Raw genomic sequence first — 144,179 nt, forward strand, 5'->3', positions numbered from 1 at the left:
TGGGTAAATTTTTTAAACATGAACCCTAGCTCAAATTAATGGTAGAAATAGATAGATCTTGTTACGGGAATTGCAAAAACGAAAAAATCATTAAAAACGAGGCTAGAACAAACTTACAATCAAGCTTGAAAGCTTGAAAACCCTATCCATGGTTTATCCATGCAAGTTTCATCCAATAGGTTGAATATGGACAAAAATTGGCTTTTAATTTTGTTTTTAATTCATTTTAATAACTAAATGACCAAAATGCCCTTAATGAAAAACTTTGGAAACATGTCTAACCATGTCCATTTTTGTCAACCAACTTAACCAATGGTCTAATTACTATATAAGGACCTCCAATTTAAAATTTCATAACAATTGGACGCCTCTAGCATGTAGAACTCAACTTTTGCACTTTTACAATTTAGTCCTTTTGACTAAATTGAGTGCCCAAACGTTAAAATTTTGAATGAAATTTTCACAAAATCATTCCATGAAATTTTATACCATAAAAATATAATTAATATAAAATTTTACTCATCGAATTTGTGGTTCCGAAACCACTATTCCGACTAGGCCCAAAATCGGGATGTTACAAAATGCATTGACCTATATTGAGTTATTTGTATATGGCCAAAAGGTGTGTCTTATTTTTATTATGGTTATCCATCTATGCTATGTTCTAATGCTTGTGATGAGGTGGTGTGATTATGCTTGTTGGCCATATGTGGTTGGCATATGAGATGCTAAATCATTAAAATGATGTCATGATATGTGTCCTTAGTGTGTATAAAGATGTAAAGGATTAAGGGTAACGTAAAGGCTTGGAAAATAGCCTAAGTGTTAGCCACACGGACAGAGACACGACCGTCAGCCTTAGCACACGGGTGTGTGACTTGGCCTTGTGACTCTAAATATTTTCTGACGTCATAAATAGAGAGTTACACAGGCTGAAGACACGGGCATGTCCAAGCTACACGGGCATCTGCAACCCACACGGGTGTGTGACTCTCCAAAGTGTGAAAATTTTTTAAGTGTTGCAAAAGTTTCATATGTTTACGGTTTGGTACCGAACCACCCCGATTGTATGTTTTAGGCCTTGTAGGCCCATATAAGGGACGATAAGCACATGTATGAAAGTTTTTAAATAGAACAAAATTTTATGGTCAGTTTTTACATGATCAATTGTATTTAAGTTCGGTAATACCTCGTACCCTGTGTCAGCATAGGACACGGGTAAGGGGTGTTACAGAAAATGCCAAAATATTTGTTTGTGGATTAAATTGAATGAATTGGTGATTAAATGGGTTAATTTTGAATACATATAGATCAAGAATGAAAGAATTCAGATTTAGATCGAGGAAAATCGAAGGTTATCGAGTCATCGATCCGATTCGTCCATTCTGAGTACGAGGTAAGTTCGTACGTTATAAATGAAGTTATACTTATGTTTTTAATGCTTTAATAATGCATAAATTGTATATATGTGACTACGATTAGGTACGACGATAAATCGACTATGTTTGGCACTCAGTGTACGTTTCAAAATAACTTCGGATATAAATAGCACTTAGTGTGTAAATTGTAATAACTTTGGCTATATGAGGCACTAAGTGTGAGATACCGAGATAGCTTCGGTTTAAAGTGATGGCACTAAGTGTGCAAGATCGTTATAACTTCAGCTAATCACTAATGCACCAAGTGTGTTAATTCTTAGAGCATTGAAAGACTTCTGAACGAATTAATGTATTGAATAAAGAGGTGAGAATGAAACAAATAAATACAAGAAAGTTCAGGTATGTACAATACCTATGTGGTAGTTGATACTATGTGTATGAAGCTTTATGAATGTAACACCCCTATCCCGTAACCGTCGTCGGAATAGGATGAGGCGTTACCAGAGATTAGGAATCAGATCAGAAGAATAAAATTCTATAAGTAAACATTCAAAAGATGCCATTTTCATATGGCTTATATACAATAGTCAAAATATCATTCTACTATATTGTCTATCCTATACATGCCATAAGCTAAGTCTAATTACATAGTTGCCGTAATGGTAGATAGTGTGACGAAGCGCTGATGATCCCTGAACTGTAGTCAGAATCCACAACCTATAAACCAAAACATGATCGAACAGAGTAAGCTTTTGTAAGCTTAGTAAGTTTTAAGCAAAACAAAGTGTTCTCATTCACTATCATTGGTCATTCATTTCAACTGTTCGATGAAGTTAATCTAGAGTTCTCGAACTATAATATCAATAAACGCATCACTTGGCTGTCACATATATACTTTCGAATAATAATGACCTAGATGGTCAAATATTTCCAAAGAACATTCTTCATCAATTTTCAAATTTCAATAATCCTTTCCACTTGTTCATAATCACATCCATATTATTAAGTATTTCAACATGACAAGTACTAAATTACCGTAGGCACATAAAGAACCAAACATATTCCGTATCACATATACGTAAGCTTACAAAACATAATCCTTACCTTGTACTGGCACATCTAGCTGAACCCAACCCATACTCAAATCATAAGGCTTTTGGGCTGAATATGCACTAATACATAAGAATATTTCATCACATACTTCATTATACAAGCATACCATTACCAATTAGATCATTCTCATATTTGGAGTGATAATATTAATCACATTTACCTACCTCTTTGATACTGATAATTCACCTCGAAATCACTCCACTGATGAGTAAGTAATACGTACCTCAACATCTTAAATACATAATACTTATTTGATGGTAACTTATTGCAGATACTCAATATCAAAGTCTTACTTGAATCCTAGCATTTAGCCGCCGGGTCTTTAAAGCTCGGATATAGTACGAGCACGAAGCCTACAGACATTAATCAGGATAATATTCTCGCATAAAGCCTGCGGGGTTTTAACCCGGATACTGTACTAACACAAATGTTCTTCGGGACTTATCACAGTTATCCACTTTCACTTCGCCATTCGGCCTTGTCATATATATATACTTTCACATTCATCACATTGGCCATTCGGCCTTATCACATTTACATACACTTTCACATTCATCACATTGGCCATTCGGCCTTATCACCTATACATACACTTTCACATTCATCACATAAAATCCTAAATCAAAAAATAAATTTTCATGTATTCACATCACAATTATCCAAATATACTTCACATACCACATATACTTTCATGTATACACTTTGTCTTGGCTGAATCTACATCTATCATTTTCCGATGAATAATTCAATTTCAAGCCATACTATCATTTCATATTCGAATACTTATAAACTTACAATTTCACAAATTTGAATATCAAAGATCCATCTAACACTCATATATCATTTTATAACATCACAATTTAGAATTCACGTATGGGTTTAATCAATAGCTTATGAGCAACTAAAACAAGTTTTATCCATGTTTACAACATGACCACAATTTCTCTACAAGCTGTTTTCCTGAGCAATAGTCGTTAAATTATTTGTAACTAGGGCTACAAAATTCCAAATTATGTGTCGTTAATTTTCCCTGAAAATAGACTCGTATATCCTCTATCCAAAAAATGTTCAGAATTTTTGGTTTGGCCAATCAATACTAGATTTTTCTTAAAGTTTCCCCTATTTTACTGCTTGACTACTCTGACTACTCTTCACTAAGAATTTAATTTCTCATTGTACAGAATTCAAAATATGTTTTTGTTTATTTTGTTTGAAACTAGACTCATTAAGGAGTCTAAGCATAAAATTTTATCTTATAATAATTTTTGTACGATTTATAATGATTTTCCAAATACTGAACAGAGGATTTCGGAGCCATTCTGACTCTGTCTCACACAACTTTGAAAATCTCATTATTGGCAACCCCTTTACTTACACGATTTCTTTTATATGAAACTAGACACGTCAAGCTTTAATTACATAATTTATCCAGCTTTTAACTCAACTCCCACAATTTATGGTAATTTTTCCAAAACACGCTACTGCTACTGTCCCTAGTAGATTTATACAATTTACTCTGTAAAGTTCTCATTCACATATTTAAAACATAATATCATATATGCCGTCATTTAGAAATGTCATTGACCTTACCATATATACATAATTCATATTCATCCCGTTTTAAAACTTAAGACTTACAAAGGAATCAAACTCAAATACTTAGGAACTTACCTTAAATGTCGTCGGACAACTACGAATCGACTATTCCATTTGTTTCGCTTTTCCCTTTACTAAATTATTTCTTGGCACCTTTATCACATTTTCACAATCGGCAAAACCATGTTACCAATCTAATACATCAAAATTTACTTATCCAAGACTACATTCAGCATATATATATTCACATAAACACAATAGCTGATCGTTATTTATCATCTAATTCGACTTTCAATAACCTCAAATTATAAACAATATTCAATTCCCTAATTAAGATATCAATTGACAACTTCACAAACAAAGATTAACAAGCTTAGTGCTCATCTAATAACCATTTATAATTTAAAACTTCAAAAGTTCAAAATCTAACATTTTACTCACACGGCCGAATACATGCTTTGCCTCAACTAAGGAAATTTATACACTCACAACTCCATCAATTCATTAACATTACACTCATTCGGCCATTATACAAGCAAATTTAACATCTAAACAACACCTTCCAAAAGCTATCAAATTATCACAATTTAAGAAATTGCCGAATGCACATATGTTCAATAATTCATGAATTTAAACCATGGGTTAACTATACAATACACTTATCAATTTAATTTCATAAACAATTACATAAAAATCACATTAACATACCTTTGATTTATGAAATAACCATGGCCGAATGCCTTGGCTTCTTCTTCTCTTTTTTTCTTTCACTAGTTACGGCAATAGGGAAAAGAAAGATGAACATACCTTGTTTCTATCACTCTTTCCTTCTTTTAATTATTCTTTCTTTCATAATATAAAGCCATTAACTATTATCATGCTAAAATAAAATGCATATAATATCTATCAACTATCATTATGGCCGGCCACTAATTAAAAGTGGTCCATTTGACATGCAAGTCCCTCATGTCAATAACTCATGCATTATGTGGCCACTTTAAATTTCACCTATCACATTTTCAAGTCTTATCACATGGGTCCTTTCTTATAAATTAACACCGCCTTGATGAAATCAAGGCACGAAATATTCACACATACAAATTCCACATACAATAAGCACAGAATATAACATCTAATTATTTTTGTGACTCGGTTTTGGGGTTCCAAAACCACTTTCGACTAGGGTCAAAATAGGGGTGTCACAACTCTCCCCCCCTTTAGGGATTTTTATCCTCGAAAATTTCTACTGATGCATAGTTTAGGATAACGTCCTCTTATTGAATTATATCCATATAAACATTAGCTCATCGATAGCAATTGTAATTCATTACAGATTTCGCATCGATCTATAAAATCATTTTCTTATCTTAAAACAAATACATAAACATTTCTACAAGTATGCACATATATCTCATTTTCTTGATTTCATAAGCAATAATCACTTAATTTAATTCACAAATGCATTTCAAACACATATTAAGCACATATTAACATGTATAATTCACATCATCAACCCACATATTTGTAACCCACATTTTCATTCATGTATAAGCTGTAACCTGACCGAAAGTACACATATACTCAAACATCCCAATAAATATCCTTTATAACTCCATCATATCTCACTATTCAACTTAACCTATTTCCAACCGAAAATCAACTTCCACATACCTGAACATTGAATTCATTTAGCACATTCAATCACCGTTAACGATACCCGTATACAATCGATTTGGCGTAAAGCCTCATATAGTATACCGGCATGGGATTTATTTTAGCACATAACCCATATATCCAAAATTATCAGCATTCATCAAAAATTCTTACAGACTTTCAAATGTCGAACTTAATCGAAATAATTTCTTGAACATGATTAACAAAAATAGGGGTCATTTAGCAATAGCACATATGACTTCAAATACCAAGCATCCTATAAACTAAATCTGTAACACATTTATAACATGAATTCATTTCTTAACACATATCCACCATCTTAAATCAACGCCTTCGTTCCATACGAGGTCTTACATGAATCTTGTTTTACTCACTTAATGTCTACTGACTGATCTCGCACACATAGTGCTCGGTTGAAGAACTCACACACATAGTGCCTCAACTACTGATCTGGCACACATAGTGCTCGATTGAAGAGCTTGCACACACAGTGCCTTATAATTCCAGCACGAATGCCTTCGAGGTTTAGCCCGAGTATATTACCAGCACGAATGCTCTTCGGGACTTAGCCCGGACATAACACCAGCACGAATGCTCTTCGGGACTTAGCCCGGACATAACACCAGCACGAATGCTCTTCAGGACTTAGCCCAGACATAACACCAGCACGAATGCTCTTCGGGACTTAGCCCGGATATATAACTCTCAATTCTCATGTACATATACATATATAACAATACACATTAGTATATCGTTTATATTACTTGAATACAAACACAGCATGCTTATCGACCATTCAACTTTCAGTTCCATAGCCACATACAAAGATCACATTTATAGTCGTAACACTCTTTCAAAATTGCATCACTTATACCCTTATAATTCAATCCAAATCAAAATTCAAATACGAGTACATGATACGTACCTGATCAACTGAATAACTTAAGCATATCCAAGTGAAGTTATATCGCAAATTCTCATAGTCAGAAGCTTGCTACAGCTCGATCGGGATCAAAATTCATTACAATATAAAAAACACATTTTAATAGTCAAAAATCATCACACTATCATTTTATCACTTTATGGCATGTATAAATAGACTCACGCGTACCACATTAGTCCTAGAATCGACTAAACCGTAGCTCTGATACCAATAAAATGTAACACCCCTATCCCGTAACCGTCGCCGGAATAGGATGAGGCATTACCAGAGATTAGGAATCAGATCAGAAGAATAAAATTCTATAAGTAAACATTCAAAAGATGTCATTTTCATATGGCTTATATACAATAGTCAAAATATCATTCTACTATATTGTCTATCCTATACATGCCATAAGCTAAGTCTAATTACATAGTTGCCGTAATAGTCGATAGTGTGACGAAGCGCTGATGATCCCCGAACTGGTAGTCAGAATCCACAACCTATAAACCAAAACATGATCGAACAGAGTAAGCTTTTGTAAGCTTAGTAAGTTTTAAGCAAAACAAAGTGTTCTCATTCACTATCATTGGTCATTCATTTCAACTGTTCGATGAAGTTAATCTAGAGCTTCATCTCGAACTATAATATCAATAAACGCATCACTTGGCTGTCACATATATACTTTCGAATAATAATGACCTAGATGGTCAAATATTTTCAAAGCACATTCTTCATCAATTTTCAAATTTCAATAATCCTTTCCACTTGTTCATAATCACATCCATATTATTAAGTATTTCAACATGACAAGTACTAAATTACCGTAGGCACATAAAGAACCAAACATATTCCTTATCACATATACGTAAGCTTACAAAACATAATCCTTACCTTGTACTGGCACATCTAGCTGAACCCAACCCATACTCAAATCATAAGGCTTTTGGGCCGAATATGCACTAATACATAAGAATATTTCATCACATACTTCATTATACAAGCATACCATTACCAATTACATCATTCTCATATTTGAAGTTATAATATTAATCACATTTACCTACCTCTTTGATACTGATAATTCACCTCGAAATCACTCCACCGATGAGTAAGTCATACGTACCTCAACATCTTAAATACATAATACTTATTTGATGGTAACTTATTGCAGATACTCAATATCAAAGTCTTACTTGAATCCTAGCATTTAGCCGTCGGGTCTTTAAAGCTCGGATATAGTATGAGCACGAAGCCTACGGACATTAATCAGGATAATATTCTCGCATAAAGCCTGCGGGGTTTTAACCCGGATACAGTACTGACACAAATGTTCTTCGGGACTTATCACAGTTATCCACTTCCACTTCGCCATTCGGCCTTGTCATATATATATACTTTCACATTCATCACATTGGCCATTCGGCCTTATCACATTTACATACACTTTCACATTCATCACATTGGTCATTCGGCCTTATCACGTATACATACACTTTCACATTCATCACATAAAATCCTAAATCAAAATATAAATTTTCATGTATTCACATCACAATTATCCAAATATACTTCACATACCACATATACTTTCATGTATACACTTTGTCTTGGCTGAATCTACATCTATCATTTTCCGATGAATAATTCAATTTCAAGCCATACTATCATTTCATATTCGAATACTTATAAACTTACAATTTCACAAATTTGAATATCAAAGATCCATCTAACACTCATATATCATTTTATAACATCACAATTTAGAATTCACGTATGGGTTTAATCAATAGCTTATGAGCAACTAAAACAAGTTTTATCCATGTTTACAACATGACCACAATTTCTCTACAAGCTGTTTTCCTGAGCAATAGTCGTTAAATTATTTGTAACTAGGGCTACGAAATTCCAAATTATGTGCCGTTAATTTTCCCTGAAAATAGACTTGTATATCCTCTATCCAAAAAATTTTCAGAATTTTTGGTTTGGCCAATCAATACCAGATTTTTCTTAAAGTTTCCCCTATTTTACTGCTTGACTACTCTGACTACTCTTCACTAAGAATTTAATTTCTCATTGTACAGAATTCAAAATATGTTTGCGTTTATTTTGTTTGAAACTAGACTCATTAAGGAGTCTAAGCATAAAATTTTATCTTATAATAATTTTTGTACGATTTATAATGATTTTCCAAATACTGAACAGAGGATTTCGGAGCCATTCTGACTCTGTCTCACACAACTTTGAAAATCTCATTATCGGCAACCCCTTTACTTACACGATTTCTTTTATACGAAACTAGACGCGTCAAGCTTTAATTACATAATTTATCCAGCTTTTAACTCAACTCCCACAATTTATGGTAATTTTTCCAAAACACGCTACTGCTGCTGTCCCTAGCAGATTTATACAATTTACTCTGTAAAGTTCTCATTCACATATTTAAAACATAATATCATATATGCCGTCATTTAGAAAAGTCATTGACCTTAACGTATATACATAATTCATATTCATCCCGTTTTAAAACTTAAGACTTACAAAGGAATCAAACTCAAATACTTAAGAACTTACCTTAAATGTCGTCGGACAACTACGAATCGACTATTCCATTTGTTTCGCTTTTCCCTTTTTCTGAGTTAAGTTCCTTTCGCTCTTGAGCTAGGTAAAATAAATTGGTTTGTTTAATTACTTAACTAATTTATTTAGATTCAAACATTAATAATTTTTCTTAATAAGAAACGTACGACAACTCATTAACAACCATTCATTCACATCTTTATTCTTGATTACAATCGGCCATTATAACATATACAAATGCATATTAACCGCTTTGACCGATTGTCCATTAACCACTAATTCATATACATAAATTTTACAACTCAACTCATCATTATCCACATTATTTACCTTAATTCACATTCGGAAGTCATAGAACACATACTAACGATTTAACGTTACAATTCAAATTTTTCACACACCAATAAACACATTCAGCAAAACTTCATTTCAATTTACTTTACTAAATTATTTCTTGGCACCTTTATCACATTTTCACAATTGGCAAAACCATGTTACCAATCTAATACATCAAAATTTACTTATCCAAGACTACATTCAGCATATATATATATTCACATAAACACAATAGCCGGTCGTTATTTATCATCTAATTCGACTTTCAATAACCTCAAATTATAAACAATATTCAATTCCCTAATTAAGATATCAATTGACAACTTCACAAACAAAGATTAACAAGCTTAGTGCTCATCTAATAACCATTTGTAATTTAAAACTTCAAAAGTTCAAAATCTAACATTTTACTCACACGGCCGAATACATGCTTTGCCTCAACTAAGGAAATTTATACACTCACAACTCCATCAATTCATTAACATTACACTCATTCGGCCATTATACAAGCAAATTTAACATCTAAACAACACCTTCCAAAAGCTATCAAATTATCACAATTTAAGAAATTGCCGAATGCACATATGTTCAATAATTCATGAATTTAAACCATGGGTTAACTATACAATACACTTATCAATTTAATTTCATAAACAATTACATAAAATCACATTAACATACCTTTGATTTATGAAATAACCATGGCCGAATGCCTTGGCTTCTTCTTCTCTTTTTTTCTTTCACTAGTTACGGCAATGGGGAAAAGAAAGATGAAAATACCTTGTTTCTATCACTCTTCCTTCTTTTAATTATTCTTTCTTTCATAATATAAAGCCATTAACTATTATCATGCTAAAATAAAATGCATATAATATCTATCAACTATCATTATGGCCGGCCACTAATTAAAATTGGTCCATTTGACATGCAAGTCCCTCATGTCAATAACTCATGCATTATGTGGCCACTTTAAATTTCACCTATCACATTTTCAAGTCTTATCACATGGGTCCATTCTTATAAATTAACACCGCCTTGATGAAATCAAGGCACGAAATATTCATACATACAAATTCCACATACAATAAGCACAGAATATAACATCTAATTATTTTTGTGACTCGGTTTTGGGGTTCCAAAACCACTTTCGACTAGGGTCAAATTAGGGGTGTCACAATGAATTTGTATATACATGTTAAATTTTGGTGGATTAGAATTGAATGATGATATAAGAACTAAAAAGTGTTTATTAATTGATGTTTTGTATTATATGAACTGTTGTGTATATTTGGTATGAACTTACTAATCTATAAAGCTTATTGTGTATTATTTATCTATGTTTTATAGATTATCGAAGCTAACTTGGATTCGAGGATTGTCAGGAAATGTCATCACACTATCGATCATCTTGTTGGCACTTTTGAAACTTGTATATATGGTATATGGCATGTATAGGCTACTGTCATTTTGAGTATGTTTTGAGTTATGAATTTAGTCATGAGATGTGGCTTGTAAATGATGTTGTTTATGAAGTTGAATTTGGCTTGATTTATATGTTGTCAAGTGATAAGTATGTGATGTATATAATGCCTTCTATGTTGGCTTATTTTGGTATGTTGGCATTAGTTGTTGATATAGTTTAATGATGTGTTTTGTGATATGGAATAGATGTTAATGTGATGAATTTCAATATAATAATTTGATAGGTTTTGAATGTGGAAATGAGTAGTTGAATTGGTTGATGATAGATGGCATGACATGAGTATGAATTAACAAGTTTTTGATTTCTTAAAGATGTATTGAAATGGTGCTATTTTGGTTGCTTTGTGTACTTGAGAATAGGGTGTTACAGTGTGTGACCACACAGCCAGCCTACACGGGCATGTCCCAAGCCATACGGGTGTGTAACCCTATTTTGATGAAAAAATTTCTAAGTGTTATAGGATTTTCTAAAGTTTTCAGTTTAGTCTCGAACCGCTTCCTAAGCATGTTTTGGGCCTCGTAAGCTCCTGTTAGGGACTTTATGCTTGATTTCAAAAAGCTTTAATTTGGACACAAATTTATGTCTCGGTCTTGTATGTTAGTTTGTTTTGAGGTCTGATGATGCCTCGAACCCTATTCCGGTATCGGATATGGGTAAGGGGTGTTACAGATTCTCAATGGTTGCTACACCGATGACTAGATTGCTACAGAAAGATGTGAAATTAGAATGGTCTGAGAAATGTCAATAGAGTTTTGAACAGTTGAAAACATTGTTAACTAAGGCACCAGTGTTGGTTCAACTTGAGTTGGACAAAGAGTTTGTGATTTTCAGCGCACGTCATTGAACGGTTTGGGCTGTGTTTTGATGCAAGAAGGTAAAGTGATAGCTTATGCTTCCAAACAGTTGAAACTGAATGAAAAGAATTATCCGACGCACGATTTAGAGTTGGCTGCTATTGTATTTGCATTGAAAATTTGACGACATCATTTATACGGTGAAAAGTGTCATATTTTTACCAATCACAAGAGCTTGAAGTATATAATGACTCAGAAAGATTTGAATTTACGTCAACTAAGATGGCTCGAGCTGTTGAAAGACTATGAGTTAGTGATAGATTATCATCTAGGGAAAGCGAACGTAGTCGCGGATGCTCTGAGTAGAAAATCTTTATTTGTTTTGCAAGCGATGAATACGCAGTTAAATTTTTCTGATGATGGTTCGATTTTGGCTGAGTTAAAAGCTAAACCATTATTTCTTCAGCAAATTTGTGAAGCTCAGAAGTGTGATGATGAATTGCAAGCTAAAAGAGTGCAATGCGAGTCAACTACTGATTCAGACTATCAGATCAGATTTGATGATTGTTTAATGTTCCGAGGTAGAATTTGTGTACCAAAGAAGTTTGAGCTTATTCAGAAAATTCTACATGAAACACACAGTGGTTGTTTATCTATTCATCCAGGAAGTACTAAAATGTATAATGATTTGAAACAATTGTATTGGTGGTCAAGCATGAAACGAGACATTTCAGAGTTTGTGTCGAGATGCTTGGTTTGTCAACAAGTTAAAGCCGAACATCAAGTGCCCTCGGGATTATTACAGTACCAGAATGGAAATGGGATAAAGTTATAATGGATTTCGTATCGGGATTACCCCTTTCTCTGAAAAAGAAAGATGTTGTTTGGGTTGTCCTTGATCAACTGATGAAGTCTGCACATTTCATTCCGGTATATACAGATTATTCGCTTGATAGATTAGCTGAGTTGTATATCTCTGAGATCGTTAGATTGCTCGGGGTGTTAGTTTCTATTATTTCAGATAGAGATCCGAGGTTTACGCCGCGATTTTAGAAGAAATTGCAAAAAGCTTTGGGTACATGATTGCACTTGAGTACTGCATTTTATCCACAAACTGACAGTTAGTCTGATAGAGTAATTCAAATTATCGAAGATATGCTTCATTGTTGTGTTTTAGAGTTTGAAGGCAATTGGAGAACTATTTACTATTGGTTGAATTCGTGTATAACAATAGTTTTCAATCGACTATAAAAATGGCACCGTATGAAGCATTGTATGGTCACAAATGCCGAACTCCATTGTACTAGACTAAACTTAGTGAGAAAAATATTTACGGGATTGATTTCATCAGAAAGACCAAAGAGAAAGTAAAAGTAATTCGTGACAATTTGAAAGCAGCTTTAGATTGACAAAGATCATACGTGGATTTGAAACGTAAAGACATTGAATTTCAAATCGGCGACAAAGTATTTTTAAAAGTATCTCCGTGGAATAAGATTCTTCGATTTGGTTACAAAGGAAAATTGAGTCCATGATTTATCGGGTCGTACGAGATTATTGAAAGAATAGGGTCAGTGGCATATCGACTAGCATTACCATCAGAGTTACAAAAGATTCACAATGTATTTCATGTGTCGATGTTATGACAATATTGATCAAATCCATCGCATATTATTTCACCGACAGAGATTGAAATTCAACCTGATATGTCGTATAACAAAGAACCGATCAGAATTTTAACTCAAGAGGTTAAAGAATTGAGAAATAAGAGCATAGCTTTGGTGAAAGTTTTGTGGCAACGACACGGGGTTGAAGAAGCTACGTGGAAACCCGAGGAAGCTATGAGAAAACAGCACCCTAATGTGACAGCCCTAATTTGACCCTAGTCGGAAAGTGGTTTCAGGACCACCAAACCGAGTCACAACAAAAAAATAATTAAATTTTATATTCTATGCTTATTATATGTGAAAGTGCATGTGTGAAAATTTCATGCTTTGATTTAGTCATTTGTATGTGAAATTATTAAATAGGACTTATGTGAGAAATTTTGAAAATGTGATAGGTTAATTTGTAGTGGCCAAATATTTTATGGTTTAAAATAGGTGGATTTGCATGTCAAATTTCCCACTTTAATTTGTAGTGGTCGGTCATAATGATGATGATAAACAATATATGCATTTTAAATTAGCATTAAAATATTTAATGGCTTTATATTATAAAATAAAGATAAATAAAATAACAAAATGAGGAAAAGGACAAAACTAGTTCATCTTTGTTCTTTATAGCCGAAATTAAGAGAAAAAGAGAGGAAAAAGCTCAAGCACATTCGGTCATTTACTTAGCATGATTCAAAGGTACGTTCCATGTATTTTCTTGACATTCTTGCGAAATTAGCATGGTCAAAGTATTGCTTAGTTAACCCATGTTTAAATTTTGAAAATTGTTGTGTTGTGAGCATTCGGTCATGAATTGAATTGAAGAAAATGGTTGTTGTTTCATGTTCTTTTTATGAGTAATAGTAGATAGGTGAAGTTGAGCTAGACAAATGAGCATATATGTGCATTATGTGCTTATATGTGTATTCGGCCAAGGAAGTTTGATATGAAGCTTTGATAGGTTTGAGTGATGAATGGCTGAATGAGCTATAGGTTATGTATGGATGAATTTTATGCATATGTGTGTGTGGCATTAGTAGGTAATGGCATTCGGCATTGTTTAACTAAAAATTAGAAATGAATGCTTGAAAGTTAAATAGGTCGCTCTAATGACCAAATATGCTAAAAGCTAATATATGGACTAGTTGATAAATATGTTTTATGGAAATGTGAAATATCTATTTGATTTAGTATTCAGCTATGGTTAATTGTATAATAAATTGGTGTGGATGTTTTGAATGAGATATGCACAATTATAAGTTGAGTTGAGAAATGATTTCTCAAATGTCTAAAATGATATTCGACTATGGCATGTAAGCATGACTAGTTGGTGTTTAATGTTTTTAATTAGAAGAAGGTTATAAGTTGAGTTTAATGTTAAAATAAGTATTTGAAAAGATGCATAGTACCGAATGTGTTTGAATGTGACTTACAAAGTACATAAATTTCAAAATGAAATGGTGATAGACTTAAGTGGACAAATGATACGAATGAATTGTTTTTTTTAAATGTATATGGTTGTCGTATGTATGTGTTTGATTGAGAAGTAAATTTGTTTGATTTAGCTCAAGAGCTTAGAGGACCAAAGTTGGATAGGGGAAAGGAGAAAGTAATCGAATGGCCGTTGTAATCGTTTGACAACATCCGAGGTAAGTTTTAAGTAATCAAACGTAAATAACAATTGATTATAATCTGATATATTATGTGAATTAGGTATTCTTTGTAAGGTATGGATTTAGCCGAATGTTAAAGATGAAATGATGGTGTATTGTATCATGCTTATATGGCCAAATGGAAAGTATAACATGTTGATAAATATGCAATGTGCTTTTATAATCGAATGATAATTTTGAAATGAATGTGAGCGAAATGTTATGCATAAGCTATCGAATGCTAAGTGTGAAAATAAGATGAAAGAAAAGTGTTTCAGATGTATAATTATATATGTTCAAATGATGCTAGTACCTAATTGATATGATTATGCTATATAGAACTTGTTGATTTGATTATCGTACAGTACTATTCGGGCCTTCGAGCCTAGCAGGCTATAATGCCAGTGAGTTAATATCAGGCTTCGAGCCTAGCAGGCTATAATGCCGGTGAGTTAATATCGGGCTTCGAGCCTAGCAGCCGTAATGCCTGTGAATGAGTTTAGACTTAAAGTCTAGCAGGTTTCGTGCCGGTGATGAATTTGGGTTTTAAACCTAGCAGGCTAATTGCCGGTGATTTGATATAAATCTAAAATTTTGAGACTTCGTGATAAAACGACAATTGAAATCGTATAATACCTTAAGTTGGCCAGGTATGTATCTTGTACTTATATGAGCTTGATTGGGATTGAATCCCAAGTACGTAATATGATGTATATGTGAATAAATATTAAGACTATATGTATATGATCCTGATATATTCGGCCAAAATGTGAAGTTATGTGAAAATATTTGATTTACTTATGTATATGAATTCAGATTCAAGTGATGTTAATATGCTAAATATATATTAAATGTTTGTATGTATATTCGGCCAAATGGCAATATACCTAAGAAATGTCACTTGAGAATTTGATTGATCGATTTATAATTGAATTTAATTGTTTGCATTGCTTAAAACTTACTAAGCTTATGGAAGCTTACTCTGTTTGTTATGTTTCTCTATTTTTAGATCGTTGACTCCAGCCACTTACTCAGGGATCGTCAGCAACTCGTCACACTATCTATCGTTTTGGTACTATTATGTTTTGGAATTTGTATGGCATGTATAGACTAGATTTATGTGGATGATATTTTGATGTTGTTGTATATAAGCCATGTGAATATGGTAACTTTTGAATGTCGGTATAAGTCTAAATTTCAATCTTTGATTTTGTTTGGCTATGCATATAATTGCTAATGAACTTATGTAAATGTGAATGTACAAATGTAGTGTTTTAGTTTGGTAACTCTTCATAACCCACTCCAGCGACGAATACGGGTTATAGAGGTGTTACATTTTTATTGGTATCAGAGCTACGGTTTAGTCAATTCTAGGACTAACGTAGCGAGTGTGAGTCTAGCTATACATGCCATGAAGTGTTAATACGATAGTGTGATGATATCTTACAGTTGAAATGTGTTTTTCGTATAGTAATGAATTCCGATCCTGATCGAGCAGTAGCTGATGATGTAAAGAGCGTAGCGCCTGCTCCCGCGCATGGGACAGCACCGTTGGACTCTCAACCAAATGCTAGTAATCAGAACGATGAAGCTAAGCAAGCCTTTTATGCTATGATGAACGATTGGTTTACCCAATATGTTCGAACTAATCCGGCTATTTCACATCCCCCTCCTCTGACTAATACAACCCCTGCACCTGTGGTACCTCCTGTAGTTGACCGGTTGAGGTTCAGCAAGCCCCCGGTTGTAGGATTCGAAAGCACGGGGCTACTAAGTTCAAGGCTACTGACAGTGATGATGCCGAGCAGGCTGAGTTTTGGCTCGATAATACCATTCGTGTGTTTGATGAATTATCGTGCACACTCGATGAGTGCTTAAAATGTGCTATATCTCTGTTACGTGATTCTGCCTACTATTGGTGGAATACCTTGATTTCAGTTGTGCCGAGAGAACGGGTTACTTAGGAATTCTTTCAAACCAAGTTCCGCAAGAAATATATCAGTCAAAGATTCATCGATCAGAAACAGAAGGAATTTCTTCAGCTCAAACAGGGCTCTATGACAGTTACTGATTACAAGCGAAAGTTTGTCAGACTTAGTAGATATGCTCGAGAATGTGTTTCGTCTAAGGCTATCATGTGTAAATGCTTCAAGGACGGGTTGAATGAAGACATCAAACTGTTGGTGGGTATTTTGGAAATCAAAGAGTTTGTAGTGCTTGTCGAGCGAGCTTGTAAAGCCGAAGAGCTCAGTAAAGAGAAAAGAAAAGCTGATGATGGAGCTAAAGAGTTTTGTAAAAGATCTTCGGGAAAATCCTTTCATTAGTCATCGAAGAAATTTAGAGATGACTCAGGCCGATCTAAGAATACTTCGGGTTTTTCCAGACGGGACCGTGATCGACCCCCTGTGAGTATCCGAGCCACTTCTGTTGCCAGTGTCGGCAATGATCGTAAAGACAGATCTGAGTGCAAGCAGTGTGGTAAATGGCATTCAAGAAGCTATAGATTTCATGACCGCTCTTGTTTCAAGTGTGGATCAGCTGATCACTTTATTAGAGACTGTCCGAAATTAGCTGAAAAGAATACTGATCCTAGTGGGGGACCTAGTAACACTGCAATACGAGGTAGACCACCTAGACATGTGGGTAATGCTAGTGGAAATCAAAGAGGGACCAAAGATACTGCTGTACATTTTGATGCTCGTGCTCCTGCCAGAGCTTATGCTATACGAGCGCACGAGGATGCTTCTTCGCCAGATGTTATTACCGGTAAATTTACTCTTTTTGATACTGATGTTATTGCTTTGATTGATCCCGGTTCTACTCATTCGTATGTGTGTGAAACTTTGGCATCCAGTAAGACTCTACTTGTTGAGTCTACTGAGTTTGTGATTCGAGTGTCAAATCCTTTGGGCCGTTATGTGCTAGTTGATAAAGTGTGTAAGAAATGTCCCCTGATGATCCGAGATTCTTGCTTTCCGGCTGATCTAATGCTATTACCGTTTGACGAGTTTGATATCATTCTCAGTATGGATTGGTTAACTATGCATGATGCAGTAGTGAATTGCAAGCGAAAGACAATTGATTTGAGATGTTCAAATAATGAGATAATTATAGTTGAGTCTACAGATTTGAATGGATTACCGGCAGTGATATCTTCGATGTTGGCTCAGAAATATGTGAAAAGGGGTGTGAAGCATATCTTGCATATGTAATGGATAGTAAAGAATCAGAAAAGAAACTTGAGACTGTGCCCGTGGTTTGTGAATATCCAGATGCGTTCCCCGAGGAATTACCTGGATTACCACCTGTTCGGGAGGTAGAGTTTGGTATTGAACTAATACCAGGGACTACACCTATTTCGATAGCTCCGTATCATATGGCACCAACTGAACTAAAAGAATTGAAATCTCAGTTGCAAGAGTTGACAGATAAAGGTTTTACTCGATCGAGTTTTTCTCCTTAGGGTGCACCAGTGCTATTTGTGAAAAAGAAAGACGGAACCATGAGAATGTGCATTGATTATCATCAGCTTAATAAGGTAACAATAAAGAATAAATATCTGTTGCCGCGAATCGATGATTTGTTTGATCAACTAAAAGGAGCCTCAGTATTTTCGAAGATAGACTTGAGATCGGGTTATTATTAGTTGCGAGTTAGAGACTCTGACATGCCTAAAACTACTTTCAGAACGAGGTACGGACATTATGAGTTCCTAGTGATGTCGTTTGGGCTCACTAACGCCCCTGCTATTTTTATGGATCTAATGAATCAAATTTTCAAACAGTATTTAGATCAGTTTGTAGTCGTGTTTATAGATGACATTTTGATCTATTCACGCGATGAAACCGAGCATGCCAAACACTTGAAGTTAGTATTGCAGATTTTGCGAGACAAGCAGTTATATGCGAAGTTCAGTAAATGTGAGTTCTGGTTGAGGGAAGTCAGCTTTTTGGGGCATGTTGTATCCGCATCGGGTATCCGAGTTGATCCAAGTAAAATTTCAGCTATAATAGAAAAATGTTAAATTTGAATGGTCAGAAAAGTGCCAGAAATGTTTTGATCATTTGAAAACCTTTTTGATTGAAGCTCCAGTGTTAGTTCAGCCAGAATCCGGTAAAGAATTTGTGATCCATAGTGATGCATCTCTGAATGGTTCGGGTTGCGTGTTGATGCAAGAGGATAGAGTTGTAGCATATGCTTCGAGACAGCTGAAGCCACACGAGAAAAACTATCCGACTCATGATCTCAAGTTAGCTGCTATAGTTTTCGCTTTGAAAATTTGGCGCCACTACTTGTTCGGAGAAAAATACCATGTGTCCGATCACAAAAGTCTCAAGTATTTAATGACTTAGAGAGATTTGGATTTGAGACAAAGATTTTGGCTAGAATTATTGAAAGATTATGAGCTTGTCATTGATTACCATCCGGGAAATGCTAACGTGGTTATTGATGCTTTAAGTCATAAATCACTGTTTATTTTGCGAGCAATGAATGTGCACCTGCCTGTGTCCGCTGATGATGTGTTAGTGGTGGAGTTAAAAGCAAAACCGTTATTGATGCAACAAATCCGTGAAGCTAAAAAAGTTGGTGATGAATTAGTTGCAAAACGAGCACTATGTGTTTCGAAAGAGAATTCAGAGTTTTTGATTGATAGCAATGATTGTTTGAGATTCAGAAATCGATTATTTGTTTTGAGAAATTCAGAGCTTATTTCGATGATTTTGAACGAGGATCATAGCAGTCGAATTTCAGTTCACCCGGGTAGTACGAAAATGTATAATGATCTGAAACATCAGTATTGGTGGCATCGTATGAAACGAGACATTTCTGACTTTGTTTCGAAGTGTTTGATATGTCAACAAGTGAAAGCGAAACATCAAGTACCTTTGGGATTACTTCAGCCGATCATGATACCCGAGTGGAAGTGGGATCGAGTCACGATGGATTTTGTATCTGGGTTGCCATTGTCTCCGAGCAAGAAAGATGCGATCTGGGTTGTTGTTGATAGATTGACAAAGTCGGCTCATTTTATTCCCGTACGTATGGATTATTCACTTGATAAGTTAGCCGAACTATATGTTTCTCAAATTGTAAGGTTACACGGGGTACCTACTTCTATTGTGTCGGATAGAGATCCGAGATTCACATCACGGTTTTGGAAGAAATTGCAAGAAGCATTGGATACTAAGTTGCATTTTAGCACCGCTTTTCATCCCCAAACTGATGGTCAATCCGAGCTAATTATTTAGATACTCGAGGATATGTTGAGATGTTGCATCCTTGAGTTTAGTGCCTCGTGGGAACGATACTTGCCTTTGGTTGAATTTACATATAACAATAGTTTTCAATCGAGCATCAAGATGGCACCTTACGAGGCTTTGTACGGTCGTAAATGTCATACACCTTTGTTTTGGACCGAACTTAGTGAGAATAAGATTACGGAGTTGATTTGATTAAAGAGGCCGAATAGAAAATAAAAGTGATCCGTGAAAGTATGAAAGCAGCATCAGATCGTCAGAAATCGTAGGCGGACTTGAAACGGAAAAATATAGAGTATCAAGTCAGAGACAAAGTGTTTCTTAAAGTTTCACCGTGGAAAAAGGTACTCAGATTTGGTCGTAAAGGCAAATTGAGCCCGAGATTTATCGGACCATACGAAATTACAGAACGGATTGGGCCGGTTGCTTATAGACTACTTTTTCCACCTGAACTTGACAAGATTCACGACGTTTTTCATGTTTTGATGCTCCGTCGGTACAGATCCGATCCTTCTCATGTGATTAGTCCATCAGAGATAGTAATTGGTCTGATTTGAGTTATGAAGAGGAACCGGTTTGTATTTTGGCTCAAAGGTGAAAGAATTGCAGAATAAGACAATTTCGTTAGTGAAAGTGTTGTGGGTCAAACACGGGGTTAAAGAAGCTACTTGGGAGCTTGAAGACTCCATGAAAGAACGATACCCTAATTTATTTGCTGGTAAGATTTTCAGGGACGAAAATTCCTAAGGGAATAGAGTTGTGACAGCCCTAATTTGACCCTAGTCGGAAAGTGGTTTCGGGACCACAAAACCGAGTCACAACAAAAAAACAATTAAATGTTATATTCTATGCTTATTATATGTGAAAGTGCATGTGTGAAAATTTCATGCTTTGATTTTGTCATTTGTATGTGAAATTATTAAAAAGGACTTACATGAGGAATTTTGAAAATGTGATAGGTTAATTTGTAGTGGCCAATTATTTTATGGTTTAAAATAGGTGGATTTGCATGTCAAATTTCCCACTTTAATTTGTAGTGGCCAGCCATAATGATGATGATACACAATATATGCATTTTAAATTAGCATTAAACTATTTAATGGCTTTATATTATAAAATAAAGATAAATAAAATAACAAAATGAGGAAAATGACAAAACTTGTTCATCTTTGCTCTTCATAGCCGAAATTAAGAGAAAAAAGAGAGGAAAAAGCTCAAGCACATTCGGTCATTTACTTAGCATGATTCAAAGGTATGTTCCATGTATTTTCTTGACATTCTTGCAAAATTAGCATGGTCAAAGTATTGCTTACCTAACCCATGTTTAAATTTTGAAAATTATTGTAATGCCCCCACGCTCGAGACCGTCACCGGAGTCGAGCTTGAGGTGTTACCGAACATAATTTATCAAATTAAGAACTTCGAATCATTTGTTTCTACATTCACAGCTTCCTAATTACCTGCATCATAGTTACAAGAAAAATCATATCTCAAGTTACAAAACTCTAAATCAAGATCCGTAAATTTTCCATAAATCTATACTCATATATCTATTTACTAATTTTTTTCTAGAATTTTTGGTTGGGCCAATTAGTACAATTTATTAGTTAAAGTTACCCCTGTTTCATGACTTGGCTGGACTGCCCTCTATTTACTTCAAACCATATATCTCTCTGTGAAAAATTTATATGACTGTGCCGTTGGTTTATCCTGAAACTAGACTCAATAAGGATTCCAATAATATAAAATACAACACCTAATTATTTTTTTACAATTTATGGTGAATTCCTAAATTTGGATCAGGGGATCCAGAAATCACTCTGGCCCTGTTTCACAAAAATTCAAATATCTTCTAACAAAATAATTCCTTTACCTGTTTAGTTTGTTTTATGTGAAAATAGACATATTGGGATTCAATTTCATATTTAATCCATCACCAAATTCGATTTCTATGATTTTTAGTAAATTTTCAAACTCACGTCAGTGTTGCTGCAATGTTCTGTTTATGGAAAATTTCATCTTTTCATGAGTTTTTATGGACTAGATAACCTATTAACTTTCCATGACATCAAACATGGTCTAAATTAGTCATTTCCATGACCTATCATTATTAAGCATTTTCTCAATCAAATCACCGCCATATCACAAAATTATTTACACGAAATAGGTATATTGCTATACATGCCATACTTAAGTTTTACAAGCCATTTTCCAAAAAAAATGTCCTTCGGATAGTGTGATCGAACCTTCGACCTGTCCCGATTCCCAAGTCGGCTTGTTCAAAACTACAGTGAATAAAAAGGAGAGAGTAAGCATAAATGCTTAGTAAGTTCATATGCAAATAACAAGTAACATAACAATACAATTATACCAAACAACCTTAGCATAGTATCACCAAAACATATATCACATTTCTAAACATCATTCATCATCTTACCACCTTATCGTTGTTGTATCTATTTTCAACCCGAGGGTTAAGTACATACCTGTCCAAAGTGTCCATTTCACAACACTTACCAAAATGTCACTTGCATCTTAAGTGTTCTTCCATTTCACTAGAAATTTGACCCGTTGAACACATCGGAATATAACTCGGATACATTGATAATTTGCACATAAGTGCCACATATGTAATCAAGAAATCATGTAACCCGCCCCTAAGTGAACTCGGACTCAACTCAATGAGCTTGGACGTTCGCATCCATAAGTGAACTCGGACTTAACTCAATGAGTTCGGATGCCTAGTTACATCTCACGAACTCGGACTCAACTCAACGAGTTCGAACATTCGCATCCGTAAGTGAACTCGGACTCAACTCAACGAGTTCGGATGCTCAACCATCCTAGTGACATGTCACTTGTATCCTAATCTATTCCTAAGGTTCAAACGGGATTTTCATCGAACACACATCCTTTTCGTCTACCGTAAAATACCGAAACCAATACTCAGTAGCACTTTATATTTAACAAATAATACACATAATTTGCATTTTATTCGAAAATAACCACAAAGCATATATTTCATGATAAAAAACAGCATATCATATAATTAACATCAATAACTTATAAATAACAATTATGCTACATTATTCACACATAAACTTATCTTGGTACCAAAATATAATGATTTTGCAATTTAGTCCACAATCTTTTCTTTTCCTCGATTGGGGTCGATTCCACGTCTTTCTTGATTATGAAGCTTGAAAGTTGAAGAAACCTTAGCTATGGAGAGAGAGAGCATTCGGCAGCAACTAAGGAAGATGATAACCAATTTTGTGTTATTTTTCCCTTTTTATTTCATTTAATATCCAAATGACCAAAATGCCCCTCCTTACTAAACTTTCAAAAAAATTCCTTCCATGTCCTAATTTTGTCCATGAACTTAAAATTGGTCAAAGTACCATTTAAGACCTCCTAATTAATATTTCAAAGCAATTTCATACTAAAAACTTTTAGAATGTAAGTTTTGCAACTTATTCGATTTAGTCCCTAACTTTAAATTAAACTCGTTATGCCAAAAATTTCTTCACGAAATTTTCACACAATTATGCAATCATATCATAAACCTCGAAATAATTATAAAATAATTATTTCTATCTCGGATTTGTGGTCACGAAACTACTATTGTAACACCCCATACCCGAGACCGTTGCCGGAGTTGGACACGAGGGGTTCACAGACTAAATTCGCTTACTATCGCAGTCCATTTTAAAAATTTCCAGACAGCTGGCTAACTGTGTCGCTGTCACCTTAAAAATCATATCTTGAGTTTCACAACTCGAAAATTAGTTTCGTGATTTTTCCCTGAAACTAGACTCATATGTCCATCTACATATTTTTTTCTAGAATTTTTGGTTGGGCCAATTAGTACAGTTATTAGTTAAAGTCTCCCCTGTTACAGGGATCGACTACACTGACCTTTGCGCATTACGACTTGGATATCTCCCTATACAGGGCTTCAATACTGATGTCGTTTGTTTCCATAGAAACTAGACTCAAAAAGGAATATATGCATATATGGCATGACTTCTAATTATCTCTGTTTATAATGAATTTTCAAAGTCGGAACAGGGAATCCAGAAACTGTTCTGGCTCTGTCTCACGAGAACCTGAATATCTCTTAACATACTGTCCATATGATCGTTTCGTTACTTTCCTATGAAAATAGATTCATCAAGGTTCGCTTACATAATTTATTCACTATTTAATTCCATTCTTACTATTTTTAGTGATTTTTCACATCCACATCACTGCTGCTGTCAGCATCTGTTTTTTTTAAGGTAAACTTTACCTTTTTCATGATCCTCCATGGATCAACTAGAGTTTGTCATACATATTCCAAAAGTGATCAAGAATAACCCTTCCCATGGCTAACCGTTACCAACATTTCCATACCTCTCGACGGACAACATACAAAACGATTATAATGCTATGATCAAAGTATATTTAAGCCATTTTCGCATGGCTATCCAAATTTACACAAAACCGAAGGGTACATGACCAACAACAAAAGGGTAGTCCTATACATGCCATTTTCAGAGTTCAACCAAAAGTGTACCAAAAGGGCTTTGATAGTGTGGGCGACTTCGACTTCAATAATCCCGAGTCCGATAGCTGACGAACCAAAATCTATAAAACAGAGATTCAAAGAACGGAGTAAGCATTTAATGCTTAGTAAGTTTTAAGCAAGACAAAGTGTTCTCAATCACTATTATTGGTCATTCATTTCAACTGTTCGATGAAGTTAATCTAGAGCTTCAGCTCGATCTATAATATCATTAAACGCAACACTTGGCTGCCACATATATACTTTCGAATAATAATGACCTAGATGGTCAAATATTTCCAAAGCACATTCTTCATCGATTTTCAACTTTCAATAATCCTTTCCACTTGTTCATAATCACATCCATACTTTTAAGTATTTCAACATGACAAGTACTAAATTACCATAGGCACATAAAGAACCAACATATTCCTTATCACATATATGTAAGCTTACAAATCATAATCCTTACCTTGTACTGGCACATCTAGCTCAACCCAACCCATACTCAGATCATAAGGCTTTTGGGCAGAATATGCACTAATACATAAGAATATTTCATCGCATACTTTATTATACAAACATACCATTACCAATTAGATCATTCTCACATTTGGAGTTATAATATTAATCACATTTACCTACCTCTTTGATACTGATAATTCACCTCGAAATCACTCCACCGATGAGTAAGTAATACGTACCTAAACATCTTGAATACATAATACTTATTTGATGGTAACTTAATGCATATACTCAATATCAAAGTCTTACTTGAATCCTAGCATTTAGCCGTCGGGTCTTTAAAGCTCAGATATAGTACGAGCACGAAGCCTACGGACATTAATCAGGATAATATTCTCGCATAAAGCCTGCGGGGTTTTAACCCGGATATAGTACTGACACAATTGCCCTTCGGGACTTATCACATTTATACACTTTCACATCCATCACGTTGGCCACTCGGCCCTGTCACATATATACACTTTCACATTCATCACATCGGCCATTAGGCCTTATCACATATATACACTTTCACATTCATCACATCGGCTATTAGGCCTTATCACATATATAAACTTTCACATTCATCACATCGGCCATTAGGCCTTATCACATATATATACACTTTCACATTCATCACATTGGCCATTCGGCCTTATCACATATATACACTTTCACATTCATCACATCGGCCATTAGGCCTTATCACATATATATACACTTTCACATTCATCACATCGGCCATTCGGCCTTATCACATATATACACTTTCACATTCATCACATCGGCCATTAGGCCTTATCACATATATATACACTTTCACATTCATCACATTGGCCATTCGGCCTTATCACATATATACACTTTCACATTTATTCAAATATACTTCACATACCACATATACTATCATGTACAGACTTGGTCTTGGCCGAATCTACATCCATCACTTTCCAATGAATAATTCAATTTTACGCCATACTATCATTTCATGTTCGAATACTCATAAGCTTACAATATCACGATTTAGAATTCAAGTATGGGTTTAATCAATAGCTTATGAGCAACTAAAACAAGTTTTATCCATGTTTACAACAAAATCACATATTCACTACGAGCTGTTTTCCTGAGCAATGGTCACTATATTATTTATAACCGGAGCTACAAAACTTCAAATCACTTGCCGTTAATTTTTCCTGAATATAGACTCGTATATCTTCCATCCATAAAATTTCCAGAATTTTAGGTTTGGCCAATCAATACCAGATTTTTCTTAAAGTTTCCCCTGTTTCACTGTTTGACTAATCTGACCACTCCTCACTACGAATCAAATTTCTCATTTTACAGAATTCAAAATGTGTTGTATTTGATTTCATTTGAAACTAGACTCATTAAGGAGTCTAAGAATATAAATTTTATCTTATAACCATTTTTGTACAATTTATAATGATTTTCTAAAAACAGAGCAGGGGATTTCGGAGTCATTCTGACACTGTCCCACACAACTTTAAATATCTCTTTATAGGAAATTTCTTTGCTTCCACGGTCTCTTTTATAAGAAACTAGACTAAATAAGCTTTGATTACATATTTTAGTCAGCCTATAATTCCACACCAACAATTTATAGTGATTTTCTAAAATCACGTTACTGCTGCTGTCCAAAGCAAATTATTACAATTTGCTCTTAAATTTCCAAGTCCAAACACATATGAACTTACCATTTGAGTTTAAGACATATCATGGCCACATCATATCTTATTAAATCAACTCATTATGTCCTATTATGATTGAATTTACTCAACGTTTAATCACTTAAAACTTACCTCGGAAGTGGTCGACGACTAGATATCCACGGCTATTCGTTTACTTTCTCTTTATCCAAAATTGCCCCTCTATGCTCTTGAGCTTAATTAACAAAATTTAAACTATTTTAATCACCTTGTTATATCATTAAAAACAACAAGGTAAATCTTCTCAATGAAACTCATACATAAGGCAACACCTCGATACATCTGCACACATTCGGTATTTCATAAAAAACCATCCCAAATACATTTACCTAGGTATCACCATGTCGCCTTATATACATATACTAGTTATGTGGTCAATTTTTCCGATGACCTATGCATATAACTAATTACACCTTTAATAATATTCACAAAGCCGATTATCCACATGACTACCTTAGCATATTATTAGTTAGCTTCTTATCCAAATTTGCCATAAAGAAAATTAACTCATATCCCCTCAAGTGCATAAGCAATTGCATCCAAAGGACACTTTAAATGCATGTTATGAAGGTAACCGAATGCACATATATTTATACCAAGGTATCATATACTTCAAACCAACTATCAAGGCATAAAGCCGAACCTTCAAAATCAATTATCAATACACGTTCAAACATGCCCTCCTACAAATATACAAGTTCTCCCTTGGTTAAACTAAATCATGCTTTAAGGTTTAATGTTCATCTTTAACACAATTACCACACTTCAAACTAAATTTTCAGCTTCATATATCCCACACCAGATTTTTTTTTCCATGCTCAATTTCCATGGCCGAATGAAATTATGCCCTAATTCATGAACTTAAACAACATTGGCCAACTTTCCAAGCTCATTTGAGCCATCAAGCACATTTAGTTTGTTCATACTCAACTAGAATCAATTATCCTCCCAAAATCATCAAACATACAAAATATACCCCATTAAGCTCATGACCGATTGCTACATGCTTCATGAACACAAAAATTTTCACATGGGTCTTGTTGCAAGCTTCAAAACCAACCAAAATTCACAACTTTTCAAAGAAAATAACATGAACCTTACCTTATTTGAAGCCTTCTTTTGCCGAATGCCCTAAGCTCAAAGGTTTCTATTTTCTTTCTCAACTCACGGCAAGAAGAAGAAGAAAATGGCCTTGTTATTTTCACCTCAAACATGTTTTTTCATTTATTTCATTAACTTTTATTATATTCTTTCTCCCATAACACACTAACACAACATGTTTCCAACATGTTTCACCCCATAACATTTTGTCCACTCTCATGCTCATGGCCGGCCACTACTAATTAGGGGGGAAATTGACATGCAAGTCCACCCTTTTTATTTCATGCACTAATAGATCCTTATGTTTTGACCTATCACATTTCAAAAGTGTCACACATAAGTCCTATTGACTAAATTCACATGCAATTTACTAAATCAAAGCTTAAAACTTTCACACATTCGTATTCACATATAATAGTCATAAAATATGACGGCTAATTATTTTTATGACTCGATTTTGTGGTCCCGAAACCACTTTTCGACTAAGGTCAAATTAGGGGTGTCACAACTATTCTGATTAGGCCTTAATTTGGGATATTACAACTCTCCCCCTTTAAAGATTTTCGTCCTCGAAAATCTTACCGGTAAACAAATGTGGGTATTGATTCTTCATAGTTTCTTCGGGTTCCCATGTAGCTTCTTCTATTCCATGCTTTTGCCACAACACTTTCACAAGTGCAATACTTTTGTTCCTTAGCTGTTTGACCTCTTGAGCTAAAATCTTAATCGGTTCTTCTTCATAGGTCATGTCTGGTTGTAGTTCAATTTCTGTCGGTGAAACCACATGTGAAGGATCCGAACGATACCAACGTAACATAGACACATGGAATACATTATGAATCTTCTTCAATTGAGATGGCAATGCTAACCGATAGGCTACCGGTCCAACTCTTTCAATTATTTCATACAGCCCGATAAAATGCGGATTTAATTTGCCCTTCCGTCCAAATCTGAGAACTTTCTTCCACGGAGACACTTTTAAAAATACTTTATCACCAACTTGAAATTCAATGTCTTTTCGTTTTAAATCTGCATAAGATTTCTATCTATCTGAAGTAGCTTTCAAACAATCTCAAATTATCTTCACTTTTTCTTCGGTTTCTTTTATTAGATCAACTCCATAGATCAAATTTTCCTTGAGTTCAGTCCAATACAAAGGCGTTCGACATTTAAAACCATACAATGCTTCATAAGGTGCCATCTCCAAACTCGTCTGATAACTATTATTGTAAGCAAATTCTACCAACGGTAAATATCTTTCCCAACTTCCTTGAAATTCCAATACACAACATCTAAGCATATCTTCAAGAATCTGAATTACTCTCTCTGATTGCCCATCAGTTTGTGGATGGAAAGCAGTACTGAAATTTAACTTCGTACCTAACGCGTCTTACAACTTTTGCCAAAACCGCGAGGTAAACCTCGGATCTCTATCCGAAATGATCGACAATGGTATTCCGTGTAGTCTAACAATTTCTCTAACATACAGTTCAGCCAACTTGTTAAGAGAATAATCCATACGTACCGGGATAAAATGAGCCGACTTAGTTAATCTGTCAACTATTACCCAGATTGCTTCTTTCTTTCCTGGAGTTAATGGCAACCCTGAAACAAAATCCATAGTAATCCGATCCCATTTCCATTCAGGAACCATAATAGACTGAAGTAATCCCGAAGGCACTTGGTGTTCAGCTTTCACCTATTGACAAATTAAGCATTTTGATACAAACTCAGAAATATCTCTTTTCATTCCACTCCACCAGTTCATTTTCTTCAAGTCATTATACATTTTCGTACTGCCCAGATGAACCGCCAAACAGCCATTATGTGCTTCATGAAAAATCTTTTGAATCAATTCATCATTTTTCGGTACACAAATCTGATTTTTAAACATCAAGCAACCATCAGAACCGATTCTAAAATCTGATCCCGTATCAGCTTCACACTGCTTTCTCTTGGCTTGCAAATCTTGATCATTTTTCTGAGCTTCAGAAATCTCTTGTAAAAACATCGGTCATGCTCTTAACTCTGCTAGAATCGAACCATCATCTGACATTTTCAACTGAGTGTTCATAGCTTTCAAAGCAAACAACAACTTTCTGCTTAAAGCATCGGCAACCACATTCGCTTTTCCCGGATGATAATCAATAACAAGCTCATAATCTTTCAATAACTCCAACCATCTTCGCTGTCTCAAATTCAAGTCTTTTGTGACATCAAGTACTTAAGACTTTTGTGGTCGGTATATACCCGGCATTTTTCACCATACAAATAATGTCGCCAAATCTTCAAAGCAAACACCACCGCAGCCAATTCCAAATCGTGAGTAGGATAATTCCTCTCATGAGGTTTTAACTGCCTCGAAGCATAAGCCACCACTTTTCCTTCTTGTATAAGTACACACCCCAAACCATTTAGAGAAGCATCACTATACACCATAAATTCTTTACCTGATTCGGGCTGTACTAACACTGGTGCCTCTGTTAATAATTTTTTCAATTCTTTAAAACTCTGTTGACATTCTTCCGTCCATTCAAATTTAACATTCTTTCGGAGTAGTCTAGTCATAGGAGCAGCAATTATAGAAAATCCATTTACAAACCATCGATAATACCCAGCTAGCCCCAAGAAACCTCTAACTTCGGTTACATTTTTCAGTGGTTTCCAATCAATAATGGCTGAAATTTTACTAAGATCAACCCGTATACCATCACCTGAAACAATATGACCCAAAAATCCAACTTCCCGGAGCCAAAATTCACTTTTACTAAATTTAGCATACAGCTACTTATTTCTCAAAGTTTGCAAAACTATCCTCAAATGCTCAGCATGCTCTATCTCATCTTTTGAATAAATTAAAATATCATCTATAAACACCACAACAAATTTGTCCAAGTATGGCCGAAATATGCGATTCATTAAATCCATAAACACAGTAGGAGCATTTGTCAACCCGAATGGCATAACTAAAAATTCATAATGATCGTACCTTGTTCTAAAAGCAGTTGTAGGCACATCCGACTATTTTACTCGCAGCTGATAATACCCAGATCTCAAGTCAATCTTTGAAAACCATGTCGCTCCTTTTAGCTGATCAAAAAAATCATCAATTCTTGGCAATGGATACTTGTTTTTGATTGTCACCTTGTTTAACTACCGATAATCAACACACAATCTCATAGAACCATCCTTCTTTTTCACAAATAACACGGGAGCACCCCAAGGTGAAAAACGCGGTCTCACAAAGCCTTTATCAGTCAACTCTTGCAACTGTGACTTTAACTCTTTTAACTCTGTTGGTGCCATTTTATATGGAGCAATCGAGATCGGAGTTGTTCCCGGTATCAAATCAATACCAAATTCTACTTCCCTGATTGGAGGCAAACCCAGCAATTCTTCTGGAAATACAACCGCAAATTCACACACAACCGGCACTAATTCAACTTTCTTTTCAACTTCTTTTGTATTAATTACATACGCCAAATAAGCTTCATAAACCTTTCTCAAATATCTTTGAGCCGACATTGAAGAAATCACACTAGACAATGCCTCTGATTTATCTGATTCAACTCGCAGAGTTTCACCATTTTCACACTTTAATTCTATAACCTTTTCTTTGAAATTTATTATAGCATCATGCAACGTCAACCAATCCATACCAAAAATAACATCAAACTCATCAAACGGCAACAACATCAAGTCGGCCGAAAAGTAATGACCCCGAATCATTAAAGGACATTTCTTGCATACTTTATCAACTATCACACATTTGCCTAACGGATTCGACACTCTAATCATAAATTCTGTGTTCTCAACAGGTATATTCATGCTAGACACCAGTTTCATGCATACATATGAATGAGTAGAACCGGGATCAATCAAAGTAATAACATTAACATCATAAAGAGAAAATATACCGGTAATCACATCGAGTGAGGAAGCATCTTCACGCGCTTTAATAGCATAGGTTCTAACCGGAGCCCTTCCTTCAAGTCTAACTGCTGCATCTCTGGCTACATCCTTACTGCTTGCTTCACTCCCAGCTTTTCTTGGATACCTTCCCCTCGAATCCGCACCACCTGCTTTTGTATACTGAAATTTTTCTTTCTCAGCTCTCTCTGGGCAGTCTCTAACAAATCTCGAGTTCCCTACACTGGCTGCCGAAGTAGTCTCGGACTTAGGACCCACATTTTGCTTCTTAAAATTCCCATATGATTGCCCAGCTGAAACTTGGGGATGAGGATTCATATTTCTTGACTTTCTGGGTCGCTGTGAGGGTGCATTACTCATTGGTCTTTTCTTCCAATTTCGTGTCTCAGATTCTACCTTTTTCTTTTCCTTAAGTAGTTCTTCAGCCTTGCAAGCTCGATTGACAAGTACCACCATTTCTTTTAGTTCAAGGATCCCAACAAATACCTTGATGTCTTCGTTGAGCCCGTCTTCAAATCGTCGGCACATCTTGGCCTCTGTAGGAACATATTCTCTGGCATACTTACTCAATCGAACAAACTCTCTTTCATATTCTATGACTATCATATTACCTTGCTTCAGCTCAAGAAACTCTTTACGTTTCTGATCAATAAATCTTTCACTAATATATTTCTTCCGAAACTCTTCTTGAAAGAATTCCCAAGTTACCCTCTCTTTCGGTACCACCAAAATCAAAGTCTTTCACCAATTATAGGCTGAATCCCTCAACAAAGATACAGCACATTTCAAACATTCTTCAGGTGTACAATATAATTCATCAAATACCCGGATAGAATTTTCAAGCCAGAACTCTGCTTTCTCGGCATCATCATCAATATTTGCCCTAAATTCTTCGGCCCCTTGTTTACGAATTCTGTCAACTGGAGTTCTGTGAAATTTTACCATATCCACACCCTGAGGCATTGGGGGTATAGGTTGAGGAATTGGGGGAGGTGGGGGAAGTCGGACATTTGGGTTCGTACAAACGAACTTAGTACACCATGCACTCATCATTTGGAGAAAGGCTTCCCGATCCCTTTCTCCTCCTCCCTAGCCAACAGTAGGGGGTGGATTTTCAGTCGGCGCTGCCCCTTCAGCTGGAGCTGGCGCATTACTCTCTACTTCATCTGCCACAACTGGATCGGGATCCATTTACTATATAAAAAAATCATTTAAAAAGGTCAGAATTCGTCACACTATCACAATTTATACATATGGCATGTATAGCAAAATTCGTACATACAACACGTAGTCCGAGAACCGAATAAACCTACTCTGATACCACTAAATATAACGCCCCCACGCCCGAGACCATCACCGGAGTCGAGCTTGAGGTGTTACCGAACATAATTTATCAAATTAAGAACTTCGAATCATTTGTTTCTACATTCACAGCTTCCTAGTTACCTGCGTCACAGTTACCAGAAAAATCATATCTCGAGTTACGAAACTCGAAATCAAGATCCGTAAATTTTCATAAATCTACACTCATATATCTATTTATTAAATTGTTTCTAGAATTTTTGATTGGGCCAATTAGTACAGTTTATTAGTTAAAGCTACCCCTATTTCAGGACTTGGCTGGACTGACCTCTGTTTACTACGAACCATATATCTCTCTGTGAAAAATTTATATGACTGTGTCGTTGGTTTATCCTGAAACTAGACTCAATAAGGATTCCAAGAATATAAAATAAAACACTAATTATTTTTTTACAATTTATGGTGAATTCATAAAGTTGGAACAGGGGATCCAGAAATCACTTTGGCCCTGTTTCACAAAAATTCAAATATCTTCTAACATATAATTCCTTTACCTGTTCGTTTGTTTTATGTGAAAATAGACATATTGAGATTCAATTTCATATTTAAGCCATCACCAAATTCGATTTCTATGATTTTTAGTAAATTTTCAAACTCACGTCAGTGTTGCTGCAATGTTTTGTTTATGGCAAATTTCATCTTTTCATGAGTTTTTATGGACTAGATAACCTATTAACTTTCCATGACATCAAACATGGTCTAAATTAGTCATTTCCATGACCTATCATTATTAAGCATTTTCTCAATCAAATCACCGCCATATCACAAAATTATTTACACGAAATAGGTATATTGTTATACATGCCATACTTAAGTTTTACAAGCCATTTACCAAAAAAAATGTCCTTCGGATAGTGTGATCGAACCTTCGACCTGTCTCGATTCCCTAGCCGGCTTGTTCAAAACTACAGTGAATAAAAAGGAGGGAGTAAGCATAAATGCTTAGAAAGTTCATATGCAAATAAAAAGTAACATAACAATACAATTATACCAAACAACCTTAGCATAGTATCACCAAAACATATATCACATTTCTAAACATCATTCATCATCTTACCACCTTATCGTTGTTGTATCTATTTTCAACCCGAGGGTTAAGTACATACCTGTCCAAAGTGTCCATTTCACAACACTTACCAAAACGTCACTTGCATCTTAAGTGTTCTTCCATTTCACTAGAAATTTTACCCGTTGAACACATCGGAATATAACTCGGATACATGGATAATTTGCACATAAGTGCCACATATGTAATCAAGAAATCATGTAACCCGCCCCTAAGTGAACTCAGACACAACTCAACGAGCTCGGGTGTTCACATCCATAAGTGAACTCGGACTCAACTCAAAGAGTTCGGATGCCTAGTTACATCTCACGAACTCGGACTCAACTCAACGAGTTCGAACATTCGCATCCGTAAGTGAATTCAGACTCAACTCAACGAGTTCGGATGCTCAACCATCCTAGTGACATGTCACTTGTATCCTAATCTATTCCTAAGGTTCAAACGGGATTTTCATCGAACACACATCGTTTCCATCTTTTGTAAAATACCGAAACCAATACTCGGTAGCACTTTATATTTAACAAATAATATACATAATTTGCATTTTATTCGAAAATAACCACAAAGCATATATTTCATGATAAAAATCAGCATATCATATAATTAACATCAATAACTTATAAATAACAATTATGCTACATTATTCACACATGAACTTACCTTGGTACCAAAATATAATGATTTTGCAATTTAGTCCACAATTTTTTCTTTTCCTCGATTGGGGTCGATTCCACGTCTTTCTTGATTATGAAGCTTGAAAGTTGAAGAAACCCTAGCTATGGAGAGAGGGAACATTTGGCAGCAACTAAGGAATATGATAACCAATTTTGTGTTATTTTTCCCTTTTTATTTCATTTAATATCCAAATGACCAAAATGCCCCTCCTTACTAAACTTTCAAAAAAATTCCTTCCATGTCCTAATTTTGTCCATGAACTTAAAATTGGTCAAAGTACCATTTCAGACGTCCTAATTAATATTTCAAAGCAATTTCAAACTAAAAACTTCTAGAATGTAAGTTTTGCAACTTATTCGATTTAGTCCCTAACTTTAAATTAAACTAGTTATGCCAAAAATTTCTTCACGAAATTTTCACACAATTATGCAATCATATCATAAACCTAAAAATAATTATAAAATAATTATTTTTATCTCAGATTTGTGGTCACGAAACAACTATTCTGATTAGGCCTTAATTCGGGATATTATAATTATTGTGCTGTGAGCATTCGGTCATGAATTAAATTGAAGGAAATTGTTGTTGTTTCATGTTCTTTTTATGAGTAATGGTAGATAGGTGAAGTTGAGCTAGACAAATGAGCATATATGTGCATTATGTGCTTATATGTGTATTCGGCCAAGGAAGTTTGATATGAAGCTTTGATAGGTTTGAGTGATGAATGACCGAATGAGCTATAGGTTAAGTATGGATGAATTTTATGCATATGTGTGTGTGGCATTAGTAGTTAATGGCATTCGACATTGTTTAATTAAAAATTAGAAATGAATGCTTGAAAGTTAAATAGGTCGCTCTAATGACCAAATATTCTAAAAGCTAATATATGGACTAGTTGATAAATATGTGTTATGGAAATGTGAACAAATATCTATTTGATTTAGTATTCGCTATGGTTAATTGTATAATAAATTGTTGTGGATGTTTTGAATGAGATATGAACAATTAAAAGTTAAGTTGAGAAATGATTTCTCAAATGTCTAAAATGATATTCGGCTATGGCATGTAAGCATGACTAGTTGGTGTTTAATGTTTTTAATTAGTTATAAGTTGAGTTTAATGTTAAAAGAAATATTTGAAAAGATGCATAGTACCGAATGTGTTCGATTGTGACTTACAAAGTACATAAATTTGAAAATGAAATGGTGATAGACTTAAATGGACAAATGATACGAATGAATTATTTTATTTTGAAATGTATATGGTTGCCGTATGTATGTGTTTGATTGAGAAGTAAATTTGTTTGATTTAGCTCAAGAACTTAGAGGACCAAAGTTGGATAGGGGAGAGGAGAAAGTAATCGAACAGCCGTTGTAATCGTTCGACAACATCCCAGGTAAATTTTAAGTAATCAAACGTAAATAACAATTGATTATAATCTGATATATTATGTGAATTAGGTATTCTTTGTAAGGTATGGATTTAGCCGAATGTTAAAGATGAAATAATGGTGTATTGTATCATGCTTATCTGGCCAAATGGCAAGTATAACATGTTGATAAATATGCAATGTGCTTTTATAATCGAATGATAAGTTTGAAATGAGTGTGAGCGAAATATTATGCATAAGCTATCAAATGCTAAGTGTGAAAATGAGATGAAAGAAAAGTGTTTGAGATGTATAATTATATATGTTCAAATGATGCTAGTACCTAATTGATATGATTATGTTATATGGAACTTGTTAATTTGATTATCGTACGGTACTATTCGAGCCTTCGAGCCTAGCAGGCTATAATGCCAGTGAGTTAATATCAGGCTTCGAGCCTAGCAGGCTATAATGCCGGTGAGTTAATATCAGGCTTCAAGCCTAACAGGCGTAATACCAGTGAATGAGTTCAGACTTAAAGTCTAGCAGGCTTCGTGCCAGTGATGAATTCGGGTTTTAAACCTAGCAGGCTAATTGTCGGTGATTTGATATAAATCTAAAATTTTGAGACTTCGTGATAAAACGACAATTGAAATCGTATAATACCTTAAGTTGGCCACGTATGTATCTTGTACTTATATGAGCTTGGTTGGGATTGAATCCCAAGTATGTAATATGATGTATATGTGAATAAGTATTAAGACTATATGTATATGATCCTGATACATTCGGCCAAAAGGTGAAGTTATGTGAAAATATTTGATTTACTTATGTATATGAATTCAGATTCAAGTGAAGTTAATATGCTAAATATATATTAAATGTTTGTATGTATATTCGGCCAAATGGCAATATACCTAAGAAATGTCACTTAAGAATTTGATTGATCGATTTATAATTGAATTTAATTGTTTGCATTGCTTAAAACTTACTAAGCTTATGGAAGCTTACTCCGTTTGTTATGTTTCTCTGTTTTTAGATCGTTGACTCCAGCCACTTGCTCGGGGTTCGTCAGCAACTCGTCACACTATCTATCTTTTTGGTACTATTATGTTTTGGAATTTGTATGGCATGTATAGACTAGATTTATGTGGATGATATTTTGATGTTGTTGTATATAAGCCATGTGAATATGGTAACTTTTGAATGTCGGTATAAGTCTGAATTTCGATCTTTGATTTTGTTTGGCTATGTATATAATTGCTAATGAACTTATGTAAATGTGAATGTACAAATGTAGTGTTTTGGTTTGGTAACTTTTCATAACCCACTCCGGCGACGGATACGAGTTATAGGGGTGTTACACGTAACCTCTTTCTGGTAAGATTTTCGAGGACGAAAATTCCTAAGGGGAGAGTTGTAACAGCCCATTTTTAGTCAAATCAAAACAGTGATTTAAGGACCAGAAATCCGAAGTTAAAATATTCATTTTATTATTATTTTAATTTCTATAGCATGATATTATGATTGTGTGTAAATTTCATTAAGAAATTTTATTGTTTGAGTGTTCAATTTGATAAAAATGACTAAATCGCGTAAAGTATAAAACTTGAGTTCTAATAGCTAAAGGTGTCTGATGGCTATCAAATTAAATACTGGAGGCCCTAATTTAGTAATTAGCCTATTGTTAATATGAGTGGACATTCTTGGACATCATTTAAGTGATTTTAATGTTTTATAATAAAGGTTATATATGTAATTCAATAAATAAAAACAAATTAAGTAAAACCAGCCAAATTTTCTTCTTCATTTCATCTTATTCCATGGAAAATAAGAAATAAAAAACCTCCATGGAAGCTCTCTAGGGTTCAGCTACTTCATGGTTAAATTGTTGAGTGATTTTTGTCCCGTTTTTTATGATTTCTATATTTTTGAGATCGTTGCAGCTTAATCTAGCTAGCCCAGGGACTATTTTGTAAAATTGTTAAAGGTTTAGAGTTTTTCCATTGATGAATATAGGTGTAATTGGATGTTTGATGATAGAAAATGTATGCTTGTTTTTAGATAAACAACATTTGTAAAGTGATTTTTGACAAAATTATCATTTAGGAATTTAATTAAGAAATGTGGAAATTTTGTGGTAAAATTGTGAAATAAATGAAAAATATGGGCTGCTATGGTAATAATAGAAATTTGGCTAGCATGGGTAAGGACCAAATTGCATAAATTTGTATTTTTATGAGATAAGGACTAAATTGTAAAAGAAATTGAAATATTAAGGGCAAAAGTGTAAAATTTCCTCAAGATGCATTTTGGGCTAAATTGAATAGAATGATAATTAAAGAAGTTAATTTTGATTACATATAGATCAAGAAAAGCAAAATTAAAATTTAGATCAGGGGAAAAATAAGGTTTTGGACTAATTGACTCATTTCGTCGTTTTTGCATTCGAGGTAAATTCATATGTAATAAGATTTATTATAATTTTGTTTTTAAATGTTTTAATATTAAATAAATTATGAATACGATCTTGCGGACATATTTGATGACGATTCAACAAAAGTGAAATCCCGATTGAACATTAGGAATAAATTAGGATACGAATGACATATCATTACGGGTTATGTGATTTGGGTGCTGGTCCGTACGTCCCACCGGCGGCTGAGTTATCTGGCATGTGTTGCAAAATCTCATCAGCTTGTGTGAGCAGCATCTTGTAGCTTCGTCATGACCATCAGCTTGTGTGAGCAGACCCGTTGATAGCTTGAGAATGAGCATTATATGTGATATGAGATTGAAATAGCTTCGGCTATGTACTTGGAACTTAAGGTGAGAGATTCCCGAGTATCTGATCATATTCCAAATGGTTCAACGGGCATATCAAATATATGGATGAATATAAGATCGATACGAGCTTGTATAGGTATGTACGTGAACTATACAATCATCGAATTGAAGAAATTAAAGGAAATTGTGTTTAATCCTTGGATTGAATTCATATGCTAAGTTATGCTTCTAATTTGAAGTGCATTATATATGATGTTTATGTTATTGAATTGTTGGTTGGTAAGTTTACTTATTTAGCATACGAGCTTACTAAGGTTTATAGTTTATTCTGTTTATTTTCGGTGTTTTATAGTGAATTTCGAAGCTAGCTCAGATTGGAAGTCGATAGAGATTGCATCACACTATCGAGCTTCTACTTTGGTACTTTTGAGCTTATGTTTTGGTTATATGGCATGTATAGGAATTTGGTCGTTTTGGTATATAGTTTGGTAATGAATTTAGCCATTTGAGTTGGCTTGTAAATGTTAAGTACTTGTTTTTGTGTATAGCCATGAGAGTTGGCTTATCTTGGTATATTTAGTAATGTATATACTTGTGTAAATGGCTTTTTTTGTGTGGTTGATGATTGCTATTTTATATGCTTGTTGTGAATTGGCATTATGGATGTCAAATGGTTGAAATTAGAAGTTGATATGCTTATGATTTTAAGGCAAGATAATGTATATATGTGTAACATCCCAAAATAAGGCTTAGTCAGACTAGTGGTTTCGGGACCACAAATCCAACGTCAAAATATTTGTTTTATGATTATTATGAGGTCTAGAATATAGAAATATGCATGTGTTAAAGTTTCATGAACAAATTCTATGAGTAAGGTGTCCAACTGGAAAATAAAGACTAAATTGAATAAATTGCAAAACTTGGATTCTAGAAGCAATTTGTATGAAATTGCTTTAGATTAATAATTAGAAGGTCTTAAAGAGCAATTTGCCCAATTTCTAAGTTTTTAGACAAAAATGGGCATGTATGGATGAAATTAGAAAGAAAGGGCTTAAGGGCATTTTGGTCATTTGGAAAATTAATGAAATAAAATGGGAAAATGAAGGCAAAAATCAGCCAATCTTCTCCTTCATCCAGCTGAAATTCTCAAGCCCTCCATAGCTAGGGTTTTCAACATTTTCAAGCTCAATAGTAAGTGCTCCCAAGCCCCGTTTTTAATCTTCTTTGTATTTTTGAAATCTCGATAACTTACTCTCTCTATTTCTACCCATATTTCATAATAGGGTTCATGTTTAGAAATTTACTCATACATGAGTCACTTGTATTTTAATGGTTTATGGAGGAATATGAAAGTTGGATGTGTGTTAAACATCTTTTTCTAGGTGATTTTCATGAAAAACCCTTAAAAGGACCTTTGTGCAAAAGGTGTAAAATATGTGATGGAAATATGAAATAATGGAAAAATGTGGGTTGCCATAAGGGGAAAAAACATTCGGCTAGGCTTGGGTAAGGTAGAATGTAACGCCCCAATTTTCGAGATTTTCGGGATTTCTATGGTTTTTAACGAATTTTAAAATTTCTGTGTTTTGACTATTTGGCGTAGGTTTAATTATGTTAGTAGGCCTCTAGAAGGCCCAAGCTTAAGCTAAAACCCGGTAATTTTAAGTGATTTTCATCCATGGGGAAAAGAGGTTCTGGTTAGCTAGGCTTTTAAGTACTAACTGGGTAAAATAAAACACAAGGAAGCCTGTGGTAAGTTGGCATGTGACGCCACTTGGGGGCTTTAGAGGTGGCGTGTGGATGACCAAGGAGAGCTAAGGTTCGAGTCGCAAGGTAAGCAAATTAGTGATATTATTTTTATGTGCAGAAAAGGTAAGCAGTGGAACTAAAGTGAAAGTCTGTCAGGAGAGGATTTAGGAGTTGATAAGGGATAGGATTTCGGAGCTGATAAGGGAGAGGATTTAGGAGCTGATTAGGGACAACGGTGTGGCGGAACGGTGGACTCTTGAGGAGCAAGAGTTGGCCGGCCAAGGGGTGCTTTAGGGGGGCAAATTTCGGCTAGGTTAAGTGCCAGTATAAATTCGGCACTAGGGGTAAGTTGTGCCGTTTCCTGACTATTCTCCTCTTCTTTTCTTTTTCTCCTCTCTCCATCAACTTTTTCCTTTTTCTTCTTTTCTCTATAGCCGAATCTTTCTATCCTCCTGTTCATCTCCATCTTTTTTTTCAGACGATCCTAAACCTTCATAGCCATTTTCCATAAGCAAAGTCGAAATCCTAGAAGCCATATTTCCTTCTGTGCCGATTTCTCCTAGCCAATTCTCTCATCTTTTTCATCATTCTTGACCGATTCTTTAGTTCTCTAAACCTCAAGCTTCTGTCGACAAGACCACAGCAAAACCCTCCTATTTCATCTTTCGTTACACTGTTGTAAGGAAAAAAAACCAAAAACTCCACACTCCTAAGGACTTAGTTGAATATTGAGATCACTAAAGGCTTGACTTTTGCTATCATTTGAGGGCTTAGAACTGCAATCGAGTGGGGATTAAGAGGTATTGTTGACGGAAGGAATCGGTGGTAAGTCTTTTCAACCTAGTCTTTATTTCGTATTTTAGAAAAAGTCGAAATCCCTAAAGATTAGGGAGGCTGTCGTTTTGGACTTGTAGCCCTAAGGGGTTGTGATAACTGTTTTATCTTGATGATAGTGTGATCTAGAGGCTGCTGATCAAGGGCTTGGACAAGGGGAACAACGGGATCTAAATCTAGTCGCAAATTCCGGCAAAGGTAGGATTGCTAGTGCCTAAGGTGTTATTGGCCAAATAGGGTAAGGGGTTAATATGTAGTTCGTTTCAGTAGTTAGATTAACATGGTAGTAATATAATTGTAGGTAGTTCGTGTGTGGATCTCGTTAACGAATCGTCGCAAACAGGTGTGTAACTGACACCCTCTTATAGACTAGATCGGCAAAAGCCGAAAAGCCGAAATGCCGAAATGCCGGCATTCTAAGAGCATGCGAGTGTGCGAATGCTCGTGAGATTAGTAGTTTGATGTATATGGTAGATTAAAGTGATAAGACTGTAGAGTGCACGATTCTGTGCATTTCGATGCTTTTGGGCTTAATGGGCCAACGGGCCCAATTCGGTAAGAAAGCACAGTAAGTGTTCCTGGTCGTATGAAAATGGCTATGCTATGCATGAAAACCCTAAGAATAGTTAAATTACTTGAATACCCCTATGTATAGAAATTACTGATATACCCCTAGGTGCAAAATTACCATTATACCCCTAGGGTTACTTTTGGCTGAAAAGCATGATGATTTAATTCTGTATGATGTATGCCATGATTGTATATTTATTGCATGGGGACATGGGTTATATTATGGAGGAAGCGTCCTGGTGGCTATGCCACAATTATCTGATCTGGTGGCACTGCCACATATATCTGTTCTGGTGGCTTTGCCACAATTATCTGTTCTGGTGACACTGTCACATTATCTGTTTTAGCAACCATGCTGCATATTTCTGTAGCGTGTAGCGGTTGGATGGGTCGAGTAGTCTCCCCACATGGTGAAAGGTTGGTATGGGGGTGCATGTGGTTGGATATGGGTTGGGTTTTGCATAGATATGTAATATTTGTTCTGTTCTATTATGGGCCTATGGGCTTTATTCTGACTTCTGTTCTGGGCTAAGGCCAACTTATTCTGTTCTCTGTGGTTTAAACCGATATAGGCTATGGTTGAGTTAATTTACACACTGAGTTTCCCCAAACTCACCCCTTTATTTTTTATCCACGCAGGTAATCCCCAACCATAGTGGGCTTGGAGCTGTGAGGGATTCAGAGTGGCCACACATTCTGCAAGTTGATTTTATTCTGGTGAATTGGACATTTTTTATTTACGTTTAAGGATTTGGGTTTTTAAAAATGTAATAAGGCCGCTTAATTATTTTCTTTGATGGGTTTTATATGTTTTATTGTGTTAGGTATTATTTATATTTAACTGTTGAATTTGGATAGCATTAGGGCGCATTTTCAAAAACGGTAATTGATTTCAAAATAACACGACAACAAGCAAAGCTTCCACAATGAGAATATTTTTCCAAAATTAATCACTTTTCCTAAAAAGGACTTAATCAAAATGGTTTCCTAGAAATATACACGACGTTAAGGTGTGGTAATGGCGGTGTACATGTCTAGGATTGGATCCGAAGGGAGCTTGGTATTTAAGCAGTCCGAGGGACTCACCTTCTCTTTTTCGGTTTCCTACCTAGTGCGCAGCTTCTATTCACTTTAACCTGCATTGAAATTATCTTTTAAAACACTAAGTAAGTTTTTTTCTAGAACAACAACCTCAAATGTTTTGAACGCTTCGATGTTGCATGTCAGATCCGGCCATAACGTCTGGGCCGGGTTTGGGGTGTTACATAAAAATTGCATGCATTTCATTATACGAGCCTAGGGACTAAATTGTAAAAATGTGAAAGGTCAGGGGCAAAATGATCATTTTGTCTGGGGATGAAATTTAGGCTCAAAAATAATAATTTTAGGTATTAATGATTCATTTTTATTGTTATAGACCCTAAGGAACAAATTCTGGAGGTCGATCGAGGAAAACAAAAGGCTTCGGAATAACCGAAATGCAAAACCGAGACGAATACCAGGTAAGTTCGAATAACTTAAAGTAAACTCATAATATGCCTAATTACATGTTTTATATGTATGATAATTGTATTTGATGATGGCATGAAAATCCATGAAATGTGTTATTAATAATGACATGATGATAAATGTCCCGGTTGAGGTTAAAAAGGAAGCTCGTTGGATAAACCATGTTTTACATGTGACTTGAGATCTTACGTGTGTTACAGAAAGGATTTAGCCCAGACGGGTAATCCGTTGATCTCAAATATAGAAGGGATCTAGCCCGGACGGGAGTTCCTTGAGTGGTTGAGCCTCCCGAAGAATATGTGTGCATTATGGATTTAGCCTAGACAGGTAATCCAATTAGGGTCTGAATTTAGCCTGGACTGGTAATTCAGATCCGAGCTCATTAAGGGTGTTTGTCACTATAAGGGATTTAGCCTGGACTGGTAATTCCGACATCACCTTATGAGTTGATATTACGGGGGATTTAGCCTAGACTGGTAATCTCGACGTAAGATGTGAGGTTCGCAGAGTGCGTACATGAGATGATCGCTCTTATGACTTGACGGTATATGGATAATCCATCGAGATTTTTGAGAAACTCAATGGGATTAACATGAGATATAAAAATGAAAATGTTGAATGATGAGCTCATCTAAGACAAGTCACATGGTGCATTATTTGTAACACCCCGAACCCGAGACCGTCACCGGAGTCGAACACGAGGTGTTAACAGACTTTAAACCACTTATAAAAAAAATTTCCTAGACACTGCCAATCTGCGTACTAGTCGCTTAAAAAATCATATCTTGAGTTCAAAAACTAGGAATCCAGTTCCGTAAATTTTCCCTGAAACTAAACTCATATGGCCATCTACATATTTTTTCTAGAATTTTTGGTTGGGCCAATTAGTACAGTTTATTAGTCAAAGTCTCCCATGTTACAGGGATCGACTACACTGACCTTTGCGCATTACGACTAGGATATCTCCCTGTACAGGGCTTCAATACTGATGTCGTTTGTTTCTATAGAAACTAGACTCAAAGAGGAATCTATACATATATGGAATGACTCCTAATTATCTCCGGTTAATTTATAATGAATTTCCAAAGTCGAAACAGGGAATCCAGAAACCGTTCTGGCCCTATCTTACGAGAACCTGAATATCTCTTAACATACTGTCCATATGATCGTTTCGTTACTTTCCTATGAAAATAGATTCATCAAGGTTCGTTTACATAATTTATTCACTATTTAATTCCCTTCCTACTATTTTTAATGATTTTCCAAATCTACATCACTGCTGCTGTCAGCATCTGCCTTTAAGGTAGACTTTACCTATTTCATAGTTTCCATGATTCAACTAGCCCTTTTAGCATAAATAGCACAAATTATGATAGTGATTAACCATTCCCATGGCCAATCCTTGTTAAGCATATCCACACCTCTCAATAACCATATCCATACCAAATGATTATAACATTATACTCAAACATATATAAGCCAGTTTCGCATGGCTATCCAAAATTATACAAGTCCAAAGGGTCCATGACCCCCAACAAAAAGGGTAGTCCTATACATGCCATTTCGAAGTTCAACCAAAATTGTACCAAAAGGGGGGGGGCTTTGATAGTGTGGGTGACTTTGACTTCAAAATCCCGAGTCCGATAGCTGGAGAACCAAAATCTATAAAACAGAGAATCAGGGAGACGGAGTAAGCAATTTATGCTTAGTAAGTTTTGAGCAAGGGATTCCAGCACAACAAAAGTATAGCATTCATGTAGCTAAATGGATAATTACATATGCACAATTTTTCAATATCATACTTACTTCACATTACCAACCCTTTTATTCATACACAAAGATCAACTTAGCCAAAGGCCGGTAGCTCATTTATCAACTGAGCGAATACTTATTTGTAAGGGCTCAACTAATTCAAAGCACATACGAAACATACCTTAATGTTGGGATGTTTCAAGCGTATTAACTGAAATTTTTACAGCAAGATCATTCATTCCCAAATCACGTACCTTCGGAATTTAACCGGATATAGCTACTCGTTCAAATGCCTTCGGGACATAGCCGGGTTATAGTAACTCGCACAAATGCCTTCGGGACTTAACCCGGATTTAGTAACTCGCACAAATGCCTTCGGGACTTAACCCGGATTTAGTAACTCGCACAAATGCCTTCGGATCTTAGTCCGGATATGGTCACTTAGCACAAAGCCTTCGGGACTTAGCCCGGACATCATTCAAATAACCATGCACATTTAACAATAAATCATGGCACATTCGTATTTCGTTTTCGTTAGCAAAACTCAAACACAAGACACTTATCATTCTTGCAATTTCGGCTCAATAGCCACACACAAAGAGCATGATTTTGATTTGCTTAAAACATGATCTAATCAAATCATAATTTAAGCTCTTTTACTCAAGAACTTACCTCGGATGTTGTCGAACGATTCCGATAGCTATTCGACCACTTTTTCCTTCCCTTTATCGGATTTAGTTCCCCTTTGCTCTTGAGCTTAATTAAACAAATAAATTGATTTAATCATTTGAGCATCGAAAAGAGGAACACAAGGCACTTAGCCCATATTTATACATTAGACATTAAAGTCACATATGTACGGAAATCATGAATCAAACTCAACATTTTAGCTAATTTTCCCCCTTGGCCGAATTTTCTAAGCCAAGACAAAAGCATCAATATGCTTGCCTCTAACCGAATACATGCAACACCAATCTCCTTCCTATGGCCGAATATGCATGTCTATGTTGGGGCCGATTGCAACACTTAATACATTCTACAAGTATGGTCACTTGTATTGACTAAACACCATTTTGTTTCAAGTTCAAAACTTGGCTAATACACACATATATACACTAGTAAAGTATCCTCTCCCTTTCCATCAATTTAACACATGCATTACTCATTAATATACAAAAATTATATTCGGCCTTAGCATACAACTTGCTAGCCGATTCTTCTCCATCTAGCAACCAATGCACATATGTGCTCACTCAAAAATGCTAAAAAGAAGATTCAAGAATCATCAATCCACCATCACATGCATCATTAACAAGCTTCATATTTAGCATGCAATGGCATTAACACAAAATCCACCTAGGCCGAATATCATCCCCATGACATAGCAAAGATTTGAACCATGGGCTAATTAGAACTCAAGCTAGCAACTAAAAACATGCATGAATCTCATGGCACAACCTCAAACATACCTTGATCTAGATACAAGTATGGCCAAACCTCCTCCTAATCCTCTTCCAAACCAAACATGAAGCAAGAACTCCTTCCTCCTTCCTTAGGATTTTCGGCCAAAAGAAGATGAAAAAGGATGAACAAAATTTTTCTTTTCTTTTCTTTTACTCACGGCAATGGGGGGGCATGGATGAGACCATTCTTTTTTTTTCATCACTCCTCCCTTTCATTATTTAATTACCATGCTCATTATTTTATTGTTTCCACCCATGATGCACCAACACAACATGTCTATGACATGTCTTGCCCATCACACTTGGTCTACCATACTTGTCATGGCCGGCCACTACTAATAGAGGGGGGGAAATTAACATGCAAGTCCCCCCTTTTTCAACATGCACTAATAGGTCCTTATGCTTTGACCTATCACATTTCAAAATTTTCTCACATAAGTCCTATTTACTAAAACTCACATGCAATCGACTAAATCGAAGCTTGAAATTTTCACACATTCATAATTACATATTCTAGACAATAAATATCGCATTCGAACATTTCGGTGACTCGGTTTAGCGGTCCCGAAACCACTTCCCGACTAGGGTCAATTTTGGGCTGTCACATTATTATATAACTAACTTGTTGATTGAGTGCTTGTGATAGGGAAACCTTTCCATGCTTGTTGGTTTTATTGCCTAATATGGTTGTATGCTATTTATTCGATAAGTTTACTTTCCAGTTATTCGTCCTTACTAAGCATGTAAATGCTTACCCCTCTTTTTTCCATGTTCCACTGAGCTCGAGGACTCGTAAAGATTGGAAGACAGTTGGAGAGTCGAGACATTATCATCTTATTCAGCTTTGGTATATAAATACTTTTATTTTGATCAATGGCATGTATAGGGCTTTTGTTTATTTTGTTATATGTGTCATTTGATTTGCCAATATGAAGGTTTGTAAAGGTTACATATTCACTTGTATATGGCCATAGGAATTGGCTCATTTTGATGTAGGGTATGACCTACAAAGTTGTGCATGTTTGTGTTCAAATGTTATTGTAATGATTAAAAATGATGTATCACAATTAGATACATGTAATGTTGTAACAGTCCGGTTTTGAACCTAGTCAGAATAGTGATTTTGGGACCACAAATTTGAGTATGAAAAATATTTTAATATTATTTTGTGCCTATGATATGTGAATTTATATCTGCGAAATTTTTGTGATTTAATTTGTCTGTTTTTGTGCTTAATTATGAAAAAGGATTAAATCGCGTAAAGTGTAAAAGTTGAGTGTTAAACGTTAAAGCACCTATTTGGTTTGGCTTTTAAAATAAAGGTCCTTGCATGTCAAATTTACCATTTATATTAATGGTAGACATGATGGACATTAGTTGGTAGAAATTTAATGGTATAAGCCATGGGCAAATTGGTAAAAGGTGAAATAATGTTAATTATAATAAAAACAAAACAAAAGGTGGCATTATTATCACCTTGTTCAGCCGAAAATTAAGAGAAAGAAGAAGCCATTGAAGCATCTTGATGTTCGGCTGGTGCATGGTTAAATAGGTGAGCTTATTTTGCTCAGTTTTTGATGATTTTTATATTTTTGTGATCGTTGCTTTGTGTTCTTCAAAACCCATGTCCAAATTCCTGTTTCTATTAAAGATTTCATGAAATGCCAATGTTGATATCATGAGTTTTGTGATGTTTTTGGGTGAATTATAAAGGCTTGATAGATGATTTATAAGTTTTGTCTTTGAATTTTGATGAAATAGAGCTATTGGGCTAATTTGTGAAATGAGGTTTTGAAGGACTAAATTGTGAATTAAGTATGTTATTTGGGCTGGTATGGAAGCCATGTATATTCAGCCAAGCTATATTCTTGGTGAATTTTGCATATTTTTGATTTTGTGAAAAATGGACTAAATTGTCAAAGTGTGAAAATGTAAGGGCTAAAATTAAAAGTGCCCTAAATATGTGTTCATGGATTATTCTGAGTGAAATGAATGATTGAATGGTGGAATTTGAATTGTATTAGATCAAGAACAAAGAAAATCGAACTTAGATTAAGGGAAGTCCAAAATAGTTGAATAGTCGACTCGTTCCGTCCAAAATCTGTACGAGGTAAGTCAAATTACAATTACGTGTTAAACTGACTAAATTCTGCATATACAAACTTTAATTTTTATTGGATGGCCTTGAGAGCCTAATGAATACCTTTCGAGTAAATTATGTTAATATGTTGGTATCCGAAAAGCTTTGTATGCTTCTAAAGGAACGTTGACATCTATCTGAGATATCGTGTAAGACCGTGTCTGGGACACAGGCCTCGATTGATATTTACGTATAAGACCATGTCTGGGACATCGGCATCGTATTTGATTTCGTGTAAGACCCTATCTGGGATAGAGGCATCGATATTGAATTACATGTAAGACCACATCAGGGATGTCGACATTGTACTTGTTTGTGAGTATCGATATTGTTTCTAAACTGTCTGATGATAGAGTACGAAATATGAGAATGATTATATGAAATATATAACCTATACGGTACATTTGTATCGTATTAAATTTCTAAATATAAAAGACTCTATCTCTGTGAAATATGTATGGAATTTGGAAATGAGGCATGACATATAAGCAAACAAAGGAGCATGGGTAAGCTTATGAATTATTCTATGAAATAGTTATGAATCTTTATGGTTGAATTGTACTTATAAGCTTTAGTAGTTAGACCAATTGTATTTGGCTTACTAAGCTCTTTGTAGCTTACTCTGTGTGATTTTTGTCTGTTTTACAGTTATCGTAGCTGCTAAAGGCTCGAGGATAGTCGAGGATCGTCACCACACTATCAAACTCATTTTGGTACTTTTGAAAGTGTAAATATTTTAAAGTATGGCATGTATAGGCTAGAAGGTCTATGTATTAATTTTTGATTTGTAAATATATGTTATGCCATGAAAGTTGGCTAGCAAATGGTACGTTTGTGATAAGTTTTGAATTGGTTTTGAATGGGTTATTGAATGATGATGATTTAGTTGTGATGAAGCATGTTTTGAGCATAGAAATGGCTGAAAATTGTTGCATGAATGTTGTTTAACATTGCTAGTAGGAAAGAACCATTTAGGGGTGGCAAGTTGGCTTAAACCAAGCCTGCATTGTGCCACACGGTCAGGGGACACGAGCGTGCCTTGTGGCCATGTAAGAAAAGCAATAACCTCTTAAAAATACACGGTCTTGACACACGAGCGTGTCATATGGCTGTGGGCTCAAGTCAGTAGCTAGCTAAGTATTACACGGCCATAGCACACAGGCGTGCCTATTGGCCGTGGGTGAAAGTCAGTATGGGTGCCTTGTTTTGGCACAGCTGGTTTACATGGGTGTGTCTGATGCCCGTGTAAGGTACACGGCCTGGTCACACAAGCGTGTGACCTCAACAGAATTGAAAGATTTTCTAAGTTCTGAAATTTAAGAATGGGTTTGGTTTAGTTTTGACTGTTCCTAAAAGTATATTTTGGGTCTCGTAGACCATCTTAAGAGATGATTGCTTACGAAATTATGTTATATGATATCAGTGATTCTGAATTGGTCTGAAATGTTCTATTTGTCTGGTAATGCCCCTTACCTATTCCGGCGACGGATACGGGATAAGGGTGTTACAAATGTGACCAAATCACATAGGATGGCTAGGCCATAATTGGAAATGAGTTATAATAATTAGTCAATCTTAAATGTGTTATAAGGCATACAAACCCTTAAAATAAAAGGGAACAACCTAGAATGTATAAAACCGATGAGATGAGGTTTACATGCAATGAAGTTTATCAAGGTCATTTAAGAGTATAATTAGACCATGTTAAGTATCATTGGGGTCTATAGGTGAGAGTGGATGTTAAAGGGTGACCAAAGGCTTGGAAAATAGCCTAACAAGGTTCACACGGGTAGACACTCAGGCGTGTGTCTAGGCTGTGTGTGACACACGACTTGCCCCATGGGCGTGTGATATGGTGGTGTGTCCCCTGCACCTAAGAATTTCAAGTCAGAATGCATGGTAGTAAACACACGGGCAGAGACACGGCCGTGTGTCTCAATCGTTTGGAAGGCACGGCCTAGCACACGGGCGTGTCTTGGCTATGTGTCCCTAAATGCATGCTGACGTCATAAACAAAATGCTCGATTTTTTGGACACGGGCGTGTCTAGGCCGTGTGAAGGACACGGGCCAAGGACACAAGCGTGTGCTTGGCCGTGTGAAAACCCTTATAGGTTCGAAATAGAAAATAAATTCAATTAATTCCACACTGGTAGGGGACACGGGCGTGTCCCAAAGCACATGGGCGTGTGCATTGCCTCCACACGGGCGTGTAAGGCTTAACCTAGAAAATTTTTCAAAAACTTTCTCAAGGTCTCGGTTTAGTCCCAGACCCTTCTCAAGGTGTGTTTAGGGTCTCGTACACCCATAATAGGGACATTAAGATGTTATTTGATTGGTTTCAAATTGGAATGAAATTTTATGACCCGTATTACCCGAAAATGTTCAAGTACATGTCTGGTATCGCCTCGTACCTGGTCCCAGTCTTGGGTACGGGTAAGGGGTGTTACAGTATGAAGTAAGCATTTAAGTGAATTATGAATGTGAATTTGGTATGAAATCATATGACTTATCTTAACACATTTGTGTCTTACGGTTGATGGTATGGAATTAGTATGAATTAGGCTTGGTATAATTGGTTTGAATGCCTATTTATGCCTTTTGTTGTGCCATTTGGTTTGGTGTAGGTGTGTGCCATATGGGTAAGAAAAATGGCTTGGTAAATAGCCTATTTTTGTCCACACGAGTAGAGACATGAGCGTGTGTCTCAGCCGTGTATGACACACGATCTGGTGACACGACCGTGTGTCCCCTGGTGTTTAATTAGAAATCAAGTCAGTATGCTCCACACGACCCAGCACACAGGCATGTGACTTCGCCATGTGGCATGAGTCAGTATACCCTACAGGTTTGGCACTACCTAGCAGACGACCTGGCACACGGGCGTGTGAGGTCATTTCGAAGGGCACACGGGCTGATCATACCGGCGTGTGATTGGCTGTGTAACCCAAGTCAAAGAGTTACATGGGGTCAGACACGCGCTGGGACACAGTCATATAATCTCATTTCGAATGTTCACACGGCCTATGACATGGGCGTGTCTTTGGCCATGTGAGACACACAGCTGGGCAACACGGGCGTGTGTCCCCTGTATTTTGAAAAAAATTCCTAAGTTTTCTAAAAGTTTCCCAAGTTATCAGTTTAGTCCCCAACCACTCCAAATGCATGTTTAGGGCCTCGTAGGCTCGTACTAGGGACAAGTGAATAATTTTGAATGATGTTTATTTGAAATTTGAAAATGTATGTAAAATGTATGCTTATTTGCGAAATAAGTTCGGTAATGCTCCATAACCCTATTCCGGCGTTGAATACGAGTGAGGGGTGTTACAATACCAATTGAAAATGTTTGACAAAAAAGGTGTTACATGAAATGTTGCATTGTTAAAAGACCGAATACACTATAAAGCTAACAATATAACCACTAATTACAACTCACTCAATCCTAAGATTATTGTAAGCTTAGCGTGCAGACTTTCAATAAACTCTCTTAAGCACTCAAACTTTTTCTACTAAAGGTTTCAATCAACTCTTAAAGGGATGAATTATTTCTCAAAATGCATTGGTAACAAGTCTTTTATTGAATGGAAAGTGCTCACTCGAATTTTACATTTAACAAATGATGAAAGTCCCTTAAATAATATATTGGTTAAAGCATGCTCCATGTCCCCATACTTTTTGTATATTTAAAATTTAGTCTCTCTACTTTTATTTTTAAAAATTTAGTCATTATACTTTTCTATTAAATACGTTGGTGTGACATTTTCTAATTTAAAAAAAAAAAGAACACTTAATAGTCATGTAACAAAAGTAACAGTGTTGTAATAAACTTAATATTAACATGAAAATTATAATGATGTTAATAATTGGACTTAAATTTTTAAATACGAAAAATAAAGAAACCAAATTTCTTGAAATAAAAGTAAGAGACTAAATTTCAATGAAAAATATAAAAATTTTAAGTTTCCACAATTCTTCCTTGGACCATTTCCCTAATCCTACTAGCTATCTTCTATCAGTATTCCATATGGGATGAAATAAGAGATCACACATATAATAGGCTTTATATTATTTAATTTACCATTACCAAAAAAAATTATATTTGTGGTCTCTAATAAAATAAATGATCACTAAGATAAATACAAGTAAAACACTGATAATACTGCTTAAAATGTTATTAAAACTATTAAATATTCTTTGTGCCATTTAGAACAACAAATTTGTATTTCAACAATCTGTACTATTGTATATGAAAGGGAGGTCTTAGAGCGTTCTTTTTATAACATGTGTTCAATTAATGGTTCTTTTTACATTTTCAATTTTGGTTTTATTATTTTTAGATTATATAAAAATAGTTAATTTTATATTTTTTACATAATTTAATATTCTAATATTTATAATGTCATTAATTAGTCTAAACATTTTTTAATTAAAATGCTGACATAAATTTTAAGAATTGTTAACATTGTAAAAATTGTGTTAAACTTAAGTTCGTTATAATATCATTTTTGTCATATGACTATCAAGTAAGGATTTTTTTAATTTTATAATGTCAAACTCCGAATGTAACAAAAGAAATTTAACGACATTAACAATCAGACTTAAATTTTAAATTCAAAAGGTAGAAGAATTAAATTCTTGAAAATAAAAAATATGGAGACTAAATTTTAAATATATAAAAATAAAAAACTTCGAAGCAAATTATAAGCTTTAGATTTTAACTAAAAAACAATTAACCCAAGAACAACCAAGGGTTAAAAACCATATTAGTATCAATCAAATTTAACACAATACTTGAAAATCAAAATAAGTTTAAGATTGTTTTTTTTTTTATCAATCAAATTTAAGACAATAATTAGAAATTGGGGGTAAGTTGTAAGTTTAAGGTGGTTTATTTGGTGAAAACCAAAATATCATCACCTTATCATATGAGGAACGAAACAAGGGGCATTTGCAAATGCAAGGTGAAGTGTGGGACAGACAAGGGAGGCAACCGTTGCATTTGCACTTCATTTGAAAACGCCACTATCAGACTGCAATCATAACATATTTTCCAATGTGCCTTACAAAGTGATAGTTGGGCCGAAGGTTGTGCACTATTTGCATGGGTATAGCCTATAAGAGGTCTAAACCAAGCCTTCCATTGAAAAAGTGAAGTTCACTTTATTTTGTATGAGCTTCCCTCCCTTTCTTTTTACCCTTCTTTTTTGCTTTGGTCATGATTATACTATAGTTGTCCCCCACTATAACTTCTACCCTCCACCCTATTTATCATCTTTCTTAATAACAGAGTTTTCAAAACTCCTCTGAGACTACACAGTTTTGGTTGGAAATCAGAAGTGAAAAAAGGGTCGGTTGGTCAGAGAGATAACATGGATGTTCTTCTGTATTCTCTGTAAGTATGCTGCTTAACACTTTACATTCTCATTTTCTCTTTTAATGAACTAGTTTACTTTACATTTCATTTGATAACTGCTGCATCATGTTTTCACCTGTGTAGCAAATATTCTATCTATTTAGATATCATGATGCATGAATTCAAATAAGAGAGAACCAAGAGCTTAAGTCACACCAAAGCCAAAACACCTTTCACTCAAATCATATCGAGTTCGATTACATTAGAAATCAGAATAGAAATCCACTAAATAAATAAATAAAAACTTATTCTATACCCTCTGCACGCCCAAAAACATCAAGGTGTTGATCCTCATATTTTCTGTTTCTTTTTTTTTTTTTTTTACTTTTTCCTCTGTTCTTTATCATATGTAGGCAACTCGCCAATGTATTAATTACACTCTAAGGATTTATCTTATATAGTAGGTTCTGTACAAGATTACAAATCAAGAACAAAAACTGGATCTGAATGATGAGAGAAGAGATACCCGAAACCACTCGGATGAGATGACAAACAAAAGAATTGACACACTAACAAAGCACACACTGATTTTAATGTGAGTATTAAGGTAGTGCTCTCTAGGAAATTAGAGAGAAAAATTAATGAAACTCAGGACATCTTATTGGATGTATCTGAGAAGCTAGAATGTACCAAAACATTCTAAGCAAGGGAGCTGGGAGTGCAGATCATTAAATGCCTTGTAAAATTCCAGGCCAAGATGGCTGCAATCCTTGGACAAATCGAAAAAAAAAAAAGGGACGAAAACTCAACATGAGCTATGTGGCTCCAGGGAATAAATGATGAAATATGGGACTATTAGACTGATATGATTTTCAGTATAAGAGATGATCATAGGTTTGTTATAGACTATGGAGCAGGGCTCGTTTGCAAGGTGGTGGTTGTGAAAGATTATTTGCTGGACTGGGAGAAGGTGATTCCATGCCAAGTGTCTTAAGTAGGAAGTTCCTTTCCTGCAAATCAAACAAAAACTTGATCAGACTCTTATATGCGTCTGCATGCTTTTACGTCTATGGTAGATAGATTATAGAAAGGAAAACAACAATAAAAGTAAAGAAAGTGCACTCAGTAAGAACCAAACCAGTATTACCACACGTGTACGAATAATATCCTAGAACCCTTTTTTTTAAGTAAATTTCCAATTGCACAACTCTCCTTTACTTAGAAAAACTACCATTCAGACTATAATTTCAACTTGTATGAATTATGAAAACTACCATTCAGACTATAATTTCAACTTGTATGAATTATGATTCACTTAAATCTTCTTTCTTTTTTTAACTATCAAGGAGTACTGTCAACAAAGCTTCCTTAGGCAATGGCCAGGAGCTTTACTTGGTTTCATTACTTTTTTATATGATTCACTTAAATCTTCTTTCTTTTTTTAACTATCAAGGAGTACTGTCAACAAAGCTTCCTTAGGCAATGGCCAGGAGCTTTACTTGGTTTCATTACTTTTTTAGGTTCATCAAAAGTGAAAAACAACTAAAGTCCTATGGCTTTAAACTTGCTCTTAGGTTGAATTTGGCAACTTTAGTTCTTGAATAAGTCTGCTGATGAAAATTCTTATAAAATTTACTGTATCAATAGACGTGGAGAACTTATTGCATTTGACAGGAAATAAAGCTCTCTTGCATAATGGAAAAGTTCACAGCAGCCACAGGTCTATCTAATATACTGGAAGTAAGGCAGAAGCAGAGTCTAGCTAACTGATGGAAAATAATGAGGCACTAAAATGCATGCCTTTTCAAGAAAAATAGCTTCGTGGTCCAATTTCCAACTAAATCATGCAATACTAAGACTTGCTAACAGTTCTAGATCAATGACTGTCAAACAAGAATTTAGTAGCAGCTTCTGCATCATCATTTTCAAAGATGTTATAATCAGTTACCACTGAAGCTACTAAAGCTTTGACAACTAGTTAACCCAAAGTGCTCCTAGTATTTATTGACTAACAAGCTCTAAGTCCTAGAAATGGTTCAAGAGACCTATTAACAGTGGCTCAAAAGCAAATTAATGTCTTGCTGTGATTGCTGGTATAAATGGATCCATAACTAGTAATCCAAAGCAGTTTTATTAGTAGACACTCGTAAGCTCACAACTAAAACTGCCTATGGAATCATGGTCTTGAGAAAGATAATAATTGGTACTACCTGCTACTGCAAATTCTAATAATGCTACTGCTCCTACTTCTATTAAATGGATATATTGTTAAACCAAACAGTTGAAGATAACTTACACTTTCTGAAAATTTTGGGCTGGGAATTCCAGCTGCTAGAGATCTGAAAAGTGGGGTAACTTGGACTGGGGAACTGAACTCTGCGCTTGATGAGGTAGAAGCAACGATAATGTTCGTTTGGTCATCAGACGATGATATCATCTCGCCTGTGGTAACATAGACACATTTTTTCAGAAACATCATTTTATCTTAATTAACCACTGCGTGGTTACAAGCAAGGAATTCCTTGGCCTTTATACCAGATATAGAATTTCATTACCATGATTTTTGTTTGCACTGGAAAGAGCCCTTGTTTCCTCCTCGGTACTGCAATTCTGCTCTCCAATATGATTTGACAATATATCTGGGTGCAGTTCATCTATTTTAGCCTGAGTCTTTTCTCCTCGTTCCCCAGCTGGATGAGGCATAATTGTTGACCCTGTACTGTATTCAGAACTGGAAGGAGATACCTCATAGAGATCAGGTTGCCTGCAACACATTAATCATCAGTTAGTGGTGAGTATGAAACCTTACTAAATCTGAACTTTAACTGATTTATCTGTTACCTCCAAGATTGTTGACTTCCCTCATTACTACTCCTTAAATCCTCAAGCAAGTCTTTGAAATCTTCAATTTGAAAATCAATATCAGAGATTGTATATCTGAAGGTGTCATTTTCTTTACTCTGATTCAAAAAATCTTGAAGGACCTGGAAATAAAATTTATTAGGATGAAAGTTAGGGACATACAGTGCATAGATTGAACTATAAACCCCACAATATTTAAATTTTAGCACTTTACCTATGGAGAAGCAACATGTTGATAGTATTATTGGATGTTGAATTGATGATAAAACAAAACCAAGATAGAAACTAAAATCATATCTCACCTTCCAAGCATTTTCCAGACTCTCTTCTGTACCGTCTGTGTTAACCTTCAATGCAAGTGAGCTGAGTAGCTCCGCTTGCTGCATCAAAGCAGTTATCTTAGGATCATCCTTTTTGAGAAATGTTCCTTGAGTTCTATAACTCTGAGCTGCAAATGAATAAAGGAGAAGAAGAGTGCAAAATGCTATATTACGAGAACAATTATAGAGGACTGAATATACATACAGTTTTGGCTAAACTGAAAAATAATGTAACTATCATAAAAATCCACTTTGCAGGTGATTTACCATCATCGGAGACATCCTTAACCTTGTTGACCTGAGGTTGCACCAAGTTATTCGCATTGTGGAGATTTTGACCCAATACAGCAAATGGGTGCCTTAGCTGCTGATTGATGATTGTTCCAGATACTCTATGTGCTCTATCTCCAAAGTTGCAACTTTCAGTGAGATCAGGAATGTGGGATCTCCTGAAATGGGGAAATAAAAAGGATTTCGACTTGAGGCCATTACTATGTATATACATAATTCTACATTTATCATTTATGCTATGGTACCTCATTCTCTTAACAGGGGCAGCACTATCAGTTGTTCCATCTGTATTGAACCCATTTTGGAGTAAAATTCTTTTGTTATTAGGATTTATACATGAATTACTATTCTCTTTGGCCAAAGCTTCATATTTGGCTCTCTTCTTGCACAGTGTGGAGAAACGATTTTTAACAGCATTATCAGTTCTGCATTAACCACGTAATCAGTAAAGGTTAATAATCTACAACAGAAAATGGAAAAATGACAGTTGAAAAGAGATCAATTTTCTGCACTAGAGGATTTTTTTCCAAAAAAATCATAGATATATATACCTGCCTGAAACCACCTTTGCTATTTCTGTCCATCTATTGCCAAATATTTTTTGAGCCTGCAAATCACCTTAAGTCATCAGCACATTCAGGATCTACAGAAACACTTATCCAAACTGAAACTAAGTGGCTGTTTTTTGCCCTACTTTTGAAAGACCAAAACTGTGTCAATTAGTTTAAGGTCTGGCCTACCTCTCTATATATTTGTTTTTCCTGTTTGGAAAACTCAAAACCTACTGTACCAGTAACATGCAATAGCCTGATACAACTGATCAATGAAAGTAACATTTCCTCCAAATAAATCATCAGAAGATAAGTTCTTGAAAAATTCATTTCAAGTTTTATTAAAGTAACACTGACCCCATTTAACTTGAATGGAAATGGAGGTTTTAAACTTATTTAATTACCTCACATAAAAGCATATCTTCCTCTGGTGACCATCCTCCTTTCTTGAAATCAGAATTCAAGTATGTGTACCATCTGTGTGTTTGTTGTGACAAAAAAAGACATTAGATTAAAAAGTCAAACAAGACTGAAAGTGATCAAACTTTTGGACTCATCATGGTTTCACCAACCTTCTTCTGCACTGCCTTGTGGTTTTATCCTTGAATTTAGAGGCAATGATCGCCCAGCTGCACTCAAACATTTAAACCAACACAAATCCATTCAATTTCATCCATCATTAAAAAATAACAAACAAACCCTTCAAATGAACGAATGAATGAATAAAAGGCTCACTTTTGAGTTCCATGTAAACTGATTTGTTCTCGAAGTATATCATCTTCCTGCAAACACCCCCCCCCAATATCAAATTAATAAGAACCCCCCAAAACAAAGAATCAATCAATCAAATAATAAACAAAACAGAGGGAACCAAAGAAGAAAATTATTTTAAAAAAGAAAAGAAAACCTCTTGAGCCCACGTCACTATGTGACGCTCCTTCTTCTTGGAATCTTCATTGCCACCATTCTTGTTCTTTGTTTCCTGCATATTCTTTTTCTTCTTTACTCTAATCTCTGTCGCTCTTAGTTGCTGGCCTTCCTTGACGCTCCCTTCCCTTTTATTAAAACCCAAGTGGCATCCTCAAAAAGCCAACCCTTTATTATAAAAAAAAAACCATGAAAAAGGGAACCAATGCTTCCACTTCCCTCTCTTTTATCTTTTTTACTACAAAACTCACTGTTGGGTTCAAACGGAATCCTTATTACTCTCAATAACTCTATGCTTTGTTTCCCCCTTCTACTCCGTTATTCCTCGGATGCTAACCCTTTCTTTTTCCTGTTTATACTTAGAAAATAGAATCACAACGTCTCCACCAATTATATGGTCAATAAAAGCTTGAGCTTTGTGATTCAAATGTACATGTATATACGTAGAATCGAAAAGGGTAGATCTATAATGGATAAAAAGAATTAAAACTTTAAAGAGAAGGGAAATGGAAGAGTGATGGAATGATGAATCTGAAAGAATATATATTTTGGGCTTTTTTCTTTCAAATAAAGAAAGAAACTTTTTGGAAAAATACTCTCTTTCTTGCAAGGGGTTTTTTAGGATTTATTTTGTTGATTTCAAAGAATGGAAAATAAGAGCTAAAAAATATTAATTTAAATCAACGGATTCTTGCTTTAGTGCGCGGGTATGAAGAAGAGTTTGAAAATATTAAAAGAAAAAGAAAATTAAATAAATAAATAAATAACGCCGAATTTCATGACGCTGTTGTGTTGTGTCTTCAATGAATGCCCTGGACACTTACCCCACTCAGCTCCTAAAGCAAACCCTATTTTTACTATTTTCTTATTTTTATAAATTTAATAATTTATCCATTTTCTTTTCTTTTTTTTCCCTGAACTATAATGATTTTAGCGGACATAAAAACTGATGAACCTTCGTATTTCTTCACATCACAGCTCTTCTTCTTTTTTATATATATATTTTCCATTTAAATCTATCGGTTTTCTTATTTTGGAGGGTGAATTTTAGTTTTCAAAATTCAAAACAAGCCCCAGGCGCAACATATTCACGTGAGAGAAACGCGTGTGTTGATTGGATGTAATGCCTGTGTATCAGTCAACGTTGATGGTTTTCATTGGGCAGTGCAACCCACGTGAATTGCTTGCATCATTGGAATTGGGGCTTTTTATTATTGTTTTTGGCTTAATTTTCTGACGCAACAAGTTCTTTTTTATGGCATTTTGTTAGTGTTATTTTTTGTTCTTAAAAATGGGATGCTTTTGCTTTCGTATTCATTCGGATTTTCTCACTTTCCATTTGTTTGGTTGTTTGTTCATGTGAAGCTTATGAATTCCATTTAGATTTTTAGAGGGAAAAATACCAAATCAAAATAGGAAACTTCTCTTTTGGTTATTGGTTTGGATATTTAATGATCCAACACAAACATTGTTTGTCTTTTCTAAAGAAGAAAATGACAATATATATTCCAAATTCAACATTTTTACCTTGAATATTCTATTATTATTTTATTTATTACAAATACCAACTTTAAATTTTTTAACTCATGATTTTGGACATCTTAATGCATTTATATCACTTTTTAAAAAAAATTAGTTTTACATTCTTTCGTAATTTTTTTTATATTTTAACAATTCAATTATCATCTTTTATTAAAGCGGGCAAAACAGACCTGAGCCCAAAAATTCACCTATGCCAATTCAAGCTTATAACGATTAGAATTCGAGGAAATCCAAATCCGAGATAGATCCAACCTAAAACTCGAATTTATGAAAATATATATTTTAAATATTATATAAATATAATTATATTAAAATTTTATAAATAATAACACTAAATTATAAATTAAAATAAATTTTGAAAACATTAATTATGGATATACAATAATTTTTAATGCAATTATTATATGTGTATAATAAATACTCAAAGTTAGTAATTATATAAAAATATGATGATATAATAAATTAATTTAATGTTATGAAAATCAAATTAAGCCTAAACAAACTCACCTACTGAATTTCTTAAACTTTTAGTTAATGAAAATCCATATTATATGTACTTGTTGTACCCATAATAGTTTGAAAAATGAACCCAAAAAAAATCTCTTAAATTAAAATTTCTTGTTAATTTGAGAGATTTTGATGAATACCAACTTGAATTCAAAAACTAATCAAATAATATCACCTTTGGTTTCATTTTTGGTAGGTTCCAAAAGGGAAAGGATTGTATGAAACAGTGACACCACGTCATCTGTATCTCTTTCTAATAGTTTATGCCACATCAGTACTCTTATCCTGAATTTCAGGATTTTATCCTGAAAAAAATCAAATCCAGATTAAAATACTAAAATTCAGGATAAAATCCTGAAATTCAGGATAAGAATACTGATGTGGCATAAAACTATTGGAAAGGGATATAGATGACGTGGCGTCATTGTTTCATACAATCCTTTCTCGGTTCCAAAAATTGTATACTAAGGGTGGGTTTGGGGCAGCGGTGCGTTTAGTTTACTTTTTGTCTCACGCTATAGTATCACTACAGTATCTAATCTCACCGCCACCATTATTTTTACACTAACCGCAGGTAAACGCACCGTCCATCCAAACTCACTCTAAGACAAAATGGGTATATAAGGGCACATGACACGTACAAAATTTAGATATATTTTATTTATATTTTACAATTTTTATAGTTTGTTAGTATTTTTTTATTAATGATCAATTATTATTATTATTATTATATTTTTTATAACAATTTATAATTTTTATAATATTTTGAATTACATCTAAAAAGAAGGAAATAAATAGGTGTCTAGATTCAAATAAACTTAAGTTTATTTGTCTAGGTTCTAACTAGATATACATTTTTAGTATATTTTTATAACTTTTAGGATTTTAGGTTTTTTTAACCGCGTAGTCAAATTGATCAATGACGATTTCTATTAACAAAAGGGTCTAGTTGAATTTTTTTGTCATTGAGGACTCAATTGAGTGCATGTTAACAGCTTAATTGATTTATTTTTATTTTTTTACCGTTAAGCCTAAATATAATAAATATTTTTCAATATTCAAGATGTAATAATAACTATAATTATTCAAATGTAAATTTAATAATAAAATAAATAATAAAAAACCTTTTTTTTTCTTTTTCCAAACTTGAGATAATAATTCAAATAATAAAATTTTATATGGATACCATATAATAATAAAAATTACCTACAATAAAAATAAACAAAAAAAAATATCACATACAAATTCATATACATATTATATAATAATATTAATTATGTTTTTAAAATTCTTATATATTATATAATCATAAACATACAATAAAAAAAGCATTTTTAGTTATGTTATATACAATATTTCTAATAAAATAAAGCATCTATATAAATTTTTTGTTTTACATAAAATGAATTTGTATTGTGATATCATCATGTAAAAATAAAATTAATTATTACATTCAAATAAAATTATAAAACATCATAATTATTTAAATTTGTTTAAACCCACCTGACTAGACCTGAGAGAATTTGAGAAAATCTGAATTCGAAAATTCAAATCCCAAAATGGCTCAAGTCCAAAAAAATTTAAACCCTAATAAATTTGAATCCACAAAAAATTTGAGCCCGAGTTTTTTCGAATCTAAAGACAATTCAATTTGGGCACGCTCAAACTTGCCCGTTTATCACTTCTTTATTTCATGCATAGTTCATATAGATAATGTACATCAAATTTATCGGATTATATATTTTTCTAAGTAATTAATTATAGAAAAGATTAGAGTGAAATTTTATTGAGCGAAATCTGAATGTATACATATTTATACTTAGTTTGAACGTACCCGACATTGGTTGGATGTGTAGGAGGAAAAACATGATTTTCCACTTCCACACACATGATGCATGAACATAGATCAAAATCAAAGTCGCTAAAAACTTTCAGGATGAAGTGACCCAAACCTAACTATATTCAACTGTATTGGTTAAAATTTGAGATTGATTAAGTTGAAATATACTAACACTAAATAAATAAACCGTGTGGGGCTTCACCTTAGCCGGCCAGTCTCTTATTATTGACATTTCATACTAATTAATTAATGAACTCCCAAAGTATATAACCATATATGTGTACCCAACAGGCTACCTTCAAAGCCTATTGGAATACTAGAAACTAACAACCAGTGTGTTAATGTTATCTTATATAAAGCACCTATTCCACGATAAATCGAATGACATGTGGATTTTGAAGATGTGTGGAACGAGCCATCTTATCTAACTTGAAGCCTTTAAAATAATTGATGTATTGGGTGGGAGCCCAGCACTGCCCAAAGACAAATGCCATTTTCATCGGTCTCTTTCTTGATAGCGAAATCTCCCGCCAAAAAGGAGGTATCGATTCAAGCTACATACTTCCTCTTGCCTCTTAAGTTGGTTTATGTTTATCTTTATATATTTATATATATATATGGACGATTCGAAGCAGAAATATTACACATAAGATACCACATTTCTAAATTTCCAAGTTAGAAAATGAAATTGTTATAGTGTAATTTATTTTCTCTTTAAAAGTATTTAATTGGTATTTGAATTTTTTTCATCTAATTGATACTTGAATTTATATTCCATTACTTAAGTTGGTATCTCTGCACTAATTCCGTTAATTTGTGTTAACGTGACATTGATAACCAATATGATGATGACATGTGACATCCATGTGATGAGCATAAATTTTAAAAATAATAAATTAATAAAAAAGAGTTTAATTTTTTTTCGAATTTATTTTTAATATGAAAAAAGTTATATATTTTTATTAATTTATATATTTTTAAAGTTTTTTTCTATTTTATAAAATTTATATCTGCCATGTGACGTATTGAAAGACTACCATGTGTCATGAATAAATCGATTATCAATGCCACGTCACCATAAACTAACAGTGTTAGTACAGAAATACCAACTTAAGTAACGAAATATAAATTCATATACCAACTAAATAAAAAAAATATCATCATGTTATTAAGTCTTTGTATAAATGCTACATATAAACAAGTATATTAATTTGCATCTCACATGAACAATTCACTTTATCTTATCAAGTATATATATTATCAACATGTCCGTTTTACGGTTTATGTTTGGGTTCGGGGTTTGGGGTTATTCATTCCAACAATTTTATCTTTAAGGTTTAAACTTATATTCTCTCTTGCGAGTACAATGTGTATTACCATTACACTCAATACTTATACTTAAGATATGACCTATTGACTGAATGTTGATCCAACCTAAGAATAACTTAAATTTAAATCTTCGTTATTATATATATATATAAACTTGAGCTAGCAATATTTGCAATAATTATAATAAACAGTAATAGTATTCAAATATTCCATTATCGATCGAAATCCTAATTTTTCACTCAAATCCATATTCATATACTTAATTTCAAAAGGAAGAATGATTTTTTGGCTTCTAATTTTATAAAAAAAAGTCATTTTAACTTTTTTTTTGTTTCTTTTAGTCATTAAATTTACGTTATTTGTCAAATTATTCAAAAATAAATGAAAAAATTAACATTTGTTAACTTTGCTAACATGATATTTATGTGCATAGTATGTCAGCAAATAATTAAAATTTTAAAATTTTAGAAATTCAAAAAAATAAAATAAAATTATTTAAAAAGTATAAAAATATTAAAATTTATTTTTTAAAAAAATTAAAAATTTTAAAAATATAAAAAAACATTTAAAAATAATTTTTAAAATTATTAGCATGTATAAAAAATTATAAAAATATAGTAATTTTAAAAAAATTAATTAATTGCTGACTTAGATTGTCATGTGAGCACATCAATAAAAGTAACGGAGGTTAATTTTTTTCATCTATTTTAGAATAATTTGATAAAGAACATAAATTCAAAAGATAAAAGAGGAGGGAAAAATAAAATAATTTTTTTCATAAAAGTTAAGAGGCAAATAACTCATTATGTACTTCAATGTAAATGGCTCTTGTATAACATTATCTTAATAATAAAATAATAAGATGGATATAGAGTTAAAAGTAAAAACCAATATTCAGCCAAGCAGACAGGAACATAGTATAATCGATAAGAGAAACTGCAATATTTTGTTTAGTAAAAGGAAATAAATGAATAAGAAGAAAAACAATGCTATTTCTTAACTAAATCATTAAATTAACCATTAGTAAAAAATTAGAGTGCTTATATATTATGAAGAATGAAACAGTTGAAAGTGATAAAACGCTTTCACTGGTGATTTGTAAGAAAATGCTTCTAGTTGGAAGCGTTTTCAGCGTGTTGCATGGAAAACACTTTTAGTGTCTTTCTGCCAAATCACCTAAAAATACTTTGAGCTGGAAGCATTTTTCTCCTGATTTTTCTAGTTCCAGGTTTTTTCTAAATTAGGGTTATTGATTTTTAGGGTTAGGGTTAGGGTTTTGAGTACTTAAAGCAGGGTTTAGAGTTTTTTGAGATTTTTAATTATTTATTTTGTAATAATTTTTTGAGATGTTAAACAATAATTTATTTCAAAATTTAAAAACATCGTATTTACACCAATCGTATATTCGAATTGAAAAATTGAATTTGGATTTATAATTGAAACTCGGTCTACTCGACAGGAATGAAATTTTTGTTATTAATTTTTTTGCATTCTTAATATTAGTTTGATCCGATTTTTCAGTAAATTATTTATTCTCTTATCTGTTATTTTCTTATAGTTAGGTTTAGAAAATATATCCTGGGAATACCAGGATATATGATGGGTTTCTTGGAATAAGGTTGGGATTGAAATTTATAGAAAGAAAACGCTCCAAGTAGGACACACTGTCATCAAAGCACCAAAAGTGCATCTACTTGAAGTGTTTTCAGCTGACATAGTATTAAAAACACTTCTAGCTAGACGCTCTTTTAGTGCTTTTATTGACAATGCGTCCTACTTGAAGCTTTTTCTCTCTACAATTTTCAACTCCCCACTAGGTCTAGGGAATTTTTTGAACCAACTGCGAGTCACTTTTGGTCTATAAAACCAACTTAATTAAGCATCGAATGGCATAATTCTTTTAAGAGCTAAGAAAAATTGTAAGAAGATCAGAATAGGAGAAGTTCATATCTAAGGCATAAGTTAGAGCATCCTATTTGTGTAAAGTAAGCATTGATTTTTGTTGTTCATATTTAGTTACAACACTATTTCTTTACATGATGTTTTTGTTTCGAATATCTGGAATAGGTTATCCAGATATGAAAATGAGTGAATGTAACATACCTAACCCATATCCGTCACCAGAGTAGGGTTGCGGAGTGTTACCAGAGTTTTCAAAACATTTTTTTCAGATAATTCTTGTAAGTTACTATTCATTAACTGAGATAAATTTAAAACATCTCTTAATTAGACCCTCGAAGCCCATTACGAGCATTAGAATATAGTCGGGACTTAATCGGAACCTCTATGAATTTTTCACAAAATTTCAAAAATTTTCCAAGGTGCAAGGCTCACACTCCCGTGCTGGAGGCTATGTTCGACCCTGTGTAACTCTCTGGCTTGTGCACACGGCCATTCCACACACCTGTGTACTAGGTCGTATGGTTAATTAATTCCTTTCAAAATTAGATACAGGTTTCACACGGCCAAGACACACGCTTGTGTTCTAGGCCGTGTAGCACACACGGCTGAGACACACGCCCGTGTCTCTTCTTGTGTGCTCAATTCTGAGCATTCTATTTTTCAAATTTAAGGTGCAGGGAACACACGACCTAACCACACGCCCATGTACCAGGCCGTGTGTTACACTCGGTCTAAACACACACCTGTGTGTCTGTCCGTGTGGACAAAATAAAGTCATTCCTAGCTTCACTTCTCACCCCAAATCATACCAAATTTCTGCACTAAACTTACATCCAAATACCAACCAGCCCAAGCATTGAATTCAAGCAAACTCCACAATTCAACATGGCATATCATTTCATGCATAAATGTCTATAATCTTACCTTAGTTAAGACCTCAAGTTAGACATAATTTGATCAACTACTTAACATATATGTAGTTATCATAGTTTAACATTACAAGTATATTAAAACAACCTATTACTAGTCATTCCAATGACTAAATTACAAGCATCGTTTACATTTACATGCCAATATGGCCACTATATCGTATACATGCCATTACAACCATAATTGATTTACCATATTGTACCGACATGGGCCGATGGATAGTGTGAGTGATCTCCGCCAAACTTCCAATCCAACGAGCTTCCGATTTACTATAAAATAGGGAAATAAAACTAAGCAAGCATGAAATGCTTAGTAAGTTCATATAACATAGTACTTAACTCACCATTCATTCTATTTTGAGATAACTATGTAAGGCATATTCAATCAATTTGACCTCAAGCCCAACACACATCCTCATTGCCCTTGTTAGTCATATATTCCATAATAACCTCAAAACATATATGGCTCAACAATAGTCAAGTTTCCATGCACATATGCTTTCCACATCATGTATTCATTCAACGTGTATAAATCATCTCTTTATATTACAAGTGTAATTTCGTAATAGTTCATCTCGAGTTCAGATTATTTCATATCAAACTTTACCCATATTACTCGAAATATCAAGGTCTCTGTTAGTACACTCAAGGTGTACAAGTCTATAATCAAGGGTGTACATATTCATTAAATAAATTCCATGTACAATATCATCATTTCATATTTTCATATATCAATCATCGCGTATTGTCATTTTCATGTGTTCTAGACCGATATGTGTAATAACCCATTTCTTATCCATATCTTCACATGTCAAAAACTTTTACCTATTGAATTTATTTGAAATATTAATGGATACACAGGTAGTACACTCGAGGTGTACGAATCAGAATCTGTAAATTCGTGTCCAGTGGTACCCATAAGGTACTATTTCATAGAGTAGACTTTCGAGCCACACATGTATACAACAGGATTACCAGTCCAGGCTAAATCTTTTTTTATGACATATGCTCTAAGGAGCTTGGTTTAGATTACCTGTCCGGGCTAAATCCAATCCATAACATATGCTCGAAAGGACTTATATCAGGATTACCCGTCTGGGCTAAATCCTTTCTGTAATGAGATCAATAGGACTACTTGTCCGAGCTAAACCCCTTCAACAATAAATGCAGGACCTCATTCATTTCAGGAAATCACATATCCATCTAATTTCCATCTTATTCAACCGGGATTTAAACATTTTTCTCAAGCATTATCGGGCATGTGATTATTTCATACATCCACAACATTCATATAATTCAAATAAACACATTCCACATTCATTTCAAGCATATAAGTAACATTCTCATCGTTTATCCTTTATCATCTATCGGGCATTATCATTTAATTTAAACATTTTTATTTATCGAGTTTGATTAGATATGTATTTATGACATTTATACAATTTACATAAATACAATCAATGCAAGCATGTAAATAAACACAATTTAGTTACACGAACTTACCTAAAAAATGTTCGTGTACATAACATCTACTAATCCAACATTTTCCTTTTTTTCTCGTTCTAGCTCCGAATTTGGTCTATCTGGATCTATAAGAGTAAATTTTATATCAATTTATCATATTTCACATTCAAGTGAACTCAATTTTTAACCTAGGTAAAATTACTATTTTGCCCCTAACTTTTCTATAAATTTCCATTTCGTCCCTAGGCTTGGAAAATAAAACTTGTGCAATTTACTCCATATTCCAAGCCTAACCAAAATCCCATTACAAAATTTACAGCACATGTATTCATAAAAATTCAGCATTTTTCATCAAATTTCACAACTTTACATTTTAATCCTTAAATCATGTTTTCATCAAAAATTACTTTGTAAAAGTTGTTTATCTATCAACAAATTTTCATTTTCTACCATAAATTTCTAATTTTCAGCATATACATCCATGACCCATTTTCCATACTTTGATAACTTCTCAAATTGATCCTCTAAATAGATAGATTACGCTATCCTAGATTCAAAAATATCAAAATTACTAAAAACAGGCCAATGAAACTTACCCAATTTGGCCATGAAAGTTTCTTCTCTCTCTCCTAGGGTTTCCATAGAATATTTTGGAGAAGAAGATGATAAAAATTATTTTTTATTTCTATTTAATAATTTATCATCTTTTAATAATTTTAATTTCCAATTTAGTCCTTAGACTTTTTCTCATTTCCCATGGATGAATCATCCAAAAATATCTACATACTTTTTATTAATGGTTTAATTACCATATAAGGACCTTAATTTTTGAATTCTATAGCTATTTGATCCTTCTAGCTACTAGAATCCAACTTTTTTATTTTATACGATTTGGTCCTTCTCGTAATTAAACACAAAATTGGTAAAATTTTCTTATCAAAATTTTCACATGACATTTCTACCATATTACGGACCATATAATAAAATAAAATAAAAATAAATTTTATTTTCGGCTCGAATTTGTGGTCCCAAACCACTGTTTCGATTTCACCAAAATTGGGTTGTTACAATTTTATTTTCGGCTCGGATTTGTGGTCCCGAACAACTGTTCTGATTTCACCAAAATTGGGCTGTTACAGTGAATGAATTAATACTATTGTTTACTACAATGGTGAAGTGCGTGACACCGAGAATGGTTTCATTGTTTTAATTAGAGAATACAACGCTACTAACTTTTAACCAGAACATAGAATTGCTAGAACTTCAGAAAAGAATTAGGAGAAAAATTGTTGGATCCAACCAGATGAGAGTATCATCCATTAAATATCAATTTTGTGCTTCGGTCGACCCCGTCAGATATGACACTTTCAAAATCAGAGGTGCGAGAGGGTTGAAGATGATGGTCCAAACACATATTGACAATGGATTACAATTTCTCGAGTTATATGCGGAGTTTGCAATGAAGATGAAGGCCCTTGGAGGTCGATATATGTTCTTGTTTGAAAGGCCAGAACGGAAGAACAAGACGAGAGTCCAACAGCACAATTGTGTGGTAAGTTCACCGCTCTGTTAGAAAGTTCCCAATATGATATCCCAGAATCATCAATAGGAATATTCTCATTTATTTCGGCCCTAGATTTCAACCGCGGTAGCCAAAACACCTAACAATTAGGGTTTGCTAGTAGCACCTCTGCACGACACTCAGTTAGTGGTTTTGGATTTGAACTTGAGTTAGCCGATATTCAACACTAGGAACACTTACAGGGAAATGGCATCAACTTCTAACGGTTGGCAATCAACAAGTGATTTTGGATGTTTCGATAATTATATAATAAGAGATGATATATTCTTTACGACGTCCACTGATGAAGGGACATCCAATAAGATAGATGTTGGTGGGGTTGAGAATGAAGATGGGACTAACTCTAATACCGATCTAATTCAGGAGCCCGAGGTCGATGGTTTAGAAATTACATTATTTTCTAAACCATAGTCGGTAACGACTCAATTAGAAGATCGAGGCTCAGATGGTAAATGTTCTAGTGATGATGCCAAAGAAGATCCACGGTTCACGGCGTAACCCACATGCAAAATGTAGACCTATCAGTAGAGGATAGGTTGGAGTTTGCAAAACTACTATACAGAAGGTTAGGCCACACGAGTTATTCATTAGTTTTGGGTGATTTAGAAGTGGGGAAAGAGTTCTCAACCAAAAATGGTTTTCCCGCCACTGTAAAACGGCACAACATCAAAAATGGGGTAAACTTCCACGTGGTTAAATCCTAATTTGACAAGTTTGAAGCAAAGTGTGCAATGTGAGACAACAGATGTGCATAGAAAATCATGGATGCCGAGTGTTCAAACCTTTGTTCTGGACTTTCAAGCAATGTCAGAGGCATTCTAGTACTACAAGCCATTTGTACAAATCGACGATACTTTTATGTACGGGAGACATACCCAACGGTTGTTGTTGGCTATGGCATAGGATGACAATAAAAAAGTCTTGCTGATTGCTTTTGCAATCACTCTTGGAGAGTTAGTAGATGATTGAGATTTCTTCTTATTTAGATCGAGGAGGCATGTTTTCCTCCAACCCAATATTTGTGTCATCTCCGATCATGGACATGGAATACTGGCTACAATTAAACGACAATGGAACCTTTGGGATCGCATACACCATAGGTATTGTCTAAGGCATGTTGCGTCAAATTACCATGGACAATACGACTCTACTGCTCAGCGAACAAATGTCTTCAACATGGGCATATAATTGCTACTATTAATTATACTTTGATATTTAATCGATGGGAAAATATTACATATTATGGGTAAACTATTATTCACTTCTCTCGACAGGGTATGACCTCGTCAAAGACCGCTTTGTGAAATGTTAGGAAACTTACGAGCCATTAACAATGACGGGGCGGATTGCCTTTACAACATACCCTTTGAACAGTAGACATAATCCTACGATGGAGGCCAACGGTATGGGCATATGATGATAAACCTGTCAGAATGCATCAATTCTGTTTTGAAGGGAACGCATCATTTGCCAGTAACCTCAGTTGTCAAAGAGACATACTTTCGTTTGGCTAAACTTTTTCCAAAGCAAGTAGCGATTACGTTGGACAAATGCAAGGCGGCCATGTTTGGAGTGAGGATGTTTTGAAAGAAATTAGAAAGGCAATAACACGAGCGAACTGTATGCATCTAGTGTGTCACTCATGCGAAGACCTATAGTTTAAGGTAGCAGAGCTCGATAGACCTGACCAAGGGATTGCTGGGGGAGCATATTGTGTACACCTCAGAAACCGGACCTATGACTATGGGAGATTTGACGCACTTTGATTTCTAGGCGCTTATGTAATTATAACATGTAGCAATGTATGTTTGGATCCAATGAGTTTTGTGGACGAAGTCCACAAACTAGTAAATATGTACAACATATGGAAAAACATATTCCCACTAGTCCCAAATGAATATAGGTTGCCACCTATACCGAGTGTCCATTCAAGTTGTTACTTGATCGATCATTGCGTCAATCAAAAGGTTGACCGACGTCCATTCGAATACGTGACAACATGGATATCTAAAAGAAGTCAAACCAACCAAAAGTTATGTGAGTGGTGTAGGAACTCGAGGCATATAATGCCGTCATGTCCATATCGAAGGGATGATACAAGTACAACACCTCATTAATAAATCTATTAAATTGTTCATTGCAATCAACTTGTTGTACTTTGAAAAAGAACATTTTTTTATTTAATACAAATCAATAAATTATAACAAAGGCCAACTTTAATGAAAAAATAATTTTTATTTTAAAAAATAAGGATGTTTGACATCGATACAATAAACATGTTTGATATTTATTGAAATTTTAACATGATAAGTACAATAATAAAGTAAATCAACTATTATTCCGTGTCAGAATGTGTGCCAAATCTGGGTGGTTGGCGGTTACGAGCTGAATTCCTTCTTGGTTAAACCTCCGACACAGGTTATGGTGTAGGCCTCTCCTCTTCTTTGCCTTCATCTGTAGTTGATTATGATTAATTGCTTTTCAGTTTCCATCGTGCATCCTCTAGTCTAGGAATAGGTGGTTGGGAAGATGATCCTCCTTGATAGAACAATAATCTCAAAGGTGTTTACGTCACCATCAGTTTAGGGTATAACTATATTGTGTTCCATACACCGGTGACATATTGACTGGACTTGGTCGAAACATGAATGACTTATATATTACCGTCATCGGAAATGTCGATAGTATCAATGTGTAATATACCAGGGACGAAGGTTTTGAAACAAAACCTAACATCTAAGTAGAAGCAAAAAATATGGTGGAATATATGGTACTTGTGTGAAAATGATAGGGTTCACATACGCACTAGAATAGGATGACACATACTGACTAAGGGGTGGTATAAGCATCGATGTCGGTGTCAGCTCTTGCTTAGGTGCAGATGATAGACCCACATCATCAGACCTTGGATATGTCAATGGCTTTCGTGGCCTCTCATATGCAGTTGCCCACTATTATCTTCTTTGCTCAACAAGTATGGCTTTCCAAGAAGCCTAAACTAAGGCATGTACTTTGAATCGTAAGCTAACTCCGGAGCGACAATGACCTCGTGAAGAGGTAAAAACTCGTATCTATTATTCCATATGTTGATATATTTGGCGTGAAATCTAATCTAATTCTCATTTGGCTTTCCCTGCAAGTTCATAGAATGTAGATCATCGAGGTCCTAATGGCCACTAGAATCAATTGCTTGAACCCGAATTACCGCAACACCCTATCTGACTCATGTATCTCCACTGTAGCATACACTACCAATGACACCTTCACGTGCTAGATGTTAGGATTCACAAGGAATTCGGATGGAATGCATTCTCAAATTGTCGGATCCCCGTATGATGTCTATTTAAACTATATTAAAATAATAAAAAACTAGTTATATATACTATTAAATCTCAAATCAAATACGTTAATATTATATATTTAAAAATTAAAAAAATACTTACCTCTGCCTCAGATCATTGGTCTAACAGAAGTCATATATCTCATAACTCATTCGGTAGTCTCGCGTAACAAAATAATTTAAACTTTAAATTATTTTATTATGGTAAATAGATTATCTAATGAATTTTACCTTGTTACAAATGGGAACGTGTAAAGGTAGTTTGCTTTGCAGCCGATGCCGCATCCATAACTACAGTAGTAGCATGCAACCACCAATTTTAGTTTTTTGTGGTTATGTCACCCGACATAGCTCCCGGTATAAGGTCGCCAGCCCACCAACTGAGTTCACCTGCTTCTCTAAAGTTGACGAGTTTCAACAGCCACCTTAAATGGATGAGAGTTCGTGACTTATTTGACATTAGGATACCCTCAATTATCATAAGGATGTAAGCTCAAGAGTGTTGTTCTCTTTCGACTTTAGTCGAATCCTCATCAAGCTCACAGGATTTTCTTCTTAACCAAGCCATTTCTATCCGACCTCCAAAAATTGTCTTTGGAATCATTTTACCAAAAGTTTGTTGCATATTGCTTTTCCAATCAGTGTGACTAGTCCCAATCACTGCAGACCCATCCACTAGTAACCCAAGTTGTAACTACACATCTTCTAGAGTTATAGTACACTTACTGCATAAAAGATGGAAACTGTGCGTCTCGGGACCCACCTTTCCACCAATGCACTTACGAGTGTCGAGTCCAACTTACACCTACTACCTACAAAGGCTACGAATGAAAAATTGGCTTCTCTCAAGTACGATTAGATCAAGGGTGATGGAGGAGCGGGTAGATTACGAATGTTGGATTGAAAAATTTAGTCTTCCGCCTATTCAAGGAAAAAAAATACAAACTATTAAATTCAAATATAATAAAAAATATAAAAATTATACAACATTAAAATTTAATAGGAAATATTCTTACCATTTGCAATTGATCGACGGAAATGTGGTTTTTATAATGATGGATTAGAGAATTTGCCATTGATAATTTTGAAAAAAACCCAAATAATTTGTATTAGAAAAAAATTAAGATAATTTAAATAAAAAAAGAAATAAAATAGAGAGAGCAAAAAAAGAAGAAGTGAATTTAAGTTGGTATTAAGAGAAATTTGAGAGAGAATTGAGAATGCGAGAGAGAGTTGAGATTGAATTGGAAAAAAAATGATATGGGGGGTTATAAGAAAATAAAATTTGACCATTTGGGGGGGCTGTCCAACGGCTAATTAAATATTTTTTTGGAAAAGTAGCCGTTATTTTTTAAAGCGCTTCCAGCTGGATGCGTTTTCTAGACAGCACGTTGAAAACGCTCCTAGCTGGAAACGTTTTCCTACAAATAACCTGAAAAATGCTTGGAAGCCTTTTTTAAAAAAATAGCTTATTCCCGTAATTTTTCCTAAAATCGGCCTATTCACATTTTTTTTGGCATTTATTGGTAAATTAGTCGAAACATTGTTATATATGTAGATTTTTGTGGGCAAATTACTTTCTACATATTAGATTAATGAGTAAATTAGTTCTTCTATTAAAAATTTCATTCATTTCTGCTATTAAAAATTTGTCATTTAGTTCTGTTAAAAATTTCATTCATTTCTGTTATTAAAAATTTTTCATTGTACGTTAGTATGAAGTACATATGGCATGTCATTGTTTTGTTATTTCGTCAAGGTATGCCAATTTTCAAGAGCACAAATAGATGAAATTTTTAATAGAAAATGATTAATTTGCTTTTTAATCTAATGTATTAGAACTGAATTGTCCATATTTTAAATAGAAAGAAAAAAATGCAATTTAATTTCTAACGGAGGACTTCTATAGTAGTTTTACCTTATACGGGGAAATGTAAAGGAAGGTAGGGGAAGTGGAGAGGGAGAGTGGACGGAGTCGGTGATATTTGTCCCACAGGCAGCCATCAAAGAGCAAGACGACCCAAAAAAAGACCGACCTTGTGGAACCCTATGCAAAAGTTTCTATTCGCTTTCCCACTCTTAAACCCTCTTTCTTTATCAAAACACCTACTTTTAAAAGCTTTCAAAAAATTAACAAAGCAAATAGTATATACACACCCAAAGCAACCATCATTAGGCTGCCCTATAGACCATAGCCCCTCCTTATTTTCAAAAAGAAAAACACTTCACACTTCACACTTCATTTCCTTTCCCCTCCCATTATGCCTTAATTTTGTCAGTTTTTGGCTTTTGATTGAGAATGAAATATTAAACTTTAGTCGTTTAGATCAATCTCTTGTCTTGGCTCGACACCTACACCTATATCTATATATTAGATTTCACTTTATATATCCCTCTTTGTTGGCTATATAATTACCAAGGTAATATTGTAATTTCTTGGCGCATTATCTTAGATAATTCTAGACTTATAGCTTGCCACATCTCAATTAACATGAAAAATTTCTACTCTAGATATCATTATTAAGAAGGCAAATCTCACATCACTAATTAAGGATAGGTTTATCACATATTATATTTTAAAAGATAAAAATGTAAATGTACTTAAAACAGTTGGGACAAAAAGTGAAAAATGTACGTCTCTTATTCGATTTATAGATGGTCGATTGAATAAGTAGAATGATTGAGATTGATGGGATCTGGGCAGGAGAGGGCCAAAGGCAACTTCAAAGTTTCAATCCCCACAATGTCATGCTAAAGAGATTTGGTTAGATATCAACTTGATTACTAGAGTATAATAAAAACTTTGATCGGCCATAAGGGAATTATTAGTAGTCTCAAGATATTGGCATAACTAAATGCAACAGGGTCCCTAACAAAAAAGATTGGTTTATGAAATTTTCTATGGCATGGCTAACCTTCAATCGATTTTGCAGGAATAATTTGACTGGTCTAACTATGTACAGTGGATCCTTTAATAATACAGGAAACCACTATTCTTTGTTAATTGTATTTAATTTATTATTACAATACCAATATGTTGACAGTAGGATTAACAAGGGAGAGAAGATAGTGGTTGGAGTGGTGGTTCAACTATTGATAAACTGGAGCAAGGGGTTTTTTTATGGGAATGTTTTGGGGAGAGAAGGAGGAGGATATGTGAGAGAATCTTTATGAGCTATTGCATAGGGTCTTTTATAATGGGAGACTAACTTGATTATGTGTCCAAGGATTACTGACATGTGACCAATTTGATCTTCTTCGTAGTTATAATGATATTGTATATTAAGATAAGACGCTTTAGGACAATTGATAATCAATGACTTTGAGCTCTCATGTAGACCTTGTGTGTACTTAGTAGAGATGAGGTTCGTCAGGTTAGGGTTCGCAAATTAGTAGGTTGAACATGCATAGTTTGTTGAGATGTTGACTCTATTAAAAAACATTTATTAAATTTCTTGCGGATATACAATGAACTTCGCCATATAACACAATCTAACAAAGAATACAATATATAATGGTCTCTAAGCCTAAAATTAGTGATAGTATAATTTACTAGAGCATGATATTAAGTGATCTAGAGAAGAGGAAAATGCTAGCTAGGCAAATACACCATCATTCCAAATGCATGCACTACTATTCCTAGGAACCAAAAGGAAAAAAAATTTACAAGATAAGTAATATATTAAATTCAAGATGTAATGATAAATTGCACTAATCTGTTAAATGAAAATGTTAATGAAGATAAAAAAAATGATGAAGGTAGTGGAGGTTTGCGAAGAGAGGCCCAAGTTCCCAAAGAGATTGATATTTGATAAGATGTGAGGGTGGCGTGTGGGGTCTTAGTTTTCATCTTCTTTTGATGAACTCTTTCATGATAGCCAAGTAGAGCGCTCACACAATCAATTGCTGTGAGCCATGTGTCTCATCCGCTCCCTCCTCCCTTTTTAATCATCCCTTTCTCTTTTTTTTTTTCCTCTAATAACACTGTAAATTTAAAATCACGTGGGCCTTTTATAAGCTCCCCCATTTCTCATCCACCATAAAGGCAAATTAAGAATGATTAAGTACAAATATATTCAATGAGCTTATCATGGCCTGTTTTTTGTTGTTAATAACCTCTGTATTGCAAAATCATGTAATTGATTTTCCAATTTAAAAGTATTTTAAGCAATACTATAACTTTGAATGATGATGTTTATTAAACAATGAGATTGTAGGTGGAAAAAGGAAGAAATAGAATGTCAAGGATTGAGCTGTGATGATTTCAAAAGTTGTAATTAGGAGCCTACAATGTTTGATAAGTTTGGTTTACTTTGGGGCGGTGTAATAAAATTTGGTTGTATCTCCTAAGATGAAAAAGTCTAACTTTTACACCCTATTTTTCCAATACCAAGGGTCCATCATTGATCATTTTACTTCCATTTTTTCTAAAAGAGAGAGACCCAAATTTAAAAGTTAAAGGATGGTCTAGAAACCCTTCTCTTAATTAATTCAAACCCTACTCCATCATATACTTCTAACCCCAATTAAAATTTCCCTCTTATTTAATAGACATATCTTCTTTTCACTCATTGTTGCTTGCTCCTACTGTTCTTCGTAAAGTTTGTAAATGGGACAACTTTAGCCGGAGCTGCCTTTTTGGTAGAATACAGTGCAAAGTTGTCTTTAAAATTTTTATTTTTGGTTAGCTAAATAGTTACTAATTTGTCTAGTTGTTTGTGCACTGTCTCATAATATATACCTATTGATGAGGGATTTCACTAAAATTAATCTCTCCTTTTGTTCAAAGGGCCCCGAATTTGGGATTTGTTTAGCGCTCCACCTTCATTATTTCTTTTCGTCTAATCAAATTTAAGACTTATATCTAAAAGTAGAAAAGAGGGTTGAAAAAGTAGGCAGGAAAAAAAAAAGAGTGTTTTTACCCTACAAAATTAAAGCTAAGCTAACCCAAAGAGTACACTCCACTTTCTACCATTTTTTAACTTTAATTTTAATCATTCTTCTTAAAGATTTATAGTTTTGGTATCTCCTTATTTAACTCCTATTCCAATAACAAATTAATTTCCTTTTTCATTTTAATATTAATCATGTTACCTAATACATTAAAATGCTAATTTTTTTTATAAAATCAAATGCAAAAAATAAAGTCCAATTGTTAATTAGGATCACCTCCAAGAAACAAGAGTATGGGGTTATCAAGATGAATTTTTATTATTTAGTGTGTTTTTTTCCCCTCTCATCTTCCCTTGGTATTATGATAAGGTTCTCCCCTTTGATAAATAATCAGGTTTTGTTTCATTAATTAAAACACCTATAATCATATGTGGCCAATGGAATAGATAAATGAGCAGCTAGGCTTGATAAAAGTGCATGTTGAAATCAGCTTTGTTGGTCAATATATTCTTCAACTTAAAATGAAGCATGATATTACAATGTAACATAGTCAAGGTACACTATTCTTCTTTAGGGTTTTTATTTCTTTCCCTTCTTTTTCTTTTATGTGAAATGACAAATTTTGTTGTTATTGAACCATATTCTTGAGTGGGAGGAAAATATTCTTTGATCTCATGTAAAGGAAGAAAAAAAAAGAGAGGGGAAAGGCCCCACGTGTGGAACAAAATTTGGAGCATATGCAGCACTATTTTTTATCCATATATAGCTTTATGTGCATGTAGGGGGTTCAATTTGCTTGGGATTCCTACATTTTTGTGGGCACATTTGTTAGATATTTGAGCCACCTTTTCAACCCTAGCCCGGATCTTTACTTCACTCATCTTTCTACAAATATAAATTAAAGCACGCTGCTACTCTCTTGTTAAAGGAAAAGGTTTTGGGAATCCTATGCCCTCCTCCCCCACCATATATGTCCATGTGTATGTTCCCATGCATATATATCTTATTGGTAAAAGTACTATGAAGATCGTTATATTAGAAGTTAGATTATATTTTATTTTATGAAGATCGTTATATTAGAAGTTAGATTATATTTTATTTTTTTATTAAAAAGGAATAAATTAAACCTTATACGTTAGGTCAAATAGTAAATTTGTTCTTTTGTTAAAAATTTCATTCATTTTTATAGTTAAAAACTAATCTTATACATTAGCATGACACGTGTCATTATTTGATTATTTTGTTAACTATGTCAGTTTTTAATGGATGAAATTTTTAACTTAAAAGATTAATTTGCTATTTTATTTAATGTATAAAAACTAATTTATTTAATTTTTAAATAGAAAAAATAAAATGTAATCTAATTTCTAACCTAGAAAAATACTTTTACCATATCCTACGCCTTCCTTCACTTAATTCCCTTCTTATTGTTTTACTTTCACTTATTTTTCCTATTGTATGATTAGAGGTAGCTAGTTAGGATGGAGGAAAGCTTAATTGATTGGTTCAAAGTATGCTTATTTGAATGGCAAAGAAAAGATTTAATTTGAAATTTAAGTTTAAGTGGAAGTCGAATTCCTTATCTTGTTTTAATAAAACAAAAAAAGGGTGAGTAACCCTGAAATAAGGGTACATATGAGGTCAAAGTTAACATTTGACTCATTTAATTATGCCTGAAATGTCAGTGTTTGGCAGAAAATAAAATGTTGTGCCAACTTTGATTGCTCTCTTCCCTTGGTGCATAATAAAAGGATGTCTAGCAAATATGATGAATTTAAAAAATATAAGAACAACTAATGAATTGGGTTGTTAGAGTGATAAGATGATAAACTACTACCTACTTCCAGTCCATATGCTAAAACAAATCACAAGAATTATATGTAGTTAATGGTCCCATAGTAGATGTTATCATTAATGCTAGAATTCTCATTTCATATTAAATCCAAATCATACCCCTAACATGGGGCCTTGATCCATTTGTTTCCATCTGGTATAATTATAATGTACACAGTTATACTCTAATTAATTTCAATTTGAAGGGACATGAATGCTAATCGTCTACTATCTTTAAAGAGCCAAGAGTCAATCTCCCAATCATATAAACATCTTTGCACTGTTACATTCATTAAATGGGAGCACTATTGAGAATACCCAAAAAGGGCAAATTTTTTATATTTTGTAACAGAAATCTGCGAAGTGGGATCTGGCAAAGGAGGAATTGAAGATGAATTTACATTCTGTCACTCTGAAATGGTGTCTCACTCTTTAGCTACTTTCAATAAAGATGTGTTCATAGAACAGCTCACCTAACACAAAAATATAGCAGAGATTTGCAAAGTTGCAACCCCCCCCCCCAACTCTACTCTATACCGAAACTGTGACTTGACACCTCTTTTCATTCCTCTTTCTGAATTCAGATCCCTCAATCTAATATTCTTCTGCCTCCTGATTGTATAAAGAAATGGAGTCACTGAAAAAGAAGTGGTCAAAAGCACACCCCTCTCTCACCCCCCTAATGAATTGATAAGTACCCCAGCTTCACAGTCAAGGCTTGAGAGGTTGGGCCATTTTCTTCCTTTTCTTTAACTCTGCCCGAGTGAAGTAGGGAGCACTACAGCGTGGGACTAGGCATGAACTTTGGAGCCTATTACCAAAATATGTCTACCCTTTGAAGCAGCCATTATAATACTGTATATCCAAACATACACTAAAAAAAATTATTTTGTCATTATTACAATCTGTCACTATTACTCTTGTTTGTATATACTCATATATGATGTTGATGTTGTAGCTAACAGTAGTCTTATATATCAATCATTATAATCGCTGTCACTATTACAATTGTTTATGTACATATGATGTTGATGTAGCTAGCAGTAATGTGTCCCCCACATGCTTTACAATTATACCCTGTATACCTTTATGAATTTCTACACTTGGAATCATTACAACCTAGTGAAATATTATAGCAGGATAGAAACTTGAGTAGGATTTTAGTATTATTTTAAGACGTTGGTAGAAGCATGCTCACTCTTTGAGTCTGGGGATGGTCTCAAGGATGAGGGAAAAATTAATTGTCTGTCTTACTCTTTAACATGATTGCTTACTTTTTCACAGTGAACCCTTTTTTCACATTATCTGTCAGATTCTAATGAGTAAATCTCATTAGTTCCATACCACATAAAAATATCTTTGAAACAGCAAGGATGTTTTGATTGGTCTTTTCAAAGTTTTTAACTGAAGTTCATGTCTGTCAAATAAATGATTCACTTTGAAAGCCTTATGGGGACCCCATTCACCCACTCAGTAACATAAACAAGTAGGGGGAGCTTGGTTTGAAGGCCACCTTTTTCCTGCACTCCCCGCTTCAACATAATGAGATTACATTTTCATTCAGCATTAGGCTCCGAAGCTTAACTGGAGTGGAGCCAGGCTCCAACCCCATGTGTCACACTTGTCATCATAACACTGTCCTTGGGCTCCTTTTTGTTCACTAGGATGCATCTGGGCCAACATTGGTCTAATCAAGTCTAATCCTTAAACTACTTTCTAATCCTTAAACTACTTTGCTGCCCTCTTTGGTTTCAAAACCGGTAGTGCTCTGGGCCTATCTTCACTTTTCCCTTTGGGCTTCACACTTGTTCAGCCCAAGTCAAGTCAACAGTCTGACCTTCTTGATTTAGTAAGTCAATATGTGGTAAATTCAAGATTAAGAAGTTAATAATGATAAGTTAAAAAGGTAGATTACAAGCAAATCAAAAGTAAAGTGAACTCTGAGTAGGGTCATTGCCACTTGCTAAAGTCCCAAATGTCATACGATAGGAAGGGTGTCTCTTCGCTAATGGCACGAAAATAACCCTTTATTTAAAAAATGTTTAATTACAAAATTGGCCTTTAAAGTATACCATTTTCCCTACTTATGTACAAGTACTTTTTCGCAAAAGTAGTATCTAAACTTCCAATTTCGTCTCATTTTACCCCAAAAGTGTATGATATCAAATAAAAATGTGCCATGTGTCATGTTTTTATTGGTTTGATATTGTGATTTGGGGTAAAATGGTAAAATTGATAGTTTAGGTACCACTTTTGACAAAAACAGACTTTAGGTACCTAAGTGGGAAAAATGATATACTTTAATGGCCAATTTTGCATTTAAACATTTTAAAAAACAAATGGCTAATCTTTGTTAAAAGAACCAAGCAAATCACTACATCTTTCTTAAGCCTAAGGGCGTTTTTGATTGCTCGAATCTCACATAACAACTCATAATGTTACATTTCAGGATAACATTATGTTGTTTGGATTCTCAACATTGTAGCCACCCCATATTCTCGTGTTCCCAAATATTGTCAAGATGTTGTAATCTTATGATATAACCCCATTATGACCTATTAATTAGGTTGTCTTAGATTACGAGCGTAATCATAAATTTTGAACCAATTAACCCTTTGTTTTAATTATATTAATCAATTTAGCCCATTTTTCCCTAATAAAATTTCAATCTAATTAAAAATAAAAATCTATCATTTTCTTAGTGTGAAACAATAGATGTCATACTTTTGGGCACTATGTTTACCACTTGTAAAGCAATGCTTTTTTCACCCTTGGATTTGGTCCTTCTGATTCTTCAAGATTGATTTAAAAAGTCTAAAAGGACTCAATAAACTTATTGATCCTCATGTTATAAATGTCTTTTTAACTCTTTAATGGTTGTGACTTTGATGACAAGACTTTTGAGCAAGGATCTCAACACATTAGTTTGGAGTTTGAATACTCATTATGAAGGGCAAAAGCTTGATTGAATATGTCACAAAGTTCAACATAGAACTCACCAATTGTTTCATTCTCCTGAATCCTTGAGATTTCGAACTTGGTGCTTAGTCTGAACAATAAACTTCTTAACTATATTGGTTCCTTCATGAGCAGTCTTCAGAATTTCTCAAGCATCCTTAGAAGTAGTGAATTTAGATATTCTTTTAAATTCCTGTCTATCTACTCCACAAAAAATAGCATGCAGTGTTTTTGAATTGACATTTGTATGCTTTTCTTCCTTTGTAGTCCAAGCCAATTCAGACTTCAATGTTCTTATTATAGATGTCCCAATAAGAAGAGCCTCCCTAAAACACCCCAAAATTAAGTTTAGAAGTTTTGAGGGTATAATGTGAATTTTGGTTCGAAGTAGGTTCGAAAAATTCTGAATTGTGGTAACACACACTACAGCAAAATAGCCTTTTAGAGGCATTTTTAGCGGCACTTGAACTAAAAACGCCATAAAAGTTGTACATTAGTGGCGCTAGTAAGAAAACGCCGCTAAAGATCGAGCATTAGCGGCACTTTTTTGAAAACGCCGCTAAAGATCGAGCATTAGCGGCGCTTTTTAAAAAACGTCGCAAAAAACTTACGAGCTTTACTGGTATTAGAGGCGCTTTTCGAAAAACGCCGCAAAAAAATTATTTTATGATTTAAGGTTTAATGTCTGTGGTTTTGGATTTTAGGGTTTATGATATAATGTTTATTATTTTGTGATTAGAGTTTTGAGTTCAAGGTTTATGGTTTAAAGTTTGGGGTTTGGGGTTTATTGTTTTATAGTTAGGGTTTTAGTAATGTTCATGGTTTTAGTAATAAGATTCTTTTTTAATTACTTTTGTCCCTTGTAATATATATTTAGGGTTTAGGATGTAACTTTTATGGTTTATGATTTAGGGTTTATGGTTTGAGTTTTTAGGTTTGGTGTTTGTGGTTTAGGGTTTAATTTTTAGGATTAGTAGTAAATATGGTGAACTACTTATAACTTGTGTATCTTGGATTTTTTTATAATATAAATCTAAATAAGATAAATATAAATTATTATTTTAAAAAAATATATATATCAAAATGGGTTAAATCCCAAAAGCATACATGAACTTTAATTTGATATAGTTCTTGTAAATTATTAACACAATTATTGATATAACATATAATTAAATGCCATTTGTATAAAAATCTAAACAACTAATGCAAACCATACTTAAAAGAATAATGTTGATGAAAAAAGAAAGAAAAAAGAAATCCTTTAAACAATACTAGACCATGCCATTCCCATCTATTAATTTAATTCCTAAAAGAGTTGATCATGGTAATTAAATTTTAACTTTCAATATTTATATTTTTTTTATCAATTTGATTCTTATTTTTTGAACCAAAACCTTCCACTTTTTAAAAAATGTTAAATCTCATTTTTAATAGGAATGTAATTGTAAAATTCATTTTTTAATGATATTGACGTGAAAACTTACAAGGTAATTCACATGACATGATACTATTTTTTTATATGTTAATTTAAAAATGATAAAAATCTTCAAAAAAATTGAAAATTGAAAATTGAAAATAAAAACTTAAAAACTTAAAAACTTAAAAACTTACAAACTTAAAATTTTAATATTTAATATTTTTGTCCATATTTCAGTTAAAAAGATCAATATTCAAAATTTAAAAAAATAAAAATTCCAAAAAATATAATCTCAGCAAAAAAATTTTTAAAAGAAAAAAATAGAAAAAATATGTTAAAAATGACAAAAAAAATAAAATTGAGCAATAGTGGTGTTTTTAGTGAAAACGCCGCAAAAAGTTGAGCTATAGTGGCGTTTTTCGTAAAAAATGCCATAAAAAATTGAGATATAGTGGCGTTTTTGTAAAAATGCCGTAAAAAACTTTACATCGAAACGGCGTCGTTTTATTTTCACCCCCTCCCCTAAATCCCCAATTTTACGCTGTTAAAAACCTTGATTCTATTCCCTTTGGTTTCACCGATCAAAATCCCCTTCTCATAAATTTTCTCTCTTGAAGATTTCATGCCTACCCACCTTTAATCTCAACCAACGGAAGAGACGCGGCGTGCAATTTGACTTTTCCAATTTCCTTTTCAACGTTCAATTAAAACCCTAGCCTCTTCCTTTTGCGTCTATCGGGGGAGGGGGAAGGGAATCATGTCTTTCGATCTCATATGCTGAAGCCATCCTGCAGCTGCTTCGGATCCTCCCAAGATTTGTACGGCTGAGGACCAAAAGAGCAATTAAAGCAGAATCAGACTCAAGACATCATATTGAACTACGTCAATCAGGTAACATAATAGACTCGATGCTTATTGAATAATTCGTGAGTGCATTCCTTCCAATGTCTGATTTTTTCTTCAATTTGATACTTATGCAGCTATGTGACCGTATGCCGAGTCCGATGGGAGAATCTGCTGTTGATGTGGAAGTCTATCGTCCATGCCAACTGTTTCCTTCACTATCGATGACAAAGTTTTTGAACTTTACCTTGAAGAGGTAAAATCGATCCTCATTTTGTGTTTGTACTATATCAATAGTTGAAAACTTGTCCTACTGATGTTAATTAAATCTCTATTGGTGCAATCAGTATATTCTCAAGGTGGGTGAAGGTCCTCAAGCTCAGTGCATCAGTGGCTTTACTGCTTTAGATGTTCCTCCTCCTCGTGGACCCCTCTGGTAATTTTTCTAATGGTCAAATTATAATTTTTCTAATTAGTATATTCGTGAGATGTTTTCATGGGCCGCTACCACACCGTGTTCGATTTCGGTAAAGAGAGAGTTGGCTTTGCCGAGGCGGCATAAAAATACCTTATCATGGAATGGGGTAACTGAGTTTTCTTCAAATGTTCACCCATTACTGTGTTAGGTATAGCTTTATATAAAGATGGTTGGAAACATGGAGTCACTAGCTCTTTCAGCCTCCATTACGTAAAGATAGTGTCGTTTGCTTGTAAATATTTCCATCGTTGCTCTGTGATGTTTAACCATGGCTGAAAGTTGGATTTGCTGCTTTATTTTTTAATCAGTGGTCAAAGATACTTATTAATCAGTTTCCATACCTACTTCTTCATTATTGCCTTTTTAATTAATCAGTTTATAGTGCTTAGAACAATCTTCAAGGTAGGGGCAGAGGAAGCAAAACTTCATACGTCTGGTTATATTTTTAGTGGGTTAATTAATACATATTTTAGAATTTCTAAAGTTAGTTTGAAGTTTGGACCTATTTTAGGTTTCGTCATGTTTTAGATTCAAATCGTTATCCTATTTAGGATTAATTTATTCGAATTATATTAGATTCAACTTATTTTCAATTAAGTTGGATTTAAGTTTTGATTTATTTTAGATTTGAAGTGATTTAGATTTGAGTTTCAAATTCGGGTTCAAGTCATTATAGATGTATGTTATTTTAGGTTTGTTTGGGTAAATTATATTGAAGGTTATTAAATTATTAGTAATTATTTAATTTTAATAGTTAAACTGTATTGACACTGATTGATACTTCTAATTTTTTATTTAAATTATTTAATTTTGAAAAATTATAATGTTAAAATTAAATTTTTTGTTTAAATTATTAAATTATTCAAAAATTTTGTATAAGTTTCCGTTTAAGTCTTGGGTTGGGTTGTTAAATTCTTTTAATGAGCTTCAAAGTACATACAATTGATTATCTATTAAGGAGTAAAATATGTTTTAGATGTAACATAATTTGACTAGAGATTTGACGTTTTAAAATTGCTTTATGAAAAAAAATTAAATTTCATAAAAAAAAAATTAAATGTAGAATAAGTGTAGGATGGAGAATTTTTGAATGATGCACAGTAATGAGTTTAACAACTTAGTGATTAATAAAAGTTTTTGGTATTTTTTTTATTTTAAACGATGAAAACTTAAATATGTTAGTGATTTTGAGTTGATATTTACTTTTAGTTAAAGATTTTTCTTTTTGCCTTTTTAGAAAGAACAGTGTAATTATGTAGTTTCTCCTAGGATATCTACGTCTTTGTTCATAAGCTTTTCCCTTAAGATATATGCCTACGTGTTTGTTCAGAAGCTTTATATCTACGTGTTTGATTATAAAATTCATACAATGGCATCTCAAGCCAAAAATATCAAAAATAATTCTTACTTTTGGATTATAGTTACAATGCTTATACTTTAAGTATATTATAGTTGATTCATACACACTTTATATGAGTTTATTTTGGACTAAGATATGGGCAAAACTTTTTCAACACTTAACGAGCAAGTATGTTGAAATATCATTGGCACATTCAATAAAAGTGTGCCAGCAAAATAATGATTTCCCCTCTTTTTTTGTTCATCGAATTTTCAATTAGTTACTGCCTAATTTTAATTTACAATGGATGAGCTTTGCAATATTATGATAACCCATTACTCCTATGTAAATTCTAGGAAGCATTTATTCTTCGTGCGAATTTTCCCCCAAAGGCATGCTATTTTCACTTAGCATTTTTATCAATGTTGTTTCTGTTATCAATTAATAGAACACCATATCCTTGGCTATGGGGCTTTGCTTGGTAGTTATGCAGCTAATTATTGAAAGTTGAAACTCATGCATGTTTTATGAATGCTTACATGCATGGCAAGCTGTTGTTAGTCTTTCTTTCTATTATGTTTGTTGCTTTGTATTAGCATTCTCTATGCTATTTGCCCTGCAAAGTTCCAAGTTTCCATTTGGAAATGTTAATTATCTGATCTTTGACAATTTTGCCCAGCAGAATTAAGCTAATTTTATGGTTCTATCTTTAATTAATGCAGGACTGAGCAATGCTTCCTTTACAGGTTAATTTCCTGTTTCTTTGTCATGGATGGATGTATTTATTGGAATATGGGACTAAGTAACTTAATACAAAGAAATTTTACATTTGATTTTCTATGCCTTTTAGATCACCTCTAATTTTAGCATGACAGCAGCCCTCTCTGCTGGGTTTTTTCACCATTGTTGCTGCTATCGCTTTCATTTAGGTGTCAACTTTATTTTAACAGATGTTATGCCTTATATGATGCTATATGAGACAAGTATATTCCATAGTTTTTCTTATCCTTTTGTTTTTTTGCTGTTATACTCTCTAATCACATGATTTCCCTAAGCCACCCCTCGTCAATAATGATTGATTGCTGATGTAACAAAGTTTGATTGCTAATCACATGATTTTCACTTTTGTTTTGTCTCCAATAATGATTGATTGCTAATGTAACAATGTTTTTTTTACCAGGATGCTGTCTAACAATTGCATAACCGAGCCATGTTTTTAAGATTGATTGCAAATGACTGATATTGTGAAATAACACTTACATAAGATAAAGTAGTAACTCTGGCTTTGGTATGCATGATGAACTGATTTGGTTGGAATTGCTTGATAATTAATGTTGTGGTATTTTTTATCCGAGAGTAATTTGGATGTGAATGTAACATTAAATGTAATAACCCTTTGTATTGCATTAACAAAAACCACTGCCTTCATCTAGCAAATGATTTCATTTTAGGGTGATATTGGTGATTTTGGGTTTTATTTATGTTTTATGGCATATTCAAAGTCTGCAGTTAAGTTTACAGTGAGCCAGTTGACTGCATTTCTTTTTTCATTTTTTACAACTTTTTCTGACCAACAATTTATTTGTTACATATATGTTTTATTTCATTTTAATCATTAGTTGTATGTCACTAATGCTTAATTGTTATAGTTTTTTACATAAATGTTTTTTTTTACTCGAGGATAAGAAGTTAGCATCACAATATCAAAAGGAAGCGGACAAATGCAATTTGGGTATGGAGACGTGTGAAGAAGTAAGGGAGAAAGCTGAAGAAGCACTGTCGGCTCAAATGAAATTGACAGCAATGTGGGAAATAAGATCTCGTCAGAAAGGGTGGAGAGATAAGGTCGCCAAATCTAATGCGCAGACACAAGGTAACCTCCAGTTTGTCTAAACCATCCACCATGGCCTGATAGGAAGAAAATTAGTAGAAAACGTATTTCTTTCCTTCTTTTTTTTCCACTGTTCAGTGCTTTGCGATATGTTTTGTCAGTTCTGGACCGCGAAGCAAAATTTTATAGTCATCATGAATTTCTGAGTTAATATTATTGCCGTCTAATTCAACATTGTAGTAAACATTATATTTGATAATTTTGGATACCATATATAAGAAAAACGATTAAAATACAACATGATATGAACATCTAAATGTGTCAAAGGGATATACTGATTACCATATCTAGTGAAATATGATTTATTTCTAGCATAAACTAATTCACTCCAAAACTACTCTTTATTGTAATTTCTCATCAATAACTCATGCTTCATTCTAACTATCATTTTTTTTCTTTATGGATTTTCACTAACGTTGATGATGCAAATTAATCATTATTTATTCCAATATATTTGAAGAAAGGAACATTTGTTTAGATAAAATATAGTATATATTCTCTACTCCTATCTAATTTATCATCAATTTGCCTTCTCAACGGCTGTTATTTTACTAGAATCCCCACTGATTGAATCATACCTTTGAAACATGTGAGATATAATTTACTGAGTAAGCTGATGGAGTTACCATAATATAGCTCTTTTATGTTTTGATTGGTGGCAAATGGAACAGGAAAAACCAACTACACTAGATTGCGGTCCAAGAACAATTTGCAGAAGGCACATAATGGCTGGCTCCTACCTCTACAAATGCATGTGGGAGGCATTGCAGCAGCGAATAAGAATGATATTGATCAACATGCAGTCGACACCGTGCTCTGAATTCGAATTCAGGTGTGAGTTTCAGATATTTTATGTGCAAAAAAGTATTAGAGTGCCATATGTTTGTATGTTAGTTAAGCAGATTATAGATAGAACTTGCAGTAGGATCAACTAATTAGTTGATCAAAAACTACACCTTGTTTTGTAATAGTATACTTGCATATTTGCATATATTTAATAATAATCTCGTGTCAACTAATTATTCTATTTTTTATTTAATTGTTTTGTTTTCAATATTTTATTTTTATTTGAGTTGAAAGAAGAAAAACACGAATTATAATTTTGACTTAGAAAAGAGAATATTCATTAGCATCTTAATCAATGTTGATATTTTACATGGGAATGGATATTCAAATCTTATATTTTACATGGTTATTTAAGACCTTAACTTCATTATAATATCTTATTTTATTGATATCTTTATATTTAATCTAATATTATTTATTTTAGTTTTGATTCTAAATTTTTATTTTTATTTTAATATTTAAGATAACTTGAGTTTTAATTTTTGGATTTTAATTGTGTTATTAATTTATTATTTTAAATTCTAAATATAAATTCATTAATTTTTGTATTTAGTTTTAAAGTTAAAATTTTAATAGAAAATTTAATTTGATAATGAATTTTAATAGAAATTTTTTATATTTATAATATTTTTTTTTGAAATTTTATAACTTTTAGCGGCATTTGTGGGAAAAGCGCCGCTAAAGGTCATGTTCTTTAGCGGCGTTTTTTCAAATAAACGCCACAAACTTTAGTGGCGTTATCTATAGCGGCGTTTTTTTGCGAAATAGTTTTAGCAGCGGCGTTTATGGGAAAAGCGCCGCTAAAGGTCATGTTCTTTAGCGGCGTTTTTTAAAATAAACGCCACAAACTTTAGTGGCGTTATCTATAGTGGTCTTTTTTGCGAAATAGTTTTAGCGGCGCTTAAAGACCTTAAAAAACGCTGCTAAAAGTCAATTTTGCTGCAGTGAAAAAATTATTTTCGATCATAGTTTTTGAAAAAAATTAAATCAATTTTTGAAAATAATATTGAAAAGACCTTCAATTGTAAAATAATGACTGTTTTGTAACGAGGTTCAATTTAGGAGTAATTTTAAAGTAATTTTACCAAAGTTTTAAAAATACCCTATTTCTCCTATTTATCTTCACGAAACCCACGTTAGTTCTTCCCATTCTTTTTGTTTCGCCGTCCATTGTATTCCTAAACCCTATTCATTCAATATTGATTCACAAACTCCACTCTTTTGATTTCTATCATCACCAAATCAATAAACTTCCATAGAAATCAAGAAAAACACCAAAAACACCATTGATTTTGTCATCTCTCAAGCTTGTGAGTTTCATTGGATTTTCAACCAAACGTTCGTTTTTCTCCCATTGAAGGTAACGAATCGTTTTCATATTATTTACCCATTAAATCGAATGTTTTGAATAAAAGTCGAAACTTATCATTAATGGTGGATTTCAGGATTTTACATAAAAACACTCTTTCAAAGTTTTTTTTAACTTATTTTGACATGATTAGAAGGTTTTTAAACTTTCCCTAAAGTTTAGTTAAGAGATTTTAAGGTTTTATTGAGTTTTCATGAAAAATGCCTATTTTATGCCGAAATTTTGGAACCACGAATTTGAGTAATTTTGTGTAGTTTGAAGGTTAAGAATCAGTCATAGATGAACAAGTAGATGAATGAAATCAGATTTAGACAAAAGGAATAAGTAGAGTGTAACAGTCCGGTTTAGACCCTAGTCGGAATAGTGGTTTCGGGACCACAAATCTGAGTCAGAAAAATATTTTAATATTATTTTCTGTGCTTATTATATGTGAATTAGTATGTGTGAAAATTTTGTACGAAAATTTGATCGTTTGTGTGTTTAATTTTGAAAAAGTACCTAATCGCATAAAATGTAAAAGTTGCCTGCTATTTGTTAAAGTGCTTAATTGATTTGTCTTATTAAAAGAAAGGTCCTTATGTTGCTTTTTGGCCATTGAACATATGAGTGGACATTAATAGCCTTGATATTAATGTTTTAAATGTTTATATTGTAAGGGCAAATTGGTAAACCAATTATTAATATTAATTTAATAAAACAAAAGGCATGAAATTAGCCATTTGTTCATCATCTTTGCCGAATTCATCAAAATAAAAATAAAGAAATACAAGTTAGGGTTCGGCTTTGATTTTCTTTGATTGAGGTATGAGATTTGTTCCGTTTTTGATAATTTCTATGTTTTTGTAATCATTGATTGGTAATATATCAAGCCCATGCTCTAATTTCTGATTTTATTGATGATTTTGAGTTGAGCCATTGATGAAACTATAAGTTTGATGAAGTTAGTTGTTGGTAAATGACAGATATGTTTTGGGTTAACATGTTTAGCTTTCAAAGAAATTATGTGGGCTTGTATGAGCTATATGAAAATTTGTAAATTGAGGGACTAAAATGTGAAATAAATGAAATATGTGGGCTTGTATGAGCTATATGAAAATTTGGCTAGACATGTGTATAAAGAAATTATGTGTATTTTGTAATTTTGTGAAATTGGGACTAAAGTGTCAAAATATGAAAATGAGAGGGCTAGTTTGTAAAGTGCCCTAAATATGTGTTTTTGGATTGATTTGAATGAATGTGAAAGTGACTAAGTTAAATTTGAATTGATATAGATCAAGACTAAGGAAATCGGAATTAGATCGGGGAAAGTTGAAAGTCGTCAAGTAGCCGATTCCTTCTATCCGAATCCGTACGAGGTAAGCCTATACACAAATAAATGTGCTTTGATTTGAATTACTATCCAATATATGCTATTGTACTATGATGAATGAATTTATGAGTTGAGAAGAATGAGACATCCGAGAAAGTGTCGACAAAGTTCCGACGTCCGAAAAGCCTTGTACAAACCTCAGGAATAGTTCGGATACATATGTCATGACATAGGATCCGATCTGTGTTATCGTATAAGACCATGTTTGGGACGTTGGCATCGATTAATATTTTACGTATAAGACCACGTCAGGGACATTGGCATCGTATTTGATTTCGTGTAAGACCCTGTCTGGGACAGTGGCATTGATATTTGATTACATGTAACACCACGTCTGGGATGTGGCATTGTACGATCTTTTCAAGCTATCTGCGTATCCTTATGATTCTGAACGGTGCAACTGGCATTCCGAGATAATGAATTATTATGTGAACATTTATCCAATTCAGGTACATTCTGTAACAACACAATTTAGGGCCTACTCAGAATAGTGGTCTCGGGACCTCAAGTTCAAAGTCAAAGAAATTATTTTATTATTATTTTGATATTATAGCATGTTTTTAAGAGGGCATGAAAATTTTTGTGAAGTAATTTTAGCGTTTGTGAGCTTAATTGCGAAAAATGACTAAATCGCATAAAATGCAAAAGTCCTAATTTGATAGCTAAAAGTGTCAAATAGCTAGAGAATAAAATTTGGGTGTCTTTAAAGGGCAATTAGACCCTTTTAAAAGAGCTTGGCCGGCAATGAGACAAAGAAGAGTAAATGGTCAAAATGTTAGGTAAGTGATGACATATTAGGTGATAAAATAATACCCTAAGTGCCTAGCCTTCATCTTTTTCACCTATTCTTTCTTCTTAACCGAAAATATCAGCCAAGAGAAGAGTTTGGAAAGCTTGAAAATTTCAGCAACTTTAAGCCTTCACAAGTAAGTGATTTTAATGGCTTTTCTTGAATATTTTTGTACTTTTGAGACCCTTGAAGCATGAGCTTTCAAATGAGGGTACTATTTTGCAAAATGATCAAGAGTGTAAGGTTTTGACATGAAAGGATTTGTAATGTTGCTGAGTTTTATGGAAGAAAATAAGTCTTGGGTGTGTTATGAACAACTTATGTGAAAGGTGTTAGCATGAAAACACCTAAAATGATCATTTTGCATAAGTTGTAAAATATATGTTAAATATGTGAAATAGTGGGAATTTGGAGTTTCTATAAGAGAAATAAGGGTTTGAATAAGCTTAAAATATGATGAAATTAGATAAGAATTAATTCTTTGGCCTAGGGGTAAAATGGTTATTTTGTCAAAATTTAGGGGCAAAATGGTCATTTTATCAAAGATATGAATTTTCGATTGCATAATTTTATTTAGTGATTCAATAAGTGCATTTTGTTATTATAGATCAAGAAATACCGAATCCAAACCTAGACTGGGGGAAAGCCAAGCAAATCGACTAAATCGACTAGTCATTACATTTTGTAATCTGAGGTAAGTTGCATGTAAATAGTACAACTACATTAATAATATATGTATTTAAATTGTATTGAAATTATTATAGCATAAATTGTTTGATTGTGAAAATGAGAAAATGTGACGAGGACAGATATAGTAGAATTCCCGATTGAACCTTAGGAAATAAATCAGATATTCATGCCATGACGTTTGGGTCACTTGTGTGGGCTAGTGTAAGACATGTTTGGGACATGCATCAGCCACATTGTGAGAGCCAGTGTAAGACCATGTTTGGGACATGGCATCGGCATTGAGACGAGTGCTAGTGTAAGACATGTCTGGGACATGCATCGGCCTCGAAACGTAAGTCAGTGTAAGACATGTCTGGGACATGCATCGGCTACGAGATGTGTCAGTGTAAGACGATATCCAGGACATGGCATCAGCACCTTACCCCATGTTTAAGGCTTAATGAATATCTAATAGTGTTCCAAATGGTTCAACGGCGAAAGTTATGATTTCAAGTTAACGAGGAAAGTATAATCGTGTTGTGAGTGGTACAGGTACCTGTTTGGTATATATAGAATATGTGCCCATTTTATGATATACGATGTGTACCGAATGTTGATGAGTAAGTCTTACTTATGCCCAATTGTATGTTATGAGCTTGTTGGTGAATGGTAAAGATATGTTGTATATTCATTTATGTGCAACTTACTAAGCTTTATGCTTACTCCCTCTCCTTTTTCATTTTCTTATAGCGCCGCCTATCTAGCTCAAGGATCAACGGAAGTCAGAGATATCGATCACATTATCAATCGAAGCATTCGGTATAGTTTGATGTATACTTTTTGAATATGGCATGTGTAGGGAATTAGGCTTGTGTTTTAGGTTATTATTAATTTGGCCAAATGTGTTGGCTTGGGATAAATCTTTCATTTTGTACCAAGCCTCGAATTGTGGCTAATATCCATTTTGATTTATATACAAGGATGTTACCTTCATAGATAAGTAAAATGCACATGGAATGTTGTTGATTGTGGCTAATTTGGTTGCATGAGATAGCCTTGTATTGGTTTTGGTTACTAATGTGTAGGTTGTGTGAGGGTGGCGAAGAGGCTTGGTAAATAGCCTTATATTGTCCACACGGGTAGACACATGGGCGTGTGTCTCGGCTGTGTGTGATACACGGTGTACCTCATGGGCGTGTGGTCCAGCCGTGTGTCCCCTGCACGTAAAAATTTCAAGTAGTATGCATGGTAGTAAACACACAGGCAGAGACATAGCCGTTTGTCTCAGCCGTTTGATGGACACAGCCTAGCACATGGGCGTGTGCCTTGGCAGTGTAACATTTTAGGGATGCTGACGTCAAAAATAGAATGTCCATGTTTTTGCACATGGGCTAGGACACGAGTGTGTCACGGGCATGTGAAAGATACAGGCCAGGGACACAGGTGTATGCCAGGCTGTGTGAAAACCCCTGTAGGTGTGAATTTAAAATTTTTTCCATATGGTGGAGGACAGGGCGTGTCCCTTAATTGCCTAGGCCGTGTGAGCCACATGGGCCAACAGCACGACCATGTTGAATTGGTCACACGAGCGTGTGCCCATGTATCTAGCAATATTTTTTAGAGTTTGTGTAAAGATCTGAATCATTCCCGAATGGTTTTAAATGATGGATGGAACCTTGTAGGCCTTTGTTATGAAGTTCTTGGTAAAGAATCAGAAAAGTTTTAAATTTGACTAAATTTTGATGACTAAGAAATGTGTGTTTGTATGTGACCGAGTTAGGTAACACCTCATATTCAGTCCCGACATAGGGTACGGGTGTGGGGTGTTACACATTCAAAATGAGTATTGTAACACCCTTACCCGAGACCGTCGTCGGAGTTGAGCATGAGGCGTTACCAGACTTATCTTACTTGTTCGGGGCATAAATTTTTTTTTTACCTTTAAAAATTAATTCGCTCACATTCATCCAATAAATCCCTAAAAAAGGCTTTCGAGGCCCTAAAATATGCAATTGGAACGGTTCAAGACCAAATCGGGAACATTAAAAATTTTCCAATTACTTATACAAATCAAAACAATTTATTTCACTATTTATATAAAACTGTCCATCTGCGTAACAGTCACTAAATTAATTATAACCTGAGTTACGAAACTAAAAATTTAAATCCGTAAATTTTTCCTGAAACTAGACTCATATATCTTCTTACCATAATTTTTCCAGAATTTTTCATTTGACAAATTAGTATAGTTTATTCATTAAAAGTTTTCCTGTTTCGTAGTTCAGCAGACGTGACCTCTCTTCACTAAAAATTGATTATCTAATTGTACAGAAATCAGATAATGTTTTTGTTTGTTTCTAATGAAAATAGACTCACTAAGGAACCTAAAAATATAAAATATGACTTATAATTTTTTTTTTAATATTGCCAGTTATTTTCCAAAGTTGGAACAGGGGATCACGAAGTCACTCTGAACCAGCCTTACAAAAATTTAAATATCTTAGAATATAGACTACCTTTGCTTGCTCTGTTTCTTTCTTATGAAAATAGACTCAATAATCTTTAATTCGATATCTTATTCACCATTTAATTCCATTTCTAAAATTTTTAGTGATTTTTCAAATCCACATCACTGCTGCTGTTTCCTAACTGTTCCATGGCCAACTCTTACTCCATAATTTCTTTGCATCAAACCTCATTTAAGCATATGTAATACCAAAACATGTTCTTATTTAGCTACATCATAAGCTAATCATTACCAAGTATTCACATTCCATTCTTTAATCATATCATAAGGACATAAGACAAAATAGCTGAGTCCTTATACATGCCATAACTTAAAGTATTTCTAGTCACAAAATACCGAGATAGCTCGGTGATAGTGTGAGGCGATCTCCAACGTCCTTACGATTTTTCGAGTTGGCTAAATGCTCAGTCTTATCATAAGAATAAATCAAGATATCATCAATAAACATAACTACAAATTTATCCAAGTAAGGTCTGAAAATTCGATTCATTAAGTCCATGAAAATGGAAGGAGCATGAGTCTAGCCAAATGGCATCACAAGGAACTCATAATGGCCATACCTAGTCCGAAAAGTAGTCTTCGGAACATCTGACTCTTTAACTTGCAACTGATAATATCCAGATTTCAAATCTATCTTGGAGAACAAAGTAGCTCCCTTCAATTGATCAAACAAATCGTCAATTCTAGGCAGTAGATACTTGTTCTTAATAGTCACCTTGTTAAGCCGCCGATAATCTAAGTACAATCTCATCGAACCATCTTTCCTTTTCAAAAAGAGCACTGGTGCACCCCATGGTGAACAACTAGGTCTTGCAAAGCCTTTTTCCGTTAGTTCCTGCAACTGAACTTTCAATTCTCTCAATTCCATTGGAGCCATTCTATAAGGAGCAATAGAAATGGGTGTTATACCCGAAACCAATTCAATACCAAACTCAACTTCTCTGATAGGAGGCAAACCTAGTAGTTCTTCCGGAAACACATCAGGAGACTTACATACCACAGGCACTGATTCAATTTTCAACTCTGGATCTTTATTATTCAACACAAAAGCAAGATAAGCTTTATATCATTTTCTCAAACATTTCTGGATCTTTAGTATTCAACACAAAAGCAAGATAAGCTTTATATCCTTTTCTCAAACATTTCTGAGCAGACATAACAGAAATCATGGCGACTGAACTATCTGACTCATCTGAATTGTAACAACCCTAATCCATATCAGTTGCTAGAATAGGATCATAAGGCATTACAAAATTAAACACGATTTCAAACGAACACACACACACACACATATATATATGATTATTCACAAACGTAAGTCTCAAAGGTTAATTAAAATTAATTTCATAAATTAATACTTCCTTTAAATTAGAACATTTCACTGTTATCTACATGAAACAATAATAATAAAAATAGCCTATATATTGCATTATACCCATTCACTACTTACACTTAATTAATAAAATCTTATAACCATCACATGTATATAATTAATAAACACTTGTAATCATAGACACTTTATACATGTACCAGGCATGCAAAACATAGATAATATGGCAAGTCTAAGTGTTATACACGTATATCATAGCTTAATACATAAATGAGTTTCGAAATTTGTATCATGCACATTTCTTTCTCTTTTACTAAATAATTTCATGATTTTTTTTATAATGCAATGACTTCTATAATGAACTATAGGATCGAATGTACATATCATTAAACGGATCGAATGTATATATGTTCATGCCCTTGACCTAAACTTAATATAAACTAGACATTTATACATATATCTTATTCATTATGAATGCTTGCAACTTGCGTATTTACCCAAAAGCCAAAACTAAACTTATTATTAAAGCTTTAAATACATATCAATTAGCCAACTAGGCTATTCATGAACCATATACATTAAAGAAACAATGACACATATAATGTTTACTATCACATAATAATAAACACACTAAACATACATTATACCTTTACTCTTTCATGGCTGAAACCTGCTGTTTAAGCATCACATGCAAATTCAAACTTCCAAATTCAATTACTAATCAACGAGTTCATTAAACATTTGACTAAGGATTTACAAGACCAAGCCTAACATAACACGCAAGCTACTTTCAAAGCATATGATACTCATCACACATACTTTGCATTCAAAGCAACCAATTTAATGATCAAGATTAATTAAAGCCTTACTTAACATAATCAGATACTAATATAGTAACTTAGCTATTTTCGCATGGCATATATACATAACCAACTTTCATCATTTTCAAAATATGATCTAGCCTATACATGCCATAATTTAAGTTTAGCTAATAAGGTACCAAAACAGTAGATAGTGTGATGAATTTGGCTGACAATCTCCGAGCTTGTAGCTTGACTTCAAATCTATAAAACAAAGAATCATATGCACAAGTAAGCTAACATAGCTTAGTAAGTTTAAAACAAACAAACAACTTAGTAATATAAGCAAATTAATTAAACTAGTCGAATTATATTATCATTATCCATTCTAATATAAGCAAATTGATTAAACTAGCCAAATTATATTATCATTATCCATGCTCAATCTTAAGTTTATAAACAAAGTAAAATAGTACATTCTATGCACCATTCTTATCATGGCCGAATGTTCACCTGAATTATTTAGTCAAGGATTATTCAACTTCCAAACCAAGATGTCAAATATAATCACACACACATTTATACATTCGAATAAACTCAAGAAACCATAGCATGACATTTAACACACATATATTTCCTATATAGCCAAATATACACAAGTACACATATGTATATACCCATAGTTAAAAACCTCTTTAATAAAACTTAAATTACTCATCTTCAAGTTGAAATTATATATCATACCCGTACATGTTCACTAATAAGTTCATACACTACTTGTAACATAAATAAATTAGCTTACCTTGTTTCTGTAGATAACAGATTATTACATACTTGACCTTTAAGCTCACATTTCATATTTATTCACAACTTATCCATGCCCCATGAACCATTCAGAATTGGGTAGGACACTCGGATTATCACATATATATCGTACAATTCCAACGTCCCAGACGTGGTCTTATATATAACCACATATCGATGCCACTGTCCCAGGCAGGGTCTTACTCGTAAGCACATATCGATGCCATGGTCTTCCTCGAACATAGATGTCGGAATCCTATGTCATGGCATATGTATCCTAACTATTCCTAAGGTTCATACCAGGCTTTCGGATGTCGTAACTCAGTCAAAACGAATGCTCGAACATAGTTATCAAGCTTGTACACATTCGGCATTTACATGTATAAATTCATGCAATACGTACCAGCATATATATTTAACATTTAACTACATTTAGGCATGTCTATTTGCTTATAAACTTACCTCGGACGTCATAAAATGGGACGGAGCTACTAGTCGACAACTTTCGTTTTTCCCCGATCCAAATCTGATTTCTTTAGTTCTTGATCTAAACATATTCAAATTAAGCTTATTCAAACATATTTTCATTCAATCTAGTCCAAAAACGCATAAATAGGAAAATTACCATTTTACCCTTAACATTTATAATTTTTACAATTTAGTCCTTATTGCACAAAACACAAAATATGCAACATTTCAAGGTACCCATGTTTGGCCGAATATTCCTAGTGTTCATCAAGCCCATATGTTTCATTTATTTCACATTTTAGTCCCTCAAATTATTATTTTTGCAATTAAGTCCTAATTACTCAAAATCATCAAAAACTCCAATACAAAACATGTTAATCTAAAACATATATTTCATTTTTCATCATCAAACAAAAAATTCACAAGCTATCAACAATGGCAGAACTCAAAATATTCATCAAAATAAAAAATTCAAGCATGGGTTTTGTAGTACTCGAAGCAACGATATCAAAAATGTAGAAATTATCAAAAACCGACAAAGAACGAACCTTGATTTTAGCTTGGAAGATGGCCGAACTAGGTTTCTTTTCTTTTCTTTAGTTTTGGTGCAAGAACATAAAAAGATAACATGAATATGACCATTTTATGATAAGCTTATGTTATATTAACTTATTTTATTAGTTTACCAAATTAACCTTAGTTTAAAATTTATTATCATCACATTTTAATGCCCTTAACCATCCACATAGCTTAATAATGGTCTATTTATCTCATATAGGCTTCCATTTAAAAAGCCAAGTGCAATTTAGCCCTTTTAGAAATAACCACTAAATTTTCATTTTACGCGATTAAGTCCTTTTATTTAATCGGACACCTAAACGACAAAATTAAATCACGAAAATTTTACAGATATAAATTAACACAAAATAAACACAGAAAATAATTTTTTAAATATTTTTCTGATTTGGATTTGTGGTTTCGAAATCACCGTTCTGATTAGGGTCTACATTGAGCTGTTACATGAATTAACCTGAAGAATTTCACCATTTTCGCATTTCAACTCAATGAATTTCTTTCCACAATTCACTATCACGTCATGTGCAGTCAACCAATCCATACCAAGAATCACATCAAACGATAATAGCATCAGATCGACCAAAAAACAGTAACCTCTAATCATCAAAGGGCAATTTTTACATACTTTGTCTACTAATACATACTGACCCAATGGATTCGATACTTTAATCACAAATCCCGTAGACTCTATGGACATGTTCATACTAGGCATCAATTTCATGCAAACATCGGAATGGGTTGAACCCGGATCAATCAAAGCAATAAAATTAATATCATGAAGAGAAAATGTACCCATAATTACATCGGGGGAGGATGCCTCTTCACGATCACGAATAGCATAGGTCCTTGCAGGTGCTCTAACATCTGGTCTCGCTGCTGCTCTAGATGCACCTCTACCTGCCCCTATTCCTAAACTTCTCTGAGGTCTGCCTCTAACAGGGGCATTGCCTGATCTTACACTCGGTATTACTTATCTTTTAACCATCTCAGGACACTCCCGAATGAAATGATCCGATGCACCACGTCAGAAACAACCAGTCTCAATTGTTCGACATTGACCTGGTTGATGTCGACCATATTGAGGACACTCGAGTCTATCAGGCTGAATACTGCCAACACTTGCAATTGAAGTAGTCTGAGCTTTCTGACCCATAAATCTTCTAGCTCTATTTCGGCTAGAATACCCTGATGAAAAATTAGATCTCGTAGAGAACTCTTTAGGCCTCTTGGATGTTGACTGAAACGAGTTGCTCATCTGTCTTTTCTTCGTGTCTTGCGTCTCAATTTCAGCTTTACCCTTTCCTTTCAGCAACTCCTCTGCCTTACAAGCTCTTTCAACTAAAATAACAAACTTTTTTATTTCTAAAACCCCGACAGACAGTCGAATATCATCATTGAGCCCATCTTCAAATCTCTTGCACATAATAGCTTCAGTAGACACACACTCTCGAGCATAATTACTGAGTCTGAGAAATTCTCGTTCATATTCAGTCACTGTCATCTTACCCTATTTTAGTTCAAGGAATTCTTTTCTTTTCTGGTAGATGAACCTCTGACTAATGTATTTCTTATGGAACTCCTCTTGAAAGAAATCCCAAGTAACCCTCTCTTTCGGTACTACTGACACAAGTTTCTTCCACCAATGGTAGGCCGAGTCTCGTAAAAGTGATACAACATATTTCATGGACTCTTCAGGTGTGCAGGATAACTCATCAAAGACCCTAATAGTATTCTCGAGCCAAAATTCAACTTTCTCTGCATCGTCATCTTTAGTAGCCCGAAACTCTTCGGCCCCTTGTTTCTAATTTTATCAACTGGTGGCTTCTTTCTTTTGAATGTATCTGTGACTGGGAAGCTATATGAGTAGTCTGAGGATCATGAAGAGGTGGAGGTCTAACAGCCGGATTCGTACGAGCGAACTCGGCAAGCCAATCATTCATAGCTTAGAAGAAGGCTTCTCGAGCCCCTCCTCCTTGACTAACTGTAACAGGCCTTTCACTACTATCTGGTGGCACCATCCTTTCTACGAGAGCGGGTGCATTACTTTCTACATCATCTGCACCAACTCGTTCGGGATCGATAACTATAAAAGAAAAACATTTTAAAATCGTTAGGGTCGTCACACTATCAAAATATAAGTATGACATGTATAGCTACTCTTACTCATACTGAATATTTCGAGAACCAACTAAAATCTTGCTCTAATACCAATAAGTGTAACACCCGTTACCCGAGACTGTCATCGGAGTCGAGCATGAGGCGTTACCAGACTTATCTTGTTCGAGGCATAAATTTTATTTTTTTACCTTTGACAATTAATTCACTCGTATTCATCCAATAAATCCCTAAAAAGGGCCTTCGAGGCCCTAAAATGTGCAATTGGAATGGTTCGGAACCAAACCGGGAACATTAAAAATTTTCCAATTACTTACCCAAATCAAAACAATTTATTTCACTATTCATAATAAAACTGTCCATCTGCGTAATAGTCACTAAATTAATTATAACTTAAGTTACGAAACTCAAAATTTAAATCTGTAAATTTTTCGTGAGACTAGACTCATATATCTTCTTACCATAATTTTTCTAGAATTTTTGGCTTGGCCAATTAGTACAGTTTATTCATTAAAGTTCCCCTATTTCGCAGTTCAGTGGACCTGATCTCTCTTCATTAAAAATTGATTATCTTATTATACAGAAATTGGATAATGTTGCCATTTGTTTCTAATGAAAATAGACTTAGTAAGGAATCTAGAAATATAAACTATGACATAATTTTTTTTTTACAATTTCTAGTTATTTTCCAAAGTTGGAACAGGGAATCACGAAGTCACTCTGAACCAGTCTTACAAAAATTTAAATATCTCAGAATATAGACTTTCGTTGCTTGCTCTGTTTCTTTCCTAGATTTAATTTTATATCTTATTAACCATTTAATTCCATTTCTACAATTTTTAGTGATTTTTCAAAACCACGTCGCTGCTGCTGTTTCCTAACTGTTCCATGGCCAACTCTTACTTCTTCATAATTTCTTTGCATTAAAGCTCATTTAGGCACATGTAATACCAAAACATGTTCTTATTTAGCTATATCATAAGCTAATCATTACCAAGTATTCACATGCCATTCTTTAATCATATCATAAAGCCATACACACAAAATAGCCAAGTCCCTATACATGCCATAACTTAAAGTATTTCTAGTTACAAAATACCGAGATAGCTCATTGATAGTGTGAGGCGATCTTTGACGTCCTTACAATTTTCTGAGTTGGCTTTGCGATACTATAAGAAAGAGAGAAAAGAAAGGGAGTAAGCATAAAGCTCAGTAAGTTTGCATGTAAATAAATAACAACATTCTAAATGAATTATCAAGATAACCTAAACCTTTCGAACATGGACTTATTTTACCTTCCCTTTGGTACACTCTTTAAATTTTCCGTTGAACCACTTGGAATAGTTTCTTTTTAAACTTATCATTGCCATACTTGACATGGTCTTACTTGGTATCCTTGCCTTATGAACTCACCATTGTTATGCCTTGGCATGGTCTTACATGGGATCTTTGCCTTATCGTAGTTTATCAATGCCATGTCTTAACATGGTCTTACATGATTTCCTTCCCTTGTAAAACTTACCAATGCCTTGGCATGGTCTTACTTGGTATCCTTAAACTCTAATGTCATGACATTTGTATCCTACACATTCTTAAGGTTCAATCAGGACTTTTAAGTATCATTTCTCCGTCAATTCTTTCTTGAATCATCAAGGAATAAATTTAAAATAAATATATAGATGCTGAAAAATAACATCATTAATTATAAATAATAAAATATTGCATTTATTTACCGCAAACTTACCTCGATACAAAATACGATCAAATATTTTGATTTAGTCCTTAACCTTTTTCTTTCCTTGGTCTAACCCTGAATTTCGTTCTTCTTGATCTATAATAGCAAATTTAAATTATTCAATATTCACATTTATCAAAACAGTCCTTAACTCTAACTTTAGAAAAATTATGATTTTGCCCCTAAACTTTTGCATATTTACACTTTTTCCCCAAGGCTCGAAAATGAAAGTTTATCCCTAATTCTTATGTTTTATGACATGATGATCATTTGTTTACCTATAGCAACATCAAATTCCCACTTTAACATGTAATTATGACCATTAGGTATTTTTACCGATTATGTCATTTTACTCATTTTCGCTTAAAATCGCTTAGCTCAAGTCGTTTAACATAATTTCAAGCTTCATATTCTACCATAAAACATCAAAATAAACACATTTCACCTATGGGTATTTTTCCAAATATGAACCCTAGGTTAAATTATTGCTAGAATAAGCTAAATCAAGTTACCAGGACCTCAAAAACGTAAAGAACATTAAAAACGGGGCTTGGAATCACTTGCTATGAAGCTTGGAAGCTTGACAAAACCCTAGCTATGAAGAACCCTTGAAATTTTGGCCTAATGAAGAAGATGGGCACATTTTGCCATCTTTTTCCCTTTTTTAATATTTTAATTACCAAATGACTAAAATACCCTTTATTAAAACTTTAGTTGTTTTATCTATGTATGTCCATTTTTGTCCATGAAAATGTAATGGTCTAATTACCATTTAAGAACCTCTACTTCAATTATACTCTTCAATTTAATCCTTTAGCATCTAAAACTCATATTTATCAACTTTTGAAATTAAGCCCCAGTAGGCAAATTAAGCATGCTATATATAAAATTTTCCATCGATACTCTAACACATGCATCTAATCACTCGGTAAATTATAAAAATTAATCAGAGTAAAATTTTCTATCTCAGATTCGTGGTTTTGCAACCACTATTCCGTTTAGTCCCTATTTTGGGCTATTATATTTCTCCCCCCTTTAGGATTTTCGTCCTTGAAAATCCTACCTGTGAAAATATTTGGATACTGTTTTCACATAACCTCTTCAGGCTCCCATGTAGCCTCGTCTACCCCATGCCTATTCCATAATACTTTCACAAGTGCAATACTTTTGTTCCTTAGTTGCTTGACCTTTCGAGCTAAAATCTTTACCGGCTCTTCACCATAAGTCATCTCTTGCTGAATCTCAACCTCTGTCTGTGAAATCACATGTGAAGGATCAGATCGGTAACAATGTAAGATGGACACATGGAACACATCATGAATCTTCTCTAACTCTAGCGGCAAAGCTAACCGATATGCTAATGGTCTAACTCTTTCAGTCACCTGAAACGGTCCAATAAAAAGTGGACTTAGTTTGCCTTTCTTGCCAAATCTAAAGACTTTCTTCCACGGGGATACTTTCAAGAACACTTTGTCACCAACTTGATACTCAATCTCTTTTCTTTTCAAGTCTACATAAGATTCTATCTATCTGAAGCCGTTTTCAAGCAATCTCTGATAACTTTCACTTTCTCTTCAATTTTTTTAACTAAATCAACCCTGTAAATCTAATTTTCTTTTAGCTCTATCCAATACAAAGGTGTGAGACATTTACGTCCTACAAAACTTTATAAGGTGCCATTTTCAAACTCGACTGGTAACTATTATTATAAGCAAACTCTACCAAAGGTAAATATTTCTCCCAACTACCTTGAAATTCTAAGACACAACATCTGAGCATATCCTCAAGTATTTGAATAACTCTCTCTACCTGACCATCGGTATGAGGATAGAAAGCTGTACTAAAACTCAACTTTGTGCCCAAAGTGTAACACCCCGTACCCGAGACCGTTACCGGAGTCGGACACGAGGGGTTCACAGACTAAATTCACTTATTCTCACAGTCCATTTTGAAAATTTCCAGACAGTTGACTAACTGTGTCACTGTCACCTTAAAAATCATATCTTGAGTTCCAAAACTCGAAAATTAGTTTCGCAATTTTTTCCTGAAACTAGACTCATATATACATCTACAAATTTTTTTCTAGAATTTTTAGCCGGGCCAATTAGTACAGTTTATTAGTTAAAGTCTCCCCTATTTCAGGGTTCGACTACTCTGACCTCCACGTACTACAACTTGGATATCTCCCTGTACAGGGTTCAATACTGATGCCGTTTGTTTCTAATGAAACTAGACTCAAAAAGGAATCTATAAATATAAGGCATGACTTCTAATTATCTCTGGTTAATTTATAATGAATTTCCAAAGTCGGAAAAGGGAATCTAGAAACTGTTCTGGCCCTGTTTCGCGAAAACCTAAATATCTCTTAACATACTGTTCATATGATCGTTTTGTTACTATCCTATGAAAATAGATTCATCAAGGTTCGATTACATAATTTATTCACTATTTAATTCCATTCCTACTATTTTTAGTGATTTTTCACATTCACATCGCTGCTGCTATCAGCATCTATTTTTAAGGTAGACTTTACCTATTACATAGTTTCCATGATTCAACTAGCCCTTTTGCATAAATAGCACAAAATATGATCATGGTTAACCATTCCAATGGCTAATCGTTCCCAAACATTTCCATACCTCTTAATGAACATCATACAAGACGATTATAAAATTAAGCTCAAAGTGTATATAAGCCATTTTCGCATGGCTATCCAAATTTATACAAAACCAAAGGGTCCATGACCAACAACAAAAAGGGTAGTCCTATACATGCCATTTCAAAGTTCAACCAAAAGTGTACCAAAAGGGGCTTTGATAGTGTGGGCGACTTCGACTTCGACACTCCCGAGTCCGATAGCTGACGAACCAAAATCTATAAAACAGAGATTCAAAGAAACGGAGTAAGCATTTAATGCTTAGTAAGTTTTGAGCAATGGAATTAGGCTCAACTGAAGTATAGCATTCATATAACTAAACGGATAATTTCATATACACATATATTCTCAAAAATCAGTCCTACTTCACATTTCCAACCCTTATATTCATACATAAGGGATCAACTTAACCAAAAACTGGAAGCTCCTTAATCGACTGAGCGAATGCTATTTAAGAGGAATCAATTAATCCAATGCATGTACAACACATACCTCGTTGTTGAGATTTTACGAGCGTATTAATTGAAATTATTACAGCAGATCGCTCATTCCCAAGCTCAAGTAATCTTTGGGATTTAGCCGGATATAACTACTTGCGCAAGGCCTTCGGGTCTTAGCCCGGATGTGGTCATTAGCCTAAATGCCTTCGGGACTTAGCCCGGATATAGTTGCTAGCACAAATGCCTTCGGGTTTTAGCCCGGATATAATCTCTAGCACAAATGCCTTCGGGTCTTAGCCCGGATATAGTAACTCGTACGAATGCCTTCGGATCTTAGTCCGGTTATAGTCACCTAGCACAAAAGCCTTCGAACTTAGCCCGGATATCATTCGAATAACCATGCACATATATCAATAAATCCTGACACATCCATATTTCATTTTCATTACCAAAGCTCAAACACAAAACACTTATCACACTTACAAATTTCGGCTCAATAGCCACATACAAAGAGAATGATTTTGATTTACTCAAGACATAATCTAATCGAATCATAATTTAAGCTCCATTACTCGAAAACTTACCTCGGATGTTGTCGAACGATTTCGGCGGCTATTCGATCACTTTTTCCTTTCCCTTATCCAACTTTGGTCCTCTAAGCTCTTGAGCTAATTCAAACAAATTTAACTTATTAAAGTCTCATTATGCTAGCTTATGGCCGAACATGACAATGAATTTGATGGGTCATATGGCCACCTTTAGCTCAAATACAAAATGGTCATACGCATTTTTAATCACATTAAGCAATTTAATACAATTCATTCGAACATCAAAAGAGAAGCTCAAGGTACTTAGCCCATATATACATTAGACATTAGAGTCACATATGTACGAAATCACGAATTGAATTCAACATATTAGCTAATATTTCCCCTTAGCCGAATTTCTAAGTCAAGGTAAAGCCATCAATATGCTTACCTATGGCCGAACATACGCATCAACTTATGTACTCATTCATGTGGCCGAACATACATGTCTATGCTGAGGCCGATTGCAACACTTAATACATTCTACAAGTATGGTCACTTGTATTGACTAAACCCCATTTTGTTTCAAGTTCAAAACTTGGCTAATACACATATATACACTATTAAAGCATCCCCTCCCTTTCCATCAATTCAACACATGCATTACTCATTAATATACAAAATTATATTCGGCCTTAGTACACAACTTGCTAGCCGATTCTTCTCCATCTAGCATCTAATGCACAAATGTGCTCATTTGTTAGACCCTACTTCATCTAACAACAACCATATTTCCCCTCTACTTCCTACCATGGCCGAATGCTCAAGATACCTCAATACCGAAACTTTTAGCTTGGATTGCTTAAAGAACTTGGTGATGAGTTCAAATTTACCTAACACCTCAAGCATCATAACACATCCATATAGCTAACATGCTAATAGTCTCAAGGCTTCAACTAAAACTTTTGAAGCCTCTTAGTCGAATACTAACTCTCTAATAATCCCAAATCCATCCATGAGATAGTTAGAATTTAGACCAATCATCCAAGGGATGTACGAACTTTCAAAGCAACATTAAACATACCTTAATCTAGTGAGCCTCCATAGCCGATTTTCTCCAAGCTCATTCCCTTCCTTTCTTTCTTCTATTAGGCCAAAGATGTTCAAGGATGAACACTTTTTTTTGTTTTCTTTCTTCCATTCACGGCAAAAGGGGGGGAACAATCACACACATTCTTTCTTTTTTTTTCATCATATTCCCTTTCATTATTTTATTACCATGCTCCTTATTTTATTTTTCCTAATATACATCACTAACATAACATGTTTGTGACATGTTTCCACCCATAGCATGGCCGGCCACTATGCTTTAATTTGGCTAATTTGACATGCAAGGACAAGCACTTTCCCACATAAATTAATAGGCCACTTGAACACTTGCCTAGCATATTTCTAAATTGTCTCACATAAGTCCCTACTAATAAATTTCACATACACTGACCAAATTAAAGTATGGAACTATCACACAAGCATTTATGCACATCATAAACACATAATATAACCTTTAATTATTTATAAAACTCGGTTTCGTGGTCCCGAAACCACTTTTCGATTAGGGTCAATTTAGGGCTGTCACACAAAGCTTCCTGTAACTTTTTTCAAAACCGCGAAGAAAATCTCGGGTCTCTATTTGAAATAATCGATAACGGTACTCCATGTAGTCTGACTATCTTTGAAATAATCAATTTGACCAACTTGCCAAGTGAATAATGCATACAAACTGGAATAAAATGGCCGACTTCATTAGCTTATCAATCGCAACCCATACTACATCTTTCTTTCTCAGTGTCAACAGCAATCTTGTCACAAAATCCATGGCAACTCGATCCCATTTCCATTCAGGAACTAACACAGGCTGCAATAAACCTGAAGGTACCTGATGTTCGACTTTTACTTGATGACAGATCAAGCATCTAGAAAAAAACTCTGAGATATCTCTCTTCATTCATACCCACCAATACATTTTCTTCAAAACATTATATATCTTTGTACTACCTGGATGAATAGACAAAGAACTGCTATGTGTTTCCTCTAAAATCTTTCAAATAATCTCATCATTCTTTGGTACACATATCTGATTTCTGAACATTAAACAACCGCTAGAACTGATCTAAAAATCTGACTCTATACCAGACTCACACTAAGCTCTTTTGGCTTGCAACTCACTGTCATCTTTCTAAACTTCACAAATTTCTTCAAGAGACATTGGCTTAGCTCTTAATTCGGCTAAGATAGAACCATCATCCGATAAAGTTAAACTAGTGTTCAAAGCTCTTAATGCAAATAAATATTTTCTACTCAAAGCATCAGCAACTATGTTTGCCTTACCCGGGCGATAATCGATCACTAGTTCATAATCTTTAATCAACTTTAGCCATCTTCTTTGCCTCAAGTTCAAAATTTTTTGAGTCATCAAGTATTTCAAACTTTTATGATCAGTAAATATTCCACACTATTTTGGGCTATTACAAGTATCATATTTGATGTTGAAAGGTAAGTATATGTACTTTAGTGAACAAATGTTGATATGTGATAAAAACATGAGAAAATATGCTATATGTGCTAAAGAATTTGGAATATGTGAAACGTATGAGGTTTGTGATAGTATTTGGCTATGAAGTATATGTAATTTGATGATGCTTTTATGTTTAAAGTGTTAAGTTTATTTGTATATGGCTTACTAAGCTTTTGAAATCTTACTTTGTTTGTGTTTGCATTGTTTTATAGATACCGTAACTATCAAAAGCTCAGGGATCGTCGACGATTGTCACCATACTATCAAACTATATTTTGGTACCTTTTGAAAATGTATATCTTAAAGTATGACATGTATAGGCTAAAAGTATTTGAATATATTTTGTGAAGTATATATATCTAGCCATGTGATTTGGCTTGGTTTTAGAAGTGTATATGTATGAGTTTTGGTATATGATATGTGATGCAATGGTGGTATGTTTGATGTGTTCATGAATGACCAAGAGAATGGTAAGTTTGGTAAGTTTTTGGTATGTGTTTAATTATGGAATTGGTAAGAATGTGGTATGAAATTGAATGAGTATGTTAAGGTTTATAAACCATATGTTTTGTTATGATTCTTGCTTAGAGAATGATATGTTTTGGTATGTATTACAAGTGTGGAAATTGTTGATAATGAAATAGCATGGAAGATGCATGATTTGGGTTTGAAATTGGCTAAAATTATAGTGCAAATGTGTTGGGTTTTATGCTTATAGGTATGACCCAAATTGGGTGGCAAATTGGCTTTTCAAATGGCCTATTTTTGTCCACACGGGCAGAGACACAGGCGTGTGCGACACACGGTCATGTTACACGACCATGTGTCCCTTGGGGTAGTCTTATAATTTAAAGTCAGTCTCGAGCACGACTATGGCACACAGGCGTATGGCTAGCCATGTGACCCAAGTCAGTTTCGACCACGGCCAAGGCACACGGGCATGTCTTGTGGCCATGTAAATAAGTCAGTATGTATGCCCTGTTTTGACACGACTTAGACACACGGGCGTGTCTAAAGCCATGTGAGGCACACGGCTTGTTCACACGGGCGTATGACCTATACAACTTTGATAAATGTTTAAGTTTAGAAAAATTTTGTATGAGCTCGTTTAGTCCCGACCCCTTTCTAAAGCATGTTTTAGGTCTCGTTGACCTATATAAGGGACTCTATAATGATGTTTCGCTAAGTTTGTAGATGATGTTATTGAATTGTTTGTAAAATGTTTCAATTTGTCCAGTAATGGCTTTAACCCTAGTTCGAAGATGGATATGGGTTAGGGGTGTTACATTTGGTTGGCATTAGAGCTACAGTTCAGTTGATTCTAGGACTAACGTAGCGTATGTGAGTCTAGCTATACATGCCATATTTATGAACTATGATAGTGTGATGAATCCTGGTAATGAAAATGTGTTTTTATATAGCAAATGGATTTCGAACGAGCCGTAGCTGACGATGTCGAAAGTAATGTGGTTGCTCCCACGCAAGGAACAACGCCATCCGATTCTAGACCGGGTACGAGTAGCCATGATGGAGAGGCTAGACAAGCCTTCTATCAGATGATTAATGATTAGCTTAGTCAATGGATTAGGACTAATCTGGTTGTTCAACAACTCCAACCTCGGCTAATCCTCCACAAGTCCCTGTTATGCTACAAGCTCATCTGACTCAGTTAAATAAGCCTCTAGTTGATAAAATTAGAAAATATGAGGCCGAAGAGTTTCGAGCTACCACTAGTGATGATGATGAGAGAGCTGAGTTCTGGTTAGAGAATACGATACGAGTATTCGATGAATTGTCATTGACTCTGGATGAATGTGTTAAGTGTGTTGTTTCACTTTTGAGAGATTAGTGTATTATTTGTGGAAGACTTTGATATCAGTGGTTCCGAGAGAGCGAGTTGCCTGAGATTTCTTTTAAGTTGAATTCCGAAAGAAATATATTAGTTAGAGATTTATCGGCCTGAAACGCAAAGAGTTTCTTGAGCTGAAACAATGCTGTATGTTTGTTACAGAATACGAGCGAGAATTTGTGAGACTGAGTCAGTATGCTAGAGAATATGTTTCGACTGAAGCTATAATGTGTAAGAGATTCGAGGATGGCTTGAACGAGGATATCTATTTGTTAGTCAGGATTCTTGAGATCAAAGAATTTGTTGTGCTTGTTGAACGAGAATGTAAAGCTAAAGAGCTTAGGAAAGAGAAAAGAAAAGCTGATTCAGAAGCTATAGAAGTGAGAAAGAGATCATCAAGCAAGCCATTTCAATCTGCATCAAAGACGTTTTGAGATGATTATAGCCGTTCAAGAGTAAATGTGGAACATTCGAGTAGAGTTTGTGCTAGATCACATTCGAGTTTCAGAGCTCTAGCTACATCTGTTACCAGTGTTGGAAATGTTTAATCTAATCGCCCTGAGTGCAAACACTATGGTAAAAGACATCCTGACAATTGTAGATTGTATGATTGGGCTTGTTTCAAATGTGGATCGTTAGATCATTTCATCCGCGATTGTCCTGAATTTGTCGAGCAAGAGATTGTGCAAAACTTGAGGCCAAGTGGCAATGCATCTCGTGGTAGACCTCCCGGAAATACGGGAAATGTGAGTGGTAGTCAGAAGGGAACAATAGACACTGCTGTTAGATCCGAGGCTCGTGCACCTGCCAGAGCCTATGCCATTTGATCTCGTGAGGAAGCTTCATCTCCAGATGTGATTACGGGTATTCTCACACTTTATGATACTTCTGTGATTGCTCTGATAGATCCTAGATCAACGCATTCTTATATATGCATGGATTTATTGAATCATAAGACTTTTCCTGTAAAGTCTACTGAATTCATAATTAAGGTATCGAACGCCCTAGGCAGATGTGATTTGGTTGATAAAGTCTGCAAGAATTGTCTGTTAATGTTTCGAGACATTTGTTTTCTGGATGATCTGATGTTATTACCTTTTGATGAGTTTGATATAATTCTGGGTATGGATTGGTTAACTTTGCATGATGCTGTTGTGAATTGCAAACCCAAAATTATTAATTTGAGATGTAAGAATGATGAAATTGTTCGAATTGAATCTAGTGATTTGAATGGATTGCCTGCTGTGATATCTTCGATGAAAGTTCTAAGTATTGTGAGAAAAGGTGGTAAGGCTTACTTTGCTTATGTAATCGATTTGAAAGTGTCAGAAAAGAAAATTGAATCAGTGGCTGTTGTCTGTGAATTCCTTGATGTGTTTCCTAAAGAACTTTTGGGATTACCTCTGATCTGAGATGTTGAATTTGGTATTGAGTTAGTACCGGGAATTACTCCGATTTTGATTGCTCCGTATAAAATAGCTCTAACCGAGTTAAAAGAATTAAAGTCTCAGTTGCAAGAGTTGACCAATAGAGGGTTTGCGAGACCGAGTTTCTCACCTTGGGGTGTTCCTGTTCTGTTTGTGAAAAAGAAAGACGGTACAATGAGAATTTGCATAGATTATCGTCAGTTGAACAAAATGACTATCAATAACAAGTATCCTCTGCCTCGAATTGATGATTTGTTTGATCAGTTGAAGGAAGCTACTGTGTTTTAAAAGATAGCTCTGAGATATGGCTATTATCAATTGCGAGTAAAAGATTCAGACATTCCAAATACTGCATTCAGAATGAGGTACGACCACTATGAATTCTTAGTTTTGGCTTTCGAACTAACAAATGCACCTGCTATCATTATGGATTTGATAAACAGAATTTTCAGACCCTATTTAGATCAAATTGTTGTTGTATTTATTGATGACATATTGATTTATTCGTGTGATGAATCCGAGCATGCTGAACATCTGAGAATAGTGCTACAGATTTAGCGAGTTAAGCAATTATATGCGAAGTTTAGCAAATGTGAATTCTGGTTACGAGAAGTCAGTTTTTTGGGTCATATTGTTTCAGCATCTGGTATTCGAGTTTATCCAAGCAAAAATTCAACTATTTTAGACTGGAAGCCTTTGAGAAATGTCCTCGAAGTTTGCAGTTTTCTGGGACTTGCTGTTTATTATAGACGATTCATAAAAGGCTTTTTGATGATTGCCACTCCGTTAATGAAGTTACTTCAGAAAGATGTGAAATTTGAATGGTCTGAAAAGGGTAAAAAATTCTTTGATCAGTTGAAGGCCCTTTTGACTGAAGCTCCAATGTTAGTACAACTCGAATCGAGTAAAGAATGCAACAGTGAAGATGGCTCGAACTGTTAAAAGACTATAATTCTTGTGATTGATTATCATCCGAGAAAAGCAAACGTTGTCGCTGATGCTTTAAGTCGAAAAGCATTGTTTCATTGCGTGAGAGGAATGCTCATTTGGTTCTGTCTAATGATGGTTCGGTTTTAATCGAATTAAAAGTAAGACCATTATTCATTCAACAGATTATTGATGCTCAAAAAGTTGATAATGAGATAATAGCAAAACGAGCTCAGTGTGATTTGGATTCTGATTCAGGATTTAGAGTTGATAAAGATGATTGTCTGAGATTCCGAGATCGAATTTGTGCTTCGAGAAATCCAAAGTTAATTTAGATAATTTTGAATGAAGCTTACAACCGTTGTTTATCTATTCATCCGGGTAGTACAAAAATTTATAATGATCAAAAATAGCTTTATTGGTGGCCTAGTATGAAGCTTGATATCTCTGAATTTGTTGCGAATTGCTTAATTTGTCAACAAGTTAAAGCTGAACATCAAGTGCCTTCTGGTTTGTTACAACCAATTATGATTCTGGAATGGAAATGGGATAGAGTTGCAATGGACTTTGTTTCAGGTTTGCCCCTATCTCTGAGAAAGAAAGATCTATCTAGGTCGTGGTTGACCGATTGACGAAATAGACCCATTTTGTTCCGGTATAATCTGATTACTCATGATAAGTTAGCTGAGTTTTATATTTCCGATATTGTGAGATTTCATGGTGTACCATTATCTATTGTGTCAGACAGAGATCCGAGATTCACATCATGATTTTGGAAGAAATTATAAGATGTTTTGGGTACAAAATTGCATTTCAATACTGCTTTTCACCCGCAAACGGATGGTCAATCTGAGAAGATTATTCAGATACTCGAGGATATGTTGAGATGTCTCCGGTGGGAATAGTATTTGCCTTTGATTGTATTTGCTTATAATAACAGTTTTCAATCGAGCATTAAAATGGCATCATACAAAACTTTATAGTCGCAAATGCCGTACACCTTTGTATTGGACTGAGCTCAGCGAGAATAAGGTTTATGGGATTGACATGATAAAAGAGACCGAACAGAAAGTAAAAGTAATCAAAGATAGTCTAAAAACAACTTCCGATCATCAGAAATGTTACGTGGATTTGAAAAGAAAAGACATTGAATTTGAGATCGATGATAAAGTATTTTTGAAAGTGTCTCTGTGGAAGAAAGTACTTTGATTTGGTAGAAAAGGCAAATTGAGTCTGAGATTCATCGGGTCGTATGAGATTATTGAACGTATCGAGCCAGTTGCTTATAGATTGTTTTGCCACCTAACCTAGAAAAGATTCACAATGTATTTCACATATCAATGCTTCGACGATACAGATCCGATCCTTCTCATGTAATTCCTCTGTCTGAGAATTAGATTCAGTCTGATATGATCTACGACGAAGAACCAATCCGTATCATAGCTCGTGAGGTTAAAAAATTGCAAAATAAGAAAATTTCGTTAGTAAAAGTGATGTGGCATCGACATGGTGTCGAAGAGGCTACTTGGGAGCCCAAAGATGCCATGAGACAACAATATCCGAATCTGTTCAACGGTAAGATTTTCAGGGACAAAAATCCCTAAAAGGGGAGAATTGTAACAGTCCGGTTTAGACCCTAGTCGTAATAGTGGTTTTAGGACCACAAATCTGAGTCAAAAAATATTTTAATATTAGTTTCTGTGCTTATTATATGTGAATTAGAATATGTGAAAATTTCGTATGAAAATTTGATCGTTTGTGTGTTTAATTTTAAAAAAGGACCTAATCGCGTAAAATGTAAAAGTTTCCTACTATTTGTTAAAGTGCTTAATTGATTTGTTTTATTAAAAGAGAGGTCCTTATGTTGTTATTTGGCCATTGAACATATGAGTGGACATTAATAGCCTTGATATTAATGTTTTAAATGTTTATATTATAAGGGCAAATTGGTAAACCAATTGTTAATGTTAATTTAATAAAACAAAAGGCATGAAATTAGCCATTTGTTCATCATCTTTGCCGAATTCATCAAAAGAAAAACAAAGAAATACAAGCAAGGGTTCAGCTTTGATTTTCTTTGATTGAGGTATGAGATTTGTTCCGTTTATGATAATTTCTACGTTTTTGTAATCATTGCTTAGTAATATATCAAGCCCATGCCTTAATTTCTGATTTTGTTGATGATTTTGAGTTGAGCTATTGATGAAACTATAAGTTTGATGAAGTTAGTTGTTGGTAAATGAAAGATATGTTTTGGGTTAACATGTTTAGTCTTTGAATTTTTGATGAATTTGAGTAAAATGGGCTAAATTGTGAAATTTATAAATTAAGGGACTAAAATGTGAAATAAATGAAATATTTGGGCTTGTATGAGCTATATGAAAATTCAGCTAGACATGTGTATAAAGAAATTATGTGTATTTTGTGATTTTGTGAAATAGGGACTAAAGTGTCAAAATGTAAAAATATGAGGGCTAGTTTGTAAAGTGCCCTAAATATGTGTTTGTGGAATGATTTGAATGAATGTGAAAGTGAATAAGTTAAATTTGAATTGATATAGATCAAGAACTAAAGAAAGCAAAATTAGATCGGAGAAAGTCGAAAGTCGTCGAGTAGCCGATTCCGTCCATCCGAATCCGTACGACGTAAGTCTATATACAAATAAATGTATTTTGAATTGAATTACTATCGAATATATGCTATTGTACTATGATGAATGAATTTATGAGTTGAGAAGAATGAGACATCCGAGAAAGTGTCGACAAGGTTCCAACGTACAAAAAGTCCTGTCGAAACTTAGGAATAGTTAGGATACATATGTCATGACATAGGATCCGATATGTGTTATCATGTAAGATTACGTCTAGGACGTTGGCATCAACTTATGTTTTACGTATAAGACCACATCTGGGACGTTGGTGTCATATTTGATTTCGTGTAAGACCCTATCTGGGACAGTGGCATCGATATTTGATTACATGTAAGACCATGCTTGGGACATTGGCATTGTACGAGCTTTTTGAGCTATCTGCGTATCCTTATGATGCTGAACGGTTCAACGGGCATTCTGAGATAATGAATTATTATGTGAACATTTATTCGATTTAGGTACGTTCAAAATGAGTATCATATTTGATGTTGAAAGGTAATTATATATACTTTAGTGAACAAATGTTGATATGTGATAAAAGCAAGAGAAAATATGCTATATGTGCTAAAGAATTTGGAATATGTGAAATGTATATGAACATTGAGGTTTGTGATAGTATTTGGCTATGAAGTATATGTAATTTGATGTTGCATTTATGTTTAAAGTGTTAAGTTTATTTGTATATGGCTTACTAAGCTTTTGAAAGCTTACTTTGTGCGTGTTTGCATTGTTTTATAGATATCGTAGCTATCGGGAGCTCGAGGATCGTCGAGGATTGTCACCATACTATCGAACTATGTTTTGGCACCTTTTGAAAATGTATATATTAAAGTATGGCATGTATAGGCTAGAAGTATTTGAATATGTTTTGTGAAGTGTATATATCTAGCCATGTGATTTGGCTTGGTTTTGGTGGTGTATATATACGAGTTTTGGTATATGATATGTGATGCAATGGTGGTTTGTTTGATGTGTTCATGAATGGCCAAGAGAAATGGTAAGTTTGGCAATTTTTGGTATGTGTTTAATTGTGGAATTGGTAAGAATGTGGTATGAAATTGAATGAGTATATTAAGGTTTATAAACCATATGTTTTGTTATGATTCTTGCTTATAAAATGATATGTTTTGATATGTATTACAAGTGTGGAAATTGTTGATAATGAACTGGCATGGAAGATGCATGATTTGGGTTTGAAATTGGCTGAAATTATAGTGCAAATGTGTTTGGTTTTATGCTTGTAGGTATGACCCAAATTGGGTGGCAAATTGACTTTTCAAGTGGCCTATTTTTGTCCACACGGGCAGAGACACGGGCATGTGTCTTAGTCGTGTGCGACACACTGTCATGTTACACTGTCGTGTGTCCCCTAGGGTATTCCTACAATTTAAAGTCAGTCTCGAGCACGGCCATGGTGCACAGCCGTGTGGCTAGCCGTGTGACCCAAGTCAGTTTCGACCACGGCCAAGGCATACGGGCATGCCTTGTGGCCGTGCAAATAAGTCAGTATGTATGCCCTGTTTTGACACGGCCTAGACACATGGGCGTGTCTAAACCTGTGAGAGGCACACGGCCTGTTCACACGGGCGTGTGACCTGTGCAACTTTGATAAATGTTTAAGTTTTGAAAAATTTTGTATGAGCTCGGTTTAGTCCCGACCCCTTTCTACAGCATGTTTTAGGTCTCGTTGACCTATATAAGGGACTCTATAATGATATTTGACTAAGTTTATGGATGATGTTATTGAATTGTTTGTAAAATGTTCTGCTTTGTCTGGTAATGCCTTTAACCCTAGTCCGGCAATGGATACGGGTTAGGGGTGTTACATAGAGACCGAAATATTTGAGTTTCAAGTTTACCATGTCAAAAATTTCAATTTTAAGAGAATCTAGCTTAGGTTTTTTTTTTGGTTGATTAAGGTGAATCTTTGGCTAAATGTTGATTGTGTTGCTATGTGTGATTCACTTTGTTAAAGCTTTGGATCCGTTTGAACCTTCTACGAGTAAAGCGAATGGCAAGGAAAAGCTAGTTTAGGCTTTCGGCGACTAGGTGAAGGTGCGAGCGGTGATTGTTTGGAATCGCTACTTGTTGACACGGTTCATAGTGTTAATTGTGTAACACCCCATACCCATATTCAATGTCAGGATAGAGTTCAAGGCGTTACCTAAATTAAACTCTTGTTTACCACCAATTTCGAGTCTCCAAGGCTTGGAAAAATTTAAAACTTTCTCAAGCTTATCAACACATCTTTAATATGGGCCTACGAGACCCAAAATACCCATCGGAAATCATTCGAAAACACCTCGGGTTCTTAAGTCAACTTTAGAAAAATGACACTTGACACAGGGGCAGACGCCCATGTGGAAGGGGCAACACGCCTGTATGGAAGGGGCAACATGCCCGTGTGATAATTTGACATGGTCGTGCGGTTGGCCCGTGTGGCTCACACGGCCTAGGCAATACAGGGACACACCTGTGTCTGACACTCGTGTGGAATTAATTCCAAATGCGCACCTACAGGGGTTTTCACACGGCTTGGCACACGCCCGTGTCCATTGCCCGTGTCTTTCACACACCCATGTATGCCTGTGTCCTAGCCCGTGTGCAGAAGCTTGGACATTCTGTTTTTGACGTCAACATTTCTTAAGGGTCACACGGCCAAGACACATGCCCGTGTGCTATTCTGTGCCATTCACACTGCTGAGACACACGGCCGTGTCTCTGCCCTTGTGTTTACTATCATGCATACTGACTTGAAATTTTTACATGCAGAGGACATACGGCTAAACAATATGCCCATGGTGCTGGCCGTGTGTCACACACGACCTAGAAACATGCCCGTGTGTCTACCCGTGTGGAAAAAATTAGGCTATTTACTAAGCCTCTTTGCCACCATTACTTACACAACCTACATAAAAGCAACTAAAACCAGTACAAGAGTATTTCATGCAATAAAATCAGCCACAATAGGCAATATTTCATTTGTGCATTCTACTCATCCATGAACATAACACCATTTGCATATATCAAAATGAATATTACCCATCATTCGGGGCTTAATACAAAATGAGGAATTTATCCCAAGCCAACACATATGGCCAAATTAATAACAACACAAAACACAAGTCTAGTTCTTTATACATGCCATATTCAAAAATATTAAATCAAACTATATCGAATGCTTCGATTGATAGTGTGATCGACATCTCTGACTTCCGTTGATCCTTGAGCTAGATAAGCGACATTATAAGAAAAAAGAAAGGAGAGAGTGTAAGCATAAAGCTTAGTAAGTTGCATATAAATAATTATACAACAATACTTTGTCATTCATCAACAAGTATCATAATACACAAGTGGGCATAAGGAAAACTTACTCATCATATAGCATATAACGTGGCTCACATTTTATACATACCAAATAGGTACCTGTATCACTCACAACACGGTTATACTTTCCTCATTAACTAGAAATCAGAACTTTCACTGTTGAACCGTTCGAAATGCTATCGAATATTCCATAGCCTCAACTGTGGGGTAAGGTACCGATGCCATGTCCCAGACATGGTCTTACACTGGCTCATATCTCAAGCCGATGCATGTCCCTAACATGTCTTATCTTGGCTTGCGTCTCGAGGTCGATGCATGTCCTGGACATGTCTTACACTAGCACTCATCTCGATGCTGATGCCATTTCCCAGACATGGTCTTACACTGGCTCTCATAATGTAGCTGATGCATGTCCCAGACATGTCTTACACTAGCTCATAATAACCCATATGTCATGGCATGAATATCTGATTTATTTCCTAAGTTCAAACGGGAACTCTACTATCTCTATTCTCATCACATTTTTGCATTTCCACAAGTCAAGCAATTTATGCTATAATAATTTTGATACAATTCAAACACATATATTATCAATGTAGTTGTATTATTTACATACAACTTACCATGGATTACAAAATGTGACGACTAGTCGATTTAGTCGATTAGCTTGGCTTTCCCTCGGTCTAGGTTCAGATTCAGTATTTCTTGATCTATAATAGCAAAATACACTTATTTAATCACTCAATAAAATTAGGCAATCAAAAATTCACTTCTTTGGTGACCATTTTGCCCCTAGACCTTGACAAAATGACCATTTTACCCCTAGAGTCAAAAATCAATTTTTATCGAATTTCTTCGCATCTTAAGCCTAGCCAAACCCTTTATACTCTTATAGCAACTCCAAATTCCCACTATATTACACATTTATCATCTACTTTACAACTTATGCAAACTAGTCCTTTTTAGGTATCTTCATGAAAATCCTTTCACAAAAGTTGTTTATCAGACCAATAAGCTTCATATTCTTCCATAAAATTTCAGAATATACCTTATATGCTCTCATGGAAAAACGCCAGACTTTCAACCATTTTGCAAAATAGTACCCTCATTTGAAAGCTTATGCTTCAAGGGGTCCAAAAATGTAAAAATCTTCAACAAAGGGTATGAAAATCACTTACTTCTAGAGATGATAAGTTGCTGCAAATTTCAAGCTTCAAAACCCTCATATGGCTGGTAAAAACCCGTGAAGAAGAAAAAATAAAGAGGATGTGGCCTTTTTTTATTTTAAATATTAAAACTAGTCAAAATTGGTAACCAAAACTCACCTAATTTTGACTTTCTCATCAATTTGTCTCCTATGGCCGGCCAAGCTATCTCTATAGGGTCTAATTGTCTTTTAAAGACCCTCAATTTAGGTTCTCTAGCTATCTGACACTTTTAGCTATCAATTTAGGACTTTTGCATTTTATGCGACTTAGTCCTTTTTCACAATTGGGCTCACAAACGTCAAAATTGACTCACCAAATTTTTCATACACTAATATAAACATGAAATGACTCCAAAATAATGATAAAATACTTTAGTAAAATTTGAATTTGTGCTCTCAAGACCACTATTCTGACTAGGCCATAAATCGGGATGTTACATTTCTCCTCCTTAGGGATTTTCGTCCCCGAAAATCTTACCAGTGAGTAGGTTCAGGAACTGATCTCTCATAGTCTTCTTAGGTTCCCATGTGGCTTCTTCGACTCCATGTCTATGCCATAAAACTTTTAGGAGTGCTATACTCTTGTTCCTTAGCTGTTTGACTTCCTGAGCCAAAATCTTGACCGGCTCTTCGCCATAAGTCATGTCTGGGTAAATCTCAACCTCTGTTGGTGCAATCACATACGAAGGGTCTGATCTATACTGACGTAGCATGGATACATGAAACACGTGGTGAATCCTTTCCAATTCTGGTGGCAAAGCCAAATGATAGGTAACCGGTCCTACTCTCTCGGTAACCTCATAAGGTCCTATGAAACGAGGACTCAATTTACCTCTTCTACCAAATCTAAGAACTTTTCTCTATGGGGATACTTTTAAAAACACTCTATCACTGACTTAAACTTCGATCTCCTTCCATTTCAAATCCACATAGGATTTTTGCCTATCCGAGGTAGCCTTCAAACAGTCGCGGATCACTTTGACTTTCTCTTTAGTCTCTTTGACTAAATCGACCTTATGAATTTGACTCTATCTGAGTTTGGTCCAATATAAGGGCGTTCGACACCTTCGCCCATATAAAGCCTCATAAGGCACCATCTTCAAACTTGACTGATAGCTATTGTCGTAGGCGAATTCAACCAATGGTAAGTACCTTTCCCAACTTCCTTGAAACTCAAAAACACAACACCACAACATGTCTTCTAAGATCTGAATCACTTTTTCTGATTGACCGTCGGTTTGCGGGTGAAATGTCGTGCTAAAACTCAACTTTGTTCCCAATGCCTCTTGTATCTTTTTCCAAAACCTCGAGGTAAATTTCAAGTCCCGATCTGAAATAATCGATAACGACACTCCATGAAGCCTCACGATCTCAGATACACATAATTCGGCCAATCTTTCAAGGGAGTAGTCGATATGCACTGGTATAAAATGTGCCGACTTTGTTAGCTTATCCACAATAACCCAAACAACATCTTTTTTTTTGGGGTGAATGAGAAACTCATCATGAAATCCATGGTAATTTGATCCCACTTCCACTCAGGGATCGTGATAGGCTGAAATAGACCTGAAGGTACTTGGTGTTCAGCTTTCACTTGTTGACACACAAGGCACTTGGAAACGAATTCTGAAATGTCTCTTTTCATTCCCGACCACCAGCAAATTTTCTTCAGGTCGTTGAACATTTTTACACTACCCGAGTGGATGGCCAAACAATCACTATGTGCCTCTTGTAGAATCTTTCAAATAAGCTCTTTGTCCTTGGGTACACAAACTCTATCTTTGAACATTATACATCCATCAGTACCAATACGAAAATTTGACTCGACGCCCGACTCACACTGATTTCTCTTGGCTTACAAATCACTGTCGTTATTCTGAGCTTCTCGAATCTCTTGTAGAAACATTGATCTAGCCCTCAACTCTGCTAGAACCGAACCATCATCTAATAAAGCCAATCAGGCATTCATTTCTTTCAACGTAAATAACGATTTACTACTTAAGGCATCGGCGACCACGTTCGCCTTGCCCGGGTGATAGTCAATCACCAACCCGTAATCCTTTATCAGCTCTAGCCACCTTCGTTGCTGTAGATTTAATTTGTTTTGAGTCATCAAGTACTTAAGGTTCTTATGATCAGTGAACACCTCACACTTCTTGCCATACAGATGGTGTCTCCAAATTTTCAACGCAAATACAATGATAGCCAACTCTAAATAATGCGTCGGGTAATTTTTCTCATGAGGCTTTAGGTGCCTCGAAGCGTAAGCTATGACTTTACCCTACTGCATAAGCATGCACCCCAAACCATTCAAGGAGGCATTGATATATATCACAAACTCTTTGCCCGACTCCGGTTGCAATAGCACGGGGCTTCGATCAACGAGGTGACTATAAAGAATAAGTGTCTGTTGCCACGGATTGGTGATTTGTTTGATCAACTGAAAGGGGCCACAGTGTTTTTGAAGATAGATTTAAGGTCAAGCTACTATCAGTTGTAAGTTAAAGACTCCAATGTGCCAAAGACTACTTTCCGAACGAGGTATGGACACTATGAGTTTTTGATTATGCCTTTCAGATTTACTAATGCACCTATTGTTTTCATGGATTTGAGGAATTGGATCTTCAGACAGTATTTGGATCGGTTTGTGGTTGTGTTCATAGATGACATTTGGATCTATTCCCATGATGAAACTGAGCATGCTGAACATATGAGACTTGTGTTACAGACTTTGCAGTATAAACAGTTGTATGCAAAGTTCTGTAAATGTGAGTTCTGGTTACGCAAAGTCAATTTTCTAGGCCATGTTGTATCAGCATCGGGTATTCGGGATGATCTGAGTAAAATTTTAGCTATACTTAATTGGAAACCTCCGAGAAATGTTTCTGAAGTCTGAAGTTTTCTGGGATTTTTCGGTTATTATAGACAGTTCGTGAAAGGTTTCCCTATGATTGCAACCCTGATGGCAAAGCTGTTACAGAAAGATGTTAAGTTCGAATGGTCAAAAAATTGCCAGAAAAGTTTCGATCAATGAAAGCCCTTTTGACCGAAGCTTCAGTGCTAGTTCAGTCAGAATCAGATTTATAATGCTAAAAAAAATGATGATGATTTGTTAGAGAAATTAGCCCAATGTAATTCTAATATTGGTTTAGAATTCAGAATTGATGCTGAGGGTTGTTTGAGGTTCAGAAACCGAGTATGTGTGCTGAGAAAATTTAGAGTTGATTGAGGTGATTTTGAAAGAGGTTCACAATAGTCGGTTATCTGTACACCCTGGAAGTATGAAATGTTTAATGATCTGAAACAACTATACTGGTGGTATGGTATGAAACGATACATTTCTGACTTTACTTCGAAATGTTTAGTCTGCCAACAAGTAAAAACCGAGCATCAAGTATTTTTTGGATTGTTTTCGATTGATCATGATACTTGAATGGAAATGGGACAGAGTCATGATGAATTTTAAATTCGATTTACCATTGACATTGAGTAAGAAAGATGCAATGAAAGAAAATTATCCAAATCTATTCATCGGTAAGATTTTTGGGGACGAAAATCCCTAAGGGAGAGTTGTAATAGCCTCATTTAGACCCTAATCGAAACGGTGGTTTCGGGACCAGGAATCCAAGTCAGAAAAATATTTAAAAATTATTTTCTGTATTTATTTTGTGTGAATTTATATGTGTGAAATTTTCGTGATTTAATTTTATTGTTTGAGTGTCCAATTAAATTAAAGGGCTTAATCGCGTAAAATGAAAACTTGATAGTTTAATGTGTGAAGACCAAATTGCTGATGTCTTTATAATATGAAGCCTTTATGTTTTAATTGGGCCATTATTAGTATTAGTGGACGGCAAAAGACATGTTATAAACGATAATGTAAAATTTTAACTAAGGTTAATTTAATAAATTAATAATATAAAAAAATGAAAAGAAAATAGAAGTTAGGGTTCGACCATCTCTTAAGCTCAATCAAGGTATGTGTTTAGCTTGGTTTTTGATAATTTTTATGTTTTTGAGATCGTTGCTAAGTTATCTTCAAGACCCATGCTTGAATTTTTGGTTTAGATGAATATTTTGAGTTATGCCATTATTGAAAGCTTGTGATTTTTGTTGTTTGATGTTGAAATATGAAAGATATGTTTTGGGTTAACATGTTTTGTATTGGAATTTTTGATGATTTTGAGTAATTAGGACTAAATTGAAAAAATAATAAATTGAGGGAATAAAATGTGAAATAAATGAAATATATGGACTTGTATGAGCACTAGGAACATTCGGCCTAACATGGATGTAGTGAAATTTTGGATATTTTGTGTTTTGTGTAATAGGGACTAAACTGTAAAAAATGTAAAATGTCAGGGGTAAAATGGTAATTTTCCCATTTATGTGTTTTTGGACTAAATTGAATGAAAATATGTCTGAATGAGTTTAATTTGAATATGTTTAGATCAAGAACAAAAGAAATTGGGTTTGGATCGGGGAAAAACTAAAGTGGTCGACTAGTCATCCCGTTCTACTTTTAATCGTCTGAGGTAAGTTTATAAGCAAATTGATGTTGTTAAATTTCAATATAGGTGATCCATAAATAATTGTAGTAATTAGTAGTAAATTACAAATCAGCATTGACAAATGAAAAGTAATTTATGTTTGATGATAAAGTAATGAATAAGTTTTGGTATTTGAAGTAATGACAGAATTATATATGTTAAGTGTTGATTATATGTGTATTAATTGCAAATTTAAATTCGGCTAAATAATATATGTATATGATATTAAAGTATGAATCATGTGTATATATGTATTTTCGATTATGTGATGATTTTGTGACATAGAAAGTGAATAATAATTCTATTATTGAACATATTTGTGTTTTGGCCAAGTTAAAATTGATACATGGATATATATATATATATATATGAGGCTTCGACTTGTGATCATGAGTAAGACCACGTTTAATACGTTGGCATCGATATGTGATTCTGATATATGTGTGCAAGTAAAACCATGTTTAATACATTGGCATCGATATGTGATTTTGATATATGTGTGCGAGTAAGACCACGTTTAATACGTTGGCATCGATATGTGCTTCTGATATATGTGTGTGAGTAAGACCACGTTTAAAACGTTGGCATCGATATGTGATTCTAATATATATGTGCGAGTAAGACCACGTTTAATACATTGGCATAGATATGTGATTCTGATATATGTGTGCGAGCAAGACCCTATTTGGGACACTGGCGTCGATATGTGATTACATGTAAGACCACGTTTGGGACTTTGGCATTGTACCATATGTGTGATTATTCGAGTATTTCATTTAATTCTGAATGGTTCAATGGGTAATGTTAAGTGTGATTGAATGTGTTAAACAAGCCAAAGTGATCAGGTATGTAATAGCTTATTTCTTATTCGAAATAAGATAAGTTGATTATTTTTTAGGTGTTATAAAATGATAAAAACAAATATATGTATATGAACTTATGTAAATTCAGTTATATAATGGTATTAAGGCTTTGAGGTTGAATGTTACTTAGATAAAAGTACATGTATATTCGGCCAAGGTTACATTTGAATACGAAAGTATATGTTAAATATGTGACAGCCCTAAAATGACCCTAGTCGGAAAGCGGTTTCGGGACCGCTAAACCGAGTCACCAAATTATTTGAATATGATATTTATTGTCTAAAATATGTGAATATGAATGTGTGAAAGTTTTGAGCTTCGATTTAGTCGATTGCATGTGAATTTAATTAATAGGACTTATGTGTGGCACTTTTAAAAGGTGATAGGTTAATCTATAAGGACCTATTAGTGCATGTTATGAAAATAATGGGCTTGCATGTCAAATTTCCACCTATGACAAGTAGTGGCCGGCCATGCTATGGGTTAAAGCCTATTATAAACATTTTTGTGTTAGTGATTTATGTTAGAAATAATAAAATAAAAGGTTAGTAATAAAGTAATAAAAAAGGGAGGGGTGATGAAAACAAAATTGTCTCATCCTTGCTCCCCCTATTGCCGTGACTTGAGGAAGGAAGAAGAAGAGGATTTTCTTGCTTCATGATGGGTTGGTTGATGTTTAGGAAGAGGTATGTTAATGCTCTTTCATTGAAAGTCTTTGTATATTTGGAGTGGTCATCAAGTATAGAAGCTAACTCATGGCAAATGTTTTTGTAAATTTATGAAGATGACATTCGTCATGGATGTTTGTATTTCTTTGATGTTGTTTTTGATGCTTAGGTGTATTGAGGGTTGATTATAGATGAGTTGAGCTTGGTAAAATTGAATATTTGTGGCTTAATTGCTTAATGACAATTGGCTATGTTGAAATGCCAAATTAGTGCTAAATTGTAAGTATTTAATTGAGTGTTCGAATATGAATTTAAGAAGAATGATACATTCGACTATGCTTTGATGTGCTTGGATTATTGTTCATTGAGTAAGTGACTGAGGAATGATTAGAAGAATTTGAATGCTAAACTAGTTGATTTGTTTATAATGTCCGATTATGATCAATTATAGAGATGTGAATAAAAATTTGTTTGGTGATATATATATGTATTCGGCAATGGGATAAAATATGTATCAAGGTAAGTTTCATGGTGATTATGCTTGTGATGTTGGGTTAATATTCGGCATTGAGTAATGTTGGGGTAAGGTGATTAATCGGCTATGAAATTAGCTAAATTAAATAAGCATGAAATCGAGTCATGGTATGTTTTATCGAATATGATACATATTGAAATCTATTGTTTTAGATATAGATTAAATGATATGTGATTGCCTAATGTGATAGTTAAGTGAATAATATTGGTTAAGTACTTAAGCAAATCTATTGTTTTACTTAAGCTTAAGAGTAAAGAGGATCAAAGTCGGATGGGGGAAAAGAGAAAGTAAACAAATAGCCGTGGATATCTAGTCATCGACCACTTCCGAGGTAAGTTTTAAGTGATTAAACGTTGAGTAAATTCAATCATAATAGGACATAATGAGTTGATTTAATAAGATATGATGTGGCCATGATATGTCTTAAACTCACATGGTAAGTTCATATGTGTTTGGACTTGGAAAGTTAAGAGCAAATTGTAATAATTTGCTTTGGACAGCAGCAGTAACGTGATTTTAGAAAATCTCTATAAATTGTTGGTGTGGAATTATAGGCTGAATAAAATATGTAATCAAGGCTTAATTAGTCTAGTTTCTTATAAAAGAGACCTTGTGAGAAAACAAATTTCCTATAAAGAGATGTTTAAAGTTGTGTGAGACGGTGTCAGAATGACTCCGAAATCCCCTGTTCTGTTTTTAGAAAATCACTATAAATTGTACAAAAATGGTTATAAGATAAAATTTATATGCTTAGACTCCTTAATGAGTCTAGTTTCAAATGAAATTAAATACAACACATTTTGAATTCTGTAAAATAAGAAATTTGATTCGTAGTGAAGAGTGGTCAGATTAGTCAAACAGTGAAACAGGGGAAATTTTAAGAAAAATCTGGTATTGATTGGCCAAACCTAAAATTCTGAAAATTTTATGGATGGAAGATATACGAGTCTATATTCAGGGAAAATTAACGGCAAGTGATTTGGAGTTTTGTAGCTCCAGTTATAAATAATTTAGTGGCTACTGCTCAGGAAAACAGCTCGTAGTGAATATGTGATTTTGTTGTAAACATGGATAAAACTTGTTTTAGTTACTCATAAGCTATTGATTAAACCCATACGTGAATTCTAAATCGTGATATTGTAAAACGATACATGAGTGTTAGATGGATCTTTGATATTAAAATTTGTGAAATTGTAAGTTTATGAGTATTCGAATATGAAATGATAGTATGGCGTGAAATTGAATTATTCATTGGGAAATGATTAATGTAGATTCGACCAAGACAAAGTGTATACATGATAGTATATGTGATATGTGAAGTATATTTGGATAATTGTGATGTGAATGTATATATATGTGATAAGGCCGAATGGCCGATGTGATGAATGTGAAAGTGTATATATATGTGATAAGGCCTAATGGCCGATGTGATGAATATGAAAGTGTATATATATGTGATAAGGCCTAATGGCCGATGTGATGAATGTGAAAGTGTATATATGTGATAAGGCCGAATGGCCAATGTGATGAATGTGAAAGTGTATATATATGTGATAAGGCCTAATCGCCGATGTGATGAATGTGAAAGTGTATATATGTGATAAGGCCGAATGGCCAATGTGATGAATGTGAAAGTGTATATATATGTGATAAGGCCTAATGGCCGATGTGATGAATGTGAAAGTGTATATATATGTGATAAGGCCTAATGGCCGATGTGATGAATGTAAAAGTGTATATATGTGATAAGGCCTAATAGCCGATGTGATGAATGTGAAAGTGTATATATGTGATGAGGCCTAATGGCCGATGTGATGAATGTGAAAGTGTATATATTTGATGAGGCCTAATGGCCGATGTGATGAATGTGAAAGTGTATATCTGTCACAGGGCCGAGTGGCCAACGTGATGGATGTGAAAGTGTATAAATGTGATAAGTCCCGAAGGGCAATTGTGTCAGTACTATATCCGGGTTAAAACCCCGCAGGCTTTATGCGAGAGTATTATCCTGATTAATGTCCGTAGGCTTCGTGCTCGTACTATATCCGAGCTTTAAAGACCCGACGGCTAAATGCTAGGATTCAAGTAAGACTTTGATATTGAGTATCTGCATTAAGTTACCATCAAATAAGTATTATGTATTCAAGATGTTCAGGTATGTATTACTTACTCATCGGTGGAGTGATTTCGAGGTGAATTATCAGTATCAAAGAGGTAGGTAAATGTGATTAATATTATAACTCCAAATGTGAGAATGTGCTTTGGAAATATTTGACCATCTAGGTCATTATTATTCGAAAGTATATATGTGGCAGCCAAGTGTTGCGTTTAATGATATTATAGATCGAGATGAAGCTCTAGATTAACTTCATCGAACAGTTGAAATGAATGACCAATAATAGTGATTGAGAACACTTTGTCTTGCTTAAAACTTACTAAGCATTAAATGCTTACTCCGTTCTTTGAATCTCTGTTTTATAGATTTTGGTTCGTCAACTATCGGACTCGGGATTATTGAAGTCGAAGTCGCCCACACTATCAAAGCCCTTTTGGTACACTTTTGGTTGAACTCTGAAAATGGCATGTATAGGACTACCCTTTTGTAGTGGGTCATGGACCCTTTGGATTTGTATAATTTTGGATAGCCATGTGAAAATGGCTTATATATGTTTGAGCATAATGTTATAATCATTTAGTATGGATATGGTTATTGAGAGGTGTGGATATGCTTAACAAGGATTGGCCATGGGAATGGTCAATCACTATCATAATTTGTGCTATTTATGCTAAAAGGGCTAGTTGAATCATGGAAACTATGAAATAGGTAAAGTCTACCTTAAAGGCAGATGCTGACAGCAGCAGTGATGTAGATATGGAAAATCACTAAAAATAGTAGGAATAGAATTAAATAGTGAATAAATTATTTAAATGAACCTTGATGAATCCACTTTCATATGGAAGAAACGAAACGGTCATATGAGTGGTATGTTAAGAGATAATTAGGTTTTCGTGAGACAGGGCCAAAACGGTTTCTGGATTCCCTGTTCCGACTTTGGAAATTCATTATAAATTAACCAGAGATAATTAGGAGTCATGCCATATATGTATAGATTCCTCTCTGAGTCTAGTTTCTATAGAAACAAACGGCATCAGTATTGAAGCCCTGTAAAGGGAGATATCCGAATTGTAATGCATGAAGGTCAGTGTAGTCGCACCCTGTAACAGGGGAGACTTTAACTAATAAAATGTACTAATTGGCCCGACCAAAAATTCTAGAAAAAATATGTAGATGGGCATAGGAGTCTAGTTTCAGGGAAAAATCACGAAACTGATTTTCGAGTTGTGAAACTCAAGATATGATTTTTAAGGTGACAGTGACACAGTTAGCCAGCTGTCTGGAAAAATTTAAAATGGACTGCGATAGTAAGCGAATTTAGTCTGTGAACCCCTCGTGTCCGACTCCGGTAACGGTCTCGGGTACGGGGTGTTACAATATATAAGTTGTTGAGTTTGAGAATAAATGTGATCATGATAGTATAATTAGCATGTTTTAAATGAGTTGATATTGATATTGAGTTATTTAATTGCTTATGACTTACTAAGCTATGATAGCTTATTGTATGTGTTTATGTTTGTCTCTATTTTATAGATTTTGAAGTCAAATTACAAGCTCGAGGATCATCAGCAAAGTCTATCACACTATCTACTGTTTTTGGTATTTTATAAGTTTTAACTCGAACCTATGGCATGTATAAGCTAGGTTGTTTTTGGTCAAGTTTGAAGTATGTATATATAATGAGCCATGCGAAAATGGCTTGTTTATTTTGTTAAGTTCGGTTACAAGGCTTGATCATTTTGCTTATGTTCGGTTATATTTGACCATGGTTTATGCTTAATTTGGTAAATATAATTTTTGACATATATGATTGATGTTTGGTTTTAAGTTGTAATATGCTATGGATATGTTTGGTTGTGGTTATGATGTTTTGGCTATTATATGTGTTTATATGTAAATTATGGTTAGTATATTACGTGAGTACATGAAACCTTAATCAAGTTTATATGTGTTATGTGCATTGAAAATGGTTGAAGATTTTGGATATGTATAAATGATTGATTCGGCCCTAGTTTATGCATGGATAAAAGTGAATGTGAATCGGTTGATATGTTTAGTTAAGGCAATATTAGGTAGTTTGGTATTAAAGAATATTAAGTTGTACACAATCATGGTTGGATTTTATTTTGATATATATATGTTATACGGTATGAATTGTTTTTATGAATGGTTTATTTATTTTCGAGTTAATGAATAGCAAGTTAGCTTTGAGTTGTATTGTGGTAAAAGTATAGTATATGCATTTAACATGATTTGGCTTATATTTATAATAACATATGTTGTAATAAATTTGATATGATACAAATCTTAGAAAAATGTATACTTAAATGCTTAGTCAAATATATGGTTTTTCATTTAATTATAATTATGGTCTTTGATATATTGTTTAATAGGTAATAGTATCATGTTTTCATTTGGTTACGGGATGTGAAAATGTTGTACAAATTATGTTTAATATATGTATATATATAATTATATATATTAGTTTAGACCTTTAAAATGTATAGACTTGTAAATTGATTGAATAAAGTTAAAAAGTGAACAATTTTTAATACATATTTGTTAAACATAGTTGTATTTGGCTAAATGCATTGAAAAATGACCAAATGTAAGGTGACTTGTGTAATAGTAAATCATGATGATAATATGATTATTTTTTTATGTGATGCATAAATGTCTTACTTGATAATTGATGAATGTTGAGCAGTGTATAGGCCAGTCCCTAAATTATGACTATAAACTGGTTGATTATGTGGTAATGTACATGTGGCAAATATGATAAGATACAGTTGATAAGACTGATTTTCGTGAGTTCAATATATGTATGATTTTTTTTAATATGAGTTTGAAGTGTATTGTAATTTGTATGTTTTACACATTCTATATGTTGCATTAAACTTTATATTCGGCTGAGGTTTTAAAAAAAAAAGAGACCAAATGAGTAGTAATTCAAGTTATAAGGAAACATGATTATTTTTTTAACAAAACAGGGTTCGAGTATGAAATGAGATGTTTGTTTAATGCTAATGTCCGTAAATTTTACTTTGTGATTTAATTATTATTATATATATGTATTCAAAATGATCTAAGAGTTTATGTAATCGTTCGGAAGTTGTTCTGGTCCGGTAATGCCTCGTAACCCCATTCCGATGACTGATTCAGGTTAGGGGTGTTACAACACTTATTTAATCACTCAATAAAATTAGGCAATCAAAAATGCACTTCTTTGGTAAAATGACCATTTTGCCCCTAGACCTTGACAAAATGACCATTTTACCCCTAGACTCGAAAATTGATTTCTATAAAATTTCTTCGCATCTTAAGCCTAGCCGAACCCTTTTTACTCTTATAGCAACTCCAAATTCCCACTCTATTACACATTTATCATCTACTCTACAACTTATGCAAACTAGTCCTTTTTTGGTATCTTCATGAAAATCCTTTCACAAAAGTTGTTTATACACCACTAAGCTTCATATTCTTCCATAAAATTTCAGAAAACACCCTAGATGCTCTCATGGAAAAACCCTAGACTTTCAACCATTTTGCAAAATAGTACCCTCATTTGAAAGCTCATGCTTTAAGGGGCCCAAAAATGTAAAAATCTTCAACAAAGGGTATGGAAATCACTTACTTCTAGTGATGATAAGTTGCTGCAAATTTCAAGCTTCAAAACCCTCATATGGCTGGTAAAAATCGGTGAAGAAGAAAAATAAAGAGGATGTGGCCTTTGTTTTATTTTAAATATTAAAACTAGTCAAAAGTGGTGACCAAAACTCACCTAATTTTGAATTTCTCATCAATTTGTCTCCTATGGCTGACCAAGCTATCTCTATATGGTCTAATTTTCTTTTAAAGACCCCCAATTTAGGTTCTCTAGCTATTTGACACTTTTAGCTATCAATTTAGGACTTTTGCATTTTATGGTACTTAGTCTTTTTTCATAATTGGGCTCACAAACGTCAAAATTAACTCACCAAATTTTTTGTACAGTAATATAAACATACAATGACTCCAAAATAATGATAAAATACTTTAGTCGAATCCGAATTTGTGGTCCCGAGACCACTATTCTAACTAGGCCCTAAATCGGGCTGTTACAAATTGAGAGCTTAGGAATAGCCTAAAACCTTATCCTAAGTTTCGAGTGTAAGCTTTCCATTTCTCTTGTTTTATTTTGGCAAAATATGTGATTATGTGAATAATTGTGAATTGATTATTGTAGTGCGATATTGTGATATGAGACATGTGTGATGACTATTGTGAATTGTGTTGTATTGTGGGCATGAAATAAATGTTAAATAACAGTGATAATGATATGCTAATAATGCAAATATGCAACGAAAATGAGCAAAATTTCGGTAAGTATATATGTGTTGAATTGTGGAATGTGATTTTATTATGACAGGTAATATGTGAGAATACTTGTATGTGATATATGATGTACTGATTTTAATGCACACATGTGAGGTTTGATAAATGATAGCTCAGTGAGCATTATTGTGGCACTTAAAGTGCAAATAAATGTGAATATGATAAGTGAGCATTGTGTAAGATACTATGATGTGAATTGATGAATATGAACAGAGATTATGTGTATTAAAAAAATAGTTAAATGTGTGCATTTGCGGATATTTTGGCCTTGTGATATCTTGAAATCGTTGGATATAGTTGGCATGCCATAGGATTGTGAGTACTCACCTTTGTGTTTTGTGTTTTGGGCAATCAGAGGGATAAGAGAATGACGAGCTAAGCTCCATTTACTGGGATATGTTGGTGTATTGGAGAATGGTTAGATTTATGCTACACTTATGGGAGATGTTGGATTCTTTGAGTCATTGGTGTGATGGAGATCTGTGTATCTAATGTGTAGTGATAGAGCCCACTTTTATGTTTCATAGCCTCAAGTGCCAAATTATTGTTTAAATGTGATCTTATATATTATGATAATACGATGTGAGATGGATGCATAAACATGTGAATAATTTGCTAAATGAGTTGATTTAAGTTTCGTGAAAATGTTAGTATGTTATCATAGTAAATTGCATATGTAATTGTGGTTTGAGTTGTTTCCATTTAACTTGTGAACGTATAAGCTAGACTTGTGAGTTATTAAATCATGTATACTTTGTTAGTCTTGATGAAATATGGTAAAATACATTATTTGTAAATGAGTTGAGTGTAGTTATACATAAGAGTATATGCTAGTTTTATGATTTAATGAAGCGTGAATATGTTATTGTGGATTGGTTAGAATATGGTTGTGAATGTGTTATAGCATGCTCTTGTTTAACCTTTGATATTATGTATATGTTATGGTTACTCTGACATTCACTAAACTTGTTTAAGCTTATGCACTCATTTCTAAACCATTGCAGATATTTAGTGTTGCAGTGTGAGCTGTGCAGAAATTCCAAGGAAGTGATCTAAGTTAGGTTTTAGTATTTGCGTAGGTGGTATTAATATTATTCTTTGAACTATGGGAATAAGGCAATATGGTTAGACATATTTATTATTATAGTCCTCATGTTATTTTATAAGTTTAGTTTTTAAGTTTTCAGAACTTTTAATGGATGTTATAATTATTTCATTGGTATTATTTTGGTTTGAATACTTGCTATGTTGATATGCTATAGATTGTATGTATGGTCATTGGACGTTGAATAAGGTGAAGGTTGATGCATGATGATTAGGAAATTGTTTAAGTATGAATTTTCCCTGTTTTGGTATGGTTTTTGCTGCTGAGTACAAAGGTATCGGTACTTCTGGGTTAATTCGAATGTGCAAGAAGTCAGTAACTCAATTTGGTATCGATACCATGTCACGAGTATCAATACTAGGGGTATTAAAATTGATACTTTTTGAAATGTACTAATAACTTTTTGGGGTTTGATTTTAGGCGAGCAACAGAATGTTAATTGGGTACCAATTTTCTAGCTAAGTAAAAACGTCCAGTTGTAAAATCGCTATTTTGTTCAAAATTTTTTTTTGGAAAAACTTAGTGTGGTTGCATAAGGCTTGTTAAAAACACTGGTTTGTTAGGCCATCTATGGTTAAGTTCAATTTATTAAAAGGTCGCGCCTTTTGATATAAAACTTACTTAAAACCTTTATTTTACCATTACGGGGCAGAAAAAGGTTTGCATTTGATTTTCGTAGAAAGATTCGTATTCTTAAATCATGTTAGGTTGGTTTTTAAAATTTGCTCAATTTTCATGAAAAAGTTATGCATGCAAAACCCCAGTTAAATTCCTGTACCACATTCCACACTTAAATAGAAATTACAGTACCAAAATAAAAATACCAAAATAAATAGAGTAATTAAATAAACTTTATTGCCAAAAACTCCGTGATGAGACCTCTGTATGCTGAGTTCGAGCCTAATCTTGAGGGTTATCTGTAAGGAGTAAACTAGGGGGTGAGCTTTAAAAGCCTAGTTTGATCCTAAACAATATAGACATTCAATTAGTCATCTAGGCATACAATTGTTATAATAGTTCAAACAATGTATCATGGCATTACAACATATGAATATGACATGCTCAATGCTATAGTGCAATAATCTTACCTACCATCCACTACAAACCATGAGTTTCCTAGAACCCATCATTCGAACTCCTAAACAGTAAAGGCCTAAGCCCGATGTGGTTAAAACCACCAATAATAGTATGTAGATAAAATTGCCAGTAAAATGTGATAAATCGTCCAATCTCCTCGGTACTTAGGTGTTGTGCACTGACAACAATATCATGGACTTTAAATGTTGTCAGTACTCTACGGAACTCCTCCATCAACCACAAATACCCATCTTGCAAATGTAATATGTCATACAATCGATAAGCGCATCATGCTTTTAGTCAACGTTTCGGTACAATGGCATGTTTAGCATACTATCAATGTTTGGTATCAATATATACTTTGCATACTTTTCATTTAACAGTAGTCATGACATGCTACACATGCATTCTGTAACACTATACACCAGACTCATTTTATTAGATCCGGATATAAGATGTCAAAATACTTACATACTTAACTAAATTTTTCATACTACAAAATATCATACTGATTTTACTTCTTATTTATATAAATCCTTTCTAAGGCATTAGGTTTGAAATAATACATTTATTGTTTTTCATAAACTTTCGTAGGTAAAATAAAACCTTACATCAAGTTTTCTTATAAAATAGACATATTCATAGAGTATATTACAATTTGTCATTTGTAAAACATGTTTCTATAAGTTTCCCTCTGTATGCATAATATTGTCCCCGATTACCACCATGGCGCATCCCTAGTGTGGTCCCTCTTAGCATTCTAGTTCAATTCATAGACCTGCATACCAAAAGATACATGTAAGTTTAAAGGAACTTAGTCAACCTCACTCATTATTACCTTTAAAAGGTGTTGTAAAATTCTTAGACTTTGGCGGATACTTCTTAGTTCTTGATTGGCGGATAACCATATGTCAATCTTTTCACTTAACTGTCGTATACTCATCTCACTCAACTGGCTGATCTCAAACTTTACACCATACTACAAATCCCATTACACAATCTTTTTGTAGTTTGTAGTTAGATACGATTCTATGAGCGATACTTAGCAGATCTACTCTTGAAGGATTCCTTTATAGAACCCAAGGATTATCAAAACTCTAGTTACATCGTATCTTCAGATCAGTTCAGACAGACATACTTAGAAGAATAGAATGTTTTAGTTGAAGCAATAGAATCTCGGAAGACTTCAATACAAAACCTAAGAAATTCAAAGTTTGGTGGATACTTGCTCTACCAACATTACAAATGTCCCAACTATGGCAGATTCATCAATTGGTTACTCTATTGAGAATTGTATCAAAAAATGTCTCACAAGCATACTGAGATCTCACGCAAGGTAGATTAGCATCTCACTACTTGATCATTACATAATTCACTCCATAGATTTCCCAGATAACACACAACGACTTTCTAGAGAATTCACCACAAATGCTTTCCATAAAATCTGGTTTATTATCTCGGCAGACCATCTCTATGGATGCCATAAAATTTCTCCCATATAGTTTTATACCTTCACACCCTCTTCGTTTATTATCATATGATGCCATGATCGTATACTTTCGACAGATTTATTTTGTGATCTTCTAGTCTGGTTAGCATTATAGTTGACCTACCGGAGGCTACATAATAAGTCTCCATTTTTGCAATGATTTGTCTGTTCGGTTAGTAATATACCTTCCCTACTGGAAGCAACACAAATGTATCTCTTTCTCATCTTTTTACATAACCCAGAATTGTTAGGTATTAGAATCATATAATAGGAAAGTATTAGATAATGACTATATATATGCCAACACCATCTTATATCACACAATGTTATATCATCCCACATATTGTTAACCTCGTTTATGTATTTGTAAATGCCTCTCAGAAACACATATTGTAACACCCCTTACCCATACCCGAGACCGGGACAAGCATGGGGTGTTACCAGACATATACTCAGACACTTTCAGAAAATACAGGTCATAAAATTTCATTCTAATTTAAAACCGACTAAACGACATCATAGTGTCCCGATTATAGACCTACGAGGTCCAAAACATACATTAAAAGTGATCCGGGACTAAACCGAGAACTATAGAAAATTTTAGAAAAATTACTAGGGTTATGCCTCACACGCCCGTGTGGAGGCAAAGCACATGCCCGTGTGCTTAGTGACACACCCGTGTGTCCCACCCGTGTTAAATTATTTGGATTTATTTTTCATTTCGAACCTACAGGGATTTTCACACGGCCAGGGACACAGGCGTGTCCTTCACACGGCCTAGACACGCTCGTGTCATCACCCATGTCCAAAAGGCCGTACATTCTGTTTATGACGTATCATTCATTTTGAGGCACACGGCCAAGGCACACACCTGTGTGCCAGGCCGTCTCCTCCACACGGTTGAGGCACACGGCCGTGTCTTTACCCGTGTGTTTACTACCATGCAAACTAACCTAAAATTTTAAGTGTAGAGGACACACGGCCAAACAACACATCCATGGGGGCTGACCGTGTGTCACACACAGCCTAGACACATGCCCGTGTGGACCTTTTCAGGGCTATTTTCCAAGCCTTTGGTCACCCTTTATCATTCACACACACTTAAAGAATATCAATGGTGTGTAACATGGCCTAATTATACTCTTGAATAACTTTGACATAATTCATTGCATGTTTAACTCATCTCATCGGTTTAGTACATGCTAAATTATCCTTTTCGCATTAAAGATTAACATAGAACATTTTATGCTTAGGCCATATTATAACCCTATAACATTGTATGCCATGTCCACTCTCAAAATATTAGGTTCCATTTCAAACATCCATTCATGATAAACCTTATCATCATACCTCATAAAACATTTAATCGTAAACATGCATCATTAGTAGGTTTACAACCTACATCAATATGAACCATATCTCATAGCCATATACAAAAGAATAAGTATACCATTTAGACCCTTACATTAGCTAGCCAAATAACACATATAACAAAATAATCAAAAATCCTATACATGCCATTAACAAAATAAAAGTATCTATTTACCAAAGCAGAACAAGTCGATAGTGTGTTGATTCTCCAATCGTCTTCCAATCTTCACGAGTCCACGAGCTCTGTAAGACAGGGAAAAGAGAAAGGGGTAAGCATTTATATGCTTAGTAAGTCTGGATAACTGGAAAGTAAACTTACCGTTTAATTAACATACAACCATAATAGGCGATAATTCCAACAAGCATGAATTAGTTTCCCTATCACATACGCTCAATCATCCAATTATCTTATAACAATGCATCGTATCATTAATCTTAGATGAGCTTATCAATTCAACATTTCCATTTCTATTTCTTATGTTAATCTCGTTGAATTCCTCGAAAATTTCGAATGGATAGCCCAATTACCATCAAGTCATACAAGTGATCATCTCAAGTACGCACTCCCATGAACCTTATATCTTACGACAGGATTACCAGTCCAGGCTAAATCCCTTATAATGACAATTGCTCTCATAAGCTCGGACTTGAATTGCCAGTCTAGGCTGAATTCAGTCATCAATCAGATTACCCGTTCGGGCTAAATCCTTAATGCACTTATATTCTTTGGGAGGCTCGATCACTAAAGGAACACCCGTCCAGGCTAGATCCTTTTTATTTTGAGATCATCGGATTACCAGGGATAAATCCTTTTCTGTAACACATGCAGGATCTCATGTCATGCAAGCCATAATTTATCCATCGACTCTCTCTTTCTATTTAAACAGGGACATTTATCATCTTTCATTTACACAAGCATATTTCATGAATTAACATGCCATGAATATCTAAATTTTCATACATTCAAAAACGTGCATGTTTAAGTATATTAAGAGTTTACTTTGGGTTATACGAACTTACCTGGTAATTGCTTCGGTTTCGTATTTCGGTTATTCTGAAACCTTTCATTTTTCACAGTCGACCTCTAGAATTGGTTCTTCGGGGTCTATATCAACAAAATTTGACTATTAATACATCACATTTTTCATTTTAAGATTTAAAACTCACCCCGGGCAAAATGACTAATTTGCCTCTAACCTTTCACACTTTTACAATTTAGTCCTAAGAAATGCATGAAATTTCTAAGTTACCCAAGCCTAGCCGAATATTTTTCTTGCCTATAGCAGCCAACATTTTCTTTCATTTCACATTTTTCTACCCATTTTCACAACTTTTACAAAATGGTCCCTTAAGCCATTTCCATAAAAAACTACTTAGTGAAAGTTGTTTACTATCCTTTAAACTCTCATATTCCTTCATAAATCATCAAAACACAAACATATCATGCATGGGTAAATTTTTGAACATGAACCCTAACTTGAAATATGGGTCGAAATAGAGAGAGCATGTTACGAGGATCTAAAAAATACGAAGAATGTTAAAAACAGGGCTAGTGAGCACTTACTATTGATCTTGAAAATGTTGAAAACCCTAGTTATGAAGACCCATAGAATTTTGGTATGAGCTAATTTTAGCTTGATTTTTCCCTTTTTATTTAGTTTATTACCAAATGACCAAAATGCCCTTCCTTATTAAACTTCCAAAATTTTCCATGCCGGCCCATTTTTGTCCAAAAACTTAAAAATTGGGAAAATTTATCTTTAAGAACCTCTAATTAATAATCCATATCAATTTCATACTAATTGCTTCTAGAACCCAAGTTTCGTAATTTATTCAAATTGGTCCTTAATTTCCAATTGGACACCTTACACGTAGAATTTCTTCATGAAACTTTAACACATGCTTATTTTCATATCCTAGACCTCATAATGATCATAAAATAATTATTTTAATGTCGGATTTGTGGTCCCGAAACCACTATTTTGACTAGGCCCTAATTTGGGATGTTACACATATACACATAATTACATGACATGCAAGATTCAATTTAGAGACTCACTATAGACTTGCCTTTACCTCGACCTAGAGTTTCTATTTCGACAGTTCTTCCCGATCTAGTAGAAGCAACTACTTAAATGATCATAAGATTTTCATTATAGTCCTTATTATAGACATTTTACTAATATTTCAACTACAAGCGACCCCCAACAAGGCCTTCCTATAACACCCTTCCTTTCTATAATCTTAACGTGCAAAGCTGTAAGACTTTCCAGATGGCAGAATCATATACTCATTAACGAGATCCTAGTCCAATCTTAACGAAGGAGAAGAAGAAGAAAATGTTGAGGTTAGAAAGAATAACCTTATTGTTGACCAGCCATGGCAAGGTCATGTTAATCAAATTTACTCTTGTTGAGAAATGGCCAACCATATCGATTATAGAGTACAATTAATCTTTCATTCATTTTGCTACTTTTCTTTTTACTCTGATCTTTGCCTTCTGTTACAGCAAAATCCCAACAACTCCCAACTAACCTGATATGAGATCCAATTGAACAATACTCATGAAATTAGACGAACAATATCTTTTTGGGGACCTGCATTTGGCATGTTGTAACATCCCAAAAATCGGGGGTTTGTAGAATTAGGTTTGTGAATTGAGAGAGTGGTGATGCCCGAATTTTTGAGATTCCCTGTGCGTTTTTAGGAAATAAATGAGGTATTTTTTTGTTGGTTAAGTGTTAGTGAAACATTCCTTGAAACCCAAGTTCAAGAATTTATAATGCTTTAATGTAAAACCCTATACCCGTCCCGATCACTGAGCCTAAATATCAGGATGTCACACCACCGTCACACATCACATGCAATGCAAATGGTCTTGTTGTCATACATATCCCAGCCATCATTAAAACATGCTAAACATTCATTAAGCAAACTTAAAATGAGAATTAAACATGAATTAGAACAACATAGCAATATTTTGAAGCAAATTGCGTAGGTATCAATACTGAATTAAATGTATCCATATTTCTTTCAAATGGTATCGATACTGCTTGGAAAATTGATACGAAAATAACATTTTGTTTCTCGTTTAAAATCAAAACCTCAGAAATTATCGGTATCTTTCATAAAG

The 144,179-nt window shown here is 34.2% G+C and overlaps 1 protein-coding gene, 1 long non-coding RNA gene and 1 pseudogene across 3 annotated transcripts; 2 read left to right on the forward strand and 1 right to left on the reverse strand.

The window, feature by feature from the left end:
* Positions 1–55,087: 55,087 nt before the first annotated feature.
* Positions 55,088–60,471, reverse strand: LOC107887116 (transcription factor MYB124). Of its 2 annotated transcripts, XM_041096261.1 has the most exons (12): positions 59,809–60,471; positions 59,637–59,683; positions 59,474–59,530; positions 59,306–59,378; positions 58,902–58,957; positions 58,596–58,775; positions 58,327–58,508; positions 58,042–58,187; positions 57,719–57,861; positions 57,433–57,641; positions 57,174–57,319; positions 55,088–55,887 (listed from the first exon to the last, which is right to left on the reverse strand). In XM_041096261.1, the coding sequence occupies exons 1-12, from the start codon at positions 59,887–59,889 to the stop codon at positions 55,777–55,779; spliced, it is 1,431 nt and encodes a 476-aa protein (XP_040952195.1). In that variant the 5' UTR covers positions 59,890–60,471; the 3' UTR covers positions 55,088–55,776. The 2 variants fall into 2 exon arrangements, with proteins under 2 accessions (XP_040952195.1, XP_040952196.1); XM_041096262.1 differs by lacking the exons at positions 59,637–59,683; positions 59,809–60,471 and having other exon boundaries at positions 58,906–58,957.
* Positions 57,568–58,683, forward strand: LOC107887118 (uncharacterized). The gene is made up of 2 exons (XR_001681006.2): positions 57,568–57,668; positions 58,318–58,683. It is a non-coding gene; the product is annotated as an uncharacterized lncRNA (long non-coding RNA).
* A 10,638-nt stretch (positions 60,472–71,109) lies between the features above and the next one.
* On the forward strand, positions 71,110–90,934 carry LOC121218134 (uncharacterized; annotated as a pseudogene).
* The last annotated feature ends 53,245 nt before the right edge of the window (positions 90,935–144,179 follow it).

The sequence above is a fragment of the Gossypium hirsutum genome, chromosome A03, assembly GCF_007990345.1.
Source record: "Gossypium hirsutum isolate 1008001.06 chromosome A03, Gossypium_hirsutum_v2.1, whole genome shotgun sequence".
In the NCBI taxonomy this organism is placed as follows: Eukaryota; Viridiplantae; Streptophyta; class Magnoliopsida; order Malvales; family Malvaceae; genus Gossypium; species Gossypium hirsutum.

Excerpts from the sequence above, each read along its gene's own strand:
- LOC107887116 (XM_041096261.1), bottom strand. The coding sequence starts at position 59,889 with ATGCAGGAAACAAAGAACAAGAATGGTGGCAATGAAGATTCCAAGAAG. Across the intron at positions 58,188-58,326 it reads TAAGGATGTCTCCGATGATG|CTCAGAGTTATAGAACTCAA; the intron begins GTAAATCACCTG and ends ATTCATTTGCAG. Across the intron at positions 57,642-57,718 it reads GGAAGTCAACAATCTTGGAG|GCAACCTGATCTCTATGAGG; the intron begins GTAACAGATAAA and ends AATGTGTTGCAG.